This window comes from Suncus etruscus, chromosome 3 (assembly GCF_024139225.1).
Source record: "Suncus etruscus isolate mSunEtr1 chromosome 3, mSunEtr1.pri.cur, whole genome shotgun sequence".
NCBI classification, from domain to species: Eukaryota; Metazoa; Chordata; class Mammalia; order Eulipotyphla; family Soricidae; genus Suncus; species Suncus etruscus.
The window spans coordinates 14,800,529-14,944,707 of NC_064850.1; the positions used below are offsets into that span (position 1 = coordinate 14,800,529).

Genomic DNA, 144,179 nt, shown 5'->3' on the forward strand with positions numbered 1-144,179 from the left:
CCACCTGCTTGGTTGGAGTCACATTTTCCTTCCCAGATACAGAGTGGGGCTGGAGGACAAAAACTTATATGTGTTGTTTAGTTTGGTGAGAAAGGAGTGAGATGAGGTGGGATAACAAAAAGCTAGCAACAGGACCAGGGGTACCTTCTTCAGGGTGGGTACTTTAAGCCACAGTGTCACAGAGCTCATCAAACAAGAAGCTGTTTGAAACCAGGGCCACCCTTTCCATCATCCTGTAGAGCACCAGGTGTACAGAGAGTAGTGACACATAGTGACATGTGCATTCACTTAGGCCTGTGTCTGCATCTGGGCATCCAGGCAGCATGAGTTGGATTTAGCAATCCAGAGCTGCAAGATGATCTTTCACATAGATGAATAAATAGGCCATGGTAGAAGAGAGCATTGAGGAAGAAATGGGGACTTCACTCCCCATCAATTTACTAGCCCTAAAGATCAAAGCTCCTCTGGACATAGGAGGAAGCTCCCAAAACAACTGGACATTCCAGTTAAAGACACACATTCCTTAGTAGTCAGGGCCAACTTCTGGATTCCTTCCTGTTCAGCATTAAGCTACTCATGCAGCGAGCTGAGGACCTTAGCCAATCTCTCATGCTTGGAATTTGAAAGGCATTGAATGCTGGTGGCTCATTAAGCATCTCCCAGAAACCAGCCCCTCACCACATTTACTGGGGAAAAGATGTACTAATGCCTCTGTCCTTCTTCAAGATCTTTTCAGAGTGGATAGCCTGGCTGAGAAGGAATTCTCACCATTCAGTCTTGTGCCCCACCTCTAGCATCTATCTATTCTGGTGCACAACTGAGGTCTCAACCCACCAAATACATTCTACCAAATCTGCCCCTGAGGACGAGAGCCAAGGGAAGGGAACATAACACAGAAGTCAGACCACAGGAGGGACTAAGAGGGGAACATTCATCTTGGATTCCAGAACTGGCACCAGAGAGGAGGTGCCCAAGTGTTTGCTTCTGGGAGGAGCAGTATTTCTCTTACAGTGTGGTCTTGCCAGGTTCAGAACCCTGGAAGGGGGTGGGCTGCTGCCCTTTTGTGTTGACAAGAGGAATACGGGTAGATTATGTTCTTCTCTCTGCAGCATCATCACTGTATTTTTCCTAACTCCCTCAGCTCCATGCCTGTCCTTACCGAGACAGGTTCCTTTGCCAGGTGTTGGCTCAAGTAATTGGGGATACCTATGGGAACAGGGTGAGTGTGTCAGGTTCAACCATTCCTACCCTCATTGTCCCTATGCTTCAGTTCACCAGATGGTATAAGAGAACTCAGGACCCAGAAAAGCTCATCTCTTACTCCAAACATGGTTTGGGGAAGAATTTGGAAGTGGAGCTGCGTTCATAATGAACACCCAATACTGGCATTTGGGAAGCTTAGCCTGGGCAGGCAGGAGCCCCAGACTTTGGGCAGAAAGGAGATGGGCTGGGGAGATGGAGCAGCAGACAGATTTGGCTGAGTGACATAGCAGGGTCACCCTGAAGGCGAGGAAGACTGTGGAGGATAGGGGACATGCACGCACCTGTGCCCTACACAGCCCAAGCTGATGGCCACAGCCCCTCCTCGTGCTCAGGAGCAGAGAGGCCCTAGTTCTACCCCTTCCATCTTCAAAGTGCATTATCAGTGCAAGAAGCTGGGGCTGGATCTCAGGGGGCTCCAAGTCTGAGACCAAGACTGTGCTGCCAGCTCCACCCACCCCTCTCCTGCCTCTGGCTTTACCCCCGGCCTGCCCCAACCCTCCCTGTGCTAAGACCAGAACTCTTGCTGGATCTCATAGGCAGCGGGCCTGTGTGTGTTCAGTTCGGCCCGACACAGCGGCACAGTGCTGTCCTGGCTCTGGCCTTCTGCATCGAGGTCCAGTAGCGTCCGTTCGGTGGGGGGCAGTGGCCCCGTCTGGAAGGGGAGCAGGGCTGGCAGCCCAGCACGCTCCTCAACCGTGCTGCTACTACTGGCAAAGCAGGAGTCCAGGTTGCTGGGTGTCTCTGTGCTGGAGCTATTGGCTGGGGAAGCACTCTTGGCATGGCTGGGGGACACAAACCACCAAGGGTCCAGCCGTTGCCGGTTGGCAGAAGGCCGAGGCCGAGGCAAGAACTCCAGGGTCTTGGGTCTCTCCAGGGTGGAGTCCTGCTGCGTGTTCCAGCGGCGTGGGGTTGGGGGGAAGACCACATTGGGATCAGGGAGCCGGGGGAATTCCCCTGGGTCTCGGCTGGGACTGGGGGTTTTCAATGGTCCTGGGCAAAGAGGCAAAGGAACAGGTGTCAGATGGAGGAAATCTACTGATCTGTTTCTAGGGTAGAGATTCGCTGTTCCCTCCTCACCTCGCCCTACTCCTAAGCTAGGTGTAGCAAACGTTCTACAAACACCAAATGTGTGAGAGTATACTGAGAGGCTCCGAGGATGGAGGCGTAAGCTAGAGGGTCATGGGCCCTATAACTGCTGATAGAAAGAACAATGGAGTTTCCACAGTTATGAAAAGAAGTGAGATAATCTGTCTGTTCCCAGTTAGTTTATATTAAATCCAAGTTTGTGAGAGGAACAAAGCCAGGTTCCTATCTAAAGATGAGTCATTCGAGAGCTCATTCCTCAAGAGGGTGACATATGTAAGAACAACAACAACAACAACAACAACAACAACAACGAGGAAAGAAAGGCTAGGGCCAGAGAGAGTACAGTAGGGAAGGCACTTGGCTTGCTAATAGTCAACCTGGGTTCAGTTCCCTGCATGGCACATGATTCCCTAAACCCTGCCTGAGTATTCCCTAAGCAGAGTCAGGAGTAAGCCAGGTGTGACAAAACAAGACAAAACAAAACAAAACAAAACAAAAAATAGGAGGGGCGGGGCCGGGCGGTGGCGCTAAAGGTAAGGTGCCTGCCTTACCTGCGCTACCCTAGGACGGACCACGGTTCGATCCCCCGGCGTCCCATATGGTCCCCCAAGCCAGGAGCGACTTCTGAGCGCATGGCCAGGAGTAACCCCTGAGCGTCACCGGGTGTGGCCCAAAAACCAAAAAAAAAAAAAATAGGAGGGGCAAGCTGAAGGTGAAACCCAGTGGACGTGCACACCCTGGGCTTGTGGAAAGGGTGCTGTCACTTCTCCCAGAGAACCAGACAGAGGTGGGAACGGCTGGGAAGTGTGTGTACCAAAGCTGGCACAGATGAGCACAGGCACTGACCTGGGTGACCCTCTACAGGGGAGGAGTCAGTAAGAGTAAAGGGGGAGTGACAAAGGACGACCCATCTATCTTAGAGCAAAAATCTTGGCCACTTTAGCCTGTCTGGGACTGAGCAGAGCCAGGCTCCTGCCCGTCTTGTATCTGAAAACAGTTTTGTGTCCTTACACTAGGGGGACCCTGGGAGGTCCCCCTAGTTTGATTACTCCTGGAAACTGGCCCTCTGCTCTCACTGTTAGGGAAAAAAACCGTGAGTAATGGGGACAGAGGCCCTGCCACCCCAACCCCAGGTCAGGCGGCCTCAACAGGTATGCCCACATCTCTGCCCAGTGGAGCTGAGAAGCGGTGACCCCTGAGCACTCACCTGTTCCAGGGCTGGGGCTCAGCCCACTGCTGGGGGGGCTCCTTCTGGCTGGGTCAGGAGCAGGGGGCTTGAGGGCCCCATCCGAAGGAGTCCGCCGGTGAGCACTTGGCTGCGTTGGGGCCGTGAGGGTGACGTGGGTGGGCGTCAGGGACTGATTGGGGTCTCGCTTGAAACGTTCCACCCGGACATTGACCAGGGGGTTGAGGGGACGGGGGGCCAGAGTGGGGGCCTCAGCGGGGCTGACGGGCATCTCATACACCACAATCTCGTCACTATCAGAGCGGAGCAGGGAGCGGGTCGAGTTGCACTCGGAGATGGAAGAGAGCGAAAGTAGCGTAAGAGACGCGGAAGGGTCCCCGAGCAATAGTTGGGGCTCTTCCTTCTTGAAGAGCTTGCGGGACGGGGGGCTGGTGCTCCGGCGAGGCCGGCTGGCCCTCTGGAAGAGACCTTCACGCCGCTTCTTCTCCTCCCGGGCTGGTGGCTCGGGCTCTTCCGGTGGGAGCAGGGTGCACCGGCCAGCTTCCAGAAGATCGAAGCCCAGGCCCGCAGCGGCCAGCACAGCCCCGCAACCCAGCAGAGCTGCTTCACAGCGGCGGTGCTGACTCCCGCCCCGCTTGAGGCTATTGGTGGGTGTCAGCTGAGGGGTACTGGTGGCCGAGTTGACCGGGGTGGGCTCCTCGTGGGCTCCGTCTGGGGGACCTTCCCCATCCTCTCCACGAGGGAACGGGATACAGAGGTAGGACTGGTTGGGGGAGTGCTGGAGACGGCTGTCCCCATTCTGCGGGCCCTCGCTGTCCTCGTCCTCTGTGCACATGACAGGGGCGGAGGGGAAGTGGGTAGGACACCCCAAGAATAAGAGATGGCTCCCTCCCACAGCCTGTTGCCCTCTTGTTACAGTGTTATTTCCCTCAACACAAGGAGTGCAGCCAGAGGGTCTTCGGACATTAGTTAGAATGTTCTAGTGAGTGGCACAACCCTCATGCTTTTGCACCTAAAAATTGCACCTAAAAAATTTGCACTAAAAAATTGCACCTAAAAATTGCACCTAAAAATCTACTCTACTCTACTCTACTCTACTCTACTCTACTCTACTCTACTCTACTCTACTCTACTCTGAAACAGAGTTAAGATACTCTACTCTGAAACAGAGTTAAGATACTCTACTCTAGATATTCTACTCTACTAGGAAACAGATTGAAGATACTCTACTCTGAAACAAGAAAAGATACTCTCTTCTACTCTAGATACTCTACTTGGAAACAGAGTAAAGATACTCTACTCTACTCATATTCTCTGGAACAGCTCAGAGCAGGCCTAGGCCTGGGACAACATGGAAAAGCTGTTTTGGAGGAAGACGTATAGCTCCATGTCCCCACTTTAAAAATACAATGACACAGACTAAGAGAAAATAAGAGCTGTCTCAAGGCCTTCTTTGCATAGACCCAGGAGACCATAACTGGCCCCTGGTTTCAGAGACCAAGAGCATATCCATGGCAACAGAATAGTTTGAGAAGATTCAATGAAATGTGAATATGAAAACCAAAAGGGAATCACAGGTGCGGGGGTGGGGTGGGGGAGTTAACTAAGAGGTGACACCTTCACAAAATAGTTCCAGGGGTCCCCAAGTCATCCTAGAGGCTTAAATTTCCCTAAGAATTCCCTTAGGGAAAAAGCAATGCGTGAAAACAATGGCGATGCTTACCCATCTCCATAAGGCTGGTGAACCCTGGCAGTGCAGGGCTATTCCTTGGGCCTTTTCCCAGGTTGGGGGCACTGGAGGACCATTGTCTGTATCCATCGACCAGGGACTTGAGGCTTAGGAAGAGGATATGAAGAAACTGTTAGAGCAGCTTACCCTCCTTCCACTACCTTCATCTCTATGGGCTTGTAGAAATGCCTCTTGTCTGCATAGTTATACCAAAGCCCAAGAGCCTTGAAGTACAGGCAACAGACCTCACTAAGCCCACCCATTTCATTACCTAAAGGTGCACATGCTTGGGGGCTGGAGAGATAGCATGGAGGTAGGGCATTTGCCTTGCATGCAGAAAAATGGTGGTTCGAATCCCGGTATCCCATATGGTCCACCAAGCCTGCCAGGAGCTATTTCTGAGCATAGAGCCAGGAGTAACCCTTGAGCGCTGCTGGGTGTGACCCCCCCCAAAAAAAAAACAAACAAAAAAAGTGCACATGCTTGTGGGTGAGAAAAAAGCAGAATATGAACCCCATCTCCTTCCACTTCACACATGCTGCAAAAATGATTCAAAGGGCAGGTAGGCCTTTGAAGAGGGTAGAAGGAAAAAGAATGCTCAGCATCTGCTCGTGTCTTCCCCGAGCCCATCTTAAAACAGGGGCAAACACCCAGACCTTGGACCCAGAGCACAGGAAGTCAGAAACATGAGATGCAAGGACGTGCAGTGCAAGGCAAGCAGTGGGTGAAAGAGCTGGGCCACTCCACTCATACCATTCCACTCAACCTCTCTGAGGCTTAGGGCACACATGTGGGCTATTTTCAGATAACCCCTTTTTAAAAATAATCAAAATAACAACAATAATAGCAACAACAATCAACAAAGCCACAACATGTTAGTGCACTTTGGGACAAACCTATGTGTATGGCACAAAACACTAGACTCAAGCCCTGGTTCTATCTGAGAATGGAGAGGGAAAGGACAAAAGCTGACTTACCAGTCTCTACAATAAATTTACACAGTTTAGAGTTAAAGACTAAGCCCTCCAAAGACATCCTTCTAAGATGGGGGACATCAGAGCTCAGAAACACTGGTCTTTCTTTGAAAAATAATTGTGGTGAGCTTAGACTAAGGAACTGTAGACAATAATAGCTTCAGAGTTACCAGGATTATGATCAGAGATTGCTCTCATTTTAGGGCCAGAAAGAGTCATTTTGAAAAAGAATTCGCTCTTAGAGTCCCAGCCCATTTTTGGTTTTGGGGCTGCACCCGAATGATGTTCAAGAGTTATTCCTGATAGGTAGGACTATCTCAGCTGCTGGGAATCAAACCAGGGTCAGTCTTATGCAAGGCAAGCATCTACCTGCTTGTATTATTGCTCCTGCCCCAGAGCCCCAGTCTATTTTGAGAAGAAATAGAGGCCAATTTTCTCCCTAACCTCAGATATCTTGTTTTGAGTATTATCAGAAATACTCATGATTTGGGCTGGGGAGGTAGTACAGTGGTTAGGGTGCTTGCCTTGCATGAGGCTGATCCATATTTGATTCCTGGCCACAGAATCAGGAGTAAGCTCTGAGCAGAGACAAGTGTGGTCCCTAAAACAAAAACAAAACAAACAAAAAGGGAAATACTCAGTAATTCAAGTATATTCCAGCCATGACTGGTTTCAGCCAGAAGAGTCAGATAAATATGTGTATGCACATTGCTGACCCGAGAACCAGGAAATTTTTTTTTTTTTTTTTTGGTTTTTGGTTTTTGGGTCACACCCAGCAGCGTTCAGGGGTTACTCCTGGCTCCATGCTCAGAAATCGCTCCTGGCAGCCTCGGGGGACCATATGGGATGCCGGGATTCGAACCATCATCCTTCTGCATGCAAGGTAAATGCCTTATCTCCATGCTCTCTCCCCGGCCCCAGAACCAGGAATTTTTAATGCTCACTGAACTAAGAGAATGGGTAGGCTATCACATCCAGCAGCTCTAGACCAGGATATATAGATGAGCAAAGTCAAGAGAAGGGGCTAAAGAATGGAGGCTAGTTAGTACAGTCTTCCTGACCCTATGGAAGCCATGAACACCCCAACTATGGGAGTGGCCATCCCAAGTGAGGAAAGGGAGAGCCAGACAACACAGACTTTTCCCAAAGTGCACCATGGCAATGCTTTAAAAAATAAAGTTGGCACAATTCCGGCAATAATGAGGCTTGGTTCTGTAAGAATATGGACATGGAAGGGGGTATTATTGATGTATTTTATGGAAGGGTGAAGACTGGACTCACCCCAAGTGGAAATGTGGAGATTCTGATGGGACACTTAAGCCATTAGCTTTCTCACGTCTCTGAGGGGATCTTCAATGAATAAAGAGAAACAGTAGCAGGCAACAGTGGGGTACATTCAACTCACCCATTTGAGAATGCCACAGCTGGTCTGGTTAAAGAGCAAGTCACCTTCCCCTTGTCCACTAGCAGACAGCAAAGCCCACACCATGATAGATTGTCAACCAAATGGCCCTGCTTGAACTACCACAGGCCCAGTACATTTCAATGTGTGGTACCATCTTCCCTGAGCAGCCACAGAATGACTGTAGGGCTCTGTGAATTTACAGGTATCCAAGCTGTCTCCACATAGTGCCTGTATCCATGTGCTATCATAAGGTTCCTATATCTATGTGCTATTCTTCCAAAGGATAAGAGTTCACTTAACAGCACTTTATAAAGTGTTCACATAACATACTTCCTTTAGTCAATGGTAACTAAAATTAGAAATATTATCACAGACATGCAAACATTTTCTGATAACAAAGAAATCTTTCCTGAGACTGGAAGAAAGTACTTTTATTTCTCCAATATAAATAGAGATGGTGAAACATTAAGTCACATTATTTTGAACAGCTTCAAAAGTTTGTGAGGACAAATCTATGTAAGGGAGGAAGAAAATTCTGAAATGACTATTTTGTAACATGAGGGCCAGAGATATAGTGCCGGGTTTAAGGTGCTTGCTTGCATGAGACTGTTCCCGGCACAACATATGGTCTCCCAAGCATCACCATGAGTAACCCCTGTGCACAAAGCCAGAAATAAATCCTGAATAATACCAGGTATGGCTCCAACAGTACCACTTCTGAAAAAAAAAAAAACAAAAAAACCCACAATATTTTGTAACGTGAGCTAAGGAAAATTCACTGGCAAGATTAAAACAAACGAAAAACATGTTTAAATAAAGCAATACCACAGAAATCATTGGGATCCTAGACATTCTGGTATATGTGATCTAGAATCACACTGACACAGGAAATACTAAGGGATCCAGAATGATTGAGCTTCCAATCCCAACTCAACTCTTCTCTAGCCCAGAGTTCAAAGAATAATCTGAGGAATTTGCTTATCCTATAGAACTTAATAGAGCCAAGCAATTTTCCGAGTCCAGAGAGAGGATTTAATCACTGGATTCTCAAGTAGCTTAAGTACTTGTCCTACATATCAAGTGTTCTATTCTGTGGCTAGAGGGATAATATAGAGGCTAAGGTGCTTCCCTTGCATTCAACTACCCCAGTTGAAACCCCAGCACCACATGGCCTCCTGAACATCACTGGGAGTGACCCCTGCCTGAGCAAAGAGCCAGAAGGAGCCATTCAAGAACTCACTGTTGTGACCAAAGTCTCTCCAAATAAATAAAATAAATGTCTATTCTAGGTATTTAGCGATTTCTAAAGCCTAGCTTCAATGAGATCACCTTAGGAACCAAACTGTTATTTTCGCATTCCAAGGGGAAACAGATTTCAGACATGAAAAGTCGGTATTTGAACAGGTTCTACAGCTGGTTACAAATTCAAAACACCTATTAGCCCAATGTTCAACCTCAGAAGCTCTTTGGAAAGCCACTGAAAAGAGTGAAGGGGGAAATTGCTTATTTTCACACCTAAAAAGGCCAGGAAATAGGGTTCTGAGTTCTGAGACCAAGCACAATAAGAATAAACCCTGGGTTTATTCTTAAACGGAATTTGCATGAGCTACACAAAAGAATCAACATAGCTGACCTAACCCATATATTAGCTCAGCTCCCATAACCTCACAAACAGAAATCTATTTACTTCACGTTTACTCCAGGGAATCCACCCTGATTCACGGTCATCACACAGCTCGTATCGAGGCCATGAGCAGTCACTGATAAAGTCTTCACCATGACACTAATGGGAAGGGTCTGGCTCTAAAAGACTTGAACTTAGAAACTGGCCACAAGTCCCCAGTAAGAATATCCCAGAACAAAGATGTGCCCAGAGGGGTACTAAGGAGCATAAAGTTAGTCAGACCTATTCCACCTGTTCCTGCCCCCAATCAAGAAAACCCCATGATCTCTGTTCTTTCTTCTCTTTTCTCTCAAAGGTTGTTCTTTTTAGGGGAAAAATAGTGTAACAAGAATGAACACTCAAGCATAACTTCTCACAATGGCAAATGCCTGGTCCCTCCCTACTCTAAAGATGCCCCAAGGGTTGGCAAATGATGGTGGGCTAAATCCTTCCCACTGCCTACTTGTCTGAAGTTGTTCTGGAAACAGTAATGTTTGTCCATCTTCATATTGCCCATGGGCTGTGTCTGCTTTTTTGCCTGGCAGTGTGGTTAGGGAGTTACAACAGAGACTACCCACCCACATGGCCAGAAACACCCATCACCTGGCCCTTCATGTTGCCCTGGCCTAGGAGGCTGCAGGGAACAAGCAGAAACTCTGTTGTAAACTCTGTTGAAACTGTTGTAAAGATCAAGACGCCTGTTATGTCTCCGAGCATAGCAAAAACAATAGAAAAAAAGGTCTTGTAGTGAGTGTATTTTGTGTATTTTATGAAAATGGTAGCCTGTTCAATTACAGGTAAAAAAAGCTCTTACCCTTCATCTCCTGAAGCAAGGTCCTTCTGACCCAGTGTTCCAGGACCCCAAGTTCGTCCCTTCTTCTTGGGGACCCGCTTCTCGTCCTCCTCCCCTTCCTCTTTTGGGATGATGGAGCTCCGGCCCCAGGTTTTGCTGCATTCTCCTGGTGTCACTGTGAAAAATTAAAATTTGATGGATTGATCCCCCAAGTAGGCTCTATTACACCAGACAACAGGAAGACATGCACACACAAAGATACATACATGTACACACAAACCTACATATGCATATGCAAAATATGTTGTTACATACATACAAGAAAAGCATCATAATACAATATACATACAACAAAGCATCACATCTGTATGTGATGTACGTGCACACACAAATACACATGCAAACACTTGGAGCATCAGGAAAATTAAATTTCTTCAAAAACTCTGTGGCGACAGGGAATCTTCCAGGAAATATCAGTGAAGATCACCAATTCTTTAGCATTCTCCAAGTAGTAAACATGGAAACACCTCCTAGATTCTCATTAACTTCATGTAAAACTGAAGTTCAAACCAGCCAGACACCAGGTTCCAAGCAGGTCTGATTTAAAGAATTTGTCATGTTAGGTAGTACTGGATTAGGGAGCATAAAGGAGGAAGTCAGTAGGTGTGAAAAATAAGTAAAGGGCAAGGAAGATGTGGGATGGGAATTTTGGTGGGAAAGTGCTAAAAGGTATGTGAGAAATTTAGGATGATGGATAAGGAAGTGATTGTTAGAAATGGGGAAAGAAGAGCTCTAGAGAAAGGTGAGAGACGAGAGAAAAAACAGTCTTCTGTCATTGCTATATAGAGGGTGGGGAAGGCAGAGAGCCAAGATTGGGCTTATATCATAAAGTAGTTAACTGACGCATTACCCATAAAAGGGGATTGAGGGGATTGGGACTCAGTATGGAACGACAGAGTTAACTGCCTTCAGTGCCAGCCAGTTGAGACATGAAAAAGGGAACCCACTGCCATTTAATCTAATTTTTCCAGAAAAGACAAAAGTCTAGAAATTTTATGGTCGCTGTTTTAAAATAAAATCTCTTTAAATTAGGAGAATTATTTGTTCATGAACATGTAATTTCCTTTATGTAGATACTGTGGTAAAAGTAAAACAGGTCCAGGTTTCATCTACCCTAAAATATCTGGCAAGATTACTTAGGACCTACATTTTGACAAAGAGTTTCTTTATGGAGCATGAACAAGAGAAAAACAAAATACCCCAAAAAGAATAAAGAATTCTCAAAGCCAGCCTGTATCCATCCCAAAATGCCTTACAATTGAGTGAAGGCCCTTGTTCATAGCCACAATTCCCTGTGCTAATATGTGACTGAGTCAAAGTAGTGAAGGCAGTAGTAATTTTCATAGAGTGAGAGAAAGGGGAGGGCTGAGGGTTTGCATACATATGTGCATGTATAGACACACTGTTGAAGTGAAGTGACAGAAGTTATGAATGGAGTAAGCCTGGACTATCAGTGGTTGGACAGAGCAGGGGACAAGTGCCTTTAGTATATTCAGGACCCATAATTTGGGAAACAGTCTCACACTGGATGGCTCGAAGGCGAGGAATAATGGTGGGGCTTGCAGGAGGGCTGGCACAGCTGCTGATGAGACTCTTCCTTTTATCCATGGTAGGGGATGCCTGCACAGTGAACTTGTGCTGGAAATCTGCTTGAAAAAAACAAACCAAGGATATACATTAGAATTTCCCCCATCATCCAACTCAAGGATATTTCCTGGCAGGTCAAAGAGGCAGACCCAAGTATTCTGAGACGCTCCTGGAACAATCCAGGAAATGTTTGCTTTCAGACACTCATCTGTTTTTCGTTAGTTTGTTTTAAGGCCACACCCAGTGATGCTCATGGGTTACTCCTGGCTATGTACTCAGAAATCACCACTGGCTTGGAGGACCATATGGAATGCCAGAGATCAAACCGAGGTCTGTCCTGAGTCAGCTGTGTGCAAGGCAAACACCCTACCACTGTGTTATCACTCTGGCCCCAGATGCTCATCATTTTACAAAAGGCACATAGCAAGATGAAAGTAGAAGAATAATATATAATCAGAATGGATTGTATTCAATAGTTTGCAAGGAGCTGTCCATTTAACTGACTATATAGGCCTAGAGTGTATTATTTAAAATAGTTTAGAACAAGGTCATATGTAGAGCAAAATCTTCAGACCTCTAATCATTCTAGGACATACAACTAAGGAATCCATTAGTACATGGCCCTTTCCTCAAGGACCAAAGCAGGATGATGCTTTTGCTTCGTCGGCTTAGTGAGGGATGGGCCTCACTAAGTGCAGGTAGAACAGAGAAGTAAGTATGAAGGAGAACGTAGAAAAGGGAGGGAGTTGGAGCTACTAGCCCTGAGACTGATGAATGTAAAGGGAAGCCATATATAGAGAATATAAAATGCACATCTTTGAGCTTCTGTCTCATTTACCAGAGAGTCATAAGAAACAGCCCTTTGGGGCAAAAGAGATATTAGTGGGTAGGGTCTTTGCTTTGCATATGGTTAACTCAGATTTGATGTCCAGCATCCTATCTGGAGCCCACCAGGAGTAATCCCTGAGCACAGAGTCAGGAGTTATGCCTAAGCATCTCCAGGAGTGCCCCTCCACCAAAATAGTATGTTCCACTGTAGACTACCATGCAGAACTGCATAATAAGTACAAAGGAGTGAGTGGGAACACCCCCTTTCTGTGTGCTATACCCTAGTTAGCAATATACTTGCATAGGCTAGATGCTCAAGAGGGCTTAGACTGTTGTTGAGGGCAAAGAAGGAAACATGCAATGGTAAATTTGTTCTGAGAAAACATGCATGGAATGTCACTGAACAAGTTCCTAGCGCTTAACCACTACTAGTGCTTAAAACCAACAGTATGTCTGTTTCTTTTGATTCCTTTCACTTTTCTTACTCTTCCTCCTCCACCCCCTCCTCTTTCTCCTTCATCTTCTCCTCTTTTTTTCTTTTCTTTTTCTTTTTTCTTTTCTTTCTTTCTTATTTATTTATTTGTTTGTTTGTTTGTTTATTTATTTATTTATTGCCAGCACTGCTAGTGCTCAGGGCTTGCTCCTGGTTTTTTTTTTTTGGGGGGGGGTTGAATTTTTGGGTCACACTCAGCAGCGTTCAGGGGTTACTCCTGGCTCTATGCTCAGAAATCGCTCCTGGCAGGCTCAGGGGGCCATATGGGATGCCGGATTCGAACCACTGACCTTCTGCATGCAAGGCAAAACACTTTACCTCCATGCTATCTCTCCCGTCCCGCTCCTGGTTTTTTAAGCAAGAATCATTCCTAGCAGACTTAGGGAGGACCATATGGGATAACAACAATTGAACCTGGACCAGTCATATGTGAGGTAAATGCCCTACCCACTGAACTATCACTCTGGCCCAGTTTGTTTCACTTATGTTAAGTTCGTGTCCTAGGTTCATATCAATTCAGAATACAATAATTTTGTTTTCATCTTTCAACACACACTGAGCCCTTAATTCCTTACATACGTACAAGAAACATCACCAAGATTCTAACTGATAGTTTCATATTTCTTTTGCACATTTCCTAGGTTGTGTCACTGAAAAGGTACCTTTGTTCCAATGACATGTTTTGAAAGGTTACAAGTGAATAAAATGTGTATATATTAATCTTATTCTCAACGACACTAGTCAGACCTAATTTTCTTTTTTTCTTTTTTTGTTTTTTGGGGGTCATACCCGGCAGCACTCAGGGGTTATTCCTGGCTCTATGATCAGTAATCAGTCCTGGCAAGCTCGGGGGACCATATGGGATGCCGGGATTCAAACCACCATTTTTCTGCATGCAAGACAAATGCCCTACCTCCATGCTATCTCTCCAGCCCCAGACCTAATTTTCTAAAGACATCTAGATTGTTAGTCTGCAGAGTCATGAATTCTCTCGTCTCATACAACACATGCTGGACAACTTTGTCTCCTTTAGTTCTGCCTCAAGTGAGATGTGCCCAACGCCTATTTGAGTGAGCATTGTTCACAGCCTGGACGGTCCCTACTGCCTGTTTTTTAGTTTTGTTTTGTTTTTTGAGGAAGTTTGAGTCACATCTGGTGGTGCTCATATACTCCTGGCTCTGCACTCTGAGATCATTCCTCATAGACTCTATGTGGTACCAGGGATCAAACTTGGATAAGCTGCAAGCAAGGCAAGCTATCTTACCTGCTATACTATCTCTCCATCCTTCACATCCCACCCCCACTATCCCAGAGGCTGGGAGATGGCTTGAAGGGCTAGAGCACAAATTCTGCTGTTGGGAGCCCTACATTCAATCTCCCATTTTTCATGGACCTCTTAGCACTATCAGGTACCCCCCCAAAATTAATTCCTCTATTGTTTTGTTTTGGGCCACACCCAGTGACAATCAGGGGTTACTCCTGGCTCTGCACTCAGAAATCTCTCCTAGCAGGCTTGGGGGATCATATGGGATGCCAGGAACCAACCCAGGTCTGCCCCAGGTCAGTCATGTGCAAGGCTGATCACTGTGCTGAGCTATTATCACTCCAGCCCCAAAATAAATTCCTAAAGTGGAGTTTCATTCAAATAGACCAGACTTTCCAAGGAAGAAACTGACCCATCTGAAATGTTCTCTAATTTGAGATCTGGGGTTTCACGTGGCTGTGCTTAGTCTTGGCTCTCATAGATCCCTCCCCAGTCCTGGCTCTGCCCCATCCCCCTCAACCCCTACAGCAGATTGGTCACTGACCAGAGGGAAGGCTGATGCGGTTTCCATCCTTGAGCTTCAGCCGGCTCTTCCGGAACTTGCCCTTGCGTTTCTTCACCCGTGGCTTCTCCTGGCACAGCTGGTGGATGATGATGTTGAGCTCTCGCTCCAGGATGTCGATCTCACGCTCAGCCAGCTCCTGCTCCCGCCGCCGCAGCAGCTCCTCCTGGTTCTTCTGTTGCAGCGCAGCCCGGGTCAGCTCCTCTTCCCAGGTGCGAAGCTCCTGTGCAGTGGACAGAACCATCAGAGAGAAGAGTGGGTGCTCAGTCCACAGGGGAAAGAGAGGCATGAAAATTATGCTAAAATTCCACCATATTTCAAGGGGGCCTGCTAGTTAGCTGCTAAACAAACACCTGACACCTATTCGTGCTGAAAGGAAGACTCACAACAGTCACCTGAGGATGTCTAGAAACAGGGACCAACTGCCAGAGACAGGTAGCCCCAGGTACTCCTTCAGTATTGGTTAAAACTTCTTGTGAGAGGCCTTGCAAGTATCTGACTTTGGTTTATTTTATGTTTTGGTTTTTGGGCCACACCTGGTGACACTCAGGGGTTACTCCTGGCTATGTGCTCAGAAATTGCTCCTGGCTCTGAGGACCATGTGGGATGCTGGGGATCAAACCCAGGTCCGTCCTAGGTCAGCCAGGTGCAAGGCAAACACTCTATCGATGAGCTATCGCTCTGACCTCCTGACTTTGGTTTAATCCCTGACACCACATAGTCCCCTCAAGCATTGCCAAGTATGGCATTTAAGGCCCCAGCACTTCCTGGCTTGCCTGGTAAAATTCCCAGCACCTCCAGATCCAAGCAGTGTAGTGTTCTCAAACTCATGCTGAATTTCTGGTCTAATTAAGGTCAGTTGCTGATGTCCCTCATCCTGGACTTCCTGAACACTGCTTAGGAGGGCTCCCAACTCCCAAATAAATAAAAATTGCCCATAATTATGGAAAAATGAGGGTTTGGGTAGAAGACATAGCATGCATTTGAATTTTACAACCTTGGACTGATTTTATCCACACCCTCCTTCTACTATATAAAGGGATAAAAAGAAACAAAATAAAAATCAAAATAATGTGATCTACCTTCACATATGCCTTCTATAAATGAATCACCCTCCAGGTATAACTTAACATTCAAATAGGCATAAATTGATTTCCAGGGTGGCTGTTGAGAAGGCATATGAGGCCTAGTATGTGTTTGTGTGGTGAGTAAATTTGCTGAGGCAAGTGGTTTGAACTCTCATCAGATGGTAAAGGACAAGTCTTTGCCTGGGGAAGGCTTGATCACACAGCACAGGAGAAAGGGAACATTTCCTGCAATCTTTGCCAGGAACTCACTCTGGAACCAGACTTGCCTGCTGCTGTATCACACACCCTTGAAACTGTTCAATGAGCAGAAAGGATGTCACACCTCCTAGCAGGAGCATATCAAGGACAGTGATCACACTGGTCCAGAGAAGAGTTGAAGCCAAAATGCCCAAGGGGTAGAACTGGGACAAGGGCCCATCTGGAACCCTCATGCTGACCAGAATGCTCCCTTCTGTCCTGTGTGAGGTGAGCAGAACCTCTTCCCTACTTCTGCTTTTTCTTCTGCATGAATTTATAAATGAATACAGTACTGAATACCTTTGACAAGACTAAGGGAAACAAAATTAGAGAATAGAGGGCAAACAGCAAAGAGGATAAAGTCTGGGAATCTGATGTGAAGATCTAGAATCTAAACTGTTAACACTGGTTACCCTAGGTCACGGTGAAATGGTGACAGGTGAAGGAAACAACGAAAATTTAAGAATACTGTTCATGTCAACAACCCAAGAGAATCTTGTCTAAAAAAAGGAAGAAGGTTCTTCCACAGCAGCTTGAAAAACACTTTTGTGGTTGAAACTCAAAATGTACCCATGAGACAGCTTGTCATAAGACATCATTCTGGACTACAACCAGTTACTGTGTAAAGGAAATCTAGAACTAGAAAAGAACTCCATTCTGAGAATAACCTTTAGAAGCTGAGCCGTGAATAGAAAACAGAGACAAGATGGAAATAAAATATCTGATGCTGAGAAATTTTCATTCAACTTGTCCTCCATTCTCAGGAGAATATCAAAATAGGCACCAAAGTGATAGAAAAGAGAGAAACAAGAGGGAGGATTACCACCTTGAAAACTGTCTGGTATTTGGCAGATGCTCAGTAGTTTACTGAATAACTGTTGAATACAAAGTAAAGAGGAGATGGAAGACACTTTTCATAAATGCAATTCTTTATGGAAACAATAAATGCTTATCTAGTGCCTGAGAGATGGGCTTGAACTTGTGAACTTCTTATGGCAGAATGTCCCCTCAAGGAGTCATTGTTGTATGCCACCCAAATCTTTGGTTTCCTTGTCCTACTACTTTGTTTTCACAATTAGGAGGTAACAAAAAAATTATCACAAAATATGGAAGGGTAAGCAAGAATTTTCTTGTTTGGTTAATTAAGCTGCTAAATGTAAAAGCCAAAAAAAGTTGAAGCTACTGCTAACTTTTTGGAGACCTCCTGTCCTGTCTACTCTTTGTCTAAGGGATGATTTGGGTCTAAGCCCCTTCCTTTCAGGGTACTTGATCTTCAATCCAGACATCAATTCATGCCCAGAAGGAACCAAGCGGGAGAAAGAACTGAGTCCTGGGGCTGGAAGAGTCTGGTCCTACAGATCAAATTCTTGAAAGACCTTCAAACAAAGTAAATCCTGCTCGTGTGAAACTCTTGTCTGGGGATCAGCTTCATCTTCCACTTCAGTGACAAAGAGTAATAGCTCAGGGGCTGGAGCAATGGCGCAGCAATAGGACATTTGTCTTGCACACGGTTGACCCAGAACAAACCATGGTCCAATCCCCCAGTGTCCCATATGGTCCCCCAAGCCAGGAGCAATTTCTGAGTGCATAGCCAGGAGTAACCCCTGAGCATCACCTGGTGTGCCCCCCTCAAAAAAAGAGTAATAGCTCCACAGAGAAAGGGCTTTTACCCATCTTAGTCTCTCTTACCTAGTCCAACTGTAAGACTTATAAGAGAGACATTATGGTGGTTAAAAATAAGGTCTTTTGGGGCCGGAGAGATAGCATGGAGGTAAGGCATTTGCCTTTCATGCAGAAGGATGGTGGTTTGAATCCCGGCATCCCATATGGTCCCCTGTGCCTGCCAGGAGTGATTTCTTAGTAACTCCTGAGCACTGCCAGGTGTGACCCCCCCCCAAAAAAAAAATGGTCTTTTGGGGCCGGAGAGATAGCATGGAGGTAAGGCATTTGCCTTACATGCAGAAGGTCAGTGGTTAGAATCCCGGCATACTATATGGTCCCCTGAGCCTGCAGGCGCAATTTCTGAGTGTAGAGCCAGGAGTAACCCTTGAGCGCTACCAGGTGTGACCTCAAACCACCCTATTCCGCAAAAAAAAAAAAAAAAAAAAAAAAAGGTCTTAAGGGGCCGGAGAGATAACAAGGATACGGTGTTTGCCTTGCACACAGCTGATCCAGGACGGACAGTGGTTCAAATTCCGGCATGCCATATGGACCCCCATGCCTGCCAGGAGCGATTTCTGAGCACAGAGCCATGAGTAACCCCTGAGTGCCACCTGGTATAACCCAAAAACCAAAATAAATAAATAAATAAATAAATAAATAAATAAATAAATAAGGACTTTATAACAAACTGGCTGAATTATGTCCTCAGTCAACTCTTGTGTATCAGATGGAAAATGTAGTGAAGAGCTGCATCACAGGGTTGTATTAAATAGGACAACTATTAACCTATATAAGATTACATAAGAATGTACCTGACTTAAAACTGTAGGATGCATAGTAAAATGGCTATAAATGTTATTATGGGAATGGGGCTGGAGAGATAGCATGGAGATAAGGCGCTTGCCTTGCATGCAGAAGGTTGGTGGTTCAACTCCCGACATCCCAATGGTCCCCCGAGCCTACCAGGGGTGATTTCTGAGCGTAGAGCCAGGAGTAACCCTGAGTACTGCCGGGTGTGACCCAAAAACAAAAAAAAATGTTATTATGGGAATGAACTTAACTTTTCCTAGTAATTATTTACTGACAAAACCTAACTTTGATTTTCGTTTTCCTTACTGACCTTTAATATCATTATAAAAATGGGCCGGGCAGTGGCGCTAGAGGTAAGGTGCCTGCCTTGCCTGCGCTAGCCTTAGACGGACCTCGGTTCGATCCCCCGATGTCCCATATGGTCCCCCAAGCCAGGAGTGACTTCTAAGCACATAGACAGGAGTAACCCCTGAGCGTCACTGGGTGTGGCCCAAAAACCAAAAAAAAAAAAAAATCATTATAAATAAGAGCCAGTGAATTATCACTCTAATAAGGGATTAATGTTTGGGGAGATAGCTCAAAGGGCTGGAGCACATGCTTTGCATGTAGGAACCCCATTCCCAAGAACTGTAAGATTCATACATAAAAATATCTCATCAGATCTTTATTTTATTTTGGTGTGGGAGGGGGTCAGCAATGCTCACCACTATAACATCAATGCCTCATTCTTTTATTCTGGGAAGGAGAACACATCCAGTGGTGCTCAGGGTTTACTCCTAACAGTGCTCAGAAACTATATATTTTCCAGGGATGGAGCCAGATTACATGCAAGGCAAGTACCTTAACCCTGTGCTTCACTAGCCTTACAAGTGAAAGAGCATGGGAGTCATACAGACACAAACCATTTTAGCTACTAAGTTGTTTTTTTTTTTTTGGGGGGGGGGCTATGTGCCCAGTACTTCTGGAGCTACTAAGGTCAATTTGGCAGTGATTAGTAGGTCAAGTGGTGTTGGAGAATGAGCCCATGGTTTAATACTTGCTCCAGTCCTTAGCTATCTTCCTAGTCCCAACATTAGCTATCATTATCATCCTATTATGCCAAATTCCTATGGTGGGAGCAGGGATAAAGAGAAACCCAGTCTTTGGACAAGCTTCAAGGCCCCTTCAGTAGCCCCAGGCGCTTCTCTAACTACAGAATGAGCAACATGGCCATCTTTTTTTTTTTTTTTTTTTTTTTTTGGTTTTTTTGGGCCACACCCGGTGACGCTCAGGGGTTACTCCTGGCTATGCGCTCAGAAGTCGCTCCTGGCTTGGGGGACCATATGGGACGCCGGGGGATCGAACCGCGGTCCGTCTCCTAGGCTAGCGCAGGTAAGGCAGGCACCTTACCTTGAGAGCCACCGCCCGGCCCCAACATGGCCATCTTTGACCATTCACATGCTGGCCACCAGCCAGACACCAGGTGTCCAGAGAAAAGGGCCACCAACACAAAAAAGCAGATCTTTTATGGGCTATGTCTGAACTATCTTGCTGGTTTAGGGGCTGAACTCTTCCTCACCAAACTATGAGAAAAAAGTACTCCACAATTTCAGATCTGAAGTTATTTCAAGCTCAAATGCTATTTCTGGTCCTGTTGCCAATGTACACTGGTAGGATATTCTGATAACTGTTCTCAGGTTGAAGGATCCCTCTATCAGGTGCCTCTCCAGCCTAGAACCTTTTCTCTTCTCTAGGACCTTCTCATCTTTTCAGTGGACAGGGCAGGACAGTTGTTGCTGCTACCTGCTCATTGGACCTCTTCTGGTCTAGATGCTGAAACATCTCCGGAAGGAGAGCTGGGACCTAAGACTCCTCCCACTTATTCCTGCCACCTCTTCACAGAAAGAAAATACAAGTGTCATTGCATAGCACACCTGAGGCATGGAGATCTCACTCCCAAATACCCCGGCAGGTAAGTGCTAAGATAGAACAAACCAAACAGGGAGAGGCTCACCTGAGAATCAGCCCAGAGGTCACAGTAGGGAAGACTCCACCAATTCGAAAGGGCCTTATCTCTGTCTCTTCTTACCTTTTCCTTAGCCCTGAGTTGGTCAAACATCTCCTGAATCTCATGTTTCCAGTCATCCTGCAGGCAGTGGAAGGAATCCTTGGGCATTTCAAAGAAACCAGACTCCTCGATGGTAGTTAGCTGGTCTAGGATATTTGTGAAGGATGGTCGGGAATGGGGGTCAGGATTCCAGCAATCTGTGTTGAACATGTGAGCCAATGTGACATTCAGGAGATCATGTTATCTCAGAAGCCAGAACACAACCTTTCATTGTCTCTTTACAAAAACAGATTACAATGTAGGTAACCTCAAACTGGACACAGGAACTCGAGCAAGCTGCCAACACCATCTTAACAGAGTGGAACTGAAAGTTAAAAGCAATAGTTCTGCTTTCATTCATCCAATTCTGACTACTGATTTAGCATAAAAAAGCAAGTCCAGGCCCACGGAGATAGCTCAAGGACTGTAGCCCATGCTCTGCATATAGGAGGCCCAGGTTCCACCCCCAGCTTGACATGATTCTAAGAGCAAAGCCAGGAACAACACCCAAGTTCCAACCTAGGAGTTGTCCTGAGCACTGCCAGGAGTGGTCCCAAACAGCAATACCAACTAAACAAAAATGGAAAAAGAAAGGAAGTCCAAAGTATCTTTTTGGGTCAAGGGCAATCACCAGTTTCCCAATTACTAGAAAACACATTGCTGATGTAGAGAAACTGCATCCCAGGTTAACATCAATAAAAGAGCTATCCTGCCCCTACCCCCTCATCCTCCACATACACTACAGGCTGATAAGAAGGCAAAGAGAAAAAGGACTGAATGTGAGTTTGGAAAGGTCAGTGTTTTTTTTACTCTCGGATCAGCCACTAATTAAATGAAGTGGCTGCTTCTTTGTGCTTTGGGTTTTTTGCAAAATCTTTTGCAAAATTCTGGGTCTTGCCAGGTGCCTTTCAGCATGCCATTCTTTCAGATGTTCTCTATCTATATGCCATGCACTGAGACACCAGACATAAGCTCTCTCCCTAGCCCCAAATTTAGCTATTATCATCTTACTGTGCCCAAATGAGCTCGCTATCTTTCTTATTTTGCACTAAAAGAAGTATTTGGGAATACTGGGCAACAGGATTTCTTTACTGACTAAGTTCTACATCTGGGGTGGTGGTGGTGATGGTGAATGGAAGAGACCTATCTGAGGTCTCAGTGTGGTAGGATAAAGATGCACCTTGAAGCAGCTCTTTCAACTGCCCACAGGACTCTTTCTGAGTCTCCTCTTTCAGTAGCTGATTCTGCAGAATTTCCCCAAACCCGCTGAGGTAAATGGTTACTTTAGTTCAGACCAAGGATCACTTACCTTCCATAAGTTTGGCAAATGGTTCTGGGCAGGTAGAAGGGATGGGAAGGGCGAGTTTGTTCATGGCCACTCCATAAGCTACTGCTAAGCCATCAATTCCTCGAAAGGGCACCTCACCGGTCAGTAGCTCCCAAAGCAGCACCCCATAGCTAAGGAGAAGAAATAAGAGAGTAACCATATAAGGAACCATGGGGGCAACTTCACTAAAAGAGTATGTGAGATTTTGCTGAGCATCCTATATTTTCCCCAACATGCAGAAAGACTAACAGATCAGATATTCCAATAGCTACATTAACATGAAAAGAGATCCAGAAGGCAATACCTCTGAGGTCAAGCGCCCTGGCTTTAGTCCACTTTCCCAACTTCCCTGGCCCTTTGTCAAGGGCAGTAATACTACAATCTCATGGGCTGTCATGAAAAAAAAATTTTTTTTTTCGTTTGTGGGCCATATCCAATCACTCCTGGCTCTGTGATCAGAAATTACTCTTGGCAGACTTGGGGAACCCCTTGAGATAACAGGGATCAAACCTGGGTTGACCACACGTAAGGCAAATCCTACCTGCTGTGCTATATTACTCTGGCCCCTGCCATGAAATTAAATGTATGTTCTAGCCAAGGCTCAACAGTCACAGTTACTGTGTTCTCATTGATAATGCCATAAGCCAAGAGAAAAGAGAAAAGGTAGCCTTCCAGGAATAATTTTTTTTGGGGGGCCACACCCGTTTGATGCTCAGGGGTTACTCCTGGCTAAGTGCTCAGAAATCGCCCCTGGCTTGGGGGGACCATATGGGATGCCGGGGGATCGAACCGCGGTCCTTCCTTGGCTAGCGCTTGCAAGGCAGACACCTTACCTCTAGGCGCCACCTCACCGGCCCCAGCAGCCTCCCAAGAATAAATTATTTGGGCCCGGAGAGATAGCACAGTGGCGTTTGCCTTGCAAGCAACAGATCCAGGACCAAAGGTGGTTGGTTCGAATCCCAGTGTCCCATATGGTCCCCCGTGCCTGCCAGGAGCTATTTCTGAGTAGACAGCCAGGAGTAACCCCTGAGCACCGCCAAGTGTGACCCAAAAACCAAAAAAAAAAAAAAAAAAAAAAAAAGAATAAATTATTTTAAAAAAAAACAATATTTATTTACTGCTTCATTGATTGGTTTCTGGCCACACCCAGTGGATCTGAGGGGTCCTTCCTGGCTCTGTACTCAGAAATCACCCCTGGCAGGCTGGGGGACTATATGGGATGCCAGGAATCAAATCATGTCCCTCAGGGCCAGAGAGATAGCACAGCAGTAAGGCGTTTGCCTTGCAAGCAGCTGATCCAGGATAGACGGTGGTTTGAATCCCGGCATCCCATATGGTCCTCTGTGCCTGCCAGGAGCGATTTCTGGGCACAAAGCCAGGAGTAACCCCTGAGTACCGCTAGGTATGACCCAAAAACGAAACAAAAAAATCATGTCCCTTTCGGGTCACCGCATGCAAGGCAAACACCCTATTGCTCCAGAATAAATTCTTTATTTACAAATTTCTTTGTGTTTTAAGAAAACTTCAGGAGGCTAAAGAGGTAATGGAGAGATTTAGGCACTTATCTTTCATGTGGCTGATGTGGTTTGATCTCTGGCATTGTAAATAGTCCCCCTTACACTTCTAGAAGTAAGCCCTTAGTATACTTGAATGTGGCCAAAAGTCTTCAATGCATGGCTGTGATTACAGTTAAGTTTTAGACAGAGAAGGAAGGAAGGGAAGATGAAAAAAGGAAGGAAGGGAGAGTGGGAGAAAAAAGAGGAAGGAGAGAAAAAGAAAAGGAAGGAAGGAAGTAATAAATAGAAAGAAAGAAAAAGAAAGAAGAGAAAGAAAGAAAAAGAAGAAAGAAAGAAAGAAAGAAAGAAGGAAAGAAAGAAAGAAAGAAAGAAAGAAAGAAAGAAAGAAAGAAAGAAAGAAAGAAAGAAAGAAAGAAAGAAAGAAAGAAAGAAAGAAAGAAAGAAAGAAAGAAAGAAAGAAAAAGAAAGAAAGAAAGAAAAAAGAAAAAAGAGAAAGAAAGAAAAAGAAGAAAGAAAAAGAAAGAAAGAAGAAAGAAAGAAAGAAAGAAAGAAAGAAAGAAAGAAAGAAAGAAAGAAAGAAAGAAAGATTTATCTTTTTTTGTTGTTGTTTTTTTGGGGTTTTTTTGTTTTGCTTTTTTGTTTTGGGGCCACACCCGGCAGTGCTCAGGGGTCACTCCTGGCTGTCTGCTCAGAAATAGCTCCTGGCAGGCACGGGGGACCATATGGGATGCCGGGATTCGAACCAACCACCTTTGGTCCTGGATCAGCTGCTTGCAAGGCAAACGCCACTGTGCTATCTCTCCGGGCCCATGATTTATCTTTAATCACAAGTATATTTTAGCCCAGTAGAGAGTGAACTACACAAGACAGACTTTGCTCTTCTACAGGATTTCTTTCAGTGTCCAGTAGGTTGACTCGAGTCCTGTCCAAGGAGTGTGAGCAAGTCCTGATCAGGGACCTCTGTCTAATTTCAGGCTGGGAGGGCTAGGGGCTCCCTCTTCCCATGGGCTATAAGCAAAGAAGTTTCCTTTCCATGTGCAGGTAAGTCAGAGAATAGGAAATATGAAGCTTAATATAACAATTATTGTCAAGTTCATATAAGCAAACCAAAGAATGTAGTATCCAACCCTTTGAGGAAAAAGTCAGGGCAAGAAATCAAAAGGACATGAACAATTGGAAGAGTGATTCTTATATCTTTACTGCAAACCTCAACCTCATCAATAGTGAACAATCAAGTGACATAATATAAAAAAAGGCCACAAGCCCAGTAGCAAGTTCATCATGGTGTATAAAGGGATGCTAAGACATTCAAACATTCTCGAGTCTTCACAAAAAACCCAAAGGTAGAACTTTCATTCTTCAGATTAAAAATCAAGTTCAATAGATATACTGGTATATACTCAGAGCATACAGGGAGTAAGTCATGGTTGTCCCTGGACCAACTCTCATTTACTTTCCTCTTGAATATTTAACCATTTCTCTGCTTGCTAAACTCTTTCAAAAACCAATTTGAATGTACCACATTATGTTTATATTAAGCTTCTATTGAAAATTTGCTACGTGATAAACTCAGTGCCAGGCACTGAACACAGGAGATAAAAAATAAAGACACAAGGAGGAAGAAAGGGATATATGCTTGGGAATAGGGATGAAGGGAGGACAACACTGGGGGTGATGGATATTCCCCTGATTCAATGTTAATATGTACCTAAAATACTACTGTGAAAGATATGTAAGTCATTATGATCAAAAAATTGTGTTTTATTTAGAAATGTTCTTTGGGGGCCGGCGAGGTGGCGCTAGAGGTAAGGTGTCTGCCTTGCAAGTGCTAGCCAAGGAAAGGACCACGGTTCGATCCCCGGTGTCCCATATGGTCCCCCCAAGCCAGGGGCAATTTCTGAGCACGTAGCCAGGAGTAACCCCTGAGCATCTAACGGGTGTGGCCCGAAAAACCAAAAAAAAAAAAAAAAAGAAATGTTCTTTGACTTACATGTATTATTATATTTTAATTATATGTTATGTTACTATATTATGTTATGTCAGTTTACCTCAATATATTAATCAATTTTGTCTCTTGAATAAATTCTTAAAAAAAAAAAGACACAGATCTTACTCACAAAGAGAAATTTTACTATAAAACTTCCTGCCACTGAGCCAGAGAAATAGTGCAGTGGGGAAGGCCTTGCATGCAGTCTATCTGGGTTTTATCCTTGGCACCATATACAGTCCCCTGTGTACCACTAGGAATGATCCCTGAATGCAGTCAGGAGTAACCCCTGAGCACAGCTGGGCATGACCCCCAAACAATATAAAACAAAACTTCCTGCCAAAACTTGAACTTGACTGACCCAGGCAGTGGCCAGGCTCAGCAGTGGCCCTCAAGTGTCCCCCAAGAACTGCCAGTGCTGCTGGTAAGATTCTTAGGCTGGAGCAACTCTCACCTTCAGTAGCCTGCTCCAGGTCTAATTGCCCACCCAGGAACAAAACTCAGGGTCTCAAAGTGTTCCTTTCTTCCACCAAAGCACAGATCACCAGTGTCCATGCCCAATGACATGCAGAGACACAGTGAAGTGTTTCAGACTCATTTACATGTGCATTTCTTGCCTGTCCTGCCCTGTGCTGTTTACAGAGCCCAGGGTACCTCCTAAGGATGCATCAATCCCTCCACAAAAGGGGCAGCTCCGGATTGTCACACTCCTGGCTCTGGAATTGGGGAAGCTCCACTCTGACCTGTTTCCCTATTCACCTGCCTCTTGCCTTTGGTGAATGCTGCCCATTCTCTCCTATGCAACCAAGACAGCCAGATTGATACCCCACCCCCAATTTCAGAAGAGTCAAAGATACACAATACAAGCCACTCCTCATCATGCAGAACTGCTCTGGTTGGCTGTGTCTTTTCCCCAGGAAAGCATCTGAAATGAGATGGTATCTGGCGAGAGCTAGGAAGAGATCCCAACGTCCTAAGGAGAGCGAGGCTTTCTGAGGATCCCCCTACCACACTACTTCCCACCCCCAGCACTCAGAAGAGAAGTTTTTCTGGGGACTCCAAATCCTGTCACAGTATCCTCTGCCAAACCTCCTCTTTAATTTTCTACAGGGAGGTGGGTAGCATAAGTGAAAGTTTCATATACAACTGGGTAGAGCAGAATATAAGAAAGAAACTGGAGAAATCACAGCAGATGGGACTGAATCCCAGGAATGGGTGGAGCAGGACTCAACTTGATATAGAAACTATAGGGAATAACAACAAAAAGTCAAGGTAAGGGGCTGGAGAGATAGCACAGTGGTAGGGTGTTTGCTTTGCACTCGGCTGACCAGTAACCAACCCAGGTTCAATCCCTGTCATTGCATATCCCCCCCCCCCCCAATAGCCTGCCAAGAGCAATTTCTAAGTGCAGAGCCAGGAATAACTCCTGAGCACCTCTGGGTGTGACCCCCCCAAAAATTAAAACAAGGAAAGAAGAAATTCCCCTAAGGATGAAATGACTGGAATGTCACAGGGCCAGACTGATAACCATCGATTACATCCTCCACTATGAAAAGATAAAGGAAGTATCCACTTGTCTCTTTAGCTCTATTTTAGCATCTCTTCTGCCCTGGAATTAACTTAAAAGAGGAAAACTGGGGTTGAAGCGGTAGCACAAGTGGTAGGGTGTTGCCTTGCACTTGCTAACCTAGGACAAAACGTGGTTTGATCCCCTGGTGTCCCATATGGTCCCCTAAGCCAGGAGCGATTTCTGAGCGCATAGCCAGGGGTAACCCCTGAGCGTCACTGGGTGTGGCCAAAAACAAAAACAAAAAGAGGAAAACTACTCAGCTGCCCTGTCTGTCTGTTTCTAGACAAGGCCATAAGACAAGGCCCATCTGCAATGCATCCGAGGTGAAAACAGTCCCTCTTCATTGGCCACCCACTCTGGGATCCTTCCTTCCTGGAAAGTCTCCTGTTTGTTTTCTTTTTCTTTCTCTTTTCAATAAAACTGTATGGGTCTGGGCATCCCCCTTTCACTTCTTGCTCCCAATCTTCTGCAGTTAAGAGACAAGAGCCTGTCCAAGGTAACAAATTCACCTTGGGTGAATTATAACTTTGCTGCCCACCCAGTTTTGAGAAGGACAAGAGGTCCCTTCAAGACCATTTACAAGCAGCCCAGAAGCAAAGCTTCACTAGAACACTGGCCCAGATAGACCGCCACTGGCTCCCAGGGCTGCTTGAGGCTGCTTCATTTCTCTGGTGTCCTCACTGCCAAACTCTAAATCTCAGGAATTCACATGTCAATAATCAACCACAACAGAGGCACAGATCCTCACCAAGAATGGCAGGGTAGATGTGGGGAAGGCTGCTTTGCAGTTTGCAGTGAGGATAAGCATCAGTGAACCTAATGCCCATCCCAATCCAAAACCCAGAAGTTCTGTACCAGTGCTGGGTCCCACTATTAGCCTGAATCTTCTCTAAGATATAAACCAGAGCCCTTGAATGGACTCCTATACCTAGTGACCAGGTGACCTATACTCCAGAACTAACACCAACTGCTCAAATTATTTTTTTTTTCTTTTTGGGCCATACCCTGTGTTGCTCAGGGGTTACTCCTAGCTATGTGCTCAGAAATCGTTCCTGGATTGGCTGTGTGCAAGGCAAACACCCTACCGTTGTGCTATTACTCTGGCCCCCTCAAATGATTTTTGACAAAGACAATGGACCTACTAGACAAAAAATGCCCTATAAAGTAACCTGTACATATTCAGAATGTTGCAAACTGGACACACCCTCATTCTATAAGGTGTTGCAGTTATGAATACAGATACATATCTATTATGGGCTCAGTAAGTCCTTATCGACCTGTCTGAAGGCAGCTTTCAAAAAAATTTCATATTAAAGACTGAGTAGATGAGCTCATGAACAGGAATAAATGCATCAAAATCTCAACATGGGAAAGTTTAACAAGGCAGGACAGAGGAGTGGGGGTGGAGAGTATATAGGGAATTTTCTTATTTTTCTTTCTTTATGTAGTCATATTTTAAAATCATATTCTAGGGTGAAATAATACTAATAAGATAAGAAACACAACCAGAGTGCCATAAAGAAAGAGTGTGACCCAGTGAGCACATGTGCAAGTACTTCAATTAAAATAACATGACCCTTGCTACTCTCGAAAGCACTGCAACTGAATGTGTGAGCACCACCACTAAAACTGTGAAGTTACAACAACTAAAAATGTGTGTGGCCCTTGGTCACAGTAACATCAAAAAGGGGAGGGGAGAGAAGGGGGACTGAGGGGGAATTACATCTGTATCTCTCTCTTTATGGTACATCTCAGGAAGCAATAATTTCCGGGATGGAGTACAATGACAGCCCATATAGCCCTTCTTATATTCCAAGTGATGCCACAGTCATGAGGCAATAAAGGTTTGTCCTCTTTTAAATGGGAACAGGTTCCATGTCTAGGGAGAACTGTTAGTCTAATCCTTCATTCTGAAATCCTGAGTGACTGTCATTATTTCTCAATTCTCTATCAATAGCCAAGAGACAAAGCCTTGACAAAAAAAAATAATATAAGTAGATAACTTGAAAAGATAATTTAGAACCTCACATCCTCATCCCCCAAAATAAAAGATACAGCACCAAGAACACTCATTGGTATGGGAGCTTTCAGTTGTAAAAGCTAGTTAAACCCAGTAGTAATAGCCATTACTGCTAAGAAGCCAGGAAGATGCTAGGGAAGGTCTCAAGTGTCCTTCTTCAGGCTATAAAAATGTCTGGTGTAGCAAACATTTCCCCTGGAATCTACTGGTCTTTCCTAAGGAACAATTACCAATACAAAGAGTCCTGCATTACCTATGCAACCTCATTTCTCCACATTGAGACATGCATACGGAAGACAAATCTGGGACCCACAGATATGGACCCTCTGGCCCTTACCTCCACACATCGCTGCCTTTGGAAAACATGGACGCACGGATGACTTCCGGTGCCATCCAAGCATAGGTGCCTGCTGCACTCATCTTGGTGGTTCGGTGCCATTCTCGAGCCAGACCAAAGTCAGTGATCTTGAGGATCTTGTTGCTCAGGTCTCCATTTTCTACCTTCTGGAGGATCAATACTAGCAAGGCAAGGGAGACAAAAAAACAAAACAGAAATTGTGGATTAATTACAGAGAAACACAACATCCAGAGTACTGCCATGCCCTTCACTTCCTCCTCTACAGCAGCCTCCTGTGCAGCTACTATAAGGAATGATGGTGGGAAGCATTATGTCTTATTCACCTATACTGTATCCACTTTTGTGCCAAGGATTTTATAGGTATTATCTTTAGCCCTGACAACAATAGAGAAGCAGGTTGGGGACCAGAAGATAGTTCAATGGTTAGGGAGCACTCCCCCCCCACCCCCGGGTTAGATACTAGGTACCACATGGTCCACAAGCAGCAATGGGATACAGCCTTGACAGTTCCCATCACTGTTGGGTGTAACCTTGGATAATTTTAGCACCACTACGATGTCCTAGAGATAACCCCCCCCCCCAACACCACCACCATACCAAAAGTCCTGAGCAGAATCACATCCTCAGGCCCTTGGACTGAACAGATGGCCTGGTTAACCAAGAATCAGCCCTTGGGTTTCTTGAGCACTGCATGGAAGGTACCCACACACACACCTCAAATATGAAGCAGGCCCTAAAGAAATTGGCTTAGAAGAAATGAAGAACTGGATTCAAAATTAGAAGTCAACAAATTTCAGGATCAGAGTAATAGTACAAAATATAGGGTGTTTGCCTTTCACACAGCTAACCTGGGTTCAATCCGTGGCATCCCATCCCATGTGGTCTCCCAAGCACCATCAGGCTTGATTCTTTTTTTTTGGTGGGGGGGCACACCCAGCAGCACTCAGGGGTTACTCCTGGCTCTTTGCTCAGAAATCGCTACTGGCAGGCACTGAGGACCATATGGGATGCCAGGATTTGAACCACTGTTGGTCCTGTGTCGGCAGCTTGCAAGGCAAATGCCCTATCACTATGCTATCTCTTTGGCCCCAAGCTTGATTCTTGAGTGCAGCGCTAGAAGTAAGTCCTCAGCACCACTGGGTGTAGCCCCTCTCCTGGCTTTGGGGCAGGACACTTAAGAATATGGTACTATTATTTTTTGTTTTGTCTTTGGGTCACACCCGGTGGGACTTAAGGATTAGTCCTGGCTCTGCACTCAAAAATTGCTCCTGGCAGGCTCGGGGGACCATATAGGATGCTGGGATTCGAACCACCATCCATTCTGGATTGGCTGTGTGCAAGGCAAATGCCCTACTGATGTGCTATCTCTCTGGCCCCAGAATGGCGCTATTTTATCTGACCCTTCTCCCAAAAGCTTATTACCAGGAAGATAATCCTTAATCAGAAAGCTAAGATTCAAAATACAGATGTATCAGGGAGAGTGTCTCAGGGGACCCAAATACACAAGGGAATTTATATATCAGCCTGGCATCCACTAGCCTGCATCCTTCCTAAAAACACATTTTCCTGTTCTTTTCCTATATAATTTGCTTCTAAAGAGGGTGCAGGCAAGATGCACACTAAAAAAAAAAAAAAAAAAAAAAAAGATGCACAATGAAGATGTGAGTCTGCCCTCCTCCAACCTGCTCTTACTTTCTTAACCAATTATTTGACCTCCGACTGCCTACCTGGAGCGACACTGGAATCACACTATTACCATCTCCTGAGCCATGGCACTGTAAAATGCACTTCCCAAGGCCACCCAACCAATCATTCAGGACTGAGTCCAGGCAGCTTGAGAAAAGAGTCTTCCTGGCTGACTTTGATATTACAGACCATTTATATCCTCAGGATTTTGAAGTCCTAACTGAAGTATAAGTGTGGGTGAAGCTCTCACAGTCCAGAAAGGGGAGGTGTGCACTGGATGTGCAAGGCTTCATTCAGTGTTTGGACCATTCCTGTGTACCTCTTCAAGCAAAATTTTCACTTTTGGTGAGATTTTTTTTTTGGGGGGGGGGCCAGACCTGGTGTTATTTAAGGCTTACTCCTGACTCTGTGCTTACTCCTATGGGCTAGGTGACCATATAGAAAGCTAGAGGTAAACCATGGTTGGCTATGTGCAAGACTATGGCTATGTGCTCTTCCTGATGTACTGAAGGACGCTCCAGTCTCATCTGATTTTTTTTTTTAAGGGCCCTCCTAAGGTTTAAAGAAAGCATGTCTACTAGGGCCAGAGAGATAATCAATGATAAGGTGCTTGCCTTGTATGCAGCTGTGCTGTGTTCAATCCCCGGCACCCCAGATGGTCCCTCGAGTTCACCAGGAGTGATGCCTAAATGCAAAGCCAGGAGTAATTCCTGAGCGCAGCCAGGTGTGGTGAAAAACAAACCAAAAAAAAGCATGTCTTTGGGGCACAGAGGTTTTTCCTTAATCCAGGATTTGGCTCACTGAGAATTTTCCAAGTCCACTGAAAATTCTATGACAGGCAACAGGCTGGGGAGTCAGAAGGTAGATGCATGTTTGCATCAATAATGTTCTCTGTGGACATGATCTGGGATGGAGAATGTGTAATTATATAGATCCTGTTTTCTCAATTACAGCACCCAAGTCCTATAGCTGTGCAGCCAGCTGAGTGCCCTTCAGTAACCCAACCTCCTGGAAGGTGCAAACACTCTTAACAATTAAAGGGCTCCACATTTGGTCTAGCACCAAATGGGATGTGTGTTGACCAGGCCCTCACCCCCACCAGTGGGTGGTTCTGAGGACCTGGTGCAAGCTCTTGACAGTCCAATGCTGAGCCATTTGGAATTCAGAGCTGTGTAAATTAATAAGATTTCAAGCAAGGGAGGAAAATCGTCTCTCAGCACTGCCATCCAAGTCCAAATAGGGAATGTAGGGGATGGAATCCACTAAAGACAGAATTAACAATAAGAAAAATGTCATGTCCATGCCAGGCAGTCAACTTTCTCAAGGTAAAAAGAGTTAACTTGTGAAGAAACAGCAGTCAGCTGCAAGCTCTTGGGTGCTGTGTTCCACCTTTTTTTCTCCTTTTTTTCCTTTAGAGGGGCACGCAAGAAAGCTATCTGACCCCCCCCCAAGTCATCTTCATTTTAAGGTTCTTGGAAAATTCAAACTATTTTTTTTAATTTCAACACCATGGCTACAAGACTGTTCATGATACACTTGGGTTGATATTTTTTCCCACAGATACACACACGACTGAATTTCAGTCATGCAATATACAACACTTCACCAGTGCACATATCGCACCACCAATGCCCCCAGTTCCCCTCCTGCCCATCTATTGGACAGACTGTTTTCTTCCCTGTTTCACTGTCTCTCTCCCCCCTCTATCTCTCACTCATTCACTCCCCCCCTTTTGACACTGTGGTTTGCAATATTATTATGGAAGGTATCATGCCTATCATTTTATCTCATTTCAGCACCTAATTCTTGTTTAGAGTGATCATTTCCAGATATCATTGTCATAGTGGTCCCTTCTCTGCCCTAACTGCACTCTCCTATTATTTATGTGAAGCTTCCTATCACAGACTGGTTCTCTTGGCCCTTATATCTATCTATTGTCTCTGGATATTATTACTACACTATCTTTTTTTATAGCACAAATGAATGCAATCATTCTATGTCTATCCCTCTCCCTCTGACTCATTTCGTTCAACATAATGCTCTCCATATCCATCCATGTATAAGTGAATTTTATGACTTCATTTTTCCTAACAGCTGTGTAGTATTCCATTGTGTAGATGTGTCACTTTTTTTGTTTCTTTTTTTTAGCCACTCATCTGTTATTGAGCATTTGGGTTGTTTCCAGATTCTGGCTATTGTGAACAATGTTGCAATGAATATAGGAAGACCGAAGGCTTGTATCTATGCTGTGCTTTTGGACTTCGAAGGTATATTTCTCGAAGTGGTACTGCTGGATCATATGGAAGCTCTATTTCTAGTTTTATAAGAACATTCGTATTGTTTCCAAAAAGGCTGGACCAGCTGGCATTCCTATCAGCAGTGAATGAGAGTCCCTTTCTTTCCACATCCACACCAACACTAGTTGAGAACTCAAACTCTTTCAACAGTGAAAGGTTTCCGAGATGATGGTGCTTTAGAGCATTATATAGCGGCAAGAGCCTTGATCAGAGTCCCCTAAGTCTCATGATTGCTCTTTCCCTGCCCCTGACCCCTTCCACACAAGTGTGGTGAATTGCTGCATACTGAAAGGGTAAAAGTCAAAGAGCTCTAGGGGTTATACGCAGCTAAAGAGCAAGAAACATAAAGGAACACAGCCTGCTTCACCCTAAGATCCAACAAACCGGGTCACTCCTCAGCACAGTCCTACCCATAACAGGTTTCCATTAAAGTCCCAGGTTTCTGAATGCTTGAACAGATGTAAGATATATAACAAAATTGCTTTCTCATCAGATGGCAAAAATCTCTATATTCTTCCATGCTTCTCTCCCCCATCTTCTTGGGCAGAGATAACAAATAAATATGCACTCAGCATGCTGGACAAGTGGCACTACAGAAGATCCCTACTGCTTCTAGAGGCAGCACAAGCTGCTGGCCAGTCTTCAGAGCTGTGCTTTGATCAAAGATTCAGAGGACCCTTCCCCTGACACAGGTAACAGGACTCAGTGCTGTTATCTTAGGTCTCCAGGTAACTGGGGCTAGTGGTGGCACCAGCCATCTTCCTAAGATCATGTCCCAGAAAGACCAATGGTACTTCAAATTCTATTGGAGAAAATGACTTTTAGAAACTAAGCTTATTTAAATTTAGTTAATAATGGGGGAGAAGGGCCGGAGAGATAGCATGGAGGTAAAGCATTTGCCTTGCATGCAGGAGGTCATTGGTTCGAATGCCGGCGTCCCATATGGTCCCCCGTGCCTGCCAGGAGCAATTTCTAAGCCTGGAGCCAGGAATAACCCCTGAGCACTGCCGGGTGTGACCCAAAACCACACACACACACACACAAAAAAAAAAAAAATGGGGGAAAAGAACCCAAACTTTAACAACTAAACCTAAAAAGATGCATATTATGATGACAGGCTGGGGTGGTGGGGTGGTGGAATGAGATGGATTCTGGGAATATCGATGGGGGAAGGTTGACACTGGTGGTGGGATTGGTCCTGAAACATTCTATATCTAAAACCCAACTATGAATATTTTCATAAATCACAGTGGTTTAAATTTAAGAAATAATGGGGGAGGGACTCCTAGTGATTTCTAGCCCATTGGGCCAGCAGTTCTGTTGGGAACTGGAGTATGCAGGGTTGCTTGGGGAGCCAATGCTGAGACTACCCAGGTCACACGTGGGGCTTGCTCAAAGGAACATGCTGAGGAGCACTTTAACCCCTCTACCTCCTCTCTGGATCCTAATGATGATTACTCAGAGTTTGTGCGAGTTGGGCAACACCCAGCACTGCTCAGGACTTGATCCTGGCTCCAAACACAGGATTGACTACAGGCAGTGCTCAGGGGACCATATGTGACTGCCCTTAAATAAAGTGAGTGTAGCTCAGCTCTACCTAATCTCAAATACTCCCTGCTGCTTTTCAACCTGGTGACCTCAGACACTGATGAACATGGCCCCTAAAAATCTGAGCAGAAATCTGTGGCCTAGAGGTCCAGCCCTCAACATGTAGGAGGGGACATAATCAGAAGTCAGCACATAATAGTCCAGTCAAGGATTTCCTTTTCTTTTCTTTGTTTTTGTTTTAGGGCCATATCCAGCAGCGGCCAAAGGTTACTTCCAGGCCCTGTGCTCAGAATTTATTCCTGGCAGGCTCAGAGGACTGTAGTGTACCTATCTGAGACCCTGGATCTAGGTGTAGCTACCTGAGACCCACCCATTTCTGGGAGGGGTCTTGGGAACTGAATATTAGGTGTTACCTTGCCTGCAAGACCTCGCCCATTCCTGGGAGGGGTCTTGGAAAAGTTAGATAAGCCTTGGACCGAGGGGATTCCGCCCCTTTTCTGCGCTGCTGGGCGCTCTGGCTTTTGGGTTTCTGCGTTCTGGTCTTTGACCAGCATGGAGCCCAAAGGGAAGATGGCTGAAAGGAGTTTAAGATGCAGGGCCAAGAATAACTAGTGCTTGAAAGGTTATGAGTAGGCCACACACAGGTGGTGAATAGGGCATGAATAAAGATGATGCTTCCTGATGCCTGCCTGTGAGTGAATTCTATACCCGCCGTTCACCTAACCTGGGACCCGCCGGCTGAATGGGGGTTGCTGAGCCACGTGGCCTGGGATGGCAGAGAGAGAAATCCACCTCCATCCATCGCCATCCAGCACCATCATTATTTATTTAATTCAACAGAGGACCATATATGGGATGCTGGGGATAGAACCTGGGTTGGTCGTAACTGCTGAGTCTCACCAGTCAAGGATTTTGTTTGTTTTTGTTTTGGGGCCACACCCAGCAGCACTCAGGGGTTATTCCTGGTTCTGCTCTGAGAAATGATCCCTGGAAGGCTCAGGGGACAATAAGAGAAGCCAGGGATCCAACCAGATTGGCCATGTGCAAGACAAACACTGTGCTATCACCCAGGTCAAGGAATAACAGCAGTGCTGATAAGCTGTTATCTTCCAAGCAGTTGCCACTATCAAAAATCATGCTGGTAGAGCTTGTGAAAGTGTTATCTTATAGCAGATTAGTTTTGGGGTCATACCTAGGGCTTACTTCTGGCTCTGTGCTCAAGGGTCATTCACTCCTGATGGTAATCAATGGACCAGATACAGTGCTGGGATCAAACCTGCGTCAGTCACATGCAAAGCAAGCACCTTACTAGTTATGCTAACCATTCCTAGATGCCTCTAAAACATTTTTATCACCCCTAAAAATTACCTACTTATTACTCTTCACTCTCCTGTTGGTCCAGTCCTTGGAGGCCAGCCAAAACCAGCTGTTTTTAATCCCTGTGGGTCTACCTAGTATGAACAGTTCATATGAATGAAATCAAGAAACATATTACAGTGTGACACATCTGACTATTTCCCTTGGCATGACATTTTTTTTTGTTTTGTTTTACATCAATTTTAATGAGCATTAAAAACAGCACATTAGTGGTTTACATACCCGCCAAAATGGCAAAAGTGAATGTACTTTGCATAAATAATACACTCAAAGAACATTCTTACGCCTGCCTCTGTGGTTAAATCAATGTAGCATATAAAACAATGAAGTGACTTCCCATTAAGTAGGCATCAAAAATTAGTTTTGAAGATGAAAAGAATATCCTCTAACTCCTGGATACCAGGAAGCAGAGTTTTTCAGAATCAAAAATTAAAGAGAGCCCTATTTCAGAGCAAGGCCCCACCCCTCAGGGGTCACATAGTTCTGTTGCTTTTGACTAATTCATTTTAATACACTAAACAACCAGCCTTTACAGTACCCCAAATTAAAACTAGAGACATCATGACACTCTTCAGAAACCAAACACCCTGAGATACAGATCATTACCAGAATCTACACAAAGACTTGCAACTTAAGTATAGTGTAATTCATATTTAAAGTCATTTCATAAAAATAACAACTACTCCAATCTTCCACGTTTTCTCCAATGATGATCACCAAAAGCAATTTCTTATTAAGATGCTCCTTCACTACTTGAACGTAGAAACTGTTTAGTAAAATTCTCCAATTGATTTTCAAGTTGAACGGCTTTATTTCTTAAGAGTTTTGAATTGTTTTGTATTTTCTCCAACTGGTCTATTTCTTTGGATAATCTAGCAATTTCTTCTTCCAGATGTCTTTGTGTAATATCAACTTGTTGGCACAGGCGAGCAAAAGTAGTTGCCATTTCCTGTTGTACTTGATGGCTGCAGTTCGCACTTGTGAAACTAACAATCATCTGCAGTTTTTCAGTTGCATAGTTGACAAATTGTTGCTTAAAGGCTCTCTCTTTGGCACGTGTGGTCCAGGTCAGCCTTTCATAAAGATACAAAGCTCCATACATACTTAATGAAACAGATATGAGTTTCCAGCCTACAGTTTTCCAAACCACTCCTCCAACAACGATGATGCCCATAGAAGTTCTAGATGTAAGAGAAGCCAATCCTGTTATCAAGGTAATCATGAGGTCTTCTTGTGATGTATTATCTGGTATTGCTGAATTGGCAGGAGCAGTGGGAGTCGAAGCTAATGATCTAGGGAGCTGAAAGATAGGCTCTGATAATCCTAGAAGCACCCTCTGAGCATTGGTAGGGCCCAAGAAACGATAAACAAGGGAAGACCAGCCCAGGGAAAAGCGAAATACAATATCCTCTTGAAAGTCTGAACACAACATGTGGCAATTTAGATCATAGCTGAGATCAAATTTCTTGCAAGGGATCAATGTATGTAGTTTATTCTGTATATTAGCTGGAAGTAATGGTTTCAAATTTTCAATAATTTCTTGCTGGGACTGAAGCATTGAAGCATTAACTTCACTGGTACACCGGTCAGCCAAATTTTTTCCCATACCATCTTCTATGTGCTTATTTAACTCATTTTTATATACTTTCAATACACTTGGAGTAGGATGAAACTCAGAACAAAATTCATCAACCAAAACAGAGAGTCGACAAATTTCATCTGTCATTGCACATGAAACCTTGTTTGCCACTTCCTCTGTGACTTCCTTGATCTTCTTCTTAACTTCCAGTGTTAAAATGTTCATCTGGTTTTGGATAAATTCCAGTCTATCAATCTGGTCTTCTCTCTCTTCTATTGAATAAACCCTTTTCTCTGCTGCTGTCACGTTTATTGAATCCATTATGTTTTTCACTGTATCTAGAATCTGTTTAGCTCTGATAGTGTGCTGTTCAAACTTTGTTTTCACTGCTGACTGCGAGATACACTCCTCAAAGATTTGTTCAAAATTCTGAAACTCTTGTAATCGTGCCTGAAATCCATCAGCAAGTGCCCCACCACCTTCTGGCATTCCTTGTGCTTTGTGCTTCCTAGCATTGAGAACTTCCTTTGCTGAAACAAAGAAGATCCGATTTCGAGCTTCTAAAGGATCCACTACTTTGAGCTCCTCTACCAAGAAATGCAAACATCTTTCCATATGCTGCCTACATACGTCTTCCATATACTCTGGCTCTGATGCAGAGGCATCCCAACGATTATTCAGAATGAAAATATTTGGTTTGGAAAGTCGCTCATTTACCTTGTGAAAAAACTGTTTTTCCGTGTTCATTAATGTGGATTCAGAGTTTGCAACCAAAACAAAGACATCAGCATCTAAGCAAAACTTGTCAATCCAGCTATCCAGTTCTGTAGTGACATCAGTTCCTGGGCTGTCTACTAAAACCAGATCATCTCTCAAGAGGGCGCATTTTGCCTTTGGCCAAAACACATGTACAAGACAGCCAGCTTTCAAGTCTTTGTCCATATGAAGGGCATGGGCCAACTGATTAACTGTCTTCACACTCTTCTTTTCATCTGATCCTTCTGTCATTAGATAGGCTTTATCTCCATCAGTTCCTTCAACACTCAGGAAACAATTTGTTGTATGGCCAATCCCACTAGGGAGGACTCTATCCCATAACATTGCATTGATAACAGAGCTCTTTCCACTGCTAGTCCTGCCAAAAAATGCCACTTTCATGTGTCTCCGAGACAGAACCTCACCTATGATGGAAAGCTTGTTTTTATACCCCAGTATTTCATATAGATCATCTTCAGTAGCTATTCGATCAAGTTCTGGATTCTTGTAAGTTCCTTCAACAAAATGTGATCCTTCAGTGACAAACTCCAGTAACTGATCAAAGATAGAAGTAATTGCCTTCTTCGCCAGCACAAAGTGCTTCAGTGGAGAAGTGGATTCGGCCATGATGCCGGTCCCGGCTCCGGCTGGGTCGGTCACCCAGCAACCGCGCTTCAGCCCCAGCTCTCCGCTCGCCGCCTCATCCTCTCTCTGACATTTTTAAGATTCATTTGCATTACAGTCATGCGTCACTTAACAACAGGGATGTGATGTTTGAAGGAATATGCTTCTGGGTAATTTTGTTATGTGGACATAGAGTATGGTGTAAAAACATGGATTCCAGGACATACTAGTCACCCAGCCTAGACAGATTAAAACTTCAGGAACCCCACTGGCACATGTTGTGTTAATGATGAATGAAGCCTGTGGATGCAAGGAGAGAGCCTTATCTTTGTCTATATCATAAGTTGCTCATCTACGTGTCCACTAATAGATATGTGGGTGGTTTCTATTTCTGGGTAACTGAATAGTACACGCCCAACATACAGACTGGGACTTGAACATATTATGGTAATTTGGGTGTTGGGACACATTCAGCAGTGTTTAGGGATTACTCCTGGCTCTACACTCATGGATCACTCCTGGCATTGCTCAGGGTATCATCATTCAGGGTGTCAGGGATTGGACCTGGGTTGGATACATGCAAGGCAAATGCCCTACACACTATACTATCACTCTAGCCCCTATTACAGTCATTTCATACTTAATCTTTTGAGGAATAGTTACACTTACTCCTAGCAGCTGAGCCATTTTACATTCCCATTAGAAATAAATTAAGGATTCCAAATCTATAGTGTTGTCACCCTTGTTATTTATGTTTTCCTCTTTCCTTTTTTTTTTTTTTTTTTTTTGGTATCTCATTAGGATTCAGACTTTTATTTCTTTTCTTTTTTTTTTTTGGGGGGGGCCACACCCTGTGACGCTCAGGGGTTCCTCCTGGCTATGCGCTCAGAAGTTGCTCCTGGCTTCTTGGGGGACCATATGGGACGCCGGGGGATCGAACCGCGGTCCGTCCTAGGCTAGCGCAGGCAAGGCAGGCACCTTACCTCCAGCGCCACCGCCCGGCCCCTATTTCTTTTCTTTAAATATCTTTATTTCTTTAATGACTAATGGTAGAGCATCCAGTATGTGTTGTTTGGTCATTGTTTATTTTCTTTGGAGAATTACCTATTTTTTGTTTGTCTTCTTACTGTTAAGTTATAGGAGTTTTAAAATATTCTAGATATTAGATGCTTTATCAAATACATGACTTTTCAAATATTTTCCATATTTTGTAGACTTTAAACAAATCTTATTGGAGGGGCCAGAGAGATAGCGCTGTGGTAGGGCATTTGCCTTGCACACAGCCGACCCAGGACTAAGAGTGGTTTGAATCCCAGTATCCCGTATGGTCCCCTGAGCCTGCTAGGAGCGATTCATGAGTGCAGAGCCAGGAGTAACCCGAGTGTCACTGGGTGTGACCCAAAAACCAAAAATAAAAATCTTATTGGATAATCTCTTCTGATGCACAAAAGTTTTTAACTTAGATGACGCCTACTTTTTTTTCTTTTTATCACTCATACCTTTGGGTCTAACTGTGAAGAATCAATCATGATATCCAAGTTCATAATTTACATGCTTTCTCAAAGAAATTCATGATCACAGTTCTTTTATCTATTTATATTATATAAGTTAAGGCTCTAACTTCATTTATTTATTGGTTTTTGGGCCACGCCCAGTAACACTCATGGGTTACTACTGGTTATGCGCTCAGAAGTCGCTTCTGGCTTAGGAGACCATATGGGGACACTGGGAGATCAAACCGCGGTCTGTCCTAGGCTAGCGCTGGCAAGGCAGACACCTTACCTCTAGTGCCACCGCGCCAGCCCCTTTTTAATTTGTTTTTAAATGTTGAGTCTTTACCTGGTAGTGCTCAAGAGCTTGCTTACTCCTGACTCTGTGATCACACTTATAGGGTTTGAAGGATCATATGAGGTACAAGATAAGCACCTTTCCCCTATACCATCTTTCCAGCCCAATTTCCTTTTTTGTTTTGTTTTGTTTTGTTTTCACACTTTGCATCACTCAAGGGTTACTCCTGGCTCAGGGGACCATTCGGGATACCAGGAATCAAACCCAGGTCCATCCTAGGTCAGCCGTGTGCAAGACAAATGCCCTACTGCTATGCTATCTCTCTGGCCCCCCAATTTCTTTTATATAAGAATCTCTAATTGTCCCAGCACCATTTAGTTAATAAAGAAAACATTCACTTTTTTTTTTTTTTTTTGGTTTTCTGAGCCACACCCGTTTGATGCTCAGGGGCTACTCCTGGCTAAGTGCTCAGAAATTGCCCCTGGCTTGGGGGGACCATATGGGACGCTGGGGGATCGAACCTCGGTCTTTCCTTGGCTAGTGCTTGCAAGGCAGACACCTTACCTCTAGCGCCACCTCGCCGGCCCGAAAACATTCACTTTTTAAAGACAGTAAAACACAGTTCTCTCCCAATACCTTCTACCAAGTGATCCTCTGAAGGTTATTTATGCCTTTGCAGTGAGTCCACCCTAAGTTTCTACCACTGACTTTGTGCTTTATTTCTTGGAAAACTTAAGAATACTTATCAAAGCCTACTGCAATCCATAAAACTAGTGGATAGATCTTATTTCTCATGTTGGAACAGTAGAACAAACAATAAGTAGATATTTTAAAAATACATTGAGAATGGGCCCGGAGAGATAGCACAGTGGTGTTTGCCTTGCAAACAGCCGATCCAGGACCTAGGGTGGTTGGTTCGAATCCCGGTGTCCCATATGGTCCCCCGTGCCTGCCAGGAGCTATTTCTGAGCAGACAGCAGGAATAACCCCTGAGCACCACCGGGTGTGGCCCAAAAACCAAAAAAAAAAAAAAAAATACATTGAGAAGCCAGAAGGACATTAAGATACTTGCCTTGTATGTGATTAATCCGTATTCAATCCCTGGCACTACATGGTCTCCCATATACAGCACAGAGTAACCCTCAAGTACAGCACTGATAGAACTCCTTGAGAACTCCTAGGTATAGTCCAACCACCAACACCTCCTAAATAGATTAAATGCATTTTCCTCTTATAAAAGAAAAAATGCTTTTGAATTGAAATCTAGTGATAAGCCAGATGCATAAGGATTTTTTCTTTATGTCCTCCTCCTTTCTCCCCTCTCCACTTACTTTTCCTGCCGCTCCTAATTTTTTGAGGCACTGTGAATCACACACATTAGGATTCTTAGGTTCAAACAGCAGAAGAGCCATGATTATGACCAGGGCACAAGGGACCGTGGAGACTTGAACATGTTTGTAAGGTCTCAATGTAAGTGTCTAAGTTACTGACTCTTCCTCCAGCCAGACCTATTATTTCTGCCTTTTCTTGTGGTGCTGAGGATTCATCCCAGAGTCTCATTAATACAAAGCAAGTGTCCTAATAATGCTAAACTCTATCTTGGATTCAGACATAGATAAGGGCTTTGAGAAAGGCAGTCTTCAGTCCTTGAGAAGAAGGTGATAAATCTGGGGGTGGCCCTGATTGAGAAGCTGAGAGGCAAAGTCCATTTGGGTAAGCTTTGCTCAATGGAAGAAATAAAGCATAGAAAATCACAGCCACAAGAATCAGAATGCAACAGCTGATAACTTAAATCCCAAGCTTCTCCTTCTCCAAACAATCTTGGGAATTTTTTTTTTTTTTTTTTTTTTTTTTTTTTTTTTGGTTTTTGGGTCACACCCGGCAGTGCTCAGGGGTTATTCCTGGCTTCACGCTCAGAAATTGCTCCTGGCAGGCACAGGGGACCATATGGGACGCCGGGATTCGAACTGATGACCTCCTGCATGAAAGGCAAACGCCTTACCTCCATGCTATCTCTCCGGCCCCCAATCTTGGGAATTTGATAAGCCTTGCTCCTTTATCCCTGATTCTACAAAGTGGGGATAAAGATGAAAGGTGACTACCTGGAGACCATTAAGGAAAACCCTACCCTAGGCTATAGCCCAGGTCTTTCACAAAAATCAAGACTTCTTAGTACAGAGGCCCAATTCTGACAACAAAGACTGAGCAGAACCATTGGAACCATAATTTTCTAGACTTCAGCTTAGGGAATGAGCAAAAACATGGAGCACATGATACAGAAACCTGAACACACCAACAATGGTGGAATAGTACCTCTAGAACCTTAAAGACTCTATCCTAGGCCTTGTCCTAGGACCTGCGCAAATACCAAGATTGCTTGCTATAGTGGCCTTATTTTCTCCACAACAGAGAAGAAAGGTTCCTGACACCACAAAAACAAAAAACAACAACAAAACAAACAAACAAACAAACCCCTGGGATATGGCAATGAGAAGGTATGGAGACAGTGGTTGTTCCCATGACAATATGCTTCAAGAATGGAGAAACCCTGAATCTCTTAGGCCACGGGAATTTTCTTCCTTCCCCAACACTTGCTGTGCCTATACAAAAAAAAAAAAAAGTGGGGTAACACAACCCTGCCACTGCAGCACCTTTTCTGGTGTTGTTTTGTCTTATTTTTGTTTGTTTGTTTTTTGATATTATCTTCCTTCTCCTTTTTCTTCCACTTTTTTCTTTCTTTTCCACTTTTGTGGATATTATTAGGTGATTTTTTTTTTTAGTAGTTGATTCCAAAGTCTTTCTCCTCTTTTCCTTAACCTTTTAACCTCCAACAGAATAGCATAATTTGAATCATTCAGCCTCATAAATTGAGGGGGGGAAAAATGATACCAGGACCAGTCATATGAACATGTAGTATAAATTAAAAAATGACCAGAGTGGAACACCAAACAGAATAGATACCCAACCTATAACAAGCTGTAAGGCAGCGAGCATTTGCTGTAGGATTCTGGGGGGTAAAGGAGTGAGATATGGGAGACATGCTGGGAACGAGTGGAGGGAGAATAACATTGGTGGTGGGAATGCCCTTCATTTATTGTCACTATGTATAGTAAATAATTCGATGTAAATGGACTTCAGTCAAAATAAAAAAAATGTAAAAAAAAAAAAGAAAGAAATATGGAGATGTTTATTCAGATCACAATAAAGACTAAAGAAGGGAGAGGGATCTACGTGTGGGCACAAAAAGTGATCGTGGTGCAATCTGGGAGATGGTAAAGGTGATATTCCTAAGAATGTATATTACATGCTGAAATGACATGCAAAATGTTCTATGTCTATTCCTGGTGAGATAGATACAAACCTTGTAAGAGATTTTTTGATTATTAAATCATCATAAAATACAGAGCTAAAAAAAAAAAAAGATGAAAGGTGACAGAATAAGGAAGCACCTAGCAAGATGTATGACACATAAGCAGGCACTCAGGACGCTGGGGCAATTATCATTACTATTCTGACTAAGTGTCTAGTACTAAAGTGGGAATCACAGACTTTACATTCAAGCTTTTGATGTGGGGTGCCCTGACACAGAGCCATGCAGTAACTATTTGCTATATAAATAAACGGAATGGTTGGTTAATGAGTGCTAACTGCTACCTTTGAGCAATCATTTACTATGAAGCAGCCTGATGCCCCTTATATGATGAATGCAAAGATGTTTACATACATCACCTACAACTGATTCGTAAATCAGCCCTGTGAAACCATGGTTTATTTCCCCATGCTGAAGTAACTCAGAGGTTCATTCAGTGCGTGATTTGTGAGGGATGGAGGCAGGTGGAAAGCCAACTCCCCATCGACTACAGCATCTAGAGCAGTTTTCTCCACTGAAGGCTTTGTGGATTCCTCTGTCCAACCCCCAAGATCTTCCAAGGGTGAAAATTTCATAAATGGGGAGAGCAAAAGTATGGCACAAGGCTAGAGGGACAACCAGTAGGTCAAAAGAGAGCCATAGTGAGGAAAAGGGTGAGAAACACAGATCCAGAAAGAAAAGAAAGCCTATGTGTCTTGGAGGCTCATTTTAATTTTGCTCAGTCCCTAATGCTGTCCTTTCCTAGTCTCCTCCTCTGCTCTGCCTTTCCTAAATTTTCCTCCAATAACCAAAGCTGGTGCCACACGACCTGTCATGACTCCCAGCTGCTTCATGGATATGTCTCATCCTTTTGCTCAAGATTGTGATAGTTGTGACTCCTAAAGGGAAAACTCAGTATTCCCTTTTTCTTTTTTTTTTTTTTTTTTTTTTTTTTGTGGTTTTTGGGTCACACCCGGCAGTGCTCAGGGGTTATTCCTGGCTCCAGGCTCAGAAATTGCTCCTGGCAGGCACGGGAGGACCATATATGGGACGCCGGGATTCGAACCGATGACCTCCTGCATGAGAGGCAAACGCCTTACCTCCATGCTATCTCTCCGGCCCCAGTATTCCCTTTTTCTGAGCTGAGCACAGAACCAGATTAAGAACAGACCTCTCAAGGGTTCCTCACTCGGCAATCTATGCATCATCTTCTACTCATCCGATCTACTGCAGCTAGGTGTCAAGGGGCATCCACACACGGCACCCATCCCTGGGACACTTGGGGAGATGAGGACACACAGGTTGGAAGACCCAGCTGGTGAAGGAAATTCTCATGCTGGCTTCCCAGTGTCATTGCCTGCTTCTCGTGCACAGTGGGTTTGTGGGCAGGAGAAATTGGGGTTCTGCCTGCTGTGGCTGTCAGAGAACTTGAAAATTAAGGGGCTGAGAATGGAGCTCAGTGGCAGAGCATTTGTCTTTCTTACACATGTAAGACCCTGAATTCAAGTCCCAGAACTATAAACAAAAACAAAACGGTCAAGGCAACGTATGCATCAAGAAGGGTCAACATTTTGCCATAATCATTAAGATGATCATGTTTTTTCTTTTCTTTATTCCTTCCTTCCTTCCTTCTTACTCTTTCTTTTTTCTTTCTCTTTTTCTCTTTCTCTTTCTTTCTTTTTTCTTTCTCTTTCTTTCTTTTTTCTTCCTTCCTTTCTTTCTTCTTTCTTTTTTTCTTCCTTCCCTCCTTTCTTTCTCTTTCTTTCTTTCCTTCCTTCTTCCTTCCTTCCTTCTTTCTTCTTCCTTCCTTCCTTCCTTCATTTCTTTCGTCACACCTCGCAGTGCTCAAGGGTTACTCATGACTCTATGCTCAGAAATTGCTCCTGGCAGGCACGGGGGCCATATGGGATGCTGGGATTCAAACCACTGTCCTTCTGCATGCAAGGCAAATGCCTTACCATGCTATCTCTCCAGCCCCAATCATGGTTTTTTTAAACCTTAGTGACCTAATGACTTTATTCTTGATAATTTCCAAATTAGAACATCAACTGTGTACCACTTAGTATCACTTTAACTTTAAAATTTACTTGAAGAAATTTTATAGTATTCTCACATACAAAAGAAACTGTCCCCTAATATTAGGTGACCTGTACCCATAGGACAAAACCAAAAATAAACGCTATCAAGTCTCTGGAGATGCTGCTGTTACTACTTTTTGTGAACTTTTTTTTTAAATTAATTGAGGCTCTTCAATTTATAATACTGTTAATTATGGTTTCCCATGCACATAATTCCAACACCTCAACGTTACAGTTTTGACCCTGAGAACTGCTTTCTTTGTCAGAAAGAAAAAACTGGAACTGCTAAAAAGGCATAAAGGGGAGCAGGAAAGATAATATAGAAGGTCAAGTACTTGCCTTATATGTGGCCATCTGAGTTTGACCTCAGCATCCTATATGGTTCCGTATGGAACCCGAGTACCGCCAGGAGTGATCCTGGAGCACATAAGCCCTAAACACATCCAACTGTGACCCCCTTACCCAAAAGGAATAAAACCAACTAGCAACAAGACAAATTATAATTCTTCACAAACATAGAGGCTGAATGACTTTTTAATGAGATTTGACACTTATAAGGGCACCAGACCATCATCAGAAAGAGAGAAAGGTATATATATTGGGGTGGGGATGGCCACAAATAGGCATCATGAGTCTGACCTAATATTATTTAGCTGGAGGTCAGGCTCTCAATACTTGGCATAACTAAGAAGACTCTCCCATTATGTCCTAATGGTAAATTTAGCTTTGGTTGATGATTTATCATTTTGAAATTTCTTATTTATTATTCATCTCCATTAGCTCCGGGGGCTCCAATTTGCTAAGTGCTCACCTTGGCACCAAGGCACCCATCCCCAGGCCTTCATTTGGTTTGAATGATTCAGCATCATCTCTCCCAAATAAAGTTAACTGAGCTCACTCTGCTTGAAAGGTTGTTCTTCTTGTTTGGTCTAAAGTCCTCAACCAAATCTACATTCAACCTTCTATAAACCTAGGAGAATACATGAAACATGAATGCAGGGTTTAAAGAAAATAAGATTAAAACCCGTATCCACAGACTCCTGTATTTCTCTCCATTATACTCCTTTCCCTCTCCCCAAGTGTCTCAAAATCTTGACTTTGGTATTTATTCCTTTATTTTCCTTTATCCTTTGCCACCTACTTATATATCCCTATAGACCCTGTTTAGTTATGAAAAAATAAAAAGTGAGAGGCAAGCACAAGTGTGTGTTGTATACTCATTCCCTGAGGCTGCCACAATAAATTAACACAGATTTAGTGGCTTAACAACCACAAACCACATTGGAAGGTAGGGTTATAGCATCCTTGCCTTGTATGCTGTACATGGGTGAAGTGCTGGGAGGGAGGAATAGAGGGATGAAGGAGCGAGAAAGGAAGAAAAGGAGGAAGAGAGGACAGATAAGAGGGATGGGAAGAAGGAAGGGAGGGAGAATCAACCTTGCCAGATGCTAGAGTCCAACCTCCAGGTGTGGGCAAAGGTAGGTTCCAATAGTGCTCAGGCAGTGTTTGCTTGGTCTTTTCTGGTTTCTGGGGATTTCTTGGTGTCTCCAGGAACAGGGAAGCCAATTTACAATCTCATCAAGTATCCCCTGCTCTCTATGGGCCTGGCTCTAGGTATGTGCATGGTATGTGCATAATCTGGCACCCATGCATGGGTGAGGATTCACATTCACTTGGGGAGAACAGAATTCTACAAAGGACCCTCACAACAAATACCAAGATCACTTTGTTGAGATGAAAAATGAAGGATGGGAATAAGCTAAACACAAAATCTGCTCATGGTCCCAATCCACAAGAACCCTGCCTGCAAGAGTCATCCACAAAATCCATTATGAGTCCTAGAAAACTAGGTTGGTCACCCCACAGGAAGGCCTGATTGCTGGGGAAGCACAGGGGAAGTACAGACATGGACACACCCATGGAGAATCAGACTGGGGGACTGTACCCCCTTCTATTGCCTATTTCTTTTTTTTTTTTTTTTTTTTTTTTTTTTTGGTTTTTGGGCCACACCCGGTAACGCTCAGGGGTTACTCCTGGCTATGCGCTCAGAAGTCGCTCCTGGCTTGGGGGACCATATGGGACGCCGGGGGATCGAACCGCGGTCCGTCTCCTAGGCTAGCGCAGGTAAGGCAGGCACCTTACCTCCAGCGCCACCGCCCGGCCCCTCTATTGCCTATTTCTACATTCACTGGGGCCTGCCTCTGAGTTCCAAGGAATTGGACAGAAGAAACACTAATCACAATCTCGAAAACAGGTGAGCAGCACCTGAGTGAAGCCAGCCAACATGTGAAATTGGTGGCCTAGTGTAGCAAGTGGATTGAGGATAGAGAGCTCTGAATCCCCCACCACAGTTCTTGGGGTTCCCTTCGTCTCTCTACTGTACTAATTCTTGTGTCAAATATCTTGTTCTCTCCTCTACTACTTTCTTCTGCCAGAGAGCTATACCTCCTCCAGAATTCCCTTAAAAAGCATATTCAGAAGATGTGCCTTGGGTGAGAACACCCCCAAACATGATATAAAAAAGACAGAAGATTTTCTCCCAATGTTGAAGGCAACTATTTTTCCTTCTTTTCTTGATTCTTAGAGTGCTGTTTCTATTGCTCTGGGTCTGTCTTGTTCTTTCAGGGAAATTTTCCATTTCTTCTTGGAGATGGAAATTTAGACCACCCAGTGGCCTAAAATCATAGAGTGGTGCCTTTGAGTGGGAATGTGGACATTCATATCCTTAAATCACAAGGAATCTTCAAGTCTTTCATTATTAATTTCCAGTTCTCCATTTTTCTATTTTCTCCAACTCTCTCTTTCTCAGATTCTAAGTTTTCTAAGGTAGTTCTACAATTGATTTTCTTACCTTTCTTCTTTTTCCATCTTCTCTCTCTCTTTCACTTGTTCTCCCTGCTCTTTTTTCTTTACTTTCCCACATCTGGCAGTGCTCAGGGCTTACTCCTGGCTCTGTGCTCAAGGATCACTCCTAGTGACCCTGGGAACCATATGTGGTGCTGGGGATTGAGCTCAGGTCGGTGCACCTTACCAGCTGAACTACTGCTTGTGCCTAATTGTTCTTTGTGCTTTGTTCTTTCTTTCTTTCTTTCTTTCTTTCTTTCTTTCTTTCTTTCTTTCTTTCTTTCTTTCTTTCCTTCCTTCCTTCCTTCCTTCCTTCCTTCCTTCCTTCCTTCCTTCCTTCCTTCCTTCCTTCCTTCCTTCCTCTTTCTTTCTTTCTTTCTTTGTCTTTCTTTTTCTTTCTTGCTTTCTCTCTCTTTCTCTCTCTCTTTCTCTTTCTTTCTTTTGCCTTTCTTTCTTTTTTTTGTTTTTGTTTTTGGGCCACACCTGGTGATGTGCTCAGAGATTGCTCCTGGCTTGGCCATATGGGATGCCGAGGGATCGAACTGCGGTCTGTCCTAGTGTGTGCAAGGCAGACACCTTACCACTTGCGCTACCACTCCAGCCCCTTAATTGTTCTTTCTGAGAAGAACACAGAACAATTTCTTGTTCTTCTAATTCTTTTTCAGGGCTCTTCATTTCCCATCATGGTTTTCATTTCTAAGGGGCCTCTTCTTTTCTGTTTCTTAATGTTTGTTTTTAAGAAAATAACAAATAATTATACCTACTAAGAACTGTCTCTGTAATGCAGATATAGTATCTTTTACCTCAGTGCACTAAGGAATGTTATTATATTTTTTGTTTATTTCTGTCTTCTCCCAGTATCAACTATTTTAGCTGTTTTCTCTATTAAAGCTTTGATGTAGATGGCACTTTGCCTTAGAATGATAGTCATTCTTCATAGTCAGTTTATGAGAAAGAACCAAATTGTGCTTACTATCAAATGAAGTCCTTGGGTAAGAGAGACAATTGTACATGAGCATGTGTAAAGCACATACTTTGCACACAGGAGACCAGCATTGCATGGTCCCAAGAATAACGTATATTGAGTTAAGAGACCACAGACTCAGGTAGGCCAAAAAAACAAAATAAAATAAAGTCCATCAGAACTAAATATCCAAGCCAAAGACAACAACAACGAATCAAGAGACCCAAATTTAAACTTAAAATCTAAACATCTAAACTTAAAATGGGCTTGTTAGACTGGCAGGCTTGGTGTGTGTGTGTGTGTGTGTGTGTGTGTGTGTGTGTGTGTGTGTGTGTGTGTGTGTGTGTGTGTGTGTGTGTGTGTGTGTGTGTGTGTGATATAAAATGTACTAAGGAAACATTGGAGGAGCGGGAGGTGGACATGGGTGATGGGATTAGCCCTGATTCATTGAATGTCTGGAACCCAACTAAGAAAGACTTTGCAAATCACAATGGTTACAATAAATAAAATAAAATAAAATAAAATAAAGTCCTTAAGCAGTAAAAGCACATACTGAAATGTTTATCCCCTAAATCAGTGATGGCTAACCTTCTTGAGCTCGAGTGCCCAAACTGCCGGACAAAACCAAATTTCCTCAAAAGTGCCAGCACATCAATTAAACCTTAATAACAGGATTTTAGTATCTAAAAACTATGCGGCACACACCACATATCTTAATTGCGGACCTTCCCGCATGCAACTGCAAGGCCTTCTCATGCCACCGCATGCCATAGGTTTGCCATCACAGCCCTAAATGTTTTGATTTCTGTTTAAATCATGAAAGGTGGTGAATGAGGAAGGGACAGAAGAACCAAGAGCAACCTCCAGGTTGTTAGTCATTTTCAAAACTGGGTAAATTAATTGCGCTCTTCCCAAACCTGAGTGTATTCCATAATTAAGCAGGAAATGAGGGGTCATGGTGTGATATAGAGAGCTGACCAGAATCTCTGAGTACAAAGTGCACACCATTAATATGCAGGATCCCCAGATTCAATTCCCATCACATTTCCAAGCACTCAGCATAGTTCCAAGGGCTCGTCCTCAAACTAGAAACCAAACCAATCATCAAAGTCCTTTTGAGTGGGGTAGCTCCCAAAAAGCAGGAATCAATCCCAGTGCTCTTCCAAGTTGTGCTGGGAAGCATGTCACAAGCACATGCAGAGAACTACTTCATAGTTTGTTTGTTTGTTTTTTTTGGAGCATAGAGACTCGAGTTTTTGTTGTTGTTTTTTTTATTGCAATTTGGGTTTAGGTTTCCATAAGAATGTGGTGAGGAGTCAACACAGTTTAGAATGAGTCTAGTCCAAGTGATAAAGTTGACAACAGACAGGGAGGGTTACTTTGTGTTTTGTTTTGTTTTCTGTAGGGATCCAACTATGCTGTCATGCATCCCCCAGTCCAGAAACAAATACATCTTTTCCTAAAGAAAAGAGCATTGGGGACCAGAGCAATAGTGAAGTGGTAGGGTATTTGCCTTGTGTGTGGTTGATCCAGGACAAACCTCGATTGTACTGCTGATCCAGGACAGACCTTGGTTCAATCCCGGCATTCCATATGATTCCCCAAGCCAGGAGCAATTTCTGAGCTCATAGCCAGGAATAACCCGAGTGTGGTCCAAAAACAAAAATGAAAACAAAACAAAACAAAAAAAGAGCATTGCAGAGGACAGAGAAGAAAGAGATTCATGGGACCCACATCATTTTGTACAATTGCTACCCAATTCTTCCTTCTACCCTTCCTTCCCTCCCTCCCTCCCTTCCTTTCTTTTTTTTTTTTTTTTTGTGTGTGTTATTTTGTTTTTGGTTTTTGGGTCACATCCAGCGGTGCTCAGAGGTTACTCCTGGCTCTTAGCTCAGAAATTGCTTCTGGCAGGCTCGGGGGACCCTATGGGATGCCGGGATTCGAACCACCGTCCTTCTGCATGCAAGGCAAATGCCCTGCCTCTATGCTATCTCTCTGGCCCCTCCTTTTCTTCTTCTTCTTCTTCTTCTTCCTCCTCCTCCTCCTCCTCTTCCTCCTCCTCCTCCTCTTCCTCCTCCTCCTCTTCCTCCTCCTCCTCCTCCTTCTTCTTCTTCTTTTTGGTTGTTTTGTTTTTAGGCAATACACAGTGATGCTTAGAGATTACTCCTGGCTCTGCACTCAGGAATCAATTCTCGGTGAACCACATGAGATACTGGGGATCCGCAGTTTGCCCTTGTGCAAGGCAAACATCCTATCCCCTGTACTACCTTCCCAGCACAACTACCCAAATCCTTTTGATTTTAGCACTGCTCTTACCCCCTCCTTGACCCCACGTCCAGGGTCAGTTCCTAGACCACTTAGAACTCTGTGGAATAAGGTGACTGCTACCTCGCTTTCAAACATTTAGTATCCCTATGTGTTCAGTCTGCCCTCGGAGCCTGTTTCAGATTGCTATTTCTTGGGAAAGGACAGAAGACACTGAGGTACCCTGCATGTTTCCAATTTTTCTTCACTCTTTCGTTTCTTCTATCAAGCAAAACCCACACTCCTACCCCAGCTCATAGTGCTTCAAGAACCTTGCTTGTTCTGAGCTGTCAGAGCCAAAGCAAGCCTGAAAGAGAAGCACCCAAATGAAAACCCAGAATGCTGGATTCTGGCTCCACCACTGACTTCAACCCCCTCTACCCCCACTGCCAACAGACATTCCCAGTGTCTGTGGTTCCCTGAGAGCCCTGCCAGTTTTTTTCCTGTGAAGCTGGGGACAGCTAAACCCAAGAACAGAGAAGAGTGAGGGGATAAGGCGCCACCCCAGAAAAAAAACTTCCTTCGTTAGACACAACCAGGCCCCAGGGCGCCTGACTCAGCCCCCAAGACATCTGTTTCCTGCACCTTCAGTCTCTAGTAGAGGAAAGAAACTCTCAGGCGCCAGCCCCACCCAGCCGCCAGACTGCCAACCTGCAGCTCACAGAGCTGGCCTCCTCTCTGCTCACTCAGCAAGGACTCCCCGAAGAGCCTGCCCCTTGAACCTCTACCTATATCCAGCAGAGCAGGCATGGCTAATACACACACACACACACACACACACACACACACACACACACACCAGAGGCAGAGCACTGTGGACCCCTACATATACCCAGCAGTCACACACATACACACACACACACACACACACACATATAGCAGAGGCAGAGCACTGTGGACCCCTACCTATACCCAGCAGAGCAGGCATGGCTAATACACACACACACACACACACACACACACACAGCAGAGGCAGAGCACTGCCTGAGGTTGCCGGGTGAAGCCTGCAGCAGCTAAGGCCCAGCGGGTTCCCCACAGTCAACAGAGCTGCCTCACACTCTATTGGCACGTGCAGCAAAAGCAGCTGTGCTTCCTGGCTGGGGCATCTCTGCCGGAAGAAGTGCATGAAGGTAGAGAAAATGGGTCTCTGGGGACTTAGGATCCGCCTCTTCGTGGTAGAGAAGATGAGAAAATGAAGGTAAATGGTGTGTACATAGCACTCTTGGCATGACCAGGAAACACACAGCACTGTGATCACAGCTGGAGCAAAGCTGAACACTAAGGCCCTTTTCTTTATGCCTGCAGCACCCAAAGGCAGAAATAATCAATGGTCTTGACTGACTGAAGAAATGAACAACTACAAATCAACCCCAAAGGTTTATAGTAGGTCATGTAGTAGTCCCCACATACCATTCTGAGCACTGAAAGCACTGAAAGTCACTACATAAATTAGTGACACAATTGCTAACATTTAAAAATAGACCATCTTTTATTTTTCCTTAAGGTAGAGTAAGGACCTCCATGCAGGGTCGGGGTCCCCTGGGACCATTCCCCGACATACTTGAGTTGGCCAGTTCCATGCTCATACCTGGTCAGTGAGATGCTGCTCAGACCCAGTGCTATCCAAAGGAACACCAGAGCCCTTTCGGCCATGCATGGGGGCCAGACAGTGATAGGGCTCAAACTTGGGGGGGTCTTGCCCCCTGCCAGACATGTGCTCCAGCCCTTTTGAGCTATCCTCTTGACCCTACCTAACCTCTTAAAATATGTTCTGTTCTTTGGAGGACCTCCCAAGAGGTGCTCAGGAGGTGTAGCGGGTTCCTCCCAAAGACTGTTGGCCAATGACAGGCCCTGAGAATGTGGCAGTAAGAGGCCTTGTAGTGCCAGAGATTACCTAGGTCACCAGGGCGGTGCTCAGGGGCCTCGAGGGATGTACCTGGCGATGCTCATTAAAATGTTCTTTACAGCTTAAACAATGCTAGGATGGAGCCTGGAGGAATAGTGCCATGCCTTGGAGTATCTGCCTTGCAAGCACATAATCCTGGGTTCAATTCCCAGTATGCTATGCGCGCTGTTTTAGCCTGGCAGCTCTGCTGTCTGTGTCATTGGCACCACAAGCAACTTCTGGTCACAACACCACCAGGAATGTGTTAGCACAAGAAGGGCACTGTGACTTTTCCAGCAAGTTCTGTAACTGAAAAGATATGCAAGAACCATAGCCCAGAAGTATGACTCCTGGTAAGCCCATAGGTGAACACCTCAGTCACAACTTGGGCTTCAACTCCAAGTGCCCATATCCAAAACTACCTCAAGAACTGCAACAAATGAGGGGAGGGTAGAAGAAAATTAAAAAAAAAATTAAACCCAAATATTTAAAACATATTTTTATGTTGAACTTTGAGAGTGGTTAAATTTTAAGAGTATATTGATTATAAAGAAAACAACCAGCGCTAATATTTGCAGCATGGGGAGGGGCATAGACCCAGAGTGCTCAGGACTTACGCCTCGTTCTGTGCTCAGGGTTCACACTAGTGGTACTACGAGGACATATGCCATGCTAGGATAGAATCGGGTTAGCCAAGTTCAAAGTAAGTTCCTTAACCCCTGTTCTCTCTCTCTCTCTCTCTTTCTCTCTCTTTCTCTCTCTCTCTCTCTCTCTCTCTCTCTCTGTGTGTGTATATATATACATATATATACATACACATATATATATATACATACCCCCCTGAACATCCTTATTTGTACTTAATTTTCTCAATAATTCTGGAAGATATTTTTATATGAGACTGAAATTCAGAGTTCACATGTGGTATAAGGCAAAGCCAGAGCATTCAAACTGGAATAAAATCAGTTAGAATCCCCACGCCATTTAATACTCACTACGAAAATTATTTTAGATGAATGTGCATTATATCAGAACAGCAGCATCTATGCACATCTGAAAAGGAGCAACAGGAATGAATGTTTACACTTTCTGCACCCTATTCAGATTCCAGGGTGCCTTGCACCAGTAGCCTGCAGCCCAACACCTCAAACCACTGTAGCCCCTTATGCAGAAGTAGCTGCTTACTGGTCCGAGGACTGATCTTCCTAATTCGGTCATTCCACATCTCAGTGTCTGTGACCACCCCCCCATCCCTGAGCAGTGGACAGGAAAGACATTTCTGACCAGAGTTAAAACAGGAGGGCATCAGCAGCAGCATTCCTGAGAAAGCGAAACCACAGCCGAAACAGATTGCTCCCTTAGCAACGTTGGCACAGGCAGGGTGAGTGAGGGGATTCAGTATAGGAAATTCATGACCTGGACTACAAGTTGCCCTTGGGGTTTTCCTCTCCTCCCAATGCAATAGAAACCTCCATCTCAACATGGGTACCACCTGGCTACTTACAACAACAACTTACAATCAAGGCTCCTTGTTCCAATACAGAGACAGGTGAAGGAGTACCATGTGGCCACTTTCTGTGGCCTGTCCTGAGAAAAGCAGCTCAGGAAAACCTCATCCTTCCCTCCACTACACCACCTGGAACATGGCCATGAAAGCAGAGTCCGGCTGCCATCTTCATCCATCCAATTTCCCTCCCTCCAATCTTGGCTGAACTGAGGATGGGGAGATGCAGGGAACAGACATCAGGCAAGCGATGGGCTTTCTGCCACCAGATTCTTCTGTGCAAGCGAAGCACAATTTCAGTTGCTGTTTGGTTTTTTTGGGGTATCTATTTCACAGAACCTAATTGAATGAACGCCACGTTCAATTCCACTGCCACAAAACGTCTTTGTAGTGAGACTGAAGAGATGCATTAAAACGGGACATCTCAGCCAAAGACTGACCCAGTCAGTAGAGGCTCCATCCGGGCTGATTTGCAACACATCGCACATGGCTGAAGACTCAGATGCCCTCTCAATGCTGTTTCATAATCAAGCCACTCGAAACATGTTTCAGCTGCATATTTCTTCAGCAGCATGTCATGTTCTATAATAAGTGTGGACCTAAACCTTCAAAAGAGGAAGTGGACCCATGTGGGTTCTAAATATGGGGGTGCTAAAAAAAGGCCCACATGAGTTGTGCTAGGTGCAGGGTGTTCACATGTGAATTAAAGCAGTACCTCCCTTCAAGAGCAGAAGCAAAGAAGAATCAGGGAGTAAAAAGGAGACCTGTCTTTCATGATAAGTCTTTTTTTTTTTTTTTTTTTTTTTTTTGGTTTTTGGGCCACACCCGGTAACGCTCAGGGGTTACTCCTGGCTATGCGCTCAGAAGTCGCTCCTGGCTTGGGGGACCATATGGGACACCGGGGGATCGAACCGCGGTCCGTCCAAGGCTGGCGCAGGCAAGGCAGGCACCTTACCTCTTGCGCCACCGCCCGGCCCTCATGATAAGTCTTATGACATCATATTTGTCTGCTACTGGCACATGGAAAAGCACCAGAAACAGCTCTACCTCAGTGGTTACCTCTGACCATGGCTACCTGAGGTGACAATCTGTTTTTATATTTATCTACGTTGTCAAAGTCTTCAATATGCATTTCTGTTCATGTAAAACTTAAGTTCAATAATATTAATAATTGTGGTACTACTGCTTCTTGCATGCCTTCACATCCCAGATGTAATGCTAGAACTTCACGTTCATGCTACCTTTAGTCCATGGGCAGCCTTACATAATGGACAGCAAATGCATTTTCTATAGGAGGAAGCAGAGTTCAGAGGTGACGTTATTTTTGTGCACTAGGAAGAGTCAGAATCTAAACCCTGCTCCAGTTGCTATTCCTCACTCCCTGAGCACTGCTGGCTGTCATGCAGGAGACCCCTGAGTATTGCAGGGTGTGGCCATGGTGACTCTCGAGCATTGCTTGGCCTGAGTTGATGTAGCAATCTCAGTTCTAGCATTGATCTGTCCTGACCTGGTTAGCCAAGTCTTGCAGGAATTTCCCCCTGAGCCTTCTGAGCACTGTTCGGATGGCAGACTACAAGGAATCTCACGAACCTTGTGAGGGGCCTGGAGCTGGTGGGTAATAAAGCACCTGCCTTGCAAGCATAAGATTATAAATTTGATCCCCAGAAGTGCCAATCATGCCAAGTATGATCCTGGCAACTCTGCTGGTGCCCGCAGCTCTGCTACCTGAGGTTCCCAGTGATGGAGCCAGTGATTTCTGGCCTTTCCTCAGCTTGTATGTGTAACATCCAGTTATTGGGATCACTTCATTGTGAGAAAGGATGGGAGGAAATCAGTAAAAAATGAAAACCTTTTGAGGTGGGGACCCATTTGACCTCTGAGTACAGATGAAGAGGACACAGCTGCCTGGCTAGCAGAGGTGAATCTGGAGATGGGCTTCAGCTCCCAAGTATTTCACAAGGCTCCAAGCCCACACCTGCTCCTCTCATCCAGGCCTCTATTCTGGAGAGATATTAAGAAGAAACTGCCTAGGAGAGGGCCATGAAATATGGCTCACTGAGCTGCAAAGAGCAAAGACAGAGCTGGGTCCCTGGAGAGAGTTAGGCTTCTAGGTGGGGGGGAGGGGTGGATAATGTGATTCCAGAAGAAAGTGGGGATGGGTGGGAGGAATACATTCAGGAAATGGGACACAGTTGCTGGCAGCTGAAACAAGTCTGTAGCGGGGAAAAGGGTGATGATGGGTCTGGAGCAATGACCAATGGGCAGGGACAGACTGACCACAGGCCACAAAAAGGTGCCTGGAATCTACTTGGAGTCCCAGGCAGCTTTAAAGCAGGGAAAGGAAATGATCCGAATCATTACAAATCTTACAAAACCACCCTGACTATAGTGAGACTGATTGCACTGCAAAGGCAGAGGGAAGCAAGCACGTAATAAGTGACTTACAACACATATCCAGGAGATGGGTGGGACATGGACTGAGGTCCCAGGACTGGGGAGGCAGGACAACCAGAGGCAGCAATTAATTATACATACTGGGAGAAGGCAGGTCTGTGAGCCCCAACATGTCTGCCTTTGCAGCCTAGTTTTGTTCCAGTAGCACCTCAGTGTGTCCTTAATCTTCTGAAAGGTGGGAGCAGTGTAAGTACGGTCCCAGGTTCCTATCACTGCACCAACACATATGGACCATCCACTCTTCCTTTCCAGGGCCTGGAGCCTCCCACCCACTTCCAGCCTAAGCAACCAACTCATGGACTGCTACCTGTTGCTGTCAGAGCCAAGGTGCATGTTCAGAGCCCTGACAGACACAGCACTCTGTCAGAGCAACACCATCTTGTATTCATCTGGAACATGATCAGCTACGAACATGTGCATTCACAACTGAGAAGCAACTCATAACACCAGTCTTCCTTCCTTCCTCCCTTCCTTCCTTCCTTCTTCCCTTCCCTCCCTACCTCCCTCTTCCTTCCTTCCTTCCCTCCCTTTTCCTTCCTGCCTGCCCTTCCCCCTCACTCTTTTTCTTCCTTCTTCCCTCCCTCCCTTTCTTCCTACCTTCCTTCCTTCCTCCTCTCTCCCTTCCTCCCTACTTCTCTTCCTTCCTTCCTTTTAATTTTGAGGGGCAAGAGAGGGAATCCAAGACCTATTATCTTCCATTTCCACACTCTCCCACTGAGTCACACTCCTGCACCTTGACACTTGCCTTGTTCATAGCAAGTCTGCTCCCAAGGTGAATATGGCAGCCTCGCTGAACTGTGATAAAAGGGGACAGGACATGAAACTGCTGTGTTCATGGGTGAACAGCACCTGCCCTTGGACAGACAGTAGAGCTCATTGGCCTTCCTTAAGCGACTTCCAAACTCCTGCTCTCCCCTGAGAACTCCACTGTCAGCTCTCCTATGGATGCTGTACCCCTTTCCACACACTTTTGCTGCTGAGTCAAGGTTTTCTAAATTAAAGCCAAGCTTCTTGCAACAGAAACAGAAAACTTGGTGGCACCCAGGTTTAACCTCCCAGTGCTTTGCAGGCCCCTGGGTCTCCCTCCATCCAGAAGAGATCTGCTTCCAGGGACAGCAACAGGAGTACCCTCACCTCTCACTACCTCATGCGAATTCAGTCCCAATCACATGTGTGCAACTCAAGCCTAGAAATGATGCAGACACGAATGCCACCAGCAGGGCAGAGGCTGGCACCATTGCTTTTCTTTTCTTTTTATCATTGCATTTCTTATTAAAGAACATCTCTCGGCCCGGAGAGATAGCACAGTGGCGTTTGCCTTGCAAGCAGCCGATCCAGGACCAAAGGTGGTTGGTTCGAATCCCGGTGTCCCATATGGTCCCCCGTGCCTGCCAGGAGCTATTTCTGAGCAGACAGCCAGGAGTAACGCCTGAGCACTGCCAGGTGTGGCCCCCAAAAAAAAACCAAAAAAAAAAAAAGAACATCTCTCATGGAGGTGGGAGATGACACGGAGGCTGAGTGCATGCTTGGCTTACATCCAACCATGGTTTGATTTCCAGCAGTGCCTGGTGTCCCAAGTATCACTAAGTGTAGCCCAAGAGGTCAAAGCACCATAAGGGTAGTCCAACCCAAGTAGTATTGCATCCTCAGACTCTTGCACTGAACTGCCAGCCTGGATGGATGGCAGAGAATTGGCAACAGTGCTCCTGGACCTCCTAAAATTAAATCATCCCCACTCTTCACCCCCAAAAAATACACATTAGAGCATCTATCAAACAGTCGCCTGCCCAGAACTCCCCTGTCCCACCCCATGTCAGCTCAATGTAACTGACAAGGTCTCAAGACCAAAAAAGAGGCAGCATGTAAGACCTCTGAGGAGTCTCCCCATGCAACAAAGGGCATGGCTGGCACACACTCTGCCAGGATCTTGTATGTTTGAGCTCTGTCAAGTGATTCTTCACCAGATGAGAGACTTGGGAAAAGTCTTGCAGTGCCAATGGTGGCCCAGGACCATTTTCTCCACTTAAGATTTTGACACCCTCCTGTTCCCCACTCCAGCTCTCCATTTGCATCTGGGTGGGCGTGAGGCTCACTTTTTTTTATATATATTTGCTTGGAGGTCACACCCAACAGTGTTCAGGAGTTACTCTCAGCTTTGTGCTCAGTAGTCACTGCTGGCTCTAAGAACAGGTGCTACTCCTGGTGGTACTTTGGGAACGAGAAGTGGTGAGAGGATTCCAACCAGGATTGGAGCCACAGCCTCAAATTAAGCCAAGTGCCTTAATCTGTATATGGTCTCATATACATGGGCCTCTGAAACCCACTTTAAATGACAATGTGAAGGAATGTGACAATGTGATGGAAGGGTTCAACTGGGCCTGGTTTGAAAGGGAGAACAAAGCAGCAGAGGCAGCTTCTTTCTGGTTCATGGAAAGCCGCCACTCCAGGTCATACACAGCCACTCTCATGGGAGAGAAACATGTGGGCACCCCACGCCTAGTCCTGGCCTTCCAGTCCTCCCAGTCCACACACCAGACATGAGAAAACAGGTCCCTTAGCTGATTCTGCCTCTCTCAGTCCCTCACCTCATGGCTTTCCTGCAGAGACCCTGAACAAAGAAAAGCAGGATCCAATACCTGCAGCCCTTCCCAAATTCCTGACACAGTCTTGGAGGGGATAAGGAAATAGCTCTTTCAATGAAATGGTTGGGGTGGTTGCTTCAAAGCAATAGGAAAGGCAACAGTTGGTGAACACTTGTCAGTCTAATCTTTCTGCTGCCCCCAGAGAAGCAGCTGCCTTGGGAAGCATCTTTGTAGACTTAATTCTTTTACTAAGCGCTGACTCTGGATGAAGCAGCCTGCTAGAATTTATGTGCAAAATTTAATCCTCTCGATTTACAACGTTCCAACTGAATACTAGGATTATCCCCTTGCAGACTTGAAACAGGCACCCCTCGCTGAAGACTTTGCCCAAAGTCACAACTGTCTCAGGTTCCATAGCACAACCTCATTATTGCTGTCTGACCACTTAGAGATGTTTCTAGATGAGAAGCTGTCTCTTTAGGGCTATTCAACAGCCAAATCTGAGAATTTCCTAGAGAACCTGAGAGACAAGCCACTGAATCAACTAATATCTGGCCTTGTCTCAACAGGATCAGGCCTAATCAGTCGGACTACCAACTCCTCACAGATCCTGCTCCCTTATCCTCCTCTACACATGTTTTTCAGAGGACTGTGCCTTTTCTGGCACCATCTTGTGTCCCCTAGGCACCCTATTCCATACCATGCCTGGCTGTTTTGAAGGGACTGCGTGGGCCAGGTACAGCTCCTGGGGAAGGAAAGGATGTTAGTGTTTCCTGTAGGGGAGAGTGACTCGTAGCCATATTTCCCAGGGTATCTCAACAGCAGCAAACATTTCAGGATCTCCTCAAGACCTACTGGGCTGAGAGCCCTAAGCCATGCTCCTCCTGACACCCCAGGCTCCAGAGACCTGCCACAGAGGAGGAAGCACAGTAGGGTGGAGAGGGAAGCAAGCCGCCCTGCTATGGGCAACCCTGTCACAAAGCTCAAAATCATGAGTTACCACTCAGAACCCCAAGTCCTTCATGGTCTTGGAAAGCTCAGAAACACAGATTAAAGAGGCAATAAATCAATCTTCACCTTCTCTGTCTCAGAAAAGGGAGAGGCCCACTTCAAGTACTTCCTCAGGCTAAGACTACCTTTGCTCTGACGCACTTTTTCCAGCTGTGCAATGGATGCCTTTTCGAGTATCTTCCTTCCATCTCTAGCACTACCTTGGTAACTACAAATAGGACCTAGGTCTCCCAAGCTGCTGGAGAGAATCCTGATCTCAACAGTGTTTTAGTCTAATGAAACCTGCAGGATCCTAGTCTGGATCACCTCTTCTTCCCATCACAAAACCTTGAAGTATCAGGCCAGAGAGATACAGCAAAAAGGATGCTGGTTTTTCATGTGGCTGGTTGGGTTTGATCTCTGGCATCTCACATGGTCCCCCAAGACTTCCAGGAGTTATTCCTAAGCATAGAGCCAGGTATGACCCCTGAGCATTGTCAGGTATGGTCCTAAAACAAAACAAAAGTCTTGGTAGTAGCTGTCCACTCTTAGGGACTGAAGCACTAACTTGACCAACTGAGGAAGGCCCAATAGGGCCCAGATTTAATCTCCAAGATTGATAGTCCCCGTAAGCTCATTGGAAACAGCTCCTGAGTACAGAGTCCAACCTGAATTAGGTGAAGCCCCCAAAACAAGCAACCAAGAGAAAGGAAAGTACCTTTCATCTTTCAGGATATTAATTTGCAAATATAAGGGGAACCAAAAACCACATCTCACTCTTCTCCCTGGAGAATGATCGGACTGGTATATTTGGCTACAAACTCAGAGATAAAGGCCTAGGGAAGGTCTGCAAACCTGCCAGGTGGCATAGATCTCAAAGACTGTGTCAGTTGTGTCATGTCACATGGTGCTGTCACTACCAAATGTATCTATATGCTTTGGAAATATTTACATGAGTTTTTCCGATTAAAAACACTTTTAAAGTCTGGGCTAGAGAGATAGCACAGGGGTTAAGTCATCTGCCTTGCATACAGATGCCCTCAGTTTGAATCTCAGACACAGATCTAGGAGTAAGCCCTAAACATCACCAGGTGTCACCACTCTACACACATACAGATACACACACACACACACACACACACACACACACACACATACACAGAGGCATGCACAATTCTGTAAGTGAACATCTATGAATTTATCTGAAATCTATTCATACTACTCTTATCTGCCCATAAACAAATCCACCACACAGATGTAAGGAAAAAAACGGGGTCTGCTGAATTGGAAATTTCTGGTAGAGCCTAACTTCTGACCAGCTGTAGACAGCACAATATTAACAAGGAAAGCTGAGGTGACCATGTAACCTGAGATCCACCTCAAGGGAAGAAGATCCAAGCTCTCAACTCAGGGAGTGGGGAGGGAGCCAAGAGGTCTAGCATCATCAGAAGCCCTTGGGGTAAGAGGTGAAGTGCCCCTCCCTGCAGCTCCTGCTGTGTGGATAATCGTGCCCCCCCACACACACACACAAAGGGCCCCAGACCAGGGGTAAACTGAGCCCAGAGGCCCAGTCAAATGCAAACTTCTTAGCTGGTAAGACACCATCCTATATGCCTGGAGAGAGCCCCACCTGTGACCTTCTTCCACAGACAGAGAAGAGACAACCCTACATCAGTGCTCCAGAGAATGGGGTTCAAAGACCGGGTCTCCTGTTCTCTAGCCCTGTGCTCCTGGGTGAGACATTAAACCTCTCTAACCTCCACTTCCTCAACTCTGAAATGGGAGGAAGTGCCACCTCTGCCTAGAGCACCTCAGACATTTCACATACATTCCAAAGAGCCCAATACAAAACAGGGTCACCTTTCAGGCTATTTCAAGAATGACTACAGCCAGGAGTAGGGGACACAGGATACAAAAGGTCATTTACTATGAGCACCAAGGAACACAAAGGGGAAAAAAGATAAATACCACATTTCATTCATCATCAAAATTCACCTAAGATATGTTCTTTTGGAGAATCTTTTACTGTTATAAAAGGCATTTGATGGAGTGTTTCTCCTTGCCCACAGATAATGTGCACGTGGAAAAGATTAATTTATTGGGGGGAGGGTTGGGCCACATCTGCCAGTGCTCAGGAGTTAGTCCTTGCTCTGTGCTCAGAAACTGCTCCTGGCAGGCTAAGGGGACCATATGGAGTACCAGGAATAGAACCTGGGTCCGTCCCAGGTTGGCCACATGCAAGGCAAATGCCCTACTGCTGTTCTATCACTCAAGCCCCAGAAAAGACTAATTTTATTGTTACTCGAATCCAAGCCAACAGAAAGGTCTTCTGTGAAGAGGAGAAAGGTGACTTGTCGATGGCAAAGTGTCATTGACCCTCAGATTCTCCCCATGCACAGGCAGCAGAAGTGGAATGCTTGGGAACAGAAGCCCTTTTCAAGTCCCTAAAGAATGGACAGAGGACAGGAGAGATAGTACAGTGAGTAAGGCAGTGGCCTGAATGCAACCAACCCCAGTTCAACCCCCAGCACTGTGTATGATTTTGGAACCAACACTAAGAGCAATCCCCTAGCATAGGCCCAGGAATAGCCCCTAAATATAGATGAGTGTGGTTCAAACTCTACACACACATACACACACACACACACACACACACACACACACACGCAAAGGAAAATATTTACACATTATATAACATACTAAGGGCTAATACATCATATCATATATATCATACAGATACATTTAACTATTAACTAACTCCATTTAACCCAATAGAGTTAAATATATATGCATGTTTATATAACTTCATATAAGTTTATACAATCTAAATAATATTTATTCATATAACTTTATATATTTATGTATAATTCATCAATAAAACAAACAACCCTTTCAAAAAATGAGAAGAGAGCCAGAGAGACAATACAGGAGGTAAGGCATTCATCTTGCATACAGTGGGCCCTGTTTCAATCACTCATACTACATACAGTTCCCCAAGCACCAACAGTGGTCACCCCTGAGCAGCATCAGGTTTGGCCCAAAAAATGGGGGGGAAGAGCTAGAAACTTCACTAAAAAAGACATACAGATGAACAATAAACACATGGGGGAAAAATGCTCAACATGGTCTATTATTAGGATAATATAAGTCAAAATATCAATAAGAGGGAAGAAGGGATAGTAGAGTGGGAAGTAAGCAGCTGACTCAAGCAGAGATCAATCCCTGGCACATATGGTCCCCTGAGCATTGTCAGGAATGATCCCTGAGTGCAGAGTTAGGACTAAGCCCTGAGAACAGCCAGCTATGGCCCCAAAACAAAAAACATCAATTAGGTATTTCCTCACACCAATGAAAAATAGAGCTAAAAGACCCCTCATTCACTGTTCAGGGTAACATAGATTGCACTATCTACTATGACAACTAGCACAAAGATTCCTCCCAAAGTTTAATATAGAATTACCATAAAATCCAGCAGTTCTACTCCTAAGTATTCAAGAACACATGCTACTCATTCAAAACAATAGATGCATATCACATTCATTTCAGCACTATCTGTGATAGCCAAGGTGCCCCACGGCAAAAGAGTGAATAAAAATATTTTGGTACATAAACAAAATAGAACATCACTCAGCTGTGAAGCAAGACAAAATCTTGCCCTTTGTTACAGCATAAAGGGAACCAAGAGAGGCCAGAGAGATATCATAGTGGTAGGGCATTTGCCTTGCATATGGCTGACCCAGGAGGAACCCATTTTGATTCTCGGCAGCACATATGGCTCCCCAGCCTACCAGGGGCGATTTCTGAGTGCAGAGCCAGGAGTGGCCCCTGAGCATCACCGGGTGTGGCCCAAAGACCAATCAATCAATCAATCAAGTTCAAAAAAAAGAGCGAGAGATAATCAAAGAGAGTCATGCTGAGCAAAATAAATCAGAAGAAGAAAGTTAAACCTGGATTATCAAAGTCCCACAAGGCACAGAAAGAAACACAGGATAGGCCAAGAGATGGTTCAGTGACTTCAACGATTTGCCTGGCAAGCTCAAGGACATGAGTGAAAGCTCTGGTGCCACCACATATGCCAAGTCCCTCTGGTGATCAGGACAGTCCCTCTGGTGGCCCCCAGTGAGAAGGGGTTTAGAGCACTAGCCTGGCAAGCACAAAGCCTTGAGTTAAAACCACAGTGCAGTTGGCAAGTGCTGGGAAAGTCCTGTTGTTAGTGATCCTCAGGTGAGGAAGAGAGCTCAGGCTTAAGAACAGGTTGTGCCCATACAACCCCATAGTTTAGGATCCCTACAAGGGAGGGAAAAAACCTTTTTTTTTTTAATTTTTAGAATTTGGGGGTCATAGCCTAAGCATTCAGGGCTTACTCCTGGCTCTGCCCAGGAATCACTCCAGGTGTTACCTGGGGGACCGTATGTAGAGCTGGGGATCAAATCTGGGTCTGCCTTGTGAAAGGCAAGCACCTTTAAACCCTGATTTATCACTCCAGCCCAATTTTTTTTTTTTTAAACAAAGAAACAGGGCAAGTGAACAGACAATGGCTGTCTCATGAGCTAGTGCCAAAGGGAAATATATCAGCTAAAAATGTGTGCGTCCAAGGAAAACAAATCCTCAGTTACTAGCCACTTATCTGAGATGACTTAAAGAGGGTTGTGGAGTGGAGGGAGATAAGGGTCATATGGGCCATAGTTGGGGATAATGTTTTTTTTTTTTTTTTAAGGGGGAAGGGGCAAGGAGACTAGGAAGGACTTTCCAAGCAGTGCTCAGGAGGCCTGGGAGCTCCATCAGAAATTCTTGGCCAACCAGGCTGGTGGTTGAGTTCAAGGACCTGAGAATGTGGTGCTGCTTGGATCCTGCAGTGCTGGGGATACCTGGATCAGCTAGTAATTCTGGGGACCTCTAGGACTAACCTAGAGATGTTCAAGAGGCCATGTGGTGCTGGAAATCAAACCTGGTCCGGGCACATACATGCCTACTGTCTGCCCTAATCACAATGCTATCTCCTGGTTCAGATAGTGTTACTTTGCTGACTGGCACTCTGTTGGTGATTGTACTATGGTAACATTAGAGTCATAATACTTTATATAAACATTTACTGTCTGGCGTACCAATATTTTTACAATTAAAAAAATAACAGAGGGAGGTGGAGAGATAACACAGATGTAGGGCATTTGCCTTGCATGCGGCCGACCTGAGATGAACCAGGTTTGATACCTGGCATCTTTATATGCCAGGAGCGATTTCTGAGCACAGAGCCAGAAGTAACCCCTGAACACCACCAGGTGTGGCCCAACCCTCCCCCAAAAAAGAGCCAAAAACTAAAAACAAAGGACATAAAAGCATATGTCATAGACATGTTTCCAAAAACAAACGCAACACCAACGGGTACAGAAAAGGGTGCATGACTTCACTGACCACCAGGGTCAGGGGCTTACTCCTGGCTCTTCTCAGCAATCACTCCACTGGTGCCTGGGGAACCACATATATACAGTCGACTTGGGACCAACCCAGATTCAATCCCCGGCATCCTCCATGGTCCCCCGAGCCTGCAGGGAAAGGCACATCAGAACCACAGTAAGAAGTGCCTACACCTATCACATGGCTGCTTTCAAAAATCAAGAGAACAATGGTGCTGGCAAGAGAACCCTGGACTCTGCTCTGCTCTGCTCTGCTGATGGGAATGTAAATTAGAACACGATCAGAGGAGTGAGCTAGTGGCCCAGTTATCAGGGGCTAGGTTGGCCACCAGAAAGGACTTCATCAGGACACTTGGGCACTTCATAGTCACTCAAGACTCTAGGTCACAGCTCTGGGGCTCATTTAACCTTTGATTCCATCAATACACACTAAAGCAAGTTTGCAGTGACCAGAGAAGACTCTCACTGTGATGCCCATCAGTGGCTCTTGACTTCTCCTGTCTACCAGTGGAAACTAACAGAATGTGCAAACAAACACAAACACGGTCTATGTCCAGATGGCACAAAAGATGATGACTAGTATAGCAGAAGTCGACGCCCATAGACAAGAACAGGCAAATGACACATAACCAGAAAAAGGCAGTCCCGTCTGCCCAGCAGAATCTGGGGTCATTCATTCCTTTTTTTTTTCTTTTCTGTGATAATCTTTCCTGGTACATCCTATGGTAAATAGCAGGTTTCATTGAAAAAGGTTCAAGTTTCAAGAGGAGTGATAGCTAAAGCTCTGCCAACCCACAGTTAGCAGGACAAGTCCTAGCCCCACCCCAACACCTGGACTGCTCCCAAGGAAGGGAAGACAGGCTGCACTGCACAGCCAGAACAGCCGGGCAGTCTCAGAGCTTCTGACCCCAAGAAGACCTTCCACTGTGGTCCCAGATCGAGAAATTCATGTCATTAACATATGAAAAGCAAGAGCTTGATGAGAACACATGGGGCTTCTCAATAAAGGGTGCAGGAACAGAGGTAGCCAGGTTTTCACAGCAGCAGTGCAAATGTTATGCAAGTCCTATATTGCTGATTCTAGAGATGAGCGGGTGGGGAGAAAGCAGAAGCAGCAGTACCACCTCTGCTGTGAAGAACCCTCCAAGGAGGCTGGTGGAGGACCACTTGCCTTACAGGTGTAAGATCCCAGGTGTGATGCCTGGTACCACTAAAAAGGATAAATAAATAGAAAAGAATACTGGGCTGGAGCAATAGTATAGTAGATAGAGCACTTGCCTTGCATCTAGGTTTGATCTCCAGCATCCCATATAGAGCCCTGAGCACTTCCAGGAACAATGTCTGAGTGCAGAACCTGGAATGTCCCTAAACTCATAACTGGGAGGAAGCCCTGAGCATAACTGGTATGGCACAAAACCCAAAATAAATAAGAATATTGTATGGATTCCTATTTTTATAGGGAAAAACTGTTCTAAGAAAACAACCCCCCAAAAAGAAAAGCAAAAATACCCTTAAATTGCTTTGCTTCTCAGAAAGAAACAAAATTTCTGTTTGTTGGTTTTTGTTTAGGGCCACACCCATTCGTGCTCAGGAGTTACTCTTGGCTCTTTGCTCAAGAATCACACCTGGCAAGCTCGATGCCAGGGATCAGCCTCGTGCAAGGCAAACACCTACCCACTATGCTATAGCTCCGGCCCCTTGCTTCTTTGAATTAAACTTTAGTAACAAGATCGATTTTTCTTCAGATTTCAGTTTTGTGCTATTTTCAATTTTTGTGTGTGTTGCATTTGGAATTCTAAAACTCTGGAGGTATACTTGGAGAGGACAGGAAAAGAATACAAAAATGATAGCCAAGAGATAAATTATCCTCAAAAACATACAGTCATAAATTGTGCACCTCAATAATGAGGTGAGAACTGAGGAGATAGCTCATAGGGCTACAGTGCAACACATGCATAAAGGAGGCAAGAATTAGATTCCTCATGGTCACTCCAGGACCTCCAACAGTGATTTCTGAGCAACTCAGTAGGAGTAATCCCTAAGTCCCACTGATATGGACCCTAAATCTAAGTAAATACTAAATGGATTCTAATCATAATGATGACTCTCTGGAGTACCTACTATTTGCCAGCACTTCTAAGAACTTCCCTTGATGATGCATTTCAATCCCCATATGTTCCCTGTAAGTGAGATGGACAGAAGTAGAATGGACCCCATTTTACATTTACAAAAGAAGAGTAGCCTCTGCTCAAGGTTCCAGTTTATGGCCAGAACTTAAATACAGAGCTTGTGTAGGCCACTCCCCACTGGAAAAAGGAAGACTAGCCTAAAAGTGTGTTCCAAAGGAGGTTTTGGGCATCACCTGGAGAATGTCTTGGTTGGAAAAGGAGAAGAATTACTACTTGGACAAAGGTACAATGCTTGGATATATGTCAGTTAGTCAAAACCACCACCGCTTCTTGACCACCAGCAAAAGTGGCTCTGGATCAGCTAAGAGAATCAAGTTGTCATGAAGAATCATGCTTCATTCTCCTTCCCCAGCTATTTTACAATACCCAATACAGAAATACCAGAACATCCCAGAGTCTCCAAAGTGCTTGTGCAACAAGAATTCTAACCTAAGCTGGGGAAATCAGGAGGGGACATGAGGCCAGGCATAGCCTTTGACCTCAGTCGGCAGCAGACTGGTACAGCCAACAGGGAGAAAAATGTATTGCCCTCCTCCTGGGAAAAAAGCATGAGAGCCAGCAATGCCATACTATGGGCCAGCTGTTTCCATCCAGTAAGGCCAAAGGCCATAAGAAAAAGAGACAGCATTTCCCAAGAGATCTAAGGCTGCAAGTTAAGGCTGAGTCCAGAGGAAAGGAGAGGCATAAGCCTTTTCTGCAGGGGGCCCCAGTAATCAGAAAGAACTACTAACTAGGGGGAAGAAAGCATACTCCTGACACATCTTTAAGAAAAGAAAATCGGCTGGAGCGGCAATACAGCAGGCAGAGATTGACTATGGCTCAATCCCCAACACCTCACAGGATTCCCTCAAGACACCAGGGGTAATCTCTGAGCACAGAGCCAGAAGAAAGCCCTGAGCACAGCCAGGTGTGACCCCAAAATAAGAGCAAAATCACTTTTAAGAGAGAAAACCAACTATATCCTGTTCACACTTAAAATAGCAAGAAACATTTCTTCTACTCTGGAAAGAGAAAAAGACAGATAGATGGTAACAGCTCAGAGGGATGTGTGCACATGTTGCATATAAGAGGTCTAGATTAGCCTCTTGGGGGGGGGGCAGCACTCAGGGGCTACTCCTAGATCTGCGCTCAGAAACCACCCCTGGCAGGCTCGGGGAACCATATGGGATGCTGGGATTCGAACCACCGTCCTTTTGCATGCAAGGCAAACACCCTACCGCTATGCTATCTCTCCGGCTCCTAGATTAGCCCCTTATAGAGTCCAGCACCTTCTGATCCCCAGAGCACTGTCAGGAGTGACCTAAGAACCGAGTTGGGAGTAGTCCCTGAGTGTTTTTAAATGAAGCTCAAAAAAAAAGGGGGCCAAAGAAAAGGACTATATCTCCACTAGTGAGTATGGTTCTGTGTGACTTCATACCAACTTAAAAGAGGTGACAGAGAGACAGATTGTGGGCACTTTGGTGGTGTACATCAATGCCATAAACTTTAGCACTGTTTTAATTATGTGACCTAATCTATAATAATAATTAAAAAATCAGCAGCAACAACATAGCTTTTTTTGGTTCTCTACAGTTTATAAGAGAATACTGAATCTCAAAGAGCTTGCTTGACATTAGAGACTCAAGAAAGACATCAGATTCTCTGTGGAAGAGCAAAATTCCAGCAGACATGGCACAAACACTTGCTTTTGTTGTTGATCTGTCCCTTAACTTTGAGATTTGCGAGATCCAACCAAAAACCATAACTTCGAAGAGTCAAGTCTCTCTCACTCATGAGCCAGTGCTCTGCCCATTAGACCCTAGTGATTCTCCAAACCAAGCTTGAAGGGAAAATGCTTTCTTCTTAAATCGAAGTCTCCAGGCTTCCCACCAGAGCAGTAATGCTGGGGAGCCAGGAGGGAAAGAGAGACTCTCCATGTCTGACATCCATCCTCTGTGAGGTTCTATCTGGGGGTCCCAGTGGACTGCACAAGCTCTACTCTTGAATACTATGTCAGGAGCAAAGCTCTGAGGTGGAATTAGGAGGTCTCTCTCTTGACTCCAAGGACAGAAGTGGCACTTAATTTAAGTTTTGCTTGTAGGTTAAAGGCTGCCCTTGACTTATTGGGTCTCCATGTCTTGCTTCACGTGGCTGGATTCGCAAGGTCATCTGCAATGCCCTGGGTGGCAAAGAGGGTTGGGGAGCCCCATGGGCTCTCAGAAAACTCTTTTCTCAACTCACTGTTCCCAAGAGCCTCTCTATCCCCATCCCAGGTGCTTTGTTTCCTGCAAAAGGATACAGGGGGGGGGGGACGACGGGGGGGGGGGGCTGGGCATTTGAGTGTGATGCAGGTTCAGGGGGCCATCCAATTCTCCTACAATCCTTAGATTAACACACTGTCCTTCCTGGGAAGGGACAGAATGATCCCTGTCCTAAACAGGATAAAGCCCTCTAGCATCTAGCCAGCCAGAGCCCAGAGAGGCACCTGAACCAGGGGATCCTCCCTGTTCCCCTTCCAGTGTCTCCCAAGAACCCTTACATCTCCAAGTAAGTCTACTTCTTACCCTGATACCCAATCTAGGTAGCTTGCTGTAAGTATTGATAACAACAGTGCTCATTACCCAAATCTTGGGTTTGTCAGAATTATACTCTCTTCCCTAAACTGTACTTATTCCCAGTGTGCAGAGACTCCAGGGCCTTGCTAAAGCTTGTCAATGAGAGACAGAGTGTGGTGGTAGAAGACTCTGATGAGGGTAAAGCAGGGAAAATAGGAAAGAAACCTGGGGAAGAATGACATTTATATGAATTGAGCCATTTTCCTCTTTAAGAGTCCCTGAGCCACCTCATGGGAATGTGGCCCAGCACCAAGTCAAAGATGGAAAATTCCCCAAGAAAGGAGGAGACAAGCAGCTCTTGTCTTGCCTCCTTAGAGATACCAAAGCCTAAATCTTAATCCTGAGCTAACAGTTCTAGTGGCCATTGGCCAAAGGCAGATATCACTCCTGAGCTGATCCCAGGTCTGCTGGAGGAAGAATGTACAGCAGGGAAGACTGAACAATACAATTTCAAAGCAATAGTGGCTCAAATCAGGACAAAGATAAAAAGGAAAAGAGAATTGGGGCCTGGAAGGTGGCGCTAGAGGTAAGGTGTCTGCCTTGCAAGCGCTAGTGTAGGACGGACTGCAGTTCGATCTCCCAGTGTCCCATATGGTCCTCCCAAGCCAGGAGCGATTTCTGAGTGCATAGCCAGGAGTAACCCCTGAGCATCAAACAGGTGTGGCCCAAAAACCAAAAAAAAAAAAAAAAAAAGAATTAAAAAAAAAAAGGGAAAAGAGAATCACTTGAAAACCAGAGCCGACATATCTTTCAAAGTCCTATACCTATCTCACACAGAGGCAGTCTTTACCAAACTAATGTCTCTCCCATAGTCCAAAAGTACCTACAAAGGGGCCCTCCAAGGCAAAGAACCTGCCTGGCAAGCATGCAGCACTGAGTGCCAGCCCTGACTCACACCCCGCAGTTTTGCACTATTATTTGGGATCCCCAGTGACACAACTAACCTTTGCAAGCACTGCAACCCAAATGCACTACATCTAAAGTGTGCAGGGACAGAATGGGGCAATAGCATAGGTGTTTACCTTGCATGTGGTTAGTCCTGGTTGGATTTCTGGTTCTACATATGCACTCCTGAGCCCAGAAGGAGGAGTAAGCCCCAAGTACTGCCAGATGTCATCCCGGGGGGGAGGGGGGAAAGAAGAGGGAGTGACACTGGGGAAGAGGGTGAAGGCAACTATTGAAGAGTTTTATGGCTTAAAAAACCTCCTAGAGACTCTCCATCAGTGTCAGGTGAGCCTTAAAACCTCAAGCAAGTTCTTGAGCCACAGCCAGATTTGAGTAAGTTCTGCAAGTAAACGAGGTAACCCCCTGTAAACCCCAACAAGAGAGAGGTGCAAGGGCTACGGGCAAGCTGCACCTGCAAGGTTGGTGAGCACTTCAACCAGAAAAACGTATGCACATCCCCCAACAAGCACTATAGCCAAGTATGCAAGACCTCCAGACACAAAGAGAAGGAAAATAAAAACCCAAATAGGCAAATACACATCCTATGCCCAGTAGCACACTTTTCTGCTTTGTGTCTAACACATGGTTTGATGGTGGCTCCTGGCCTCATGTTATTTCTTGCCCCACTGTACAAACTGCAAAGTCACTATAGAGGAAGGAGAGGTACTCCAGAACCTTAGTAAAGTCTTTCAGAGAACTTGAGCAGATATTTGAAAAGGGGAAGGCAGATGGAGTTGGTTCCAAGACAAATGTTCACTACTCACCTATTCTTTCAGCAAGAAACTGAAGGAGAGTTCATGAATAAACCTTGTCTCTGAGGTCCCATGGGACAAATATTCCAATTGACACCAAGTTCTATGCCCATCATCAGGCCATGAAACCTGCAACTGCCCGGCAAAGACATGTGGTGAATGGTCCAGTGTTTAGGAATACAAGCTTAGAAGTCTGACTGGAGCCCCAAATCTCAAGCCTCAGTGAATCCTAGAGACCTGGCTGCCCCCCTTCTGGGCCTCAGTTTTGTAAAACAAACAAATGTCTCTTCACTCTGCAGGACCTCTGTAGAATTAGAGAAGAATTCATAAAAAATATCAAAGACTGCCTGACCTAGGCTGAGGATGTGGCTCAGTAGTAAGGAGTTTGCCCTATGTGAGGCCCTGAGTTCGATTCCCAGTACAGCAATGCTCTGCCCTTGACCCCTCAAACACACTGGGAGAGATCTTAGAGCATCAAGCTGATACTAGGCCCTAAGCACTGTTGGGTACAGTCCCAAAACAAAAGACAAAGACTTACTGATAGCACTTGGTGTATATTAGCTATTATTACTGTCATCACTATCATTATTATTTAAAATTCAGTTTCCCTATTTACCCAAATAGTAGAATACTGTGCAACTGTTCCAGATCATCAGAAGAATAAGTGTTGCAAAAGAAAATGGCCTCAATCCACTGATGAGTCGGAGAGGAAAAGCTGTCATATGCAGCAGGGGCATAAATAACTTTGCCTTTGTTCTTCCTGAAACAAATGTATTATCATCAATTGTGTCAACTATGTGATATATTTCCTTTAAGTAAATTTTTTTTTGTTTGTTTTTGGGCCACACCCAGCGGTGCTCAGGGGTTACTCCTGGCTGTCTGCTCAGAAATAGCTCCTGGCAGGCACGGGGGACCATATGGGACACCGGGATTCGAACCAACCACCTTTGGTCCTGGATCGGCTGCTTGCAAGGCAAACACCGCTGTGCTATCTCTCCGGGCCCCCTTTAAGTAAATTTAATAAAAGAAATGAATATGGATATGGAGAGTCTTATGCTAAGCAAAATGAGTCAGAGGGAGAGGGATAGACAGAATGATCATACTTATTTATGGGATATAAAAAAAAGACAGTATGGTAAAAATATCCAGAGATAATAGACACAGGGCCAGAAGGACCGATCCATGGGAGGGAACTTGCCACAAATAGGGGGGAAGTGAAGTTAGGACCAAAAAAAGGGACCACTGTGACAATGGTAGTTGGAAATGATCACTGAACATGAACTGAATGCTGATAAGAGATAAAGTAATATGCATGGTACCCCTTCAGTAACAATACTGCAAACTACAGTGTTTGGGGGGAAGGAATGTCTGCCTCAGAGACAGGCAGAGGGGAGAGTGGGATGGAAACTTGGGATATTGGTGGTGGGAAATGTGCAGTGGTGAAGGACGTTGTACATTGTATGGTTGAAATTTAATTACAACAACTTTGTGATTGTGGGAAGAAAAAACAACTGCATTATGAACTACCTTGTAACCATGGTGTTCAAATAAATTAAATAAAAATCTCCTGCATGAAAATGCTAACAGAAAAAAAAAAACTAGACAAACACCTGGGTTTGCCTCTCTGCTTTTCCATATTTTGAGAAGAAAGACATTATATAACAGTAAAAGTAATAACATTGACCTAGAGCCTCATTTTTCAAAGCTTTTATTTAATTATCCCATTTTTATACTCAGTTAACTTTTTAATGGTCACTCTTAAAGTGCTATTCTGCCTCTGTCTTACTGCACAAAATCCTGGAATCTCTTTACCTTTCCAAAAAGGATGACCTTTCACTAAAAGACTATCCTGATTCAAGTACAACTTTGATCACAATTGGTGCCCCCACCCCCTCATCTGGATCCATTTTTATATACAAGAATTTTTTTTTTTTTTTTTTGGTTTTTGGGTCACACCCGGCGTTGCTCAGGGGTTACTCTGGCTGTCTGCTCAGAAATAGCTCCTGGCAGGCACAGGGGACCATATGGGATTCGAACCAACCATCTTTGGTCCTGGATCGGCTGCTTGCAAGGCAAACGCCGCTGTGCTATCTCTCCGGGCCCTATATCCAAGAATATTTTTACTAGTAGTTATAAATGTGGTATTTAAGTTAATGGCCTAATATAATTAAATAGAATAAACCAGGGGTCAAAGTGATAAAACAGCAGGAAGAGCCAGAAGTGAGCCCTGAGCACCAGTGGATGTTGATCAAAAACAAAACAAATAAACAAACAAAAAAGGATAAACCAATGTTTCTCAATATGGGCTTCTTCTGTTTGACTTTATTTCCTTCCTAGGTCCTCCCCCTTATCCAAAGTTGGCCCCTCGACTCATGCTATGGCTCCCACTTCCCACTTATATGATGTTCACCTCTGACTGCCTTAGAATATCCTGGGTCAGGCCCGGAGAGATAGCACAGCGGTGTTTGCCTTGCAAGCAGCCGATCCAGGACCAAAGGTGGTTGGTTCGAATCTCGGTGTCCCATATGGTCCCCCGTGCCTGCCAGGAGCTATTTCTGAGCAGACAGCCAGGAGTAACCCCTGAGCACCGCCGGGTGTGGCCCAAAAACAAAAAAAAAAAAAAAAAAAAAGAATATCCTGGGTCGAAGGAGGCACCTGGCCTACAGTTGGAAAACAGTAATAAAGCATTGTTCAATCAGGAGTCTTGACCCATCCTGGGGCCTGGCTAATTTTCAGGGCTAAGTTCACCTTTCTTGGCAATGAACATCCCATGTAAGGCAGCTGCTGGACCACCATGGGTCATGCTCTCACCTGAAATAGACCCTGGGCTCACTGCCACCTATACAAGCCACCCTCACACAGCTTCCCTGAAGCCAGTCTTGGCTCCAGTACTTCATTTCATATCACAAGCAGACATGTGATACAGGTCCTAGAGGCCAACTCAGCCTCAGGAGCACTTTTTTCTTTGCTTCTGCATCTCTCCATCCTTCAGTGACTAGGATCAAAACCTTGGTGCTTTAGCAGCAATTTTGGGCTGTAATTTCACCCTGAGGTTACAAGCCATATATGAAGATAGTAACAGGTGAACTAGCCCTCCAGGCTTCCTTGGAAACACAAATGAATTAATATTTAAACCACTTGTTTAGGATGAACCTTTTGTAACAACAAACTATATATCACCAACAAGACTATCCACATCCACACACATACTCACATCCGAATTCACACACACACACACACACACACACACACACCACATTACTTTTTCTATGGTTCAAAGTCAATTTGTCCATAGAATTCCATCTTCACATGATAATGACCACACTTCTATTCTCCTGGATGACTAAATAAAAGAGGAAATATGCCTGTGTTCCTAGATATTCAAAACACAAAGATATGACTCTCAAACTGGAGGCAGAGAAATAGAACGTTTTACTATGAAGGCACATTTCTGAAATGATTTTTTCAAGCCAACACAAACAGCAATGCAATAAGAACAATGTTCTCATAAGCTTGAGGGAGGATATATATATATATATATATAAATACATTAGATAAGTCCACCTTCTGCCATATCACTGAGCCTACAGGTTTCCCTTTGCCAATCCTAAAACCACATAGGACAAAGAGCAGAACTTTGCCCCCTGGAGTGTAGTAGGCAACCATCATGGATAGATGCCAGTTCATAAAAGAAGGCTGAAGAGCACCAGCTCACAGAATGACATACTGGTCTCTCTGTCTCTGGTCATTAGCAAAGCATTGGCAAACAAGCATTCCCTCCATAAGGGCCTGGGCTTCTAAACACAACTCTCCTAAAAGGCATTTAGAGCTTGAAATATGAACCCTGTTGAGACAACTCATGAAGGAAATGAGCAACACTTACCATTCTGTTATCCGAGCCAAATGTTTTTAATTGTCTTGATTATGTAATTGAACTATGTCCAGTTCCCCAGCATAAAAAAATAAAAAGAGGGGCTAGAGTGACAGCACAGTAGGTAGGGCATCTGCTTTGCATGCAGCAGACTTGGGTTGGCTCCCCGGCCTCCCATATGGTCCCCCTAGCACCACCTGGAGTGATTTCAGAGTGCAGATCGAGGAATAACTCCTGTGCCCTGCAGGTGTGGCCCAAAAACAAACAAAAAAGGGGGCAGAGAGATAGCATGGAGATAAGGCATTTGCCTTGCATGCGAAAGGACGGTGGTTCGAATCCTGGCATCCCATATGGTCCCCCTGAGCATAGAGCATAGAGCAAGAAGTAGCTCCTGAGCACTGCCGGGTGTGACCCCCCCCCTTAAAAAAAAAGAAAGAAAAATCAGCTTCCATATTACATTTTCTGTCAATACAAGACATCTGCTTATTCTTACCCCATCACCCAAAATAATCTCTGGGTAGAAATTTCTCTAGAAGACGTCAATTTAATGTATTCACTTAAAGAACAGGCTTTCTAAGGAGGAATGAGATCAATTGTGTGGTAAAGAGGTTAAATGCAGGAGGCAAGGAGAAATCAAACTTCATTTTAACTTAAATCATTCACAAAAATTATAGCCATGGGGCCAGAGAGATAGTATGGAGGTAAGGCGTTTGCCTTGCATGCGGAAGGACAGTGGTTCGAATCCCACCATCCCACATGGTCTGCCAAGCCTGCCAGGAGCAATTTCTGAGCATAGAGCCAGAAGTAACCCCTGAGCACTGCCAGGTGTGATCCAAAAACCAAACAAAGAAACAAAAAAAAATTATGGCCATAAGTCACTCGACCACATGTCAGTCAATACCAGATACATACATATACAAAAGTTGTTCCCAGACAGGCCAGGTGTAGTACCAAGCTATACCAACTAGGTTTGCATATTTATAATCTGCTACATTCACAGAAGTGTGAAATCACCTAAGAACATGTTTCTCAGGATGTCCCCCATCCTTTAGTGACATGGAACTGTGTTATCTCTAAGTATCTTAGGGGCTGAGGAGGGCTCAAAGTCTGGTCAGAGTGCATGCCTAAAAAACATGAGCTTCTAAACTCAATCCCTGACATTTATAGCTCCCTAAGACCATTAGGTAGAATCCCAGTGGTCCCAATTTCCAGAAGGCTCTCCTCTGACCCCCAACGTATCCCATATCCCATACTCTCATAATAGTGTAATTTTTTCTATTATGAAGGAGAAAGGGAGTAAAGAACCAAATAATTATACTAATGTATGCTATTTTGTTTGTTTGTTTGTTTTTGTTTTTTGTTTTTGGGTCACACCCGGCGGTGCTCAGGGGTTACTCCTGGCTGTCTGCTCAGAAATAGCTCCTGGCAGGCATGGGGGACCATATGGGACACCGGGATTCGAACCAACCACCTTTGGTCCTGGATCGGCTGCTTGCAAGGCAAACGCCGCTGTGCTATCTCTCTGGGCCCTAATGTATGCTATTTTAAAGTAAATTGTAAAGAATATTTGTGAATATAAACTATCTAGGCCTTCAAAATATCTGCATGAATATACTAAATATAGTAACATTACTGAAGATTGTCATTCTCTTCATTTTATTTACTTAAACTATTTTTTTATTTTTTTTGTTTTGGGGTACACCTGGCAGCGCTCAGGGGTTATTCCTGGCTCTACACTCAGAAACCACTCCTGGCAGGCTACAGGGGGACCATATGGGATCCCAGGATTCGAACCTTCTGCATGCAAGGCAAATGCCCTACCTCCATGCTATCTCTCCAGCCCCACTTACACTATTTTTTAAAATGTTTATTTTATTTTGAGTTTTGAGTCACACCTGGTGGTGCTCAGGGGTTACTACTGGCAGGCTCAGGGGACTATCTGGGATACAGGAGATCAAACCCGGGTCCAGAGCGTGCAAGGCAAAATACCCTACATGCTGTGCTATCTCTCGGGCCCCAACTTATATTCTTTAAACTATTTTTTTTTAAATTTAAATAACCATGAGGTACACAGTTAAAAAGTAGTTGATGGCTGAGTTTCAGTCATACAACGTTCCAGTATTTAATCACTTGTGCAATTAAAAAATAACCCGCTTTTGGGGCCGGGAAGGTGGCGCTAGAGGTAAGGTGTCTGCCTTGCAAGCGCTAGCATAGGATGGACAGTGGTTCGATTCCCCCGGCGTCCCATATGGTCCCCCTAAGCCAGGGGCGATTTCTGAGTGCATAACCAGGAGTAACCCCTGAGCGTCTAACAGGTGTGGCCCAAAAACCAAAAAAAAATAACCCGCTTTTATCACTCCTGAATATACTTTTTAAAGTAAACAGCTTGCCAACAGTATTAACAGAAAAATAAACCATATAAACAGCTTGGAAAACCAGTCTAAAGGATTTCCGGTGCAAAGCATATGGAGGCAGAGTAAAGTTCCTGAGTCCAGACATTCTCCATGTCTCAGGCCTTCCTCCCTGAGCATTCAAATGTTCTGTGTCATCCCAGCACAGACCCCTGAGCCAGCTGCTGTTTCTCTACCACTTCTTTTTCACAAAGGAAGACACAAGTTACCACATAAAAGCAGCATATTCCCAGCCACTGGGGATGTAGTCAAGGAAAGAGACTGTCTTCTCTACCAGCTCACCATTTAATTATATCTAACACTTGTTTTATAATCACGTTTATAGTCTGGGGGTTCAAGAAGTTTCTACTCAATTCCCAGCTATTAAACACCTGGCCATTATGGCAATTTATGAATTCTTCCACCAATTAATGAATTCATTCACCCCTAGGCTCCCAAGAGGTCTGGGACCAAATCACCAGCTTCAACCTCTGAGCCTAATACACTGACCTGCTCTAAGAGGAGAGAGTACCTCAAGCTGTAAACATTCCAATAGGTTGTGTCGGCTTCTGTTAGCTGCTATTCCATCAGAGAGGACAATCCCTCTTGGAATTAGAAGAGACACACTACACTCCTCTCAGTGGGGAAATGAATCTATGAGGGCCAGCGTGGTGGCGCTAGAGGTAAGGTGCCTGCCTTGCCTGCGCTAGCCTAGGATGAACCGCGGTTCGATCCCCCTGTGTCCCATATGGTCCCCCTAGCCAGGAGCAACTTCTGAGCACATAGTCAGGAGTCACCGGGTGTGCCCCCCCCCAAAAAAAAAAAAAAGAAAGAAAGAAAATGAATCTATGAGTTTGGAACTTTAGCTTTTTTTTGGGGGGGGGCACACCCGATGACACTCAGGGATTACTCCTGGCTATGCGCTCTGAAATCACTCCTGGCTTGGGGACCATAGAAGACACAGAAGATCGAACCGAGGTCCATCCTGGGTCAGGCGCGTACAAGGAAAACACCCTACCGCTCCAACCCCTGGAACTTAGGCTTTTTGCAATATGTTAGCATCACACCTTGCTAACTCTGCCTATTGAGAAGAGCTCAGAATTACCCCCACATTCTTCCAGTTCCTCGTCCTTCCCTCCTACAGTGACGTGGTTCCTGAAACTCATTCCATCTCTGTGTTTCAGCAGCAGGAGGAGAGTTCCAAGATCCTACTAAAAGCCACTTAGTCGGAGATCCCACCAGCTCCCTGCCTCATACTCACTGTTACTGGACTTAAGGTCGCGGTGGATGATGGGGACAATGGCCTCATCGTGTAAGTAGTTCATCCCTCTGGCAATCTGTACAGCCCAGTTCACCAGGATGTCCGGGGGAATCCTCTTCCCAGACAACACTCTGTTCAGAGGCCCTCCTCGAGCAAACTCCATGACCAGGCAGAGATTGGGTTCCTTCAAACACACGCCCCGAAGGGCAATGATGTTGGGGTGCTTCAGCATGGCAAAGAGCTTGGCCTCCTGACGAACATTCTCAATGGTCTGGCTGATGTCCTCGTCAGGGTCGTGGCGAGCGGCCTTCACGGCGACCTCATCCCCTACCCAGAAAGCACGATAGACTTTCCCAAAGCCCCCAATGCCGATGATCTCTTCCAGTGTCAGCTCCGCAAAGTCAATCTCTAACACTGAGACAGAGACAAGAGGAAAGGTGGCAAGTCAGAACAGTTCTGCAAAGCAACCGGTTATCCATTTATCTGGTAGGCTAGTAGCTCACTTGGACTTTGGTTTCCTCAGTGACAGGGTAAGGGCCAAAGGGGCAAAGAAAACTTACATTTTCCTATCCTCAAGGACGAGCATACAACAAACATTTGGTAAATATTGATGAGCAGAATTGTGTGCCCAAACCACCATTCAAACTCAAGGGTAAGTTGGGGAAGATTATTATTTTTTGTTTTGTTTTGTTTTTGGGTCACACCCGGCAACACTCAGGGGTAACTCCTGGCTCTATGCTCAGAAATTGCTCCTGGCGGGCTCAGGCGACCATATGGGACACCGGGATTCAAACCATCGACCTTCTGCATGGGAGGCAAACGCCTTACCTCCATGCTATCTCTCCGGCCCCTGGGGAAGATTATTTTTTATGAGAATTATTCAGCGACTTCAGTGCACTAACTAGGAAGTGAGAAGCACCAACCTAGTACATGTGCATGGATGCACACACACATACACACACACACACACACACACACACAGAACTGTGTTATTCGGGGCTGGAGTGGTAGCATGGTGATAGGGCATTTGCCTTGCATGCAACTGACCCAGGACAGACCCAAGTTCGATCCCTGGCATCCCATATGGTCCCCTGAGCCTGCCAGGAGTAATCTCTGAGTGCAGAGCCAGGAGTAACTCCTGAGTGCTGCAGGGTATGGCCCCAAAACAAAACAAACAAAAAACCTGTGCTATGCAAAGAGCTTCTGTGGCTATAGGAACAGAGGACAAATTCACCAACAGGCAGCAAATTCAGAGGGTGAGTGAGAGAAGCCTTCAAGGGGAAGGCAGCATTAGAAACGGGCCCTAAGGCAGAAGGAGCAGCAGCAGGCAATAAAGGTAGAGAAGCACAAGCCAGGCAGAGAGCAAGGTATGAGCAAGAACCTGGGGCATGAGGATAAAGGCCACACTGCAGGAATGTCAGGGAGACCCAGGTAACAAGTGTGCATCAGGTAGATGATGCTCAAAGCCTCATGGGAGACTGCCAGGTCATGAAGTGATTAAAGATAGTCTGAGGAGCTTGAACTTCGATCTGTATGTGCTAGGAGAGTCATGTCTCCTTAGGGTGATTGGACAGGGGTGATAGTAATGGAGTTAAGGCACTTGCCTTGCACAAGACTACCCTGATGTGATCTCCAGCACCATATATAGTCCCCTGAGCCCCACCAAGAATGACGCCCTGAGCACAGAGCCAGGAGTAAGCCTAAAGCACCACCAAGTGTGGCCCATAAACCTAGCACACACACACATACACACACCCTCTCTGAATTGGAACCAGGAATGATCTCTCTCTCACACACACACACACACACACACACACACACACACACACGAGTAAGCCTAAAGCACCACCAAGTGTGGCCCATAAACCTAGCACACACACACACACACACACACACACACACACACACCCTCTCTGAATTGGAACCAGGAATGATCTCACACACACACACACACACACACACACACACACACACACACACACGAGTAAGCCTAAAGCACCACCAAGTGTGGCCCATAACCCTAGCGCGCACGCACACACACAAACACACACTCACACACACCCCTCTCTGAATTGGAACCATGAATGATCTCTGAGCACTGAGCCAGCATCACCAAGGGTGGCCCAAAAACCACACACACACACACACACACACACACAACACACTTCTGAACTGGAACCAGGAATGATCCCTTAGCACTGACTCAGGGGTAAGCCTAAAGCATCACTAAGTGTGGCCCACAAACCACACACACAAACTAACTGAGTTGAAACCTGGAAGACAAGAGATTCCACACACAGCAAAAGGAACCTCTGAGGAGGTCACCATATTGACTGAAGCAAGTGAGTCCAAGGGTGTGACCCTTGGCAGCTGTAGAGACAGGAAGTATGGGGTAGATTGAGAGATTTTCACAACTTGATTGTGCAAGTGCATCCAGGTGATTAAGACGTCTCCTCCTGGTGCAGGAAGCCTCTTCCTCCAGCAGACTTCCAAACCATAGCTGTCTTTCTGCTCCCAGAGTTACACTTAGAGTTTGAACTTAAGGTTCTCAGTGATAGCGATAGCTCAGGTTCTCAGTGATAATTGAGAGCTCTGGAAACATTATCTGTTTCCATGGGCAGCTACCAGGGAGTCTATGTCGTTGGCTAAGTATGATCCTGCTCCATGAAAGAAGGGCTACTTCATGTCTCTCTCAGGAAATTTCTGTCCATCTGCTCAGCCTCTTTTGTCTTTACCTGGATGACTCACACTCCCTCCTCAAGTTTCAGCAGAAATATCCATTTCCTAAATGAGCTTTTCCTAACCCCTGACTCAAGAAGGTGAGGTTCCCATTGAACACTTTCATAGCAGTCTCTATTTGGCAAGACTCACCAAGGTTGCAATTACTTGTTCAGTGCCTGTCACCTTGCTACAATGTGAGATCCAGAGAGCGTGTTCCATCTACCTTTTCTGCCACTGGACTCATCATGCTAAACCTTCAACAGGTGACCAAGAGAAGGTGAAACATAATGGGGAGGGAAAGGAAGAAGAAACTAGACCTCCAGAGGGAAAGGAACCTAATTTAGATCTGAAAGCATAACAACTCTGAACTGGATCTCCTGAAACAAACACAAGAGCAGGAAGGTTTGGCTAAAATACTAAAAATAAAAATAAAAATAAAATTTTGGACCTTAGCAGGACCAAAGGAGAATGCCTCCTGCATACTGTGCCCCTTTACTAAGTAAACTCTACAGCATTTCTATCCTCCATGCAGATACCAGTGATCTAGAAATTATTCCTGTTTAGTTGTATTTCTATCATAGTTGGGGAACTCCAAATGACTTCACTTGCATTTTGTGATGTGACTGGCAATCTGTACAAGCATAATTCTTAGGAAAAGAGAATTGCATAGCCTATCTTGACTTCCAAAGTTCCAACTGCTTAAGTGTATTACCTCACCCACCAAATCCTCTTGTTGAAGTGTAAAAGGTATATTAGATTCCATTGACTATCAGTTGGGGCATCAATACTAAAATCCTTTTAGTATGTCTTTCTATTGAAAAGATTGGAACATATGTTTTACTGACACCTGGTAGCAAGAGCACTGGTACAGCAAGAGGTACAAATATCTGAAGGGTAGAATTCAGCTGGAGAGTATCTTGCTACTCTAATGCTTTCGTTGGGAACCAGTGGTTCTGAGAAGTGGATTTTCTGCAACTGCACAGCAGTACCCAGTCCTTAGCTCTGTAGACGTGAAGAGGAGTATTGTATAGCCAAATAGTTGCCTAATCACTGGATTGCAGCTATAACAGGGTGTTCTTTTTTTTTTTTTTTTTTTTTTTTTTTGGTTTTTGGTTTTTGGGCCACACCCGGTGACGCTCAGGGGTTACTCCTGACTATGCGCTCAGAAGTCGCTCCTGGCTTGGGGGACCATATGGGATGCTGGGGGATTGAACCGCGGTCCGTCCTAGGCTAGCGCAGGTAAGGCAGGCACCTTACCTCCAGCGCCACCGCCCGGCCCCCACAGGGTGTTCTTAAAGTCAAAATTTCAATGGTGACCCCTGATTCTGAATCCTCCCAGTTGGCTATATCAGATCTATAATGTTCTAGAATCTGTTCTATCCAACAGGTCACAGGCATTCCATTAAGCCAGGGGTCCTCAAACTTTTTAAGCAGGGGGCCAGTTCACTGTCCCTCAGACCACTGGAGGGTCTGACTATAGTAAAAACAAAACTTATGAACGAATTCTTTTTTTTTTTTTTTTTTGGTTTTTGGCCCACACCCGGCGGTGCTCAGGGGTTACTCCTGGCTGTCTGCTCAGAAATAGCTCCTGGCAGGCATGGGGGACCATATGGGACACCAGGATTCGAACCAACCACCTTTGGTCCTGGATTGGCTGCTTACAAGGCAAACGCCGCTGTGCTATCTCTCCGGGCCCATGAACGAATTCTTATGCACACTGCATATATCTTATTTTTCAATGAAGAAACAAAACAGATACAAGGGGCCGGAGAGATAGCATGGAGGTAAGGCGTTTGCCTTTCATGCAGGAGGTCATCGGTTCAAATCCCGGCGTCCCATATGGTCCCCCATGCCTGCCAGGAGCAACTTCTGAGCCTGGAGCCAGGAATAACCCCTGAGCACTGCTGGGTGTGACCCAAAAGCCAAAAACAAAACAAAACAAAACAAAACAGATACAAATACAATATGTGACCCGCGGGCCATAGTTTGAGGACCACTGCATTAAGCACTTCATTCCCCATTCTGTCTAAAATACCTTACATTTTTCTGGACCCTAAAATAAATCCTTGGTGCTAGAGGGTTAACTCAGGAGGTAAAGTACTTGCCTTGCAAGTGGCTACCTCACCCACAATCCTGGTTTGAATATCTAGACACTGTCAGGGGTCACTCTTAATTGCAAAAAGAGGAATAACTCCTAAGCACTGACAATGTGGCTCCCACTCTACCCCACCAAAATAAACACAACGAACCCTGACTTCATCTGAAGTCAATAAATCAATTTTGCTTTTTCTCATCTATATGAATAAGAAAAAAATATGCCTCTGTTTAAGATAGATTAAAACCCCTCTTTGACATCTGTATTTCTTCTCTGAGGAGGTTTCTGTTCATCTCTTCTTCCTATTTTTGGATGGGGTCAGTTTTTTTTTTTCTTGTTAAGTTCTACCGGTGCTTTATATATATTAGATATTAACCCATTATCAGAAGGGTACTGGTGAATAGTTTCTCTCAATTCATGGGCAGTCTTTATATCTTGGTCACTATTTCCCTTGAAGTACAGAAGCTTCCTAGTTTAATGAAGCCCCATTTGTTTATCCTTGCTTCCATTTGCTTTGTAAATGGTGTTTCATCCTTGAAGATGCCTTTAGCTTCAATGTCATGAAAAAAATGCTCCACATCATTAGTCATCAGGGAGATGTAAATCAAAACAACAATAAGATATCATGTCACATACCACATACACTGGCACACATCAAAAAGAACAAGAACAACCAGTGCTGGCATGGATGTAGGAAGAAAAGGACTCTCATTCACCACTGACAGGAATGTCAACTTGTCCAGCCATTTTGGAAAACAATATAGACAGTCCTCAAAAATAACTAGACTGAGCCAGAGAGACAGCATGGAGGTAGGGCATTTTCCTTGCATATAGAAGGATGGTGGTTCAAATCCCGGCATCCCATATGGTCCCCCAAGCCTGCCAGGAGCGATTTCTGAGCATAGAGCCAGGAGTAACCCCTGAGCACTGCCGGCTGTGACCCAAAAACAAACAAACAAAAAAACTAGACAATGACTGGGCTGGAGCAATGGCGCAAGCAGTAAGGCGTCTGCCGTGCCTGTTCTAGCCTAAGACAGGCCACGGTTCGATCCCCCCGCGTCCCATATGGTCCCTCAAGCCAGGAGCAATTTCTGAGTTCATAACCAGGAGTAATCCCTGAGCATCACTGGGTGTGACCCAAAAAAAAAAAAAAAAAAACTGGACAATGAGCTCCTTACTACTGCTCCTGGGAATATATACTCAAAAAAAAAAAAAAAAAAAAAAAGAAAGAAAATGTTCATTGCAGCACTATTCACAGTAGTCTAGAAACAACTCAAGTGCCTGAGAAAAGATGAGTAAATAAAAAAACTATGGCCCGGGACCAGAGAGATAGCATGGAGGTAAGGCGTTTGCCTTGCATGCAGAAGGCCGGTGGTTCGAACCCCGGCATCCCATATGGTCCCCCAAGCCTGCCAGGAACAATTTCTGAGCGTAGAGCCAGGAGTGACCCCTGAGCGCTGCTGGTGGTGACCCAAAAACCAAAAAAAAAAAAGGAAGAAAAGAAACTCTGGCCCATCTATAAGATGGAATACTACACAGATACACAGCTATTAGAAAGACTGAAGTCGGGGCCGGGAAGGTGGCGCTAGAGGTAAGGTGTCTACCTTGCAAGCGCTAGCATAGGACGGACCACGGTTCGATCCCCCGGCGTCCCATATGGTCCCCCCAAGCCAGGGGTGATTTCTGAGCGCATAGCCAGGAGTAACCCCTGAACATCAAAATGGGTGTGGCCCAAAAAACCAAAAAAAAAAAAGAAAGACTGAAGTCATGAAATCTTCATACATGGAAGGATACAGAGAGCATTATGCTGAGTAAAATGAGCCAGAGGGAGAGGGATATAGAATGATCACATTCATTTTCGACATATATATATATACATACATACATACATACATACATACATACATACATACATACATAAAAATAGTATGGTTATAATATCCAAAGACAATTGAGACAAAAGCCAAGAAGACCAATCCATGGAAGGGAGCTTGCCACAAATAGTGGGGAAGTGTAGTAAGGGCAGGAAGGGACCACTAAGACAATGGTAATTGCAAATCATCACTCTGGACAAGAACTAGGTGCTGGAGATAAAATGATATGCCTGGTACTCTTTCATTAACAATTTTCCAAACCACAGTGTCTAAAAAAAGAGGAGGGGGAATGTCTGCCACAGAGGCAGGCAGTAGGGAGTGGAGGGAAACTGGGGACAGTGACGGTGGGAAATGTGCACTGGTGAAGGGTTTTTTGGATATTGTATGACTATACAATGTCATCATGACTAACTTTGTAACTGTATATCTCCTGGTGATTCAATTAAAAATATATTTAAAAAATTAAAAATATATACAATTTAAAAAACATTTTAGGGGCCGGGCGGTGGCGCTGGAGGTAAGGTGCCTGCCTTACCTGCGCTAGCCTAGGAGACGGACCGCGGTTCGATCCCCCGGCGTCCCATATGGTCCCCCAAGCCAGGAGCGACTTCTGAGCGCATAGCCAGGAGTAACCCCTGAGCGTCACCGGGTGTGGCCCAAAAACCAAAAAAATAAAAAAATAAAAAAATAAAAAACATTTTAAAAAATGAAAACCCTTTTGGAAAATGTTACACTAGAGGAGAAAAACAAGCAATTTCCCCTATCAGTCCCTAACAATGATGAAAAGGTATGTAGCTGGCTATTTAATACATTTAAGTTTAGAGCTTTTCTCAATTGAATATTTTCATTCTCCTTAAAGAAAGTAACCATTGTATTTCTCTTGTACCTTCCCCACTTCCCCTGGTCTAAAGCATTTGCTGTGAACACATAGTAGGTACTAAATATCTTTTTCAGCATGTGAGGATTGATAAAATGGGATTCTATATGGGGTGCTGAAAAGACAGCTCCTTGGATGAGTAGCCTTTCATAGAAGGACCGTGTTTGTAGAGAAGGCAAAGCAATAACCTCTCTGGACAAAAGACAAACTCTCTGATTCTTGCTTTTTAGTTAAGGAAACATTTTGGCCAACTTTTTTTTTTCAACTTTCAAGCAAGGTACAGAAGTCAGCTTTCAAAGGAGAGGATAGAACATGGAACAGGGTGGGACCTCTTTTCATCCCACTCAAAAGTCCCTCTGGGCAGGAGGATCCTTCCCTTTATAGCTGAATATCTGGGGTTCTCCTTCCCTTCCCTGCTTCAGTCAAGACCTGATTGTAACACTTCGGGCACATTGTAATCATACATTTTTCAACTTTTATAGAGAAAATTTTCTGGACTATTCATTGCATATTATTCATCTTTTAAGTTACAGTATAACTTCCTTTTGACTGTGTCCTTGGAAACTAAATATATAGGCATGTCTGGATAGATGGGGACTGGGTAAATGGTTGGGGGCATTTAGAAACCTGTGATACATCTAAACATACATCCTTATACTAAGAATAGATAAGAGGAAATATAACTTAGTAATAACCTTAATGTATGTCCTACTAAGAAACAGGGATAGCTCTCCTCTAATATAAATGTGTTTTTTTTTTAACTTAGAATTATATATCTCTAACATGACAAATTTGGAAGTATTTTTCTTTTTTCACTAAAAAGTAGAAGATGAGCCAGCTCATGGGTTATTTATATACTTGTCAGTCCAGACAAGTATAGTATAGCTGGACTCTAATACCAATACTGGAGGGGATAAAAACATCTTCATAGTCATTTCTGATTGCTCTATTTTTTGTCACAAGTTTTTAATGATTTTCCCCCCTCTTCTGTCTAAAACAAAATTATCACCATGAAAAGCAGTATTTGAAGCTAAAATTGAATATTACTACTTACCTGTCTTCTATTCTTGATCTAATGTCATAATACATGTCCCACAGGGAAGTTCAAAAGGCAAGCAGGGAAAAATTGTCACTGGCTCATTTCATTCCAAGTTTTTGGAGTCCAGATTGTCGATCACCTTTATTTGCTGAAACACTAAGTGAACTAGTAGCCAGGGCCAGTGGGGTCATAGTCAGAGCCCTTGGCAATGCCCCATGAAGCTCTCTCTCCAAGTCCTGAATCTATGCATGAAAAATCCACCCATTTTCCTCAGTGAATTCCTCACCTCTTGATCTTACCATTTATTTATTCCCGATATAAAACTCAGTCTCTATCTCTCATGAGGTACATTCATTTATTTCTAATTGGAACCAAGTGTCCTGAGTAACTAGGAATAAATTCCAGCCAGGGTGAGACCTCCTGAGAGGGTCACAAAAATCACTTCCTTCAAAGGCCATGCTCTTCAAGTCAAGCTTTCAACAAGCACAAATACTTATTACTGTCTAATTATGTGCAGTTTAGATACTTGGAATCCACTGGAAGATCACTTTTGTTTCCATTTACTTAGTTCAGCAGATCTAACAGAGAAGAAGCACTTGGTCAGTGTGTTTGACTTTCTGTGGTGGGGTTCTCTTAGCCCAGGTCACAGTCAAGCTTCACTGCTCTGAAAGTCAGAGGCATGTACTATTCAGTAGGGCTCTGTCCCATGAGCCTCCCATAATTCCTCTACTCTAAAAAAAAAAAAAAAAATCACAAAAATTTACCTACAAAGAACCATGAAATCTGACTTATGTTTAAATCTCTGTTTTCTTTTTTGTGTTGTTGGGTTTTGTTCCAGGAGCACACACGACAGTGCTCAGGGCTTACTTGTGACTCTGTAATCAGGGGTCATTCCAGCAATGCTCATATGAGGGACCATATGCAGCAGAGAGCGAATGGGGTCAGTGGGATACAAGGTAAGCACCTTAGCCCTGCACTATCTATGTTTTCAAACATGTCAGGCCCATCTTCTAATCTGTGACCAAGTTCACCTTCAACCCTGTTTCCCAAATTATGCTAGGAACAATGTCAAGTAATTTGTCACCTCCAGGCATTATCAACAGGGCAATGCAGAAAGGGGAAATTTTATAATGAATAGAAGGAAGAGAAAAATGAGAAGAAAAACATCTAAACATCAAACGACTGCCAAAACACCAATGAAATATGAAGAAGAAAAACAAAGCAAGAGGTTAACAGTAACGTTAACATTAAGTGATGGTATTTAAAAAATATCTTCAGATAAAGTAACACAGTTGTTCAGGTGAAAGTTATAGGGCCAGAAAGGTATCTATTACATGTAAAATTTAAAAACTAAAAAGTTGTAGGGACCGGAGAAATAGCTACAAAGGGCAGAATGCATGCTTTGTGAGTTGCTGGAGGCCTAGCTTTGATGACCAGCATCTCATGGACCCCAAAGCATGGCCTGGAATAGCCCCATAGCATCCTCAGGTGTGGCCCTCAAACCCAAAACAAAAACAAAATTTAAAAACTGAAAGCTTAAACAGAGTTAGGCTTTATAACAATTGGGATAAACTTACTACATATATATATATATAATATATATATATACACTGAGTAAGTAATAATAAGTATTTACTAACAATTTTTAACAGGAAACATTATGGAAACCCTGAAATAGTGAAATATGCACACCATTCTTCTAAAACTGCCTAGTTGGGAGAGTGTCTGATGGCAATTGAATGCCTTTGGGGAGAGGAAAAAAAAAATTCATTATAGAGTGTGGAACTGGCACTCCTGGGAAATCGGTGAAAACCAGGGCATTACAAAAAAAAGCCCTGAGAGGGACCCATGGGCATGGACCCTCTGAGATATGTCAACTCCTAAATCCAAGCAAGGTTATAGGATGAGAGAGTAGATTCACTGTCTAAAGAGTCTAGGCCTAAGGACAAGAATCTGGATTTAGTCGGTGTACCTGGCGCCCCTGATCTCTCGCAGGGAAATGACATACTTTTCCCTTTTTAATTATTTCTTTCTCCCAAAGGCCTGCAAGGGTACATGCACACAGAGACTCACAAACAGACTTACATAGACAGACATACACTCACAAGAAGAGTCACACAGACACTCCTACAAACTCAGACACACCAACACACACATGCACAACAGAAGCCCAGTCACCCTTAAACATAGACACACACGTCGGGACACACATCCTGTCACCCAAACACCCATCACATACTCACCATCAGATGCCTTCTCAGAAGACACTCCAACACACACAGGCACAACCACACACTCCCACAAGAGAGATACGCACAGCAGAGACACCATCATACAAGCATAGTATCATCAATCACCGTGGTACCTTCAGCAACACGCGTGTGTGAGCAAATACACACACACACACACACACACACACACACACACACACACAGAGTCACTTCACAGCACATCGCCAGCGAAGCCTGGCAGACACAACTTGCGCGATGCAAGCTTAGGCTCCTAGACATGCACCCTTCAGCTTCAGCCTCCTCCTCCTCCTCCTCCTCCTCCTCCTCCTCCTCCTCTTCCTCTCGAGAGGGAAGAGACAAGGACGTGCAAGCCAGGCCAGGCTGGTGGGGGCACGCCCGGGCCCCGCAACGCAATCTCCCCGCAAGCAAGCAAATAAATGCCTTGGAGGGGCGGGGACCCGCCTAGAGGAGAGGTAGGGAGAGGAAAGGTTAGCAAAGGGCTGTCGGATTTGGGTGGGTGATGGGTGAGCAGAGAAAACAGCAGCTTTCCAGAAATCCCGCCAGATCTGTGTGTGTGTGTGTGTGTGTGTGTGTGTGTGTGTGTGTGTGTGTGTGGCGATGATGGCAAGTGGGGGGACAGCCGGAATAGGAGGTGCAGAAAGCCCGAATGCAACCTTAGAGGGTTCCAGACCAACACCAGGCCCTGCAGCGCCGGCGATGCGGGCGGGCCCGGGTGGGGTGGGGGGCTCAGATCGTCAGATCGTCGCTGCACCGGGGTGGGGTCCGCGCACCCCACTTTTTCGCCTTACACTGAATCGGCGGGTGTCGGCCGGGGTCGTCTCCTCCGCGTCCCCCGGCCCCGGCCCGGCCGGAGAAGGCGCTGCTGCGCGGGGTCACGTAGTTGCTGGGGAAGATGCCGACGCGCTGGCGCAGCTGGCCGGTCCACCAGCCCTCGTCGCCCGACACCTGCGAGTCCTTGGACAGCACCTGCAGCACGTCGCCCGGCCGCAGGGTCAGCTCGTCGTCGCCCGCCGCCTCGTACTCGAACACGGCCGTCCAGTAGGGCAGCGGCGCCGTCTCCTCCTCGTCCTCCTCGTCGTCCTCGGCCCCGGCCCCAGCGGCGGCCGCCGGGCAGCCGAGCAGCGCAGTCGGGGGCTCCATGGAGCGGCCGGTCCATAGGGTGCGAGGCCGCCGCCGCCGCCGCCGCCGCCGCCGCCGCCGCCCGCCTATTGTTCATGCGGCTCCTCGGCTCGCGCCGGCCTCGGGGGCGGCGACCCCCGCGCACCCCGCGCCCGACGGCCGCCTCGGGGGCCCAGCCCCAGGGGAGGCGAAGGCAGGCGCGCCCTCAGCGCCGCGTGGGGCTCCGGGCTGCGGCGCGCTCGAGCCCCCGAAGCTTCGCGCTCCTCGGGCCGCCCTGACCTGCCTGCGGGGGGAAGCGCCCGTGGCGGCCGCGAGCTGCTCCCCTCACCGGGGACCACCTGACGCCAGGCTGCCCGCCCGGCTCCACCTCGCTCGGGCTCTAGCGCACCCACCCCAGGGGGCGTGGCCACCGCTTGGGCGTGGCCTCCCTTCGGCCACGCCCCGGCGAAGGATCTTTCTTCCTATTGGTTGCTATCGGCCGCCCTCACGTTCGTCTCGCCCCGCCGAGCCAATCGCGAAGCTGGCCCCGCCCTCGAGACCCCGCCCACCGCTCCAAGGCGAGATCGCCCCGCCTCTTCCCCGTCACCCCCCCCCCACCCCCGTGACTTGTCTCCTCAGGCCGCCCCTACCTGCCTGGGGATGCGCCTGTGGTGGCCGCCGCTCCCCTCCACCTGACGCAAACCTGGCTCCACCTCTGCCCTAGCGCACCCGTGGGGGCGTGGCCTAGCGGGGAGGCCACGCCCCAGGAGGCCTATCTTTCTTTCTATTGGTTCCTGGCAACCGCCCTCACTCTGCTGAGCCAATCGCTAAGCTGGCCCCACCTTCATGTCCCGCCCACCACCCTCCTTTCACCCCCCCGCCCCACCCCACCCCCAGTGCCTTGTCTCCTCGGGCCGCCCCTACCTGCCTGTGGTGGCCGCCGCGCCCCAGGCTCCCCCGGGACCACCTGACGTGAGCCTGGCTCCACCTCAGCCCTAGCGCACCCGTAGGGGAGTGGCCTTGTCCACTACGCCACGCCCCTAGGAGCCAGCTCTTTCTTCCCATTGGTTCACATCAACCGCCCTCCTGTCCCTCTCGCCCGGCCGAGCCAATCGCTGAGCTGGCCCCGCCTCCAAGTCCCTTCCACCACCCCGAGGAGAGCTCGCCCCACCCCTTTGCCCCCTCAGGCAGGCGCTTCCAAGCTATCAACCTACCTGACCCGCTCCACCTCATCCCTAGCGCACCCTGGGGGCGTGGCATCCGCCGCTAGGCCACGCCCCCAGGCACAGATCTTTCTTCCTATTGGATCCTAACAACCGCCCTCACGTCCGTCTCGCCCGGCCGAGCCAATCGCTAAGCTGACCCCGCCCATTAGCCACTCCTACCTCTCCTAGGCGAGCTCGCCCCACCCCTTTGCCCCCTCAGGCAGGCGCGTCCAAGCTTTCAGCCTCCCCACCCGCCTCAGGTCCACGGGCTGGCGGCGCCCATTGGCTGAGGTGCCTACCTGTCCGCTTCCTGGGAGGCTCCTCGGACACCGCCCCCGCTGCAGGAAGCCTCTGGCGCCTCATTGGGCGCGCGGGAGACGGGGGTGGGTCCTGTCAAGGTGAGGCCCTCCTCAGGCTGCCTTCATTCAAAGCCAAGAGATGGCTGTGCGGGAGGGCGGCCTTTCCCTTTGTTTGCTGTCACACACACACACACACACACACACACACACACACACACACACACACACACACACACACGCACGCACGCACACACACGCACACACACACACACACACACACACACCCCACCTAGCCCTGGATGCTAAACTGAGCTTTTTGAGAGGAAAGGAAGACAGACAGACAGACAGACACACACACACACACACACACACACACACACACACACACACACACACACACACACACACGCATGCACCCCACTCAGGCACTTGAGAAGAGCCCGCATACAAAACATACACCACTCCACATACAAATCCAGGCAAGCTCTTCTTTTTCCTCTTCCTCTTAAATTGATTTCTCTCATGAATCTTCCTTAGGAGAAGTGGATTCATTTCCGTTCCTACTTCCAACTCATTCTTTTTTGGGGGGTTTTGGGGCACACTTGGAAGTGGTCAGGGCTTAATCCTGGCTCTGTGCTCAAAGGTCACTCCTGGAGGTGCTTGGGAAACTATATGGGAGACTGAAGATGTCATCCATGTCATTGCATGCCAAGGCAAATGCCCTAGCTGCTGCACTATCCATGGGGTCGCCCCCAACTCATTTTCCTCTTTCCATTTAGAAACTTGTATCAAAGCACCGTGATTTAGAAAATTGTTCATAGTTGAATTTTAGACATACAATGTTTCAGCAGCGATCCCACCTTCAGTGTCAACTTCCCCCTATCAGTGATACCAGGTTCCCTCCCAACATCTCCTGTACCCTCACCCTGCCATCTTAACAGACACCTTTAGAAGTTCTATTGGGCCTCATGCCTTCAGGCTTTTGACTCTGTGGTTTGGATATTCACTTTATCATTCCCTAACACCACCAATGAACCTGAATCTTCTTAACCCCTGGCCTCCTCTTACTTCTTTTTGTTTGTGTATGGGTCACACCCGGCAGTACTCAGGGGTTACTCCTGGCTCTGCACTTAGAAATCACTCCTAGCAGTCACAGGGAACCATATAGAATTCTGTGGATCGAACCACCATCTCCTGGATTGGTCGAGTGCAAGGGAATGCCCCACTGCTGTGCTATCTCTCTGCCCCCACCCCTTACTTCTCACCTTCCCCTCCACTCTTTCTTTCCTTCTCATTCCTATATTCTGGTACAGGGTGATCTTGGCATCTCCCCTTAAACCATTGCATTCCTTCACCCAATTATTTCTGAATACCACATAGAAGTGATATCATCCTGCGTTTATCCTTGTTCTTTTGGCTTACTTCATTGAAAATGATATCTTCCAGTTCCATCCATCCAGCTCATCTTTTGAAGGCTGTTAGTCCATTTGAATGTTCTCTAGAGATCTTTAAATCTCCTGTTCTCATCTTTATGAGAACACACGCACAGTTTGCCCTCCCAAGGTTTTTATAAGAAGAAATGCCAACCAAAAAAAAAAAAAAATAGGGCCCGGAGAGATAGCACAGCAGCGTTTGCCTTGCAAACAACCGATCCAGGACCAAAGGTGGTTGGTTCGAATCCCGGTGTCCCACATGGTCCCCCGTGCCTGCCAGGAGCTATTTCTGAGCAGACAGCCAGGAGTAACCCCTGAGCACCGCCGGGTGTAACCCAAAAACCAAAAAAAAAAAAGGAAAAAAAAGTGTTATTTTGCATAGCCATGGTAAATCTTGGCTGTAAAAGCATCAAAAGTCAGATTGTAATATTCTCTAAACAATCAGCTATTTTCATATCTTTGTCAGATACATATTACAAAACTTTTGCGTAGACTTTTCTGAACATAAACATTAGCACCTTTCTGCAGATACACTTAATTTGAAAATTCTTAAACAGTCTTACACTGAACACCATAATACAGGATAAAACATCTGAGTTAGTTTTTCATAAAATTCCCTAAACAAAAATTACAAGAACAATTTCTGCAGATATATATAGATATATAGATATATATACACAGCTTGAAAATAAGTTTGTTAAAACATTCTTATAGGGCCCGGGGAGATGGCACAGCGGCATTTGCCTTGCAAGCAGCCGATCCAGGACCAAAGGTGGTTGGTTCGAATCCCGGTGTCCCATATGGTCCCCCATGCCTGCCAGGAGCTATTTCTGAGCAGACAGCCAGGAGTAACCCCTGAGCACCACCGGGTGTGGCCCAAAAACAAAAAAACAAAAACAAAAACAAACAAAAAAAAACATTCTTATAGTGTGTAATAAGAATGTATAGTATCCAAGTTCCTTTTCCATCAACTTCTGTGGAGAAAGACATTAGAACATCATTGCAGACATTTGAGAATAAATTGCTACATACAAAAAACATCAGAGCAATTGAGAAACATACACTACAATATCTGGGAACTATTAAAGCCTACCAACATTATGCATTTCCCTGGAGCTGTACAAACTAATATTAAACCACTAAAGTTGAATACAAATTATCTGTGGGTCATAAAACAAAAGAGTAGCATCATGATCTATACAGGTAGAATACACAGTTTAACCAGAACATACAGTTTAATCAGTAATATAGTGACCGATGTAAATAGGATTGATAGATTATCCTGGAAGCAAGCTACAGGAGGTTCTGAAAGCAGGTGGGCTTCTTCAGCTCAGCTTGGATCCTCCATCTTTTCCTTCTGTAATAGGCTGCTGAGGTCATCTGGGATGAAAAGGCCTTTGATACCTGAGCCAGAATCTGGTGGGTGATCTACTCATCTCCCTGCTGCTGGTCTCCTCAAATGGAGCTTTCTTTTTGCTTCTACCCCATCAGTGGCTTTGGTAAACTGCTGCAAGTTGGGGAGATGAGGTCCTCGCACAAAGCACCTTTGGTAGAAGAAAGGCAGTGGGCCTTGGCCTCTGGGATACTGCTCAGTCTTTATCTCTCTCCCCTTCACTGTCTGCTCTGTCCCACCTGAGGGGGCTCTGCCACGTTCAAAACAGGGGTCATATGCACTGATGTTCCAGTGAAGGGCATAGCACACTTAGTCCAGTTCAAGGAGACCATCATGGTGATTAACCACCAGAGGGTCAAGGCACTCACCATGGTAGGAGTCTTCTTGGTTCCTGGGGTCCTGGGTCACTATTCGAGCTCCAATTGTAAAATAAAATTTCACACACATTTTGAGATCAGCCCACACACTGTACTCTAACCCCAGGCAGATGAGTCTAATAAAGCAGAGTAGTGGTAAAGAAATAATAAGCCAAACCAGTTAAAAAAAAGAAACATGGAACCAGTGGCTTCTTATGGTCTCTCTCCAAGTGCCAAGCCAAAACTGACTTTTCTTTATTATCCCAGAACAAAATTCATGGGGGGTGGGCAGGGCAGAGTGATCCAGGTGGGCTTTTCCATATCAAAGGAAGAAGTTATGGGGAAGAGGAAGATGGGGGAAAGCCTTTGTTTTAAGTTAATTGCTGGGTGTCATCTTATAGGGGAGACATATGGATGCAGGAAACATGAGGAAATTCTGGATGGAATAATGGATGAGAAAGAGGTTGGGGGATAGTATTGTAGAAGACTTTGTAAGAACTTAAATCATAATAATTATTTAATTGGTTATTTTTATTTAATGTCCATTTAGTCCATCAGGAAAGACATGTGCAGAGTTGGCTCATCACTGGCTCTCATGCAGTATGTGTGAGGGATGACTGACCTGAATAGCTGATTAAGAACTGGTGTTTCGGGGCCAGAGAGATAGCATGGAGGGTAAGGTGTTTGCCTTTCATGCAGAAGGTCATCGGTTCGAATCCCGGCATCCCATATGGTCCCCCGAGCCTTCCAGGAGTGATTTCTGAGCATAGAGCCAGGAGTAACCCCTGAGCGATGCCAGGTGTGACCCAAAAACAAAAACAAAACAAAACAAAACAAAAGAACTGGTGTTTTAGTTCATCTGTAAAAGTTATCATTAAAGATGTCTGAGCACTGGGCTACAGGGATAGTGCAGAGGGTAAGGCGCTTGCTTTGCATGCAGCTGTCCCAGGTTTGATACCTGTCATGCCATATAGTTCCCTGATCATTCCCCTGCCAGGAGTGATCCCTGATTAAGGAGCCAGGAGTACATGATCATTGCCAGATGTGGCCCCCCCCAAAAAAAGGGTCTGAGCAGAAGCTGGAGCAATAGTACAGATGTGTAGGGCATTTGTCTTGCATGCACCTGACCATGTATTTGATCCTGGTCATCCCATGTTGTTCCCTAAGCTATGCTAGGAGTGATTCCTGAGTGCAGAGCCAGTAATAACCTCACATTGGGTGCCAGATGCCATGGCTAGCTTTTGGTCTGGTTGCATTAGAGCACCTCTGAGGTCTCTGGAGGAGAGTGGATGAACGGGCAGTGAAATGTGAAGAAATGAGAGACCGCACACATCTATGAGGGAGAACAGTGTTCTAAATTTTAATGTGTGAGACCAGTGGTATATATGGGGTATTTTTTGCCAGTCTTCTAGTAAACAGAAAAATTAATAGTAACGTTGTTTGCTTTACAAAACAATTCACCTGGCTAGGGTGGTACACAGACCTGATGATTTGAGAAGGTTAATTTTAACATCTCAAAGCTAGCCTCAGATATAAATTAGGAGGTTATAAATTAGAAAGATGTAAATTAGCAAGGAGCTGAAATTCTCTATCATACTTTCTATTTCTAAGGGGAGAGGTTTTATTATTTAAGGGGCAAATTGAAGGAGACAGACTACTTCAAAAAGAATGCAATTCTTTTCCTGGCGAAAGTTCAACAGTTCAAAGCTACAACCTGGCCAAACCTTTTCAATGTAAATTCTGAGGTAAAAGTTAGTTAACAAGTTTTCAAGGTCCTTTAGAAAGCAGAAACTGCAAGGGTAGTTTAAAGACAGGGAAAAAGTTGTTTCAAAGTAACCTTTTTGGCAGAGTTTTCCAGATAAAGAGAAATGTAATAAAGGCAAATATAGATTTGCCTGTAAGAATCCTTATGTTAGGATGAAAAAATGTTATATATATATATATATATATATATATATATATATATATATAAAACTTAATACAGCAGAAGGGAGATTTGTCTTTAATCCAATTAAATGTTTGTACAAAGCAAGCAGAATGTCAGTACTATTAACATGATTCTCATCAGTCATCCACACTGAGGGAAAAAAATATCTCAGTGGGATTTCTAATGAGACATTTGTCAGGAACTCTGATCAGCAATCCACACTAAGGGAAGGACATCTCAGTGGGTCTTCTGATGAGAATCCTCTAGAAATCTTGAAATTTCTCTTATGTTAATGGCGTGGCAGAGATGGTCAAATGTCATTATCACTGAGGACCAATATTTATAAGGATAGAGGATAAATAATTCTCTACATCTCTGGGTTCTTCTTGTACTTGTTGAAAAATCAAATTAACATCAGAAAATATATTCATTGTGTTAAGAAGTCAATGCATTTCTATGGAGGGTTTAGATCAGGAGTCTCAAACTCAATATTCCTGGGGGCCGCAGGAGGCAAACTCAGGGTGAGGCAGGGCCGCATAAGAGATTTCACAAAAAAAGTCCTCTAACATCATTATTAACAGTTTTAATTATTTCTTCTGAACATGAATAGAACATTGAGTGAATATCATGAACAGTTCTTCTGAACATGGCATCTTTTGCCTATTCCTTGCTGCCAGAGACTTGACAGCACTTCTTCTCACAAATCTGAACCACATTTGGCTTTAGCAGTTGAGACCCTCAGTATGGCTGGAAGATAATCATCAGTAAGTCTAGACCTGTACTTTGACTTATTGAAGTTCAATGTGGAGAATAACTTTTCACACAAATATGTGCTCCAAAAAAGACACAAAAAGGCACATGGTGCACTTGAACATTTGGGAAAGCTCAGGGAAGCTGGGGGGCAATTTTCTCAAAAATTGCCCATGCATGTCTGCTTTTCCACTAATCTCCCTGAACTTGGCTTTGAGATCAGAGTTGCATTGCAGGTCAATGAGCTCCATTTGAAGCACAGGAGGGGCATCTTGCACATCAAAGGAAAAGGGGTCCACAAAAGTTTGGAAAGTGGCTCTATGCTTTTTGAAGTCTGCAAATCTGTGATCAAATTCCTTCTCTAGCTTAAAAATAGCATCAACATATTTCTCACCACTGCATCCACAAGTTCCTTGCATGCTGGGAAATGGCAAAGGTTTGTCTGAGAGAGCTGGGATTTCCATAACACAAGTTTTATGGAGAATGCTCTCACGTTGTCATAGGCAGCACTGATAAGCTGCCCTGGGCCTTGTAACATCTTGTTTAGTACATTCAGCTTATGTGTGATGTCAACAAGAAAAGCTAAGTCCATGAGCCATTTGTGGTCACTCAACTCAGAAACAGCATTCCCATCCTTCTCCATGAAGGCTTTCACTTTTTCTCTCAACTCAAAAAATCTTTTCAGGACATTTCCCCTGCTGAGCCAACGTACCTGGGTGAAATAGAGCACATCTCCATATTCTGACTCCATTTCCTCTAAAAAAGCATGGAACCTCCTGTGCTTTAAGCCCCTGAATCTGATTTGGTTGATGCATTTCACAACAACAGACATCACATGTCACATGGCAGGCATTTACTGCAAAGGGCCTGCTGATGGATAATGCAGTGAAGAGCAATGGCCTTCTCTACACCTCCTCTTCAAGTTTTTTTTGAACAATTGCCACCAGTCCATTTTTCCTCCCTGTCATCGATGGCGCTCCATTGGTTATTATTCCAACAAACCTCTTCCATGCAAACCTGCATTCTCAATGGCATCACACAGATGCCGAAATATCTCATTAGTGGTGGTCTGGCCATGCATTGGAATTATTGTGAGCAGCTCCTCTGTCAATTCAAAATTGCAATCAACACCATGGACATAAATTGTGAGCTACGCAGTGTCTGTTATATCTGTGCCCTCGTTAAGAGCAACTGAGTATGCATGAAAACATTTGGCTTTCTCACACAATTGATGATAAATGCCACTTGACATGTCAGAAATACACTCTGCCACATTGTTGGCAGAAAGGCTGATTTTGCTTAACTGACCTTTCTTTTCCAGACAGATAATACTTGCAGCCTGTAACATGCATTTTTTAACAAACTCTCCTTCTGTGAATGGTTTCCCTGCCTTAGTAATCATCTCACTAACTATGTAACTACCTTCGACTGATGCAACATTCTCTTTGGTTGCTTTCTTGAAGAAATCTTGTTGCCTCATTAGATATGCTTTAAGACTGGCAACCCGCTTAGCTCTCTCATTTCCTTGATATTTTGCACATTCCTCAGCATGTTTAGTTGAATAATGGCATTTCAAGTTGTATTCCTTGTGCACTGCAACTTTCTCTGAGCAAATAAGACATGTGGGGATGCCCCTGTGCTCAACAAAGAAATACTGCGCCTCCCACTTTTCCTGAAATTGTCTGTGCTCGTCATCAATCTTTCTCTTCACTGCAGGCTTTGATGAAGTCATGATGAAGGTATGACAAAATCTAATTCTGTAATAAACTTTTCTCCCTTAGGCCTCCAATAATGCAAGGGACAGCGGGCAGGAGCAGCGGAAATGACGTCTGCACTAGGCGCAAACTAGTCGCCATTATTTGCTTACTGAATATTCACAATAAAAAATCGCATTAGTAAGAAAAAATTCAAAAAAATCACATTAAACATTTGCATACCCTGAACGAAACTGCTCGGGTTATGCGAATGTTTAATGGGATTTTTCTTACTAATGCGTTTTTATTGTGATTATTCTGTAAGTGAATATTCGTGAATACTGTGATATTTGAAGGCTGGCCACGGGCCACAAAATGTTGTACGGAGGGCCACAAATGGCCTGCAGGCCAAGAGTTTGAGACCCCTGGTCTAGGTGTATGTAGGTTATGTTGGGACCTGAATTCTGAACAAGGAGGGACGCCATTTTGTAAAAGCCACATGGCAGGCTTCTTCTTAGGTTCTGCGCAGGGAGAAACACCATTTTCTAAGGACCACATGTGTTGTGTATGTAAATATTTTAGGGGATTATTATGTTACTAACCCTACCCTGATTGTTGATTGTGCCCTACCCTAGGGTGTGACCTGGCATTCTTCCCCCACCCTAGGGTGGTACCTGATTCTGCTTCCACCATTGGGTGGTATCTGATCCCACCATTTGGTGGTACCTGATTCTGGGGGATAAAAACAAGGGTCTGTAGAAGGCGAGGGACTTTTGGCTGGAACTTATGCTGAGTCTTTGGACTTCAGTCTTGTCCACCAAATAAAGCTAATATTTTCACAAGCCTGACTGTCTGCGAGCTGTTTACCCACCGTTTCACCTCAGAACCGTCGGCTAGACAGGGTGGCAGACGCATGCTTCGAGCTGAAGGGGAAAGACCTCATCCTCCATCCCTTCATCAGTCAACCTCTTCAGGGGCTGAATTGCAACATAATGGCGCCTGAACAGGCTGAACCTGGACCCTCAATAACTGTAAGTGAAATACTTCATTGGAAATTTCCTCTGCTGACCATTAAATGGTTTCTGTGGTTAGTCATGTGGATTCTGCCACCTTTTTGCTTACGCATTGGTTCTCTAGTATACAAGTGGATTATTCCATTTTGTTTAAAACTAATTGGTTTTGATCTAAGGACAATCACTGCAATTGGATGGTTGTGGTCTATATTTCAAATGAAAATTGCATTGTCTCCAGCCGTCATAGTTTGTGGAATTTCTTTGTTGGCTCACATTATTACTGTGAGTATAGATATTGGCTGGTATTTAGGAAATAGAAAGTGTAGAAATGGTGAGGGTAAAACCAGTATGGATAATGAAATCTTTCCAACAAAAATTCATACCAAGGTGTGGGCTGACGAATCCAGTCCCACCATCAACAATATAGAAATTTTTGCTGGAAGAAAAACAACTCGGAAAGTTAAGCCTGATTCTAGCGAATCGCATGACAGTAGTGACTCAGACAATGATCAACCTCCAGTGTTAACTCCAGAAGGGAGGCCTCATTCTATTCACAAAATTGAATCGTACAACAGTGCAGATTCAAACGATGAACCACACACACAGCCTCAGAGCTCTATTCAGAGTAATTTTGCTAATCTGGCCTCATCCCCTTTACACAGGGTAAATGTTTCTAACTATGTACCCTATCAGATGGAAGAATTAGATTGGTTTAAAAAAGTATGTAAAGAGTATGACCCAAAATCGCCATACAGTGTGGAGTTACTAAGACTTTGGAGTCATAACTCATCTTGGACTTTGTATAATTTTAAAAGAATTGCTGAAATATGCCTATCATCTAAACAGCAAACTGAATGGGAAATGTACTATTCAGAAGGCGTAAAAGCCAAATTATATAGCCCAGATGGTACGAAAAAGCAAGTGGCAGGTATTACTCTATCATATGAATTATTGATGGCAGAAAATCAATTTGCAAATATTCAGACACAAGCAGCTTTACCTAAAGAAATCTTAAATTTAATTAGGGATATTGCATTGTCATCATGGGAAAAAATTGAGTCTAACAGCATTGGTAGAGAAAACTTTTTAAAAATTACCCAAGGCCCTTATGAGTCATATGCAGAGTTTGTAGGTAAGATTAAAGATGCTCTGAAGTTACAAGTCAAAGATGAGGAGATAAGAAACTTCCTAGTAAAATCTTTGGCTTATCATAATGCAAATTTGGCCTGTAGATTAGTATTGAATACATTAAATGAAAAGGCAGATGTGAATGATTTCCTTTATGCCTGTCGGAATGTCTATGGGGAACCCCAACCCCCACTCCACTTAGACTCAGTACAAACCTTTCCAGTTACCAAGGAAATGATGCCTTACTCCCCTCGGGGACAGGACACTTTCTGTAAACCAAGTCTTTGCCCAAAATGCAAAAGGGGTCGCCACTGGGCGAAAGATTGCAGATCCAGAAACCCTTAGTTTGACACTTAGCATCCCATATGATCCCCCTAAACACTTCCAGGCAGGAATGATTCCTGGCTATACAGTTAGGAGTAAACACAGAATACAGGTGGATGGGAAGGAAGGAAGGAAATGAGAAAGGAAGGGAGGGAGGAAGGGAAGAAGGAATGAAGAAGGAAGGTAGGAAGGAAATGAGGAAGGAAGGGAGGAAGGGAAGGAAGGAGGGAAGAAGGAAGAAAGGAAGGAGAGAAAGGAGGAAGGAAGGGAGGGAGGAAGAAAAGGAAGAAGGAAGGGAGGGAGAAAGGAAAGGAGGAAGGAAGGGAGAGAGGGAGGGAGGGAGGAAAGATGGAGGAAGGAAGGAAGAAAGAAGAGAAAGAGAAAAGAAGTAAAGAAAAATAGATGAATAATACACAAGGAGGTTATTAATAAGCTGGTCCTTGAAAGGAGAACACAATTAGATGAGTGAAGAATAGAATGCCTTGAAGGATTTATTTATGTTATGGATGATATTAACAGAAATACCAGCTTGAAAAGAGGAGAGTTTTCAAAAAGAGAGTCCTGGGAAATAAAACTGACCAAGTGATAAAGGGAAGATTGCAAAAGACTTTACCATTATTACGTTAGGCAAAAACAGGAAACATTTCTATACCACATTCATATATATATATAGCATAAGGCAAACAAAATAATAGCACTCAGGACTGAAACTTGGCAATAATCAGAAGATCATGGTTTATCTTTACTCTATCCTTCATTTATTTGATATTTTGGGACACATCTAGTAGTGCTCAGGAGTTACTCCCAGCTCAGTGCTTGGAGCAATGCATTACAACCCTTTAAACTATCTCCCAGCCCCTAAAACAAATTTCTTGTTCTATTATTAGTGATTGAATACGTGTTTTTTTTTTTTTGGTTTTTGGGCCACACCCGCTTGACGCTCAGGGGTTACTCCTGGCTATGTGCTCAGAAATCGCCCCTGGCTTGGGGGGACCATATGGGACGCCGGGGGATCGAACCGCGGTCCTTCATTGGCTAGCGCTTGCAAGGCAGACACCTTACCTCCAGCGCCACCTACCCGGCCCCTGAATATGTGTTTTAAATACTGTGTATGTGGGTTGTATAAAAATTTCCCAGGTGAGTGTGGAGAGATAGGGCAGAGATTACAGCTCTTGTCTTGCATGGAAAGAAAGAAAGAAAGAAAGAAAGAAAGAAAGAAAGAAAGAAAGAAAGAAAGGAAGGAAGGAAGGAAGGAAGGAAGGAAGGAAGGAAGGAAGGAAGGAAGGAAGGAAGGAAGGAAGGAAGGAAGGAAGGAAGGAAGGAAGGAAGGAAGGAAGGAGGAAGGAAGAAAGGGAAAGAAAGAAAGAGAAAAAAGAAAAGGAAAGAGAGAAAGAAAGAAAGAAAGAAAGAAAGAAAGAAAGAAAGAAAGAAAGAAAGAAGGAAAGAAAGAAAGAAAGAAAGAAAGAAAGAAAGAAAGAAAGAAAGAAAGAAAGAAAGAAAGAAAGAAAGAAAGAAAGAAAGAAAGGAAGGAAGGAAGGAAGGAAGGAAGGAAGGAAGGAAGGAAGGAAGAAGGAAGGAAGGAAGGGAAAGAAAGAAAAAGAAAAGAAAAGGAAAGAGAGAAAGAAAGAAAGAAAGAAAGAAAGAAAGAAAGAAAGAAAGAAAGAAAGAAAGAAAGAAAGAAAGAAAGAAAGAAAGAAAGAAAGAAAGAAAGAAGGAAGGAAGAAAGGAAGAAGGAAGGAAGGAAGGAAGGGAAAGAAAGAAAAAGAAAAGGAAAGAGAAAGAAAGGAAGAAAGAAAGAAAAGAAAGAAAGAGAAAGAAAGAAAGAAAGGAAGGAAGGAAGGAAGAAAGAAAGAAAGAAAGAAAGAAAGAAAGAAAGAAAGAAAGAAAGAAAGAAAGAAAGAAAGAAAGAAAGAAAGAAAGAAAGAAAGAAAGAAAGAAAGAAAGAAAGAAAGAAAGAAAGGAAGGAAGGAAGGAAGGAAGGAAGGAAGGAAGGAAGAAAGAAAGGAAGAAAGAAAAGGAAGAAAGAAAAGAAAGAAAAAGACTAGCACCACCAGTGTATCCCAAACCCTCTCCCCACCAAAAAAGGATGAAGAAAGGACGGAAGACACAGGTAGCATATGATGGCTGGGATTAGAGACTTGGAATCTTTGGGGGAATTTTGTAGTACTGGGGATTAAATCCAGGGTCTCTAGCACGTAAGGCAAGTGCTCTACTGCTGAGCTACACTCTTGGTCCTGAGATTTTGGATTGTTTTAATTTGAATCCATATTTAGGGTTTTCTGTTAAGCAATAGGCCCCAGGTCTCTTCTATGGCAATAGAGAATAATAAGATCTGTAGCATGGGGCTTCTGGAATGATTAACTGTCCCATGAATGTTTCTTTTTTTTGGGGGGGAATGCCACACCCGGCGAAGCTCAGGGGTTACTCCTGGCTATCTGCTCAGAAAACACTCCTGGCGGGGGGCGGGGGGCAGGGAACGACCATATGGGATCATATGGGATGCCGAGATTCGAACCACCTTTGTTCCTAAGTCAGCCGCTTGCAAGGCAAACACCCTACCGCTGTACTATCTCTCTCCGGCCCAAATGTTTCATTTTTTAGCACAGTTTAGTTAGTATTGTAATCATTATTATGAGAGTCTAAAATGTAATTCAGACCTTTGAAGCAGTGGTACTTTTAGGCTACAGCAGCTGGACTCAGGGGTTACTCTTGGCTGTATGCTCAGGAATCATGCCTGACTATGCTCAGGGGTCCATAGGTGGGGCCAGAGGCTGCACTGTGGTTGGCCTCATGCAAAGCAAGTGCCTTAACCCTTGCTACTACCTCTAAAATATGAACTACAATAGGCAAATGAATGTCCTGTCCCCAGTTTTTCTGGAAAGTATTCTCAGTCCTTGGGTGCTAAAATCCTTCACACTGATGTTGAACTTTTCTAAGAATTAGACCTACCCTCTCACCTGTCAAATGCTACCATGTCTTGATTCTTCCACTCCATTTTCATTCCATAGGATTTCCAGAACATGGTTTGGGCAAGTATAGGGTCTTTTGAAGAGACATTTTAAGTTCTCTAATTCAACCTGTCACTTTGGACAAGGTAATTCATTTTGTTGTCCTGAAGATTAAAGGAAGCAAGGAGCACCACTCACAGCACCTAATACATAATAGTGCTCCATAAATAGCAAGTGCGCTGCAGTAGATAGTTTTTAACTCCTGTCTTCTGAGAGTTAATGGGGCTTGAAATGCCAAGATGATTGGAAATCTTCCCTTCCTGTGTCTTCTGTCTCCTGTGAGAACCTGGACTGGAAAATAACAAGGCACAGCAGCTGTTTAGTGTGTCACACCTCTAGAAAGTACATTACATTTTAACAAAGACCAGAACTTTTCATCAGGCATTGAACTGAAGGGCAAACAAAATTTCTGCTTCTGAGGCTGGAGAGATAGCACAGAGGTATGGCGTTTGCTTTGCACGTGGTTGACCTGAGTTTTGTCCCCCGCATCCCATATGTTCTCCTGATCCTGCCAGGAGTAACTTCTGAGAACAGAGACAGGAATAACATGCAAGCACTGCTGGGTGTGACCCAGAAACCAAAATAATTTCTGTTTCTGGGGCTATAGAGATAGTATACAGTGGGTCGGGCACTTGCATTTGCACATGGCCAGCACAAGTTCTAATCCCAGCATCTCAAATGATTCTTCAAGTATTTCCAGGAGTAATGCCTTTGTGTAGAGTTAGGAGTACTGTTGATTATTGTGTTATCATTGATCAGTGATCAGTGTGGCTCCAAAACAAACAAAATTTCTGCTTCAGCCAACATGGCTGAAGATGTCGCCCATGAGACAGCTCTCTATAAATTACTTAGAAGGTCTTTAATGACATTGTATAAGCCTTTGAATCAAAGACCCCCAAAATGTCCAATCAAAAAATATTGGGGACTGGAGCAATAGCACAGTGATAGGGCAAATGCTTTGCATGGAGCCAACCCAGGCCAGATCCGGCTTTGATTCCAGCATTCCATAGAGAGAATATGTTAAAATTGTAAAGAATAATAAAACATGGGCCAGAGAGCATACATGTGTGAGAAAGAATGTAGGGATTAAGGTACCTGCTTTGATGTGATCAACCCAAATTTGATCCATGGTGCCACATATGGTTCCCTGAGCACCACCAGGAGTTGAACACTGCGCACAAAACTAGGAGCAGCCTTTGAGTAAACTGGTTATAGCCCAAACCCAATTATAAATTTGGTGGGGGGGGATTTGGGGCCACATCTGGCGGTGCTCAGGGGTTACTCCTAGCTCTATGCTCAGGAATCATTCTTGGCTGGGGCTTATATATGGGGACCTTATATGATGTGGAAAGATTGAACCCCGATTGGCCTTATGCAAGGCAGAGCAATTCCCACTGTATTTACTCTCCAGGCCCTCTCACACTTTTATTTATTTATTTATTTATTTATTTAGATTTTGGGGTCACACTTGATAATTCTTGGGGATTACTCCTGACTACACTTAGAAATCCTTTCTGATGGTGCTCTGGGGGTATACCTGGATGCCAGAGATTGAATCTGGGTTAGTCATGTGCAGAGCAAGTGCCCTGCCTGTTCTACTCTCACTCCTGCCTCCTATCTATCTACTTATCTGTCTGTCTGTCTGTCTATCAATCAATCTATCTATCTATCTATCCATCTATCTAATCTATCTAATCTGTCTGTGTCTATCTCTATCTAGTCACCCACCTATCTATAGATAGTATCTATCTATAAATACTTATTTACCTATCTACCTAACTATCTATCTATATGCCTGTCTATTTATCCATCCATTCACCTATCTATAGATAGTATCTATCTATCTATCTATCTATCTATCTATCTATCTATCTATAGATAATTATCTACCTACCTATCTATCTATCTATCTATAGATAATTATCTACCTACCTATCTATCTATCTATCTGTCTGTCTGTCTATTTCTGGTTTTGGGGCCACACCCGGCAGTACTCAGGGGTCACTCCTGAATCTACACTCAGAAATTATGCCTGGCAGTCTCAGGGGACCATTTAGGATGCCTGGGTCAAATCCAGGTCAGCCGCATGCAAGACAAATGCCCTACCCACTATGCCATCACTCCAGCCCAAACTGCTGCACCTCTTATGGACTTTCCTTTGCATGTAAGTTCCTTTTTTGATATTTATGCTTTTAATATTCTGTTTCTATCTTTGGCCTTTGTCATTTTGAATATAATGTATCTTGGAGTTTTCCTAATTGGGTCTGTTATCAATAGGACCCTTTGGGTTTCATGGATCTCAGTGCCTATAATTCTGAACTCTGGAAAATTGTTCTTTAACTATTGTTTCTTCTTCACATTTGCCTTCCTGTTCTTCGAGGACTCCAATGATTACTATAGTGATGCTCTTGAATTCATTCCATAGTTCTCTGATATGCTGTTCATTTCTTTTTCACTGTATTTTCCACCTTCTGCTGCTTCCTGGAGGTTTCCTCTTTCTTATCTTGGATCTCCTGGCTCATTTGCTTAGCTTCTGTTATTCTACTATTCAGAGCTTCTAATGATTTTAAAATATCACCTATCATGGTCTTCATTTCTATCATTTCTGACTGTAGCAGGTTTTTTTTTTATTTCTACTCTCATACTTTCTTATAGTTTGCTGACTACCTGTGCTATTGTTTCTTTGAATTCATTGAACAGCCTCATCATAATATCACTAATAACACTGTCTGAGGATTTACTGGGGGGTTTATGTCTTCAGTGATCTTGGTTTTTGCTCTTTGAGCTTGGTGGGCTTCTACATATTTTTACTATTGGTTGTCAAGTGTTCTTGCTGTGCTAGGGGTGATTCGTTGTAGCTAGATCCCCTGGAAGATGCTGAGGGATTAAGCTTGAGGTTGTTCTCTGCTTCTTTTCCTGTCTTCACAGATGTACAGGAAGACCAGCTTCCCTCCACATGTAATTTGCTGAGTAGACCTGCATGGCAGCATAAGTGACTGCATGCTTCAGGAACTGTGTAGTGGGTCCTTAATATGATGCACATTGGGTATGGAGGCTTCTGGGATCTACCCCGGTAGATCTGCCTCCTGATCCAGAATAGGCACAGTGAGTGAGTGATGTCAGCTGGAGGCAGGCCTCACCTGGGATGGTAGAGCAGCAAGCAGAAGGTCAGTCATTTTTTTTCTTGTCCTGATACATCCCTTTTCCCGTCATTGCTATTGTGAAACCTGGGGTTAGACACTTTAGTTACAGTACATGAACACATGAACACATGTGCATGTGGGTGGTCTTCCGTTTTTAGTGCTGGGTTTTGAACTAGGATTCATACAGTCAAGGAAATGCTCTAGCATTTGGTGAACCTCATTCCAGATGCAGTGCCTCTCTCCCAGCACTTTTGTGCTAACAGAAGGTGCTTGCTACCTTCAGGAATAATATCATCTAACAGGGACACTCAGACTTGTTCCTAATTCTTCAAGCTTGCCAACACTCTGACCTTCAAGTCATGACGAAAACAGCTAAAACATTGGACTCCTTACTTTGAAGACATCTATCCATTCAACATTTTGATTTGAGCCAACCAGTAAGACCCGATGAATGAGCAACCCTCACTGTTGTCGCAGAGAAACAGATTTCAGTCTAGCTTGAGCTGTCAGGGACTTGGCACTGGTCCGCTTGCAGAAAGCTGCTCCACCTTGCTCTCTGAAGAAGAATAACGCACTTTCGTCCCTTCAAGGTAGTACCACTTTAACCTCAGTGGTCACTAGATGGCGATCTTTCATTTCGTTGGGTTGGGACTCAAGCAGATAAGTTGGTAGTTCTGGAACTGATATCCTAGACAAGACTCCCAAATGCCCAAGACTCCCAAATCCTCACACCCTCATGAGACCCTTTATTAGCACACAGCTGCTTCCATTTTGTCAGGTTTACTCGAGGGCCGGAGCTGTGGTGCAAGCGGCAAGGCGTTTGCCTTGCTCGAGCTAACCTAGGACGGACCATGGTTCAATCCCCCGGCGTCCTATATGGTCCCCCAAGCCAGGAGCAATTTCTGAGCACACAGCCAGAAGTAATCCCTGAACGTCACTGGGTATGGCCCAAAAAAAAAAAAATAAAAATAAAAATAAAAAAACAAACAACTCAACTTTATATCCAGAAGACCAAAGTCTTCTTTCAGGCAAGGACCTGAAATTATGAATTCCTTGTTTCAAATCCCATTTGTTCTCTCATCCCAAACCCCGCCCCAGGTTTTATATTTATCTATGTGTCCACTATTTGTGTCCAATATTTATGTATGTGTCCACTACAAGCCAGACTAGACACTCACTAGTGAACAAAACAGACAACAATCTCTTCCTAAGTCCCATTTCTAACAGAGGAGACCGTGGGGGGGGGGAGAATTCTGGGGGTCTTAGCTTGCAGTTTCACGCAAGAAATCAGACAGAGTCGCTGGAAAAGGTGCATTTTCAGCCAGGGGTTGTCGAGCAGCATCTTACATCTCACTGAGTCAGCCAAGTTTCTCTTTCTGCTGCTTTCCCTGCCACTTTTATTAGCCAGACGGTCAGGGTTGACATAAGGATACTTGTGCTAATTAACTCATAAAAGGTGAAAGGAAAGGAAAAAGTAAAGTGATTTTGAAGGTGTGTGACAACAGGAGACAAACAAGATAAGATGCATGACGTCACACTAGAATAGGATAAATGAAAAGAAGCAAAAAGGGGGGAAATGAAATGGGAGCATGGGTTACATTTCAGATTGGACAGAGTAAACCTCCTTAACAGGTCAGCCTACACTAGAGATCTGAAGAAATGGAGAGGACTTGCCAGGCAGACCCAGGGAAAACACTCAGCAGAGAAAACACCAGCACACAGGCCCTGAGAAGAACCATGCCTAAGTGTGTTGGCACATGCTAGGAAGCAACTAGCAGGAATGAGATTTCAGGAATAATAAGAGAGGGGTTGGGAGTGGGGATTACAGGAGGCAAGTCATGTGACGCTTTCACCTCAAAGGAAGATTTGGCAAGTGAGTTCAGGGCCCTTTGGGAGGTGTCCCCCAGAGCGGTGTGATCAGCTTACTGTGGGATCAGCTTCTCCATGGACTGCAGAGACAAGGAAAAGAATGAAGAAGGGGGTACATTAGTGATCCTGGCAAGGGATAATGTCTGGTTTGAAAAGTGGAGGAAAGTTCAGAATTTAAAGATATGTTGGTTGTTCTTTGAGCTTTTCTTAATGATCAGAGGGGATTAAAAAGATGGCGGGGAGCAGGGGTAGAGAAGAGACTGGGGAACTATAAGTTCCGCATTGCTATTAGTGGAGAGGGAAAGCATCTCAGCAGGTGGTGGGAAAGCAGGCTGAGTTTGGGGGCACCTCTCCCCACCAGATGGGGAGCTGGTAGGTCTGGGGTTCAGCCAAGAACTGGCAGTCTAGCAGTCTACTGTGCTAACTTCAACCTAAATGAATGCAGTCACTGAATAAGAACATCAGCGCTATTAAGGAAGGAAGGAAGGAAGGAAGGAAGGAAGGAAGGAGCAATAGTGATTAAGAAATATTCAGTGCCAACGGGGCAAATCAGTACTTCCTGTTTTGGGTTTCCGGATTTCCACCTGCAGAAACCTCTATAAATAGTTCTGCTTTGCACTGTTGAGGCAACTAAGTACTTCTGTACCGAGTACTAAGTACTTGGAAAATTAGCACTACATAAGTAAGCCCTTAGAATTAGATACTTCACCTCAGACAAGTCTCCTGATACATGTCAGCTTTTGTTTTTTATAATTAAAAAAATTGGGGGGGGGCACAGCCGGCGGCACTCAGGGGTTACTCCTGGCTCTGTGCTCAGAAATCCCTCCTGGCAGGCTCGGGGGACCATATGGGATGCTGGGAATCGAACCTAGGTTCATCCTGGGTTGGCTGCATGCAAAGCAAATGACCTACCGCTATGCTATCTCTCCAGCCCCAATAATTTTATTTTTAAAATAGTAAATCTTGCTTGTTTATTTACTTGGTGTTGGGGTTTGGGGCCATGTCTGACAATGCTGGAGACTATTTTAGTTCTCCTGGCTCTGAACTCAGAGGTCACTTCTCTGGCCTGAATCACTTTGGATTGACTTCACTTTGGGGTGCTGTGTGTGATGCCAGTGATTAAACTGGGGTGGATCAAGTACAAGGCAAGAGCCTTAATCCCAGAACTCTCTCTCCATTCCAGCTGTCATCCCTTTAGGCCCACAGTTGCCTATTGTCTGGAGTTAGCTATGAACACCCTGATATCCAAAAGGGAGAGAACCAATTGGCTTGCTTTCCTCCACCTTTTCTGGATGCTACCCAGGTTAGGGACAGTTGCCTGTGGTTGTATCACCTGATACTTTATCACCTGTGCTCTTCCCTCTCCCAACACTTTGTAAGAGCTAAAATGGGCTTTCTTTGGTGCCATGTTTTCTCTTGGGGACAGGGCAAAGGATGGCAGAAAGAGCCAGTGCTGACAAAGTGCCAGGCTGTGGGTGAGGAACTGGTTCCCATGCCCTCATTTCTGATGTGAAGGCCCTGACCGACCTGCCCACTGTGTGTCTGACCAATCCCAGTAATGTCCATGCATGACTCTGTGAATTTCTCTGCAGAGAGGCTAGCAGCATCAATGTGGTATAGAGGGCCCATATATGGAATCAGTAGGACAGCACTTGCCTTGCATGTGTGGTGGGGGCCCTGGGATTGATCCCTGGTGCCTTTTGGTCCCCTAAGCACTAAGTGACCCCTGAGGAACAAGCCAGGAATAATTCCTGAACACAGCCGGGTAAGGCACACAAAACAGACTACAGATACCAGATCAAACCAGATTGCTTAGGTTTGAATCCGAGCTCTACTCCAAATTATGTGTAACCCAGGACGATCTACAGAACCCCTTGGTTCAGCTTCTATTTATTTCTTCAATTGTAAAATGGGGTTTTAAAAAAAAATCACTCCGGGGGCCGGAGAGATAGTATGGGAGGTAAAGCGTTTGCCTTTCATGCAGAAGGTCATCGGTTCGAATCCCGGCGTCCCATATTGTCCCCGGTGCCTGCCAGGAGCAATTTCTGAGCATGGAGCCAGGAGTAACCCCTGAGCTCTGTTGGGTGTGACCCCCCCCAAAAAAAATCACTCCTGAGACCAGAGAGATAACATGGAGGTAAGGCGTTTGCCTTTCATGCAGAAGGTCATTGGTTCGAATCCCAGCATCCCATATGGTCCCCAAGCCTGCCAGGAGCGATATCTGAGCGTGGAGCCAAGAGTAACCCCTGAGCGCTGCCAGGTGTGACCCAAACCCCACCCCCAAATCACTCCTCTGGGCCTGATAGATAGCACAGTGGTATGGCATTTGCCTTGCACACAGCCAATCCAGGACAAATGGTGGTTCAAATCCCAGCATCCCATATGGTCCCCCGTGCCTACCAGGAGTGATTTTCTGAGTGCTAAGGCAGAAGTAACCCCTGAACTCCGCCAGGTGTGATCCAAAAACAAACAAAAACAAAAAACAAAACAAAAACAAAAACACTTCTCTTTCCTACGGTATACTATAGCTTCACTGATATACAAAGAACTAATTTGATGTTTGATGATCAGTTCTAATTGATATACAAAGAACTGCATATATGTATATATACTGTGTATGATCTGATGAGTTCCACAAACCCATGGCTTGAAATTTGTTTTGTCTTGTTTCGTAGGGGAGGAAGTTATACATGGCAGTGCTCATGGGTTACTCTTGGCTTAGGACTCAGGGTTATTTCCAGTGGTGCTTGGGGGAAAATGGGTGCCGGAGATTCAGGCCAGCCCCCCCCTCCCCCATGCAAGTCTGTCTCCGGCTGGAACCCATAAGTATTTTGCAGGGGACAGGGAGAAAAAGCAAGGGCAGCCCAAGAACAATACCCAGATACAGAGGTGACTGCATGACTTCGAAGGGGTGGGAGGAAGGGTTGGCAACCGCTTTATTCCACACGACTAATGAGGAAGAGAGCTCACAGCCCTGAAGAGCACAGACCTGCCTTCCAGGAACTGTCTTCTATTACCAAGCTCCTCCCACCTGGACTTCATTTCCTCAAGAATATTAATATGCAGAGAGATTGTACAGAGCTTGAGGATGGTCTTGTAAGCATCCATCCAACCCTGGTTGGAATCTTTGTCTCCACGTATGATCCCCTGAGCAACCACCAGGGGCCACTGGAGCACAGACAGAGGCAGGAATAACCTCTGAGCACTGTTGGGTGCTGCCCAAAGGCTAGTTTTTGTCTGAATCCTCTCCCTCCACTCCTCTATCTCTGGCCCTGCACCTTGTGGGGGAATTGCGCTCTCCTACTGCGCATGTCTCCACACCATAAAAATAACCCAGAGGTGGCACAATGGGTAAGGCACTTGCTTTGCATACATTCAACCTGAGCTTGATCTCCAGCACCCCATATGGTCCCCCTGAGCCCTTCCAGGGCTCTGAACACAGAGCCAATGAGTGCCATGAGGTGTGACCCCAAAACAAATAACAAACCAAAACAAAGCAAACAACAACCCAGTGATTTTCTCAAGTCAAGCTTCCTTTTCCTTCCATTCCTCCATCTCACCCACAACAACTGCTCCTCTAACGTGCAATATAAGCCCCAGGGCCAATTTGCAACACCAGCTGGACCTAGCCCTGGCCTGAGGTGTACTGACAGCTGAGGCAGTGGGGAAAGAACCGTCCCTTGACATACATCAAGTATCTCTGGGTTGCGGTATGGTTTGGACATCACTCTCCTGCCCTGATTTCAGCCATTGATCTTAATTCTCCATCCAGATCTCTGCGTCCTCCACGCAGCATACTGCCCTCCTGTCTCTCCAGCCCCTCCAGAAGAGGGGAAACTTTGTCTCCCCACAGCTCTGCACCGCAGGCTGACCCATCTCCTCCCTCTTGTCCCTCCCGAGCTACTGAGGGGTTGCCCATCTCTTCCACTCTGCCCACCTCCCTGCAGTATCCATTTCAGAGTGTAACACAGGCTGCTAACATTGAGAAACAATGGAAAGAAGAAATGTAAGCTTCAGGAACTATTTATTTGGGGGGTGGTGGTGGTAGAGTTTGGACCATACCTGATTGTGTTCAGAGATCCTCTTAACTTTGTGCCTGGAGGTCACTATTGGCAGTACTCAGGGGACCACAGGTCTGGTATAGAACTGGGGTTAGCTACATGTACCCCCATCCAAATATGACCTCTGTATTCACTTTTTGGCCTTGCCCTAGTCATTCCTTTATGTACCCCTGCAGCCCTTACCACTGTACCCTGATGAGGGTGTGGTGTGGGGGTATGAGTGTGTGGGTGGGGAGGGGTGTCCCCAGGCCCTGGGAAGCCCAACCTACTGCCGCAGCTGGAAGCTGTGCTTAGAGGAGCATGGGCAGGCCAGCACGTTTAGCTGTCTAGTAAAACTTCTCCACATTCTCTGTGCCTTTTCTTACCAGCCCCACTGCCAGCTCAGATGCTCTCCTTTTCATAATCTGCTGCCAAGAGCTATTAGGACCTTGAGGTACAGACAAGTGAACCTTTGAATGCCCTGGGATGGTAGAGGAAAAGAACCCCAAGACAAATGAGCCCCATCCAAGGATTCCACCACCCACTTCAGCTGTAGTTACCCCCAGCTGCTTCATCTGTAAGGTGGGAGCCAAGGGGCCACATCCCTTCTCAAGGTCTGGTGCTAAGGAGCCCACACTGCAGAGAGGGAAAGACCCTTCTTTGGTCTCTGAGTACCTGATCTTAGCGAGGATAGGAAGACAAGAACCCTAGTCAGGCTGCCCTCAGGCCATTCAGTGATTCTATCTGTTTCCTTACCACCACCATGGTATGCACCCCACCTCCTGCAGCTGAGCCACCTGGGCCCCAGGATTTCCTCCTTCCCTCTCAGAGCTGCCCTGCCCTGCTCTCAGCACTCAGCAAGCCCCACCCCAGTCCCAGCCATGGGGAAGCATCTCTGATGGGACAGGAGTCAGCCCTGCCAGGACTCTCCCCACTCAGCGTGGTCAGGGGTTTCTTCCCTGGACCATCGCATCTTCGAGGGGAGGCTTGGCCTGCTCCATCCTTGCCTGGTAGGGACAGAGCTGGCTGGGTTTCACCAAAGGAGCTGCCAATACAACACACTCAAAGACAGACCATACACACGCACCACAAATAGGCCACACACACCCATGGACACACACTACAACGCAACCTCATACATACCACACACAATACTATATGTACCACAAATACCCCACAGACCACATATGCCACAACACCCACATACAAAATACACTGCACACCACATATAAACCATAACATACACAAACTAGAAATATACCATACCGACTCTATGACACAATTCCATAGAAATGTCCACATCTGTACACCACACTGTTTTACATGCACACAACACATATAGACCACACCTATACCACAGACACACCATGTGCACATCATGCACATGCACACCACTCATCATACCACACACATATGCCAAACACTGTTCCCCACACCCCATATCACATCCATTCCCATCCCACCATACAATTTGCCTATAAGTATGCCTTGACTACCTTCTGCATGTCTGAGGTGTAGATAGTGTCTCTGTTTGTTTGTTTGTTTGTTTGTTTTTTTGTTTTGGGCCACACCAATTTGATGCTCAGGGGTTTCTCCTGACTGTGCACTCAGAAATCGCCCCTGGCTTGGGGGGACCATATGGGACGCCGAGGGATCGAACCGCGGTCCGTCGATAGTGTCTCACTTTAGCTTCTTTCTCCTTTCTCTCCTGCCAAGTTTAAATTTCAATCAGCTAAATCATGTGTGACTACCCAGGAAATGAAAGTTTTATGGACCTTCCTTCCTTCCCTATGAATCCATGTGTTCTGATAAAAATATTTTGTGGGGGAGGTAGGGCTGAGACTGCTTCCTTGAAGTCACCATACTTAAGGCTCCTCCCTCATAGCTGAGGCCCTCTGCCCTGGAACGAAACTTAAGGTTATTGTGATAGAACTATGTTACCTATTGTAAGCTATTATCTATTGGGTCTCTTATAGGCTTATCTGCAAACTGAAGAGACTGCTGGAAGCCCAAAGGAGGGAGGGATGGTGTGTGTGTGTGTGTGTGTGTGTGTGTGTGGTGGGGTAGGGGGATTCAAGGGCAGGCTCTCTTCTCTCCAGCTATTTGTCTTTAAGCAACTCATTCTATACTCTGGGCCTTCATTTTTTTTTTTTTTTTTTGGTTTTTGGGTCACACCCGTTGGTGCTCAGGGGTTACTCCTGGCTGTCTGCTCAGAAATAGCTCCTGGCAGGCACGGGGGACCAGATGGGACACCGGGATTCGAACCAACCACCTTTGGTCCTGGATCAGCTGCTTGCAAGGCAAACGCCACTGTGCTATCTCTCCGGGCCCTGGGCCTTCATTTTTTTCTATCTTAAAATGTGCATTCAATATAATAGATACCCATTGTACACCATCAGGAATAGAGCCCACTGCTAGAAATGCTAAGTGCTTAGAGATATTTAGATATACACGAAATGATGACACTGCAACAAATGTAAGGCCAGATGGGACAGAGATGGCAATTAAAGACAAAATGGAACAAAACCCATTTCAGAGTGAAATCAAGTTTAGATGTGCAACAGACTATTAATACCTGACTTGCCTGCCCCGAGAACCAAAGGAGGTCATAAATTCAAGTATCCTCAAAGCACCATGCAAATGTGAGTAAATATTATAATATTTAGCTTTATAGGAGATCTCAAATTTATTCGCTCAAATCTAAGTTATTCCTTTTTGTTTGGTTGGTCTTGGGACATACCCAGCAGTGTTCAGGAATAATACAGAACCTGGGATTGAACCCTGGCCACTTGAATGCAAAGCATGTTCTCCAATCTATTGAGTGCTCTCTCTCTCTCTCTCTCTCTCTCTCTCTCTCTCTCTCTCTCTCTCTCTCTCTCTCTCTTTCCCTGGTCCTCAAATATCAAGTCTTTCCCAAGAACTGCTCCTTTGATTAAGTCTAGATAATAAACAAAAATGCCCCTCAAAATACCTCCCTATCCCAGAACCATTTTGGCTGATTGAAATGGGCAGATCCCTGGCAGGACTGCAGGACATAGGTTTGGAATAGCAATGAAGGGAACTCAGGCATGGCCATCTAGCCTTTGAGTAGGGAAATATAAGTCATAGAGGCGCAGAAAACTATTTTTGACAAAGGGAAATGGAAATTACAGAATACCACACAAGAGAGAGCTTCCAGCAAGGACCATCGTCCACTGCAGAGTGGGTGGGTGTCAGCTGACTGCCATGCAAAGATACATAGGTAAACTCTTCCTGATGAATTCAATCAGGCTTTAGTAGTATGGGAAGTCTGCTCTGCCTATGAATGAGGTGTGTGCTTTCATTTACTCATTCACTCATTCATTCATTCAGGCCATCAGTAAATATTATTAAAAGCAGCTAACTTAAAAGTGTCACAAGAAGAACGGGGCCGGGCGGTGGCACTAGAGGTAAGGTGCCTGCCTTGCCTGTGCTAGCCTTGGACGGACCACGGTTTGATCCCCCGGTGTCCCATATGGTCCCCCAAAGCCAGGAGCGACTTCTGAGCACATAGCCAGGAGTAACCCCTGAGCGTCACTGGGTGTGGCCCAAAAACCAAAAAAAAAAAAAAGAAAAGAAAAAAAAGTGTCACAAGAAGAGAGAAAGTTGGCTGCAACTTCTCTGCAGGTGTCAACCTTCTGGCCAGTCAGTCTTCAGAGATCCTCAACTTACACAGGTGGACCCTGAGGTATGGTTCCTAACAGTTGTCCCGAGAAGTTCTCAAGCATTGTACCATTACCATCCCCTCAGCCTTCAGATAGCACTGGTTGGATACACACACTTTATTTTGCAGGGCAGGAAGGGTGAGGAATGCCATACCCCACCAGGTATACTCTGCTGAGGTTGTTAATAACTGAACCCTTTCTGTCCCAGGACACTCTGAAGACCTAAGCTGGGCAAAGAGAATGGCCTTGAGGAATCTCAACTCTGAGCTAAGTCACAGCACCAGTGACCCTTCCCATTTCAGTTCCATGTTGGAGAGCTCTTCAACTGTCCTGCCCCATCCCGTCCTGACCTACTCTGTCCTTTTCTGTCTGTCCTATTCTGCCCTATTCTCATCCATCCTGCTTCACAGGTTCAGGGGCTAAACTCTGGCGCAGAAGCTTCTTCATGATAATTACAAGAAATATCTTTAAGCTTCCTCAATCAGTTCTATGATACCCAAGTTCTGACATAGTTTCAGCTCAAGGAAAGGGTGGAAGAAAGGGAATTGTCAAATTTCCTTATCCCCAAGCTCACAGCCCCAAACCTACATCTTATTTTATTTGTTTCCGGATCACACCCAGAGGAATGAGGGGTCTTTTCCTGCTGGGTCCTGGGGATGGAAAAAAATCTTTTCTAAGGGTGGTACTGGGTGAGGGGACAATGCTAAAATGGCACAAAACCCAGAGCTCCCACATGTGTAGCACGTGCTCTGGCCCTGAGCTCTATATCCCTGGCCTTAGATCCTATTTTTAAGTCCCTTTAACAGATCCATATTTGCCACGAGTTTTATTTATTTATGGAAAACTGCACAAGTCATTTGACAGAAGGCTGAAACCTATTTCAGGAGAGCCAATGTGTGGTGTCTTCAGCACTGCTGCTGGCTCCTTCCACACCTATCCTCTCTTCTGCCAATGAGCCTGGTGCTTATCTCCAGCACACTAAGTCTCATCAAACTGTTCCCAGCGTTCAACACATTCGGGGCCTCTAGGGTCACACATTTCCCTGGTGGATCTGGAGTCTTCATTCAGTTGACATAGATCCCTGATGAAATGATCTCATGAAGAAACTCCAAATTCCAAACACTGCCTGTTTCCCAGTGCCCACCTTTGATAGACAAGGAATTAAAGGTGTAGAGAGAGAAAGGGCACTCTCCAATGCTCCATCACAGTCCTCAAAATCCAAAAGTACTTCTCAGATCAGTGCTAAATACTGCTAGATCAGTACTCCTCCATTCTTTTTATTGTTACTGTTTTTGTTTTGGGGTCACGCTTACACCTGGAAGACCATATAAATTGTCAGGGATCAAATCACATGGGTCATCTGGGGGCAACACCAGTGTCTTCATCACTATATTTCTCCAGCCCCATTCCTTCCTTTCTTGATTTTATTTTGTTTTTGTTGGTGGGGGCCACATCTGGTGGTGCTTAGGGGTTACTCCTGGCTCTGTGCTCAAAAATTGATCTGGCAGGCTTGGGGGACCATATGGGGTGCCGGGGATCAAACCCAGGTCTGTCCCAGGTCATCCACAAAATGCTTTACTGCTGTGCTATCACTGTGCCCCTTTTTGTTTTTGTTTTTGTTTTGTTTTGTATTTCATTTTTCCCCATTCCTTCCACTCTTCTGCAATTCACTTCCCATTACAATTCACTCTCTTTCCATGCAAGCTGTCCTAACTTAGGCCCTATATCCGAGGAAGAATGTTTCTCTGGATAGTACAAAATCTAGATTTGCAACTACAGAGTTAGTAAAAAAAAAATAATAAGTAGGTATGACACTTGCCTTATATGAAAATGATCCTAGTTTGATCCATAGTACCACATTTGTTTCTGAATACTTCCAGGAAATGATCCCTGAGCACAGAACTAAGAATAGCTTCTGATACCACTGGGTATGGCCCCCAAATACACACTTCCTCAAGAAAAGAAACTGAATATAGAAATCCTGAAACATTAGCCTTTGCTATTATTCAAGATCTATCAATAATACACATAATGTTAGCAAGGAGATAGAATCCTCACAGCACTATTTAGCTCTCATCCAATTCCTAGCCAGTTTCAAATGAAACAAAATTAGTCACCTGGTACTTGGTTGCCTTTAGGTCCTTAGATTGACTAAGCATATGGTAGAATTAGAACCGCCAAGAGAAAATGTTGAGGAATTTGATTTAGTCGAGATGTGTTTAAGGGGCTGACTTGGAAATGGTGAGTTCTCCATCCTCAGAGATCAAGCAAAGGTTGGACAAACATTGGGCAGTAGTAGAGCAGCAGTTCTCCAAGTGTTTCATAAACCCCAGAGTAGCTCCTTTAATTACTTAATTGATTATTTTGCAGTGCCAGGGATAGAGCCCAGTGCCTCATACATGACAGGCAAGGACCTTATCCCCTGAGCCACATTCCCAGCTCCTGAGAACTTCTTAACACATTTTCCCAGGTTTTGTGATTTGGGAGAGTTGGGCCAAACCCAGAGCTTTGCTTCTGTGCCTGGGAAAGGTCAATCACCATGAGGAACAATTGGAATAGAGGTGTCCTGGGGTACAAGGATGAGCCATGTCACCCATCGAAAACTTACAAAGCCTGGGCCCATTGCTCTGCCTATCCCTTCCCTGCTGAATCCAGTGCTACCAGGGGACCTGGTTTTACCTGCCTCAAGCCACTGTTGGTGAGAGTCCTAGGTCCTAGCTTCTCTCTCGTAATTTGCTTGGCCTTGATTAGGAGCTATTCGAAGTGATCCTCGGAATTGTTTCCTTAATACTAGGAATAGCCAGAGATTTAAGGCCATAGAACACACTTGGCTCAGGATTTTTCTCTGGACATCTTACCAGATATGGTGGAAGCACTGAGTTGGTGAATCCTCCAGTGCAACTGTTGTGTGCATGTATCTGCATGCATGTGTGTGTGTGTGTGTGTGTGTGTGTGTGTGTGTGCAGGGAACAGGAGTGAAGCATCAATCATTGATGCCTGGGTACCATAACCAAAGAAAGAAAGGACACTGTGCAAACCCTATGCCCCGGTACATGCCCAACTGACACAGCTCCTCTCTCTTCCTCTGTGCCAGTTCTTCTGGTAAGCAAAATCCATGCAGCTCGTTCAGTTATAATAGCTTTCAGGGGCAGTAACTGGTTAAAGTAGGGTTTGACTCCAGATACTTCTATGTAACCCACACTCCTAATCAGAGATTTGATCATTGTGTATTAGTACCAGAAGAAGAGCTTGTCTGTTCTCATATAGGTACAGTGAGCCAAATGGTCCCGATTGCATCACACTCCAGAGACCAACACTCACCTCTCTGTTTCACAACCCCATACAGTGCAAGAACCAGCAGATAGGTCAGGAAGGGCTTCAGGCTTTAGTTGCTTTATGTCTGCACTAATCATTTCAGTGCTACGGTCCCGTTACTGCCAATTTAAATTGCCCTTTAGACATCCTTGGTGACCCTTATTTTTCGAGGTGCTTTAGGCCACACCTGATGATTCTCAGAAACTATTCCTAGCTCTGTTGATAGTGGTGCTCAGAGACCACCCAATGCTTGGGATGCAATCAGATTTGGGGGGTAGGCCACATGCAAGGCAAATGCTTATCACCACTACCATCTTTGACCATCAATGGCCACATTAGGCACCAGAAGGGTTGATTAATGTTAATCTCCCCAATGGAAACTAGCATATTAAATTTCTTTCATTCACATAGAGTCCTTGGCTCCCATTGTAAAATTATCCAACCTCTCCTCAAGAGTCAAGAATCAACTACATGGGGCCGGGCGGTGGCGCTGGAGGTAAGGTGCCTGCCTTGCCTGCGCTAGCCTAGGACGGACCGCGGTTCGATCCCCCGGCGTCCCATATGGTCCCCCAAGAAGCCAGGAGCAACTTCTGAGCGCATAGCCAGGAGTAACCCCTGAGCGTCACAGGGTGTGGCCCAAAAACCAAAAAAAAAAAAAAAAAAAAAAGAATCAACTACATGCTAGAGAATAGAGTAAGTCCTAGCCATGTAGTTGGGCCTAATTGTTTCCTTTGCCAAGAAAAATGAGCTAGCCCTGGCTAGATGTCAACTGGGATAATTCTTGCAAACAAGATCTGCCTATTGCTGGACCTATCCCACACATGGATTCAGCCTCCTTTAAAAGGCAGTTTGTCTTTCTAATGCAACTATTATTTCTAATGCAACTTCTTCTGGCCCTTCTAATCAACCAACGGTCATTTAAAATGATCAACAGGAGAGATTTCTGAGCACATAGCCAGGAGAAACCTCTGAGTGTCACCGGTATGGCCCCCAAACAAAACAAAACAAAATAAATGATGTGTTATGCTTTGCACAGTGAGAATTATCCTCACTCTCCCCAGTTCCCATAGTCTCACTACTGTGATTACTGTTGAGAACTTCTCAAGCATTCACCAGCCCTTGCTCGGCCTCCAAGATCTCTCTGAAAAAAGAACCAGTGAAAAAGAAAACCATTTACAAGCCAAGGAGAGACTTTTGTGGAGCCTAAACCCCATGCAAATCTTGATCTTAGACTTTCCAGCTTGCAGGACATGAATTTCTGATAATGCTTTGTTCTGGGGATTTGAATAGACTCATAGAGGTTGCTTAAACTTTGGGGAGGTTGCAAATGAAGCTGCTCTGAATGTCTGTGTGCAAGTTTGCATGGGCCATGTTTTAGTTTATCTTGGGCAAAAATCTAGAAGTGGAAAGGTTGGACCCATAGCTATGTGCTTTATTTACCTTTTTATTAAAAAAAAAGATATCCCAACACTTTGGTACTTTACATCTGTGATAGTGTTTGTTATGGTCAATATTATTCATTAGAAGAGGTTTTTTTTGGGGGGGGTTTCAGTTTTTGGGTCACACCCGGTGGCACTCAGGAGTTACTCCTGGCACTACGCTCAGAAATTGCTTCTGGCAGGCTCAGGGGACCATATGGGATGCCGGGATTCGAACCACTGTCCTTTTGCATGTAAGGCAAATGAAAATGTAGACTGGACAGAGATTACCAGTGCCAGCCAAACCTCCTCCTGCTAGACTCCCGGCTCCCAGGAAGGAGAGATCCTTCAAGAAGCTGGGAGACCAGAAGCTCAGAGCCCCACCCAGACCCTCCCTAAGGAGCCGCATGGATGGTGGGGAAGGCCTAGGGTACCTTCAAGCTCCACCAAGGGACCCAACTCACTGGTTTGCCCAGGCGTGTGGCCCGGGGAAGCCCTGGAGATCTGGAGCAAGGCGGCAGAGGGGTGCTGGGGTTACCCAAGTCCCGCACCCCCCCTAGGCCTGGCCAAGCAGGCCTCCGGCATGGCGGGGGCCTGCCAAACCTCCTCCTGCTAGACTCCCGGCTCCCAGGAAGGAGAGTGTGTTTTTAAATTTTAAAAAAAATTGAGTTTGTGGGGAGGAGGGAGATTTGGTGATGGGTGGTGTTCTTTACATGACTGAAAACCAAACACAATCATGTATGTAATCAAGGTGTTTAAATAAAATATAAAAAAAAATTGAGTTTAGAGAAGGTGCTTGCCTTGTATTGGGTGATCCCTGGCATCCCATATGGTCCCCTGAGTTCCTCCAAGAATGATACCTAAGAAAAGCGAGTAGTAAGACCAAACCACAGTCATGTGCAAGGCCCCAAAGCAGAACAAAATTTAAGTTTTAGTAATAATGTAATTTATCATTCTGGTGATTGTTTGGCCTTATCTCAATTTGAATTTAATTCACCTCTCCCTAGTGACTAATTATCTTTTATCTTTTATGAAAGCTTATGAAAAGATAATTAGGTAATTATCTTTTCATAAGCTTATTTGCTCTTGCTATACCTTCATTAATGAAGTATACGTTCAAATATGTGGTCCTTTTGTTATTGGTTGACACAAATTCTATGTAAATTTGAATAAGTATAAACATAGAAAATTAGATGCAGAATTTTACTGGCTTTTGAGGCTGGGCTAAGCTAGGAGAGGAGATCTCTGCATCACTTCTCAGATGGAAAAGTGAGTATTGAAATCTTGGAATGAGTGGGAAGGGTTGAAGAGAAATTTCAACAGTTTCACAATTTTTTACAAAACTGCCTTGAAATAACCCTCTCCACCTGCCACCCTCACTCAAAATCGAGTTTTCTTACCACTAGCACCTAAATTCAAGCCTCCAGAGTCCTGTAAGCCCCATCCTAAAGCTTTCTGTGGGAGTTTCTTGTTCAGGAGTGAGCCATATGCCTCTCTTGCTTGAAGAATTTTGCCAGGGTTGTAGGCGAAGACAGAGGTACCATGAGAAGCATCTAGGCAAGTTTTGGCTGAAGGCCTCTTCTGGGGACAGAATGGAGAGCAAAGTGGTATCTAAAATACATGGCATTCAGGTGAAGACCTAAGGAAGAGGGGAATGAAGACTAAGAGTTCTGGGAAGTGAGGATTGAGAGCACGTGTTAGCTGTAGGTGCATCATCAAGGACACTGCTGTCATAGATAGCTATGTGACAGAAAGAAGAGGAAGCGTTTAGGAAAGAGCAGAGCAAATGAGTAAGGAATGGAAAGGCTGAGTTCTGAGGCCAACTTCCTAGAGCTCACTGATGCTAGGTTATTGAACAAAATGTAATCAAGGCTGATTTTTTTTTTATCAGAACCTGAAAGGCAAAGAACACACAGACACACACACACAGAGACACACACACAGAGACACACACACACACACAGTTTTATGTGATTAGGAAAATGGCAAATGCCAAAGGCAGTTCATCTAGGGAATGTATTAGGTACAACAAAAAGACCTGAAGTTAACAGACTAGTTCTTCATTCAAATTGACCTCACTGTCCTGACAAAGTGCTTGTTGCCATTCTCTCATTCTTTTTCATTTTCTTCTCATTCATTTCCTCTATTGTTATATCTGGTGAACCCCAGTTGTGGGATTTCTCATTGCTTTACCCTTAAAGGAACCTTCTGATTTGTTCCTGCTATAGGTTTGCCCATCTGTGACCACTTCCTTATGACTCCTTTGACTTCCTTTGACTCCATCCATCCTATATTTCTATGCTAAATCTTATCCTCTTACTTCCTCTAGTATTCCAACCCCTTTTTATTCAGTCATGCGTAACTCCTCAAATCAAAATTGTAGGCAATTGTATAACCAATTCTTAATTCTAACATTCTCATACCATCACCCATTGCATTTTGGAGAATTTCCTTCTGATCATTTTTCTTTTGCCTTGGGATCACTCAGGCAAAATCTCACCATATCTGTATATAGCATTATACAGAGCTAATCATTTCCACATCATTAAATATCACTAGGGAACATAGCTAACTTTAAATTTTCTAACAAGATGAGCATACATGTCTTCAATTCAGAATCTAATGTGGTAGATTTAAATTCACTCAAGGAACCAGGGAGATAGCTCAAAGAGCTGAGTGAATACTTTGCATGCAGAAGGCCTGCGTACATTCCTGGTACCACAAAGTCATCTAAGCACTGCTGGGTATACCTCTCAGACAGCAAGCCAGATGACTGTCGGACCCATAAATTTATCCACATAATACACAAAAATAAAATACACTTAATTTATTATTTGCTCAGGTAGAAATTTCTAAGCAAATGAAACAATTTTGGGAGGACTCTAATAATACAAAGGCCATTGGTAAGACAAAACTTACATTTCAACTCTCTGAATTCTGTGAATTAAAATGATTCAGCATAAACATTAATAAAATTGTCCTCTTTCAGGGCCGAAGAGATAGCATGGAGCTAGGGCATTTGCCTTGCATGCAGAAGGATGGTGGTTTGAATCCCGGCATCCTATTTGGTCCCCCCAGTCTACCAGGAGCAATTTCTGAGCATAGAGCCAGGAGTAACCCCTGAGCTCTGCTGGGTGTGACCCAAAACAAAACAAAACAAATTGTCCTCTTTCTATTTAATTTCTCCCAATTTAATTGTTTCCAATATTTAGTAGCAGCTCTTTATTTTGCAGAGTCTGATGACATCTCTAGGTAGGTAGTGTTAGAATTGAGCTGAATTATAGACAACCACCACCCTGGTTGGTGTTGCAGAATAGCTTGGTGGAAAAATACACACATTTTGAAATTGGTAATGAGAATTGTAGAACAAACAGTGGTCACATACTGTTTGCATAGATGAATGGCAAATGCATTATGCTAAGTGGAAGGATGAAGAGTCGAAAAAAATCACGCACTGTGTTGTCATTGATACAAAGGGAAAAAGTATAGGAATAGACACAGATCAACAGTTTCTTGGGGCTGGGACAGAAAAAAGAAAGAATGAGAAATTTTCAATAAATCATAACTTCTAACCAAAATAATGGAAAAGATTGGCTTTTTAAATTCTGTACTGTCATTTATTCTCTGTGAGAATGAATGCCAGTGTACCTCAGAAAAGGTAAAGGGCAAAGCATCTACAGAAAATGCTTGCTTAATATCTCAAAGTACAAAAATATGGAGTCTATCACCACTGTCATAATGAGTTGTCCACTGTGACCATCCTCTCCTGCATTGGCACTCATTTCTTCATAATTGTTGACCTCAGAGCCTCTTTAAGTAGCTTTATGTATCCAACCCCCCCCACTACTCCTCCACCCAGCCACCCACTTGTGCATTGTGCAAATCACAAAGTTCAGGCCATAGTTGCTATCTTTGGATCTTTCTAAAGCTTCTGATGCTCTATAAGTATCAAAGTGGACCTGATTTCCTACAGAAGCTACAAGAAAGATCTCCTTCCCAATTCCATGCTACACTTTTTTCCCAGGATCTCAAACCTGGGCTAGTTTATCTGTTGGCCACAGCAGGCCTGCTACTAAGTGTCCACAATATTTTTAGGAACCCTTGAATTATTTTGGGGGCCCATGCCCAGCAGTGTTCAGAGCTTTAATCTGAGCTCTGTGTTCAGGAATCTCTCCAGGCACCGTATGTGGTGTTTGTTGGTCCTTGAACTGGGTTTGGTTTCATGCAAGGCAAGTTCCTTAATTCCTGTTCTTTCTGGTTCCACAACCCCTCCATGAGACAGTGTTAAGTTATTTTAATAGTTGAAAAAAGTCATTGAACTTTCAGTTCAAATACCTTAAAGTTTAAATTGATCTATTCACCTTTTGTATTATACTTGCAAAATCTAGTTTTTAATGGAAGGACTGCAAAAAGGCAGAAGTCCTTGCATACCACCTTATACTGTTTCCTAAAGAAATATATATCCAGAATAGTACCAGCTCTTTCATATAGCAGCTTTTTCTCTTGCCCTATTATTCATCAGGATTCAAAACTGGATCAGATGGTGCTCATACAACATTTTTTCTTCTTTTCTGGCTTTCTTCTTTAAAAAAATTCTTTAAAAAAATTATCAAATAATAAAACCAAAATTTTCACGAATAAAGGTAAATTCCAGTCTTCTCTGAGAAGTGATATCTTTTTTTTATTAATTATTCTATTGGTATCTCTGTCTTGTACATAAATTCTCAACGTTTTATACTTAAATTGAACCATTGAACACATGGTTGATGCACCCAAGTCAGAACTTGGTTTTTCAATTCAAATCCAATTAGTGTCCCTTCTCTGGCCTGGAACTGCTATTGAGGAGAAGTATCGAGAGAAGCTGGAAAGGACATATGACACATGGGTTCTGTTGGCATCAGAGAGAGAGAAAGGAAAAAGTATTGACAGATGGCAGATTGGGAACCAGCCCACCAGGACAGAGTTCCAAGTAGGGACTCAAAGGGAGGCAGGTATAGGAAAATGGAGCAGGCAGGATGCTGGATCCTTGTAAAAGCTGATAGAGAATGGTGCAGGCCATCTGAGCTCCTATTCATGAAGAAGATGGAAATTTCTGGTTGCCAAACTTGTGAACAGAGGATAGAACAACTTCCCTTGGACCCACAACCTCTAAGTGAGATCAAGGCCTTTTGACACTCAACCATCACAACTTTGCCTGGCTTGGAAAACTGCAACAACTTCACCAGAACTTTATTCTGTTGGATCTTCCCAAGAAGTTGAATCTTTGCAAGCAGTTGGGAACATTTCTTCATAAGAAATGCTTGATCTTCCCACATTTCCTAGATAAGTTGGACTCTGAATGCTTAGCTCCTGGCAATCACTTATAGCTCCTGTAGCTTCTTGGATGATATTGTACTCATCAGTGGGGTCACTAAATAAGCATTCCAACTCCATGGCAATCTTGCTGGAGCCTCAGTGCAAACAGTTAAAGGAAAGTGGTGTTTCTTTCTTTCCTTTTTATCTTTCTTTCTTGAAAGTGGTGTTTCTATTAGACATAGGAATGTTATTTATCCATCTTTCTAGCCTTCTGAAGATTATTAGAGCTTATCCAGATCAGCTCAGATTAATGGCCAAACCTCTGTCCTTCACTGACTATGATTGCCTGGGACATTTTGCTTTTTAAGCTTCCATTTCTTCATTGAAGAAATGAAAGATTTTACCAGAAGATTTCATCAAATTCAGTTAAATTTGTCTTCTGAGACTATGTACAGTGTTCAGTCACCACACACTGAGTGGCTTAAATAACAAAGATGTATTGTCTCACAATTGCAAAGAATAGAAGCCTAACATCAAGGCACTGGCAGGATTGGGGAGTGAGGAGTATGTGATGCTGCGCTCTCTCTCTCTCTCTCTCTCTCTCTCTCTCTCTCTCTCTCTCTCTCTCTCTCTCTCTCTCTCTCTCTCTCTCTCCTAGTTTCCATTGCCTCAGGCTAGTTGATGGTTGCCTTCTTCAGCAAATTTATCTTCTCTTTTTCTTTATGTGTCTTTTCTGGATCCTAATTTCTTCTGCTAATGTTGTTGAAATTACTAGAACTTTCCCCCCACCCCCACACACTTGGTTGTGATACTTGAAATTTTGTTTTATTTTGTGTCCATACCCAGTGGTGCTCAGGTCTGAGGCTATTCCTGACATGTTGCTAGGTGATTATTCTTGGTGATGCTTGGGGAATCGTGTGGTTGGTATTGGGGATCAAATCTAGACCCTCTGCACACAAAATCTGAGCTTCTGCTTTTAGAGCCATTTCCCAAAGTTTTTATTTGTGCTGCTTACCAGGAGTCACATAGCAGGATGCAGTGCAGACACCCTGCCAGAGTGTGCAGATGTCTTTGAGATCTCAGTACTTGTTCAGTACTTGTAGTTATGCTCCTGGGAGAGTCACACTGGTTGTAGTGCTCATTGGGGGGTTTTTGTGGTGCTCATACATGTGTTCTTGTGGGGTAACATTCTAGACCAAAGAGATCACACATATTTCAGTGGTGGTCCTACAGAGATCTGAGTTTGATCTCTGGTACAACCTGATTCCCCAAGCACCACTATTTATGTCCCCAAAATTAAACATACATGCATATAAAATCTGTGCTTTTTTTTTTTTTTTTTTTTTTTTTTGGTTTTTGGGCCACACCCGGTGATGCTCAGGGGTTACTCCTGGCTATGCGCTCAGAAGTCGCTCCTGGCTTGGGGGACCATATGGGAAACCGGGGGATCGAACCACGGTCCATCCAAGGCTAGCGCAGGCAAGGCAGGCACCTTACCTCTAGCGCCACCGCCAGGCCCCAAAATTTGTGCTTTTTTTTTATTTGTTTGTTCTTGGCCACACCCAGCAGCACTCAGGGATTATGCTTGGATTTGCTCTCAGAAATCACACCTGATAGGCTCAGGGGACCATATGGGATGCCGGGAATCAAACCCACATCTGTCCTGGGTTGGCCGCCTGCAAGGCAAACGCTCTACCGCTGTGCTATCCCTCCAGCCCCTCTACTGAAATATTTTTTTGTTTATGTTTTCTTTTTTTTGGGGGGGTCATACCTGGCAGTGCTCAGGGGTTACTCCTGGCTCCAAGCTCAGAAATTACCCCTGGCAGGCTCGGGGGACCATATGGGATGCCGGGATTCGAACCACCATCCTTTTGCTTGAAAGGCAAACGCCTTACCTCCATACTATCTCTCCGGCCCCTCTACTGAAATATTTTTATTTATTTATTTATCAACTGGTTTACCTGTCGATAAAGATCATCTTCATTTTGCTTCTTTTGTGAAAACAGAAATCTCATCAACTCACTCTAGTCCCCAAAATCTTAGGAATAAATGATGAGCCTTATATGAGCCAAAGTCAAAAGAGTTGGGCCAAAGTTCATAGAGTAGGCTCTCTCCTGACCAAAGGTCAAGTTTTTTGGTGGGGATGGGGGCATGCGTAGCAGTTCTCAGGGTTTACTCCTAGCAGGTCTTGGAAGACTGTAGGGGATGCCAGGGATTGAACCCAGGTTGACCACATGCAAAACAAGTGCCTTACTTACTGTACCATCTTTTCAGCATCAGCCAGGTTTTTGAGGTTTCTTTTCTGTATTTTGTTTACCTTTGCCTTCTTAGAATCACATATGACCTGTGTGCATTTCTCATGTCTCTCTCCTAAACATATTCTCTATAGAGGCTCAAAATTGTTGTAAAGTAGCAAACACTTTAACAATGAGAAAATTCTTCCCCAGATGACTTGGGACAGGTGGGAGCCAAATCATTTCCTCTAGTCTCTAAGCACATTGTTTTCCTCCAGTGACTTCTGCAATCCAGAAACAGCTGAAAACAGCTGAAAATTCCAGTATAGCAACCTTCTGGTCCAATCCCTCAAGCCATCCTTACCCTTTTGTTTTTCTCTCTAGAGGGAGCAAAGAAAAATCCTTGAAAGGCTGCCATGCTACTTCATTTCCAAACGTCTGTTGATGGAAGTATGAGCCAAATAGTCCTTATTTTTTACTGGAGGGGAAAAAATGGGAAATGGATGAAAGGAACATGTGAAAAATGATGGAGACAAATCTGAGTGAAGGAAATAAAGTTACACAATGGAAAAAATTGGGCAAAAAAGAGAGCTTATGCAATGTCATTGACATGAGCCATTAAGAAGGTTTAAGTTCACCTGGCCTTTCACTTTGGGTGAGCTAGAAAGCAAAGTTACTTCAACATTTAATTTGTTCTTACTTAAAACTAACTTAATATGAGAACATCAGGATATATTAAAATGATACTCTGAGTTGAAGTCCACCAATAGAACAGTATTTCACAAGTGTGCAGCCTCAGTGGTGCACATTCTGCACAATACAATTATTGTCATTCAAATTTATAAAATCATCTTTCATTTGCCCTTTATGGTCAGATGCCTTCTCTTCTCCATTTGACTCTTGACAGTGCCTGGGAGACTGGTCTTTGTGGAATCAATGCTTTCTCTCCTACTTCCAGTCAGAGTAGCTAATAGGAAATTTTAACTTGGGGACTGAGCACAGAATGACGCAGAGAGATTTATTATTATGAATCCCTATCTAATGGCTCACTATGGGTTGACTGCTTTTGTCCACAGAAAGCCACAGTGCTCAGGAGACGAGTGTTCTTTTCTTTTCTCTTCATGAAACTATGCTTTTTCCCTTTGTCATTGCAAGGGTAGGCAGTGGGGAACAGAATCCCACTGTGGCTGGCCCAGGGTATTGTGTTACCTTTTTTTCAATCCTCTAGGCCTCATCTATACCTATGTAAATAGATGAGTCCTTTAAAGTTTCCTTCATTTAAAATTTCTCTTCATTCATTCATGATTTCTTCCATCCTTAAATGCACTGTTTTGTAAGAAGCTTACTAGTTCCTATCAAAGCAAAGAAAAAAAAATTGGTTTGGGTTTTTGGGCTACACCAAACAAAATTTGGAGCTTATTCCTGGTTTCTGCATTCAGGGATCATTTTTTCAGGGTCTCAGGGGACCATATGGGGAGTAGGCTGATTGTGCTTTGATTCTAGGAGCTCTTTGCTATGAATCATGTTTCCCTTTGTCTGAACTATTTCTTAGGGCATCTTGGCATCTTCTACATCACCTTTAAATATATAGCTTAGTCACATGCACAGAGATGATTGATTTTTTTGGGTTTTTTCTTTGGTGGGGGGGTCACACCTGGCAGCGCTCAGGGGTTACTCCTGGCTCTATGCTCAGAAATCACTCCTGGCAGGCTCGGGGGACCATATGGGATGCCCGGATTCGAACCACTGTCCTTCTGCATGAAAGGCAAACGAACGCCTTACCTCCATGCTATCTCTACGGCCCCGATGATTGATATTTTTTATTTTTGCTGCTGATCTCAAAATCCCCCCTCACTTTGCTACCTTTTGTCAAAGTCACACTACCAGATCCATTAAATGAATCACACATCTATTAACACAAAGTCTGCCCAACACCAGTACTTGCATTCCATAGTATTTTATTTCTTATGGTAAACACAATGTGGCACAATGGAAAGCTAATGTTTTGGAATCTCTAATCCAGGCTCGGTTTATTGTATACTATGAAAAAAAGCAAAACTACCTACTCAAAAGCTGCAAGAACCACTGTCATCATCTATAAACATGAGATGTGAATCACTACATTCCTGCCTCCTCTCCTTTGCTCCTTTCTCCTTTCCCATCATCACCAATCAAGCCAAGTTGAATGTCCTGTTGTTGTTGTTGTTGTTGTAGTTGGGCCACACACAACAGTGCTCGGGGATTATTCCTGGTTCTGCTCTCAGGGTTCATTCCTGGAGGTGTTCATGTGGCCATATGTGTGCTGGGATTGAACCTGGGTTTGTCATATATAAGACAAGTACTCTGCTCCTTTATTACATTTTTTAGCCCCAAGCCAAGCTGAGTCTTTTGTCCTCAATTCAAACACTATCACAAATAGTAAATAAAGCCATGTTCTAGAGGAAGAGACTATGGTAAAGAAAGATGGTATGAGGGTTAGATATATTGGCAAAATGAACCAGATTCATGACCAATATTAAATAGAAGAAATGGTGATAACTATTACATCTCAGAAAAAAATATTTAAGGAGATATAAAAATGATGAAATATTCCAATATTACATGTCAGAAGTGATGTTGGTGCTTCATGGTCATTTCATTAGAACATAGTGAAGAAAAAAATGTATCCAATGTAAAAATTAGTAAACTAAGTAGAGAAACTGTTCCAAAGAGAAATATAAAAGATGGTATGATTTCTTCCATCCTTAAATGAGGTGTTTTGTAAGGAGCTTACTAGTTCATATCAAAGCAAAGTAATTGTTTTGGGGGCCACACCCAACAAAGTTTGGGGCTTATTCCTGATTTCTGCATTCAGGAATTATTTCTTCAGGGGCTTAGGGGACTATATGGGGTGCTAAGAATAGAACTTGGGTTAGTCACATGCAAGGCATGTTCCCTACCTGCTGTATTATATGGCCCCCCAAAACAAAAAATGTTAAAAATATGACCTTATCATAATTCAATCCTTGTGGAATAATACAATTTACTTATTACTGTTTTATAGTATTACAGTTACCTTTGTTGAAGAGTGGGGGCATAAGAGACACTTTCAAGTATCCCTGCAAGGTAGTCTTTTTTTTTTTTTTGGTGGTTTTTGGGTCACACCCGGCAGTGCTCAGGGATTATTCCTGGCTCCAGGCTCAGAAATTGTTCCTGGCAGGCACGGGGGACCATATGGGACGCCGGGATTCGAACCAATGACCTCCTGCATGAAAGGCAAACGCCTTACCTCCCATGCTATCTCTCCGGCCCCGCAAGGTAGTCTTAATCTGGACTGAAAGGTAACTCATGAGTTAAGGACAGGAATATTTGCAACACCCCTGAGGCTCAGTGTGTCCATCACAGGCTTTCTCTAATTGTGTTTGAGCAATGGAGCAAAAGTGCTTGCCTATCTAGCTGTTGTGAAGGATTTCATTAGGGTCATGAGGATTATAATGCCTGCAATACCTTCTTAAAAGGGTTGCCATAAAATAGTTCAATGATAAAATTTAAAAACCTAGTCTCCTGAGGCCAGAGAAATAGCATGGAGGTAAGGTGTTTGCCTTGAGTGCAAAAGGTGGTTCAAACCCCAGCATCCCATATGGTCCCCTGAGCCTGTTGGGGGCGATTTCTGAGGGGAGAGCCAGGAGTGACCCCTGAGCACTGCCAGGTGTGACCCAAAAACAAATGAGCAAAAACCAAAAAAAACAAACAAAAAGCCTAGTCTGCACACAGTAAACATTCCAAAACAACATTGTCTTATTATTGTTTAGGGGTCTAGAGTTTGTGTACAATTTAGATGAAAGTTTTGTTTTTTTTAATTTAGAAAGCCATTATGGTTGACATTTTCTTAGTTGGTCATGCCAACTATTACAGTATCCACAAGGCTTATTCTCCACCTACTTTACACCTGTCTCAATGATAAATAGTGAAGTAGCTGACAACACTAAGGACCAAATAGTACAATGGAAGTATGGTACAACTATTTAAGTTGCTTGAAGTCAACTATATGTTCAACAAAATAAAATAATGCAGATGAATATGTACATATATATGTGTGTACTTTCCCCCTTACAATATGGCCCTTAAATTTAAGCCAAGAATTTCATCTGGTGCTCAACCAAAGAAACAGCCAAGGCCATCTGTTCCAACTCTGGGAAAAATCTAGCTTTGTTGAACTTACTGAGAGATGGCACAAAGTACATAAAACCATGTAATCTGAACAGAATGATTTAAGAGATTTTTAATGATAATTTGTTCTACATGCTGACTCTAGGACTCAATATCCTAAAGTAGTCCAATACCAATGTCACACACTATTGCATGTACATTTATGTTGCCAGACTCCAAGCATAAATGAAAAGTACCTCCTAACAATGCCAGTAAAACTATAAGGTCAGGGGCTGGAGCTATAGTACAGCACATAGGCACTTGTCTTGTACACAGCCAACCTGGGTTCAATCCCTAGCACCCCAGACCCACTACCAGGGTGATCTCTGAGCTCAAAGCCAGAAGTAAGCCCTGAACACCACTGGGTATGGCCAAAAACCAAACCAAACAAAAAACCCTCTGGTGTCAATTTGGATATTGCTGAGATCTCATAGCTTTGATATCTGTGTTACCATGTTTCTATCAATAAATGTTTCCTATCAATATAGACATTGTTTATATTTTCAGTTATATATATTAAAAATACTACCTAACACCTTATAGGCTCTGTGATCTACTCTAGGGAAACAGAGGAGAGGAAAAAATAGCAGGCTTTATCTTTAGTCTCATGAAGGAACAACAACAACAACAACAACAAAAAAAAAAAGCAAGCAAGCAAGATTTTTAATTGTTCAAGGAATTTAGGTAAACTGATTGGAGTTTCTCCCTGAGAAGGTGACTTGAGAGCAAAAACCTGAACAAGGCTCTAGTCCTACTAGATTCTAGAGGCAGAGGCAGAAGAAGCAATCAGCAGAACAGTGTGGGGATTGTGGCAAGAATACATAACAGAGGCCAGATTTTGCAGAGCCTGGTGAATTCAAGTAAGTAAAGGGAAAAATCAGGGATGAATTTTGAGCAGAGTCATTATCAAACTTATATCCTAATAGCTTCATTCTGACTTGGTGCTGAAAACAGATTGTAGAGAGTCAGGGCAGAAATAAGTAGGCTGTGAAGAAACTCTTGCAATAATTGAGGCAAAATACAATGTTCGCTGAAATACATAAAGTGGTTTGCCAGCATGTGCCAACCCAGGTTCAATCCTTGACACCCATCAGAATTGCTGAGTGCAGACAGCAAAGCTTAGCCCCAAATTTACAAACAAATAAATAAATAATAACGAAGAAGAAGGAAGGAAGGGAGGGAGAAAGGAAGAAGGAAAGAAAGAGAGAAAAACGAGAGAGATTGTGGGGCTAGAGAGAATGAGAGTCAGTGACACACATCTATAAGGCTTTTTACTCTAGAATGCTTCATTCCAATAGTCTGACCAGCTGCGTATACACTTCCTCTGTAGACGTGTTTGTAACCCACTCCATCTGTCACCTTCTCAGACTGCTGAATAATAAGGAAGCTCAGGAGATGGAAATGAAGATGGAAGAATAGAAATGCTAGGAATAATCTTATTAAACGGGCAATATAAAGCGGCATTCCTCCTCACAAAATGCAGCATCACTTGATACATTTTCTGGAAATGATACTCATTTGATCCCATAGCAAAGCATTACTGTCCATATCCATGCAGGAATTCCTGCTTCTACTTAGTGTTGGCTGAGAGGAGTGAAGGGAGTGTTGGTGTTTAGCAATGAATTTCATAAAGTCAGAACCATTTTGAATCAGTGGAGGATCCTTCAAACAACAAAGAACAATTAACAATCCCTCCTTGACAACACCTAGCAATGGACCCCAATGGCAGGGCACCTAGGAAGAAGCTTGTGGCATGCACTCTTCTTCAGCCTGAGTTGCTCACATCTGTCTACTCTGGATGTGCAACTGTTTCCCTTTGCTTTTGTGATGAACTCCATCTCTGGACTATACCAGAATCCCCACTTAAAGTGTGTAATTCTTTTATAAATGTGTCTCCCTGGAGAAAACTATGCTTTCTGTGGAATGCATTATCTCCTCCCACATATTTTATTTTAATGGTTAAAATTTGTAAGAGGCACTGTGGTTTACAATACTGTTCATTATATGGTTTCATTCATGCATTCTCCACTGATGTATTTCCTCCACCATTATATTTTGTTTTGTTTTGCTTTGTTTTGTTTGGGGGCCACATCAGATTGTGGTTCTGCACTCAGGAATTGCTTGTAGTGGTGCTCAGGAAAACAACTGGAATACCAGGAAAGGAATCCCAGTCAGCCATCCATGTGCAAGGCAAATGCCCTATCTGCCTTCTGGTTCCACCATTATATCTTTAAAAATATCTTGATTTTGTGTTTGCCATCTCCTGAAATACTTTTATGCATAAGAGGACTTCCATATCCAGGCCATGTAGTTGCCCATGTGGGCTTTTGTAATCCTGAATGCCTCAGGCTCTAGGAGTTCCTTATTGGGGAGTTTGTGGTGGGCCCAGCAGAAGCATGATAAGGGCATTCTCTGATGGCTATTATTCTCCTTGGTGGCATTCCGTGCCCTTGAACTTGCTGCCAGTCAACACCTGCAAGTCAGCAATTTCACTTGCAGCTAGACCGTGAGTATAAATATATCATCTATCAGACCCTAATTATTCTAGAGAAGAAGATTGGAAAGAAGAACTAATGTCCATGTATGTTAGATAAACTAGTAGAGGAACTCTTAAAACACACACATGTGTGTACATGAACACACGCACAACTTTTAGGATAGTAGATTAAGGCACTTTTTGTGATTTGGGCTGAAAGATGAAGTCAAACACTGCCACTTTCTATCTGAGTGGTCTAGGGCTTGACTCTATCCTTCAGGGCCATTGCAACTTCCTTGGAAAGAGCCAAGCCAAAACTCTTCAAGGAGGATCATTTCAAAATGAACAGGGACAAAGAGACTCAAAGAGGCAAAGAACCTTTGGGAAAGCATAAATCATACTAACGAACCAAGATAAATAAGACGTGAAACTTTCTGAGTCTGTGTTCATAGAAATACTGTGTATAATAATCCATCCATGGATGAACGGGTGAGCAAAGTGTGGCGTCTCCATGCTCAATGGATTATTTGTCTTACAATGGAAAGAAATCCTGTCACCTACTACAAATAAAATAAACCTAAAAACTTAAGAGTGGGGCACTCACAAAAGGATAGATACAATGTGAATTGATGTATATGAGGCATCTAAAGTAGTAGAAATTAATGGTAACAGTATGTAGTATGGGACAATTGTAAGGAGGAAGCAAATTGTTGTTAGAGTTTGTCTTGCAAACTTGAAAAAGTCCTGGAGATCAATTATGCCAAAAATGTACATATACGGGGCCGGGCGGTGGCGCTAAAGGTAAGGTGCCTGCCTTGCCTGCGCTAACCTTGGACGGACCGCGGTTCGATCCCCCGGTGTCCCATATGGTCCCCCAAGCCAGGAGCAACTTCTGAGCACATAGCCAGGAGTAACCCCTGAGCGTTACTGGGTGTGGCCCAAAAACCAAAAAAAAAAAAAATGTACATATACTTAACACTACAGAAATAAATACTTTTCTTTTTTCAGTTTGGGAGCCATATCACTCAGTGATCTGGGCTATTATAGGCTCTGGGCACAAGAATCTCTTCTGGCAGTGCTGGTGGACCATATGCAGTGTCTAGGATTGAACCAGGGACATCAAATCAGGTAAGTATAAATCAGGGATTAAGAGTCTTTTTGCTATCTCCCCAGTTCAGAACTAAATATTTAAAAGGAAGAAACTGGGACCATAAAAATAACTCAAATCTTTGAGTTCATGCTTTGCATGCACAAGTCAATGTTTGGCCCCTGACACTACATGGTTCCCTGGGTACCACTGAGAGTGATTCCTAAGTGCAAAGCTGAGAAAAGTCCCCTAGCAACACTGGATGTAATCCAAGACACACTCTTCCCAAAAAGGAGATAGAGTTGAGGGCGTAATTCAGTGGGAGAACATAGGCTTGCACATATAAGTTCCTTGGTTCATCTCCTACTCACACTCCCAATGATTAAGTTGGTAAATTTATATCTATATTATTTTACTGAAAGACCTCACATTTTGCACAGTTGTACATCAGAAATAGCAGAAACTATGGGAAGAAGGGTGTTAGCAAGCTTCTCATAGTATGCAAAACTTTATTTTACTTGACTGTTTATTCTGTTTTGTGTACACACTGGGAAGTGCTCAGGGTCTACTTTTGGATCAATGGGTGAAAGTTGTCCCAGGCACTACTCAAAGAATATTTTAATGATCTGAGTCAAACCTGGAGCTTTCACATGTAAAGCATGTGCTCCAGCCCTTTGAGGTATCTTCCTGACACCATATCATACATTTCTATAAAAATAGAACATAAATAAAAACAATAACTGTAACAATACTAAATCAGTATTTGTATCTAAGTTAAATCTGTGATATCATCAAACTAGGGATTCAGACTTCTTCTTTATGATATGGGACCAAACCATAAATATATTTTTTTAATTTTGTTGAAACCTCTGTGATTTACAAATTCCTCCATAATTGGGTTTCAGAAATGCAATAAATCAGGGCCAATCCTACCACCAGTGTCAACCTCTCTCCACTAATGTTCTCCAAGTATATCTCAAGTCACCCCCCATACCCCACAGCTTGCCAGTATGACAGGCCCATTTTAAGTTTAAGTTTCGATTGTCAAAGTTTGAGCCTTTTTTTTTTTTTTTTGGTTTTTGGGCCACACCCGGTGGAGCTCAGGGGTTACTCCTGGCTGTCTGCTCAGAAATAGCTCCTGGCAGGCACGGGGGACCATATAGGACACCAGGACTCGAACCAACCACCTTTGGTCCTGGATCGGCTGCTTGCAAGGCAAATACCGCTGTGCTATCTCTCTGGGCCCAGTTTGAGTCTCTTGATTCCATTGTTGCTTTTGCCTTGGATATTTAGTCCTGTCCTTTTTTTTTTTTTTGGGGGGGGGTCTCACCCGGCAGCGCTCAGGGGTTACTCCTGGCTCTACACTCAGAAATTGCTCCTGGCAGGCTCAGGGGACCATATGGGATATCGGGATTTGAACCACTGTCCTTCTGCATGCAAGGCAAACACCTTACCTCCAAGCTATCTCTCCGTTCCCAGTCCTATCCTTTTTTAATACCAACAATGCACTTGAGACTGCTTGGCCCTGGACCCCATCCTTTCATATTTGTGTTTCTCCTCTTCCACTTGTTTCTTTTCTTTTCCTCACTACACTCTAGGGCCAAGGGTCCATAGATTTTTTTAAACAGGAAAGCAGTTTATTTTTGTTTGGTTTTTATGGGGTGGGGGGAGTCTGGTGACATACCCAGAAGTGTTCATGGCTTACTGCTTGCTCTGTGCTTAGAGATCACTTGTGGTAGTGCTCGGGACCATATGAAGTACAGAGAACCAAACCAGGGTTGCCTTCATGCAAAGCAAGAACCTTAACCCATATTATCTCTTTGGACTGACATTTGGAATTTTTTTAAACTTTACTTAAACACCATGCCTTAAAAAGTTGTTCATGATACATACAGTTGTTTCTGGAATTCAATGTTCCAATACCAATCCTACCACCAGTGTGACTTTTCCTTAACCGTTGTTCCCAGTTTCACCTCACCTCCCAAGCCTGCATCCTTAGCAAGCACAAAATTATTTATTTTATGTTGTTTGTTATCATAAAATGGTTAATGGAGTTATCAAAATATATTTCAATAACAGAAAATTTGCAAAGATTGTTTTATCTCACAATAGACTCATTAAAGTCATTATCTGAGGGTTTGATGAGCTGTTTCTTGCTAGTTGAGCCTTCTGTGTTATTGTTTCTGTTTATTAAGCTTATAAAGTATTCTCTGGTACTTCCCTCATGTAATTTGGTGTGCTCCTACTAGGCTATCAGTATTGTGGAATTTGGAAGCATGACTTTCCTGGCAGAAGGGAGCAGACACGGGATAAAATCACAAAGAACTAGTAGGGAAGAGTTAGCCAGAATATAGTGCGGGGTCTTGGAAAGGTCATGGAAAGCAGACAGTAAAGTGGTTATGAATGCAGTCAAGTAGATACTATTTTCTGTTCTGTGAATAGTAGGGTGAGGTTCAAATCAGGTGAAAGCTGTGAGCAGAATGTGGTTTTGAAAGAAAAATTTAAAAGAATATTCCAGATAAGGAAGAACAGGAGCAGAGAGGAATCTAGGAAGAGTGGCTGGCCTGTGAACCAAGAGCCAAAGATATTATTGGAACTAAGACACTTGACTTGCATGTGACCAAACCAATTTCAATTCCAGCATCATATGTGATCCACTGGGCATCGCCAAAAGTAACCCCTGAGCACAGATCCTGGGGTAGCCCCTGGGAATGGCCCGGTGTGTTCCACAAATAAAACAAAACAACAAAGGTAAACAGAGGCATTTTGAAGAAGTATTTTGAAGAATATCTAAACATGCATTGAATGGAATCAATGAATCAGGTAGTGTCAAAGGTGGTTTTGAATGTGCCACTGACAAGAGCTAGGGGAGAGGTTTTTGTAGAGAGGACAAGGAAGAAAAGTACAGGAAGTGACTGAGTGATAATAGCTCAAGCAAAGGCCTGATTGACTGCTAAATTTCATCTTCTCTCATTTCAGTGTTTTGGCTTGCTTCTGTGGGTTACCAGTCTTACTGTATATAATGGCAATTTCCACCTCCAATCTATTACCCTTGTGTGAACCCAACAGAAAGTGCTTTTCTGCTGGATCAAACTGTTCAAGTCATGTGATCTTTTTGGAGTTTTGGTTCTCTTGCCTAAAAAAAAAAAAGAATCTAACCATGATACCTTACAATGTTATTTATAAGAAGTATCCATAATACATAAAAGTAGTTGGCACTCAGAGCACTTGACATGTGAGAGCTATGATTGTTATCATCAACTTCACTCTCTTTACTTCTATTGAACCATAGAGATTTTGTCATCTTGGGTTGCGAAGGTAAAGCAGGAGAAAGATGTTAGCCAAAGTCCAAGAAACCGAAATTG

General features: G+C 44.4%; 2 protein-coding genes across 2 annotated transcripts; both read right to left on the bottom strand.

The window, feature by feature from the left end:
• Window positions 1-1,447: 1,447 nt before the first annotated feature.
• On the bottom strand, window positions 1,448-93,581 carry MAP3K9 (mitogen-activated protein kinase kinase kinase 9). Its single transcript, XM_049770536.1, has 12 exons — window positions 93,227-93,581; window positions 81,581-81,994; window positions 29,535-29,715; window positions 22,086-22,234; window positions 20,759-20,934; window positions 14,876-15,116; window positions 11,683-11,805; window positions 10,121-10,274; window positions 7,520-7,588; window positions 5,259-5,371; window positions 3,557-4,360; window positions 1,448-2,253 (listed from the first exon to the last, which is right to left on the bottom strand). Exons 1-12 carry the CDS (start codon window positions 93,576-93,578, stop codon window positions 1,769-1,771), a joined length of 3,261 nt encoding a protein of 1,086 aa, XP_049626493.1. The 5' UTR covers window positions 93,579-93,581; the 3' UTR covers window positions 1,448-1,768.
• Window positions 36,618-39,505, bottom strand: LOC126003993 (mitofusin-1-like). Its single transcript, XM_049770362.1, has one exon. The coding sequence runs from the start codon at window positions 39,423-39,425 to the stop codon at window positions 37,197-37,199; it is 2,229 nt and encodes a 742-aa protein (XP_049626319.1). The 5' UTR covers window positions 39,426-39,505; the 3' UTR covers window positions 36,618-37,196.
• Window positions 93,582-144,179: the final 50,598 nt, after the last annotated feature.

Coding starts and splice junctions, on each gene's coding strand:
- LOC126003993 (XM_049770362.1), bottom strand. CDS start 39,425: ATGGCCGAATCCACTTCTCCACTGAAGCACTTTGTGCTGGCGAAGAAG.
- MAP3K9 (XM_049770536.1), bottom strand. CDS start 93,578: ATGGAGCCCCCGACTGCGCTGCTCGGCTGCCCGGCGGCCGCCGCTGGG. Junction 10,275..11,682: donor TCGCCTTCGAGCCATCCAGT/GTGAGACTGTTT, acceptor AATTTTTCACAG/TGACACCAGGAGAATGCAGC. Junction 4,361..5,258: donor CACCAGCCTTATGGAGATGG/GTAAGCATCGCC, acceptor TCATGTGCACAG/AGGACGAGGACAGCGAGGGC.